Genomic DNA, 128,718 nt, shown 5'->3' on the forward strand with positions numbered 1-128,718 from the left:
ACATAATGTATTTACCTTTACATGCACTTGCTTGCAGTATGAGCTGAAGTGTAAAGGATTAAAAGCATGAAATACATGTTTCGTTAAGTGTCCTCTGCACTTTCAGGCTCTTACAATGTGCTTCCACAATATCGCAAGAAAAGTGACACCGGATGTGGCAGCATTTAGCCCACCTTTCCAAAATAAAAGTGCAAATGAATAAACATTTACGTTGGCACATTTGCCGTGGGGTTGTTTATAAGAGTTTATATAAGTTGTTTATGGCTCTGACTTCAATAAAATCTGCATAACAACTTCAGCAAATTTTCTGATTAACTAATAATATACACTCTTTTTGGTGCCTTGTCGCCTATTATTTAAAGCAGCCTTAGCACGTATGCTATGAAAATATTTGTTTTTTCTTTAACGAAATGCAAAAACAGTCGCTGGCCAAATTTTATATTCACTTATGATTTTATTTCCATTGTCAATTAAGTGTTTTATACTGAAAGGGTTGACCGGAAGGGGTTTGTTTCCTCTCGCGTGTGTCCTCTCAGCGGATCGCAGGCTCACTCGGCTATCCAGTCGCACAGTCCTGTACTGAGCAGTAGCTTCTCAGTCTACACGGACGCTCCTTGGTCTGGATATTTTAACGCGTTTCATTTGTGTTTGGATTATTCTCATCGGATGGTCTTCAACTCCAACTCGATGCATAGAAATGGGTAAACTGCACTCGAAACATGGTGAGGTTTCTCATTCCTTAGCGTAATAAAATAAATCAAAGCTGCAGTTGTTCCCTGTTGGTGCTGCGATACTTTCGAGTAACACTATTCATTGTCTTGTGTATTTCTTTTTTGTCCAAGCCGCTATTTGTAAACCGAGGGAGAGTCCAGAAGGTAAGCGCGCTTTTTCCTATTTTCTCTCATAACTCTGTGACACACAGGCACATCTATATGTTTCATGAGCGTTTCGGCTACTTCGTGAATAGCAGAGCAGTTTTCCGACTCTCGTTATCTCCTAGGAGCGGCGTAACAGCGCGCAGCCCGACTCTTTGAACAGAAAATACACTTTGGAACTGCTATTGATGCGGTTGTTTGTTTGTTTTTTTGTTTTTAGGCGACAGTTTTGTAGTCAATGCCTGTTTGGCCAGGAAGGGAATCGATGACTGGCTCGTGAAGCAGAAATACTACTGCACGAGCTCTCGCCTCGAGCAGCAGGACTGTCACCACAAGAACTGCGGTTTGACTACACGGGTGAGTACGCCGCTGCACACGAGGGTTGCCTATGGTGAAGTAGCCCGGTAGAAATGCTTGTGGAAATATTATCATAGTATTTTTTTCCCAATTTCCTGACTGCGTATCCCAACTACACATTGTTAAGACAGCGTTTGATGCGCATTTTAACAGCACGTTAACTGGCGAAATTTGGGAACGAACTTGAGTGTGCAGCTTTCTGACTCACTTCTGTCAAACTTTTCTCAAAGCTTGGTGGTGTTGGTGGACAAACTTTTAGCTGTAGTGGCAACAGAAATCTTGGTGCACAAAGTGCTGCTGACTTCAGACAGTGAAATTGTTGAACCTGTACACATGGCTGCAAAAAGACAATTTGGCACTATGACATACTGACAATGATTTAAATGAATGATTACACTTCTCTGGTCCACTGAAGAGAACAGGTGCTGGGCTCATCCTATGCACTGATCAGAGTTAACAATAGTTCTAGAAGTTAGCATTGTAGTGTGACAGTGTGGTGACAAGTGCGGATTGTAAAGGCTGGAGAAAAATGCTGGGGGTCATGCTTGTTTTGTATTTTGGCATTGCTGTAAACACTGTGCTGTTGTTGTCAAGTGTGGAAATCCTTTGGAATTGCTTCACAGAAGCTTTAAGCCTCTTTGGTTAGCAATGTCTTCCTCAAAGGCAGCATGTTTGAAGTATTGAAGCCCATCAAGAAAAAAAAAAAGGAAAATTAGTTCCTCCACCCACGATACAAACACTGAGCAGAAATGCATCTGTCTATTGAATCCAGCTCAGAATCCGCAAGCCCTTGCATTTTACTACATTAGAGTACCTATTGTAAAATTTCTCTTGCGCCCTATACTTTTCTTTTTAAAATATTTAAAAGCTCCTTTAGTTGCCGTCATGTTTGGAAAAAAATTCCTTTGAATCCTCTTATCAGGGACATGTAGTAGCATAAACACTCCATCTCATTTTCTCTTTCTCTCACGTTTGCTTTTAATGATGACAAAAGTCGGGTTCTTTTACCGAGCACCGGTTTCACGTTTTACCGTGCATTTTAAATGATTTCTGTGCAAACAAGACACAACTACATGTACTGAGTTGGATTCTTAGAAAATGAGCCAACGTATATAAATTAATCTGCATGCTCTTGAACCGATGACAACTATCCAACTTTTAAAGGTTGTATGATCCCTGCCTAACTCAGGTCTAAAGTCCACCATTGTTTTGTCTTCTGCCGTAATTTGTTTTTAATATCTTACCTAAGGTGTTCATTTTTGGAATGTCCCAGTCTGAGGTGAAGTTTTAAGGCTTGGTGCATGACTGCTGGGAGGCTTTACATGTTGCACCCACATGGTGTCAAGGTTGCTAATCCTGACTTGTGCCCAAAGCCACAATAAACACTTTCATATATTAACAGGATCACGTTTACAGCAGACTTTGTGTCTACAGGGATTTTTTTGGGGGGGAAGGATTTGAAACTATGCTTTATTTTCTATGAAGGTTTTAGATGTTTATTCGTTGAGTGGGTTTCATATGCTTTGGTCAATTTAAGCATTTAAAACCACGGTATTACTATGCAATTAGAATACATTATTGCTATGAAAACAAACATCCATTACTTTGTTCCTGGAACTATTCATGTGCTTCTTTTGCCAACAACAGTGGTGTGCAAAGTTTTGGCCCAGGAGGGAACGGGAGCCCCTGCTGAAAGGGTTTTTGAACATTTTAGAGTTCAGTTTCTATAAATAATTTGAGTGCCTAATTGCTTTTGCAGCTCAGATGGCAATTGAATAAAGGAGAAAGGTGTTCCTGCCATCAGTATTTATTTGCATGCTTTTTTCTTTTTATTTTGTGCTTATAAAAGTGTATCCAAATTTTTCTTTACTATTTTATGTTAAGATTTGAACCATTTGTTTGCTTCTTGTCATATTCAGAACAGTGTTAGGTAACAGTGTCTGTTTCTGTACAGCGCTTCTTAATTTTGACATTTAGTCAATCCCGGGATGTTCACCGCACTGGTGAGATGAGGGCTGGTTTTTAACATTACTAACAGGAGGCGTTTACATTTTCAGTTTTCATAGCCATTTTCATAGACTTTAAATAAGTGTTTCCATCCATCAGATACAACAATATGTCAGAGATATGTGCTTTAATATTGTTAGTTGTAGTTGTAGTTTTTAGTGATTTTTTTAGAATTTTTTATTTTATTACTTTCTATCCTGTGAGGTCAAGGTCACCACAGCGGGTCAAACAAACATGACCCACTGCTGGCCCTGTAGTTTTTAGTGATTAATTAATAGATAAATTAGTTAATGCTGCCATTTTTACATTTTCTATGATCTTAGCATTTATATTTATTAGACTATTGCAAACTAATGCATTATTTAAAATTTGATTTTGTTTAAGTTAAATCTGTTCAGAAAAAAATCATATGTGAAAATCATTCAAATTAAATATATTGATTAGACTCTATAAACATACAGTACTTACAAATCTTGAATTTCAAGCTGAAAAAAAATCAAGCTCTACTCTCTGGGAAAGAGCAAGCTGACCATATCACGGGTTTTAACCCTGAGGAGTTTAAAAACTTGACCTCACAGCACTTTCAGATAAAACTAACCTCTTTGACTAACCTCTTAGCTTTGAAAGTTGTCTATATTATATAGGATACCTGGTGAGACAGTTATTTATAGCCGCTCTTTTTTAGGCCCCCTCCCAGCTGAATCGGGGTCCAGGAGAATGTGAGTTGGGTGGCAACAGTAAGGCATCCACGCCTGGAATTCTTTTAATTCCATTTTTTTCAAAACCATATTCACAATTTCAGTTTTACTCAAGTCATTGTCACTGTAGAGCTGCTCACATAAGCAATTTGTCTTCATCAGTGACTGTACATTAAAATCGTGGCAGAGTACACACAGATTGAGATGTGAAGATGCGCTTGAAAGCTTAATGATGTTTCCATGCGGATCCTGTACCCACTCATGAGTTCTCTAGTCACATGCGTGACGGACAGTGAGCGAGTGGTGTGGGCAGGTGGGTTTGTGGGTCTCAACACATGAAATCCAGGCCATGTGAGTCTCAGCACATTTCCTCCCCTGTGTACAGTATGGTGTCTACACCTACCCATGAATTTGATATGTGATGTGAACTCTGTAGAATTCTGGTGCTTACGTAGACATTGATATGCCTGAGTTTTTTTTATTACAAGTTATGACTTGGTTTAAATATCTGGTGGCAAGTTTCTTAGGTTGCTTCTGTAAGCATCATATGATAAATTGTTTGTTGCATTTCAAGTATAAACTATAATCCTTTTTAATGTTTACACAAAGTTATGCCTTTCTATACTTAACAATCCCTTCCCCCTATTTTGGTTCTCCTTTCTCCCCTCCTAACCTCCATCTGTTTCTTGCATTTACCCAGTGGTCCTGTTTTGGTTGTACCTGATGAAATGAGACTACATTTGAAGTGGGCCACTCAGGGAGGTGTTTGTAGTGACACTGATGGCTCCTCCTCCACTGCTCTACCCTCTGTGTAGTAAAAGCAACCCTTCCACTCCCAGTCTTGCCAAGCTGCTGCTTTACAATTCCAAAGGTCTTAGTTTTTTATTCGACGAGCTTCTATCAACGTGAACGCAACACAAAGCGAAAAGCGAAGGTACATCTGATGACAGAATGCACCTCAGAAATGAATCACAATGGAACCTCTGCCCCCAACCCTCTTGTCTCGAAGTTGGTTGCCATCTCTTTGATATTTATTTGAAAGTAGAAAGGTTTTTTTGGAAGTAGGCCTAAAGCTTTTAAACGCATTCCCTCAGCCTCCAAGTCTGATAAAAGACGTGGCAGGTTTTGCGCCCCCTTCGTTTTTCTCTTCTGCTGCTGTGCTTTTTCTCCCCTTGTCGTTTTCACAAAGCAAGGACTCTTGTGTAGAGACTGAAAGCACCTTTCAAATGCAGTCTCCTCTTCCTCCTTCTTTCCTTCTTTCTGTCTTCTCCCTGTGCAATTACTTTTCCCACCGGCTGGCCTCTTGTGCGTGCTGTGTGACGTATGCCCCTCTCCCACCGGGCTCTACCCCCTCTGTGCTCCCAAGGGACCAAGGGCCTGTTGTTGCTCTTTGAAGAGGCTGGGAGAAAAGTTTGGAGCCACACTCTAAAGAGAAGAAAAGCCTTTGGGGAGGAGGGGTAGCACCTGGCCATAGTGAGGCTCTGTGATTTTTAATTTTTCCCATGAAAAGTTGGGATGGAAGTCATGGGCAGATGTCACTGTTGCTGGGGGAATGGTAGGGTTGAAGACATGCAGGGGGCTTTAATGTCACATATGGCATTTTGCGTGTCACATAGATTACTAAAAGCTGAAGAGGTTTATCTTGGGTGACAAAGTAAATTGCATAACATTCAGTTACTTTGAAAGGCATCTTTTCGAAAGGATTTTTCAAGAAGAACAATAGTAGTTTAGATAAAGGTAAAGCTCTAATGGCATGTAGACATTGAATAACGTTTATCCACCTGTCTACCTTTTTTTGAGCTAAAATATCTCCTGTCAGCCACTCTATGTATTTCCATCTGATCCAGGTGCATCATGTAGTATTTCCAGATTCTTCCGACAGTAAGTCTTTTTGTGAGGATGTCTTAATTCTTTACAAAATACCATAACATTTTTAAGGTTCATAAAAAGCAATGATGTCTAAGTACTTGCCACTTGTAGGTGTCATTACAAATACAACTGTGTATTTGGCTTTTGGCATTAGGGAATTGATGCTTTTGTATGTACAAATCTCTTCATGCATGTGCATGTAAGTGTGCAGTATGTCTGGAGTCAGATGTCCGGATGCACTCCAGAGATCAAAGGCTTCTGCGGGAATGTGCTCTGAATCTCAGAGGATTAGCAGCTGAGATTGTGCTTTGTTTCCCCAAATATACACTCTGCTCAGGATAGCTGTTGATCAAAGTGTCTCTCACCACCCTGATCAGTTACATTTAGGCTGCAGGGTTTTGATCCATTCTGGAGGGTGGCATTTATATGATAATTCTAAGCAATATTTAGATGTATTTGGATTTTGAATGAGAGAGTTAGTTCTCTAATTTTTCCTTCATTTAAAAACTGTTAACTGAATTTGCTTGCTAGAGGGTGCCTAGTAAATCGGATATATACTAAGCAAATAATCCATCTAAATGTAGAGTTCATTAATAGGTGTATAGAGTTCATTAATTCCTCATATATCTGAAGTCTTTTGTTGTACGCATGCCTGAGAAACACCGGAGGAAGACTGTAAACTTTAACTTTCGTCAAACTATATATAAAACAAACGTATATGTCATGTTCATATGATATTCTCCACATTTGTTTCGCCATTAGAAGTTTTACTCTCACATTTTTGGTTTAATGTCACACAGTGTAGTTGGGTTCATTGAGTGTCTTGTCAAAATGGCAAACCATGACATTAAACCAGCATCCAAAATACTAGGCCTATGTACCCAGCAACCTGGTATTAGGTATTGTTGTTCTTTAACCTTCACTCTTGTGGCTAAGTCATAACATTGAAAATGTCCATGTGAAAAGGTGGCTGGTCTATCTTTACATTAAACTACATGTCTACTTAGTCTTTTGAAAGCAGTAGGGCAATTTATTAAAACAACTCATTTTAATTAAAATATAGTTCTGAATATAATAATTTTCAATTGTAGGTTAGTTATTGTCACGGCTTTGTGTGTGTGTCTGGGAGAAACTCTAGGTGACTGGGGCTCATGTGGTGTTGCTGTGTTCCTCTGAGCTTTCTGTGGGAGCTCAGTGCCCATTTTAATCACCCACTTAAAAGGCTCTGCTGAAGTGGGTGTTTAAGTGTTTAAACCCTCAATAATTCTTGGTTGTTTGTTTATCAGCATCCCCTAAGGGTTATGCTATGGCCCATGCAGTGAGAGCTGAATAATTTGACTGAGCACTCAAATTGGCTTTCAACTAGGGCAAGATCAACATCTGCATAAAAGTGCTATCAAGCTCCTGTGCACCTTCATGCAGGCTCATTTGCTATTTGTATACCCTAAAATCAGAACCCATTTATCACTGATTTCCTTCCACTTGTTTTTCTTACAAACCGGATGTAGGGGAACTCCATTGATGGACACTACAGCTTTCATGAGCCCTGCTGTTGTATTTATCCTCCTTGTGTTTAAGAGTTTTGGTGACCATGGGTCCAAAGAAACCTGAGGTATAGGGAATGGAGGAAGTAGGTTTAGATAAACAGACTTGGGAGAGCATTGTGCCTCCCACTGTCAGAGGTTCCATGGCTCTTCAGCTCTTCCTGTGGCCCCAGGACTGGAGGAGGTCTGGATTGTCTGTTAGGGGATGTTTTTGGCTGAAGGAAAGCTAAACAGAAGAAAGGAAAGCTGTTTTCCCCTGGTGTGTTTATGCTCCACAGGTGGCACAACCTAGAGAGGACCTCACCCTGTAAAAAAAGCTGATCCTGTGCTCGCCAAAAGGCCATTTGTCCTGTCCATCACACCCACCTATTTGTTAATACAAGATTTATTTCTCAAAACCTTGTAGATGGTATATAAAATTTGGCTGAATTTAGTGATACGTGTGGGTATAAGTACAGGCATAGTACAGCATGCATTCTTTCACTTTAAATGACAAAAGAAGAGGACTAGTACTTGCTGTGTACTGTGTTGAAATATAATAAAATATAATACAATATAATATAATCAGCCACTCCACGATTTGCAGACTTTTTTTGGGATTGATGAATAAACTGCCCGATTTGAGCCCGCAATAAATTTTTTGCAATGAATTGTGAGACCATGTGAAAAAAAACTTATTGTTTTTTTGTGTAATATCTCACACACACACACACACACACACACACAAACAAATAGTGTTCTGCATATTAATAGAATTAATAAAATCTTTAATTTTTTATATAATATGATAATAATAATAATTTTTCTTTGCAGGCATTTTTATTTCATGTTTCTGTGTGCAATGTATGTTAGTATTTTTTATGAGCATCAGTAATACAATTTGACAGCAGTGTGCAACAGAGTAACAATCTTCTGCAAGTTTTTTTATGGCAAGCAGTGACACAAGCCACTAATTCCAGTCAGCTATGAATAGAAACGTGCCTCTGGCACCAGCACACTTGTATATAGTAGTTGAGGTGTCTATTTCTGCTGCTGTGTTTACTTGCTAAATTGAAACACTCTCTGTAATTATAGAAATTTTAAGTCCATAGTTAAAAGGTCAAATGTGAGGGATGTTTAGAGGTAGTGGCTTGTGGCTAGAAAGATGTCTGCTCTAAACAGGATCTTCATGCGCATGAATGTAAAGATGTGTGTACAGGCAGTAAGGAAGAATAGGCACCTTGATATTGAGGTGACGTCAGCCTGGTCAACATGCATATGTCTGGGGTCTCTGTTACTACCACCTACCACATTCAGCTCCTACTACTCATTGCTGTGACAAGGTTAAGTGTTATTTAAAAGCGTCGTAGATATTTTGATTATTGCTGATTTCAGTTTGCTTTTCTGTGTTTAATGGCCCAAATAAATCCAGACTACATTCATGCTTAAAGAAACAGTTCAGTAGATCAAATCATACTATGAAAAAAACAACATTGTCTTAGTGCATTCCAGTATTTAAACTAACATGCGCTGTCTGGTTCAGATGGTAAAAAGTGCTTTAAAAAGAATACTTTGTTACTGAACTGAGATACTCTTTAAAGTAAAACTGCTACAAACTTAAGGTCTTAGACTACTGTCTGTTCGGTTACTGACTGTGGTAACAGGTTGAAGTGCCTGCTCCTCAAGGTAGATTTCTTGACTAAAACACTGTTCCTCCCACACTTTGTAGCACTTGAGACTGGCGTCTGAAGTCACACAGATGACTGAAGGTCTGTCTCGTCTCAAAGAGAGATTTGCCTAATTGCTAAGACCCTTCAGAGAGTTTAGGATACTCACTGTTAAAACACTACTCTCAGACACTTAACTATTGAAGCAGGCATGTTGTAGTCTGAAATGTACAATCCATTCTATTTTTGCGGTAACGATTGACAGCCCATGCAGACACATTGTAAGCTTATGTCACCCAGAGACTGTTCTGCCATTTTTGCTAAGGAAGTTAAAGGTGTGAACTAACTTCACAAATTTACTTCACAAATGCTGAGGTTTTTTTTATTGCTGTAGTGACCGCATACACTTTGGAGATGAGGTGTACAATTTTTTTAGACTCCGTTTTTTTTCCTCTCCTCTCCTTTTCTCATTATTCGGAACTGAGCTTTACTGAGAGGGCTATAATGTTGTGATTTGTTAGTTTTGGTAGGCGGAGACAACCTGTAAATCAAGGCCAAGCGACAGGCTGTCTCCATTCTCTTCCAAACTATAGTTCCTCTTGGGAGTGCAAGGTCCCAAAGTGGAGTTTACTGGCTAGTGGACAATGTGTTTTAAGTATTCACCTCTAGCTCAGATTCCTTGTTAACCCTTTGACTCCTTAGGAAACTGAAATGGCTTTATACCTGCTGTCTGTGCAAGCTGTATGGGTTGGATTACATCCAATTTGGTGAATCAGAGATGTTCTTTAATTAAGGTTTAGAAAAAAAAAAAGGCCAATTTATATTTTCATGTATGCTATGGTATATGTGATGTACGTTATCCGAGGTTCTGGACAGAGTCTCTACAGATGTGCAGTTTGCATGCGTGGAATGTCATCCCCAATTGTCGTATGAATAAGAGCACGTGTGCATTCATACTGCGAATATGGATCTGTCAGAGGGCAAATACAAAATATGAATTGGCCTTAAGAAAATATTAAGTGAGACCCTGTGTTTCTCACTTTTTAAATATTGAAAGCAATTGATCTCAAAGCTTTCAGCAATTGGTTTCTTTAAATTGCTGGAGGGGTGATCATGCAGTTTGCCTCTTGATCTTGACACCTTGTATCCTCTCCCTCTCCTCCTCTCTGGTGCGATAAGACTTTGATAAATAGTGTGATAAATGTTAATTGCTGTGGTTACATATTTTTCAAAAGCTAATAAAGGTTGTTACCTTGAGTAACTGGTAGGGTTTGGTGCCTGAGGGTCTGGCTGTGTTGCTAAAGCTTATCTTTGCAGGTGTAAAAAGTTTTGTAAATGGGTCATTAAAGTGTTAGCCAACTTCACACATAAAACACAAAAAGCGAGAGGGATATGGAGATTACTTCAGATCAGCATGTTTCTGAAGCATAGAGATGAGGGCTATAAATCTCTGCTAATATTCCACTGAGCCTTTCAGGAGGCAGTCTTTGATGTGGGTGAGGTAATGTGACCAGCAGTGTTTGCAATGTTAATCTGACATGGAGAGATGACTGGCGGCTTGTGCACAATCACAGTAGAAAAAGAAGGCATCCAATCAGGGCACTCACAGGTCCTGTAAAAGATAAATTAATTCACCTTTTCGCAATTGTACACACACACGCGCTTACACACTATACAGGCAATATCTTTGCAATCTGTGGTCCTGCCATGCCACAGACATTAGTTATAGTTTGTCTTAATATATGGTAAACAGAGAAAATCACTGCTGAACCGCATCTACGTACACTCTCTTTTAGCCTCACTGAAGTGTCTGTGGTCTGTGTGGAGAATCTTTGCATGACCTGTGTCATGAACTAGAGTTAACATGGTAAGCCGTTTGGAATGCTCAGGCTTCTCACACCCCTTTACTCTTAGTGTTGCTGACCATGCACACTTTAATCATAGAACAGCTTTCTCCAATCTGCCTGGTTATGTATTCCAACTCCATGGCTATAATATCCTTCCTGGGCTACAGGAAGAGAAGAGAGTGTGCCATGAGGGGTGTTGTGCATAGAGACATGGAGTCTGCAGGGAAGATGTCAGTCTTTGTTGCAACATCGAAGCTGCCAAATTATGCATGTTGACCTTCTTTAGTCTTATAGAGTTTTATTCAGTGTGTTGTCTGAATAAGTGTTACTTAAGCCATGGCGGAGAAAGATACAGAAGAGAAAGCTTAATAGTTTGGGTCTAACCCCTTGATGATAATTTGCATAATATTCTCTGTTTAAATACTTTAACAGCAATTTTTATTTTGCTCTAATATTTAAAAAAATAAAATGTGTCAAATGCTCTGAAAGGTGCTTTGGATTAAAAGCATTTACCATATAACTTATGTTTTGTTAACACTGTATGTAAGGGGGCTAAACATTAAATGATTGAGTTTGTAACCTCTTGAAAGGTTTATTTAGTTTCTTATCAAAATCAAAAAATTGCAATGTAAAACACAGTAGATATGACTTTTTCTTGGCTCTGTGGTCTGCTCATAAGATCAGTTGTATGTATTTGTTCGGGTCGTTCTAAAGCTTTTACATTTTAGGGCCGTGACACACCAAGTCAATGGTCTGTCAATGTTGGGCAGTCTGCGGTGTCTGTTGCTTTGTTTTGGCAGTGTATTTCACACTTCTGCCACTAGCCAGACCCCAGCCTTAGCTTTTCAGATGAATCAGCTAAACGAGACTGGTTTGAAATAGGTTCATGGTGTGCGGCCGTAGGTGTTCCGTATTCCCTTATGCAGGCACAGAACGAACATGCTAAACACCTGTCATCTGTCATGCCCGAACAAAGCTTACATTAGAAAACGCAGCAGTTGGCCTTTACGTGTTGCTGCTAGTTCTCTGTTGTGGGCTTGGCGTGCCACTGCCCTTAGACGATGTAAGTGTCTGTTCCCTTTTTAAGAAACTCAGAAAACTAGCCGAGTGCATCATGTGATGATGAGATAGAAAGAACAGATTTATTTTGTTTGGCTAGATAGAAATGCACAGACATTAATTTGTCATGGCAATGTTTGTAGGCATTGTCTCAAAAATTAGCTCCATCTCCCCTCCCTCCATAAACGGGACTGCTTTGCGTGGGCGTTGCTATGCTATATGATTATCTGAGACTTTCATTTGATGTATGAAAACTGATCCCTTTGAAGCTTTGCTTAGCCAATGCAGTGCTTCACTACATCAACGCCCTCTATCTTTGCTCCATCTCTGGGCGTCAAGTTTTACTACCTTGTGGTGCTTTGAATAAGGCTGTTTTATGCTGCTGGAAGGTGAGGGGCACTCCAGTATAAAGAACCACCTAGGATTGGACCTGTCTGATGATGGCTGGTGGTCTGTTTTTCCTTGTTTGTTCTCCTTCAGCTCCCACCACCACTATACTTGATGTATTTTGCAGGATAGGCACTGCTCCAGATCCCAGGAGTTGTGCTGTTGGTCGTTTAAAATTTCTTCCAGCATATCTTAGTTTACTGTTTTTGATGATGCAGGGGGATGGGTATTTCCTCCCTTGAGGTCTTTTGCAAGTAACACTACACCAATAAGGTAATTTACAGCTAAACCTAATAAGAGTTTTTTGTTGATTTTACGTCTTGGTTTTCAACATTGGGAGGGTGTGTGCACTAGAGCTTTTGAAATCCCAGTGCTGTACAGCTGTTTTCGACATTAGTGATTCATAAACTGTAGCTAATGGCTTTTAGCCAGCTTAGACACAAGCAGCCATATTCATTTGCCAAGTGCACAAAAATTCTGGAACAAAGTACAATGATGTGACCACTTAAGCACCTAGTATAAAGAAAGCAAACACTGACTGCGTTTACATGCATTTAAGAAACCTGGTTACTGGAAATCTGTGTATACATGCAGCAGCATAATAAATCGATTACTCCTTTACCTCAGACTTATTTTGAAAGCCTGTCACTGTATAGTGACAGAAAACACAGCGTTTACTTTTCTTTTTTTGTGTGTTCGCTTTACAGCCGTGTAAAAGCGCAAGGAGAGAGAGAAAAAAAAGGGGAAACACACCTGGAACTATCTGAATTTTAAAAATCCATAGGGGAAAGTGACTTATTTAGACTTCTACAAGGAACTGTGTGTTAAATTATCTGTCAGCTTTAATATGGATTTTGTTTTAGAAATAAATATTAATAATCTGTCTTTTCACTCAACCTTTCACTCATCTGGATGTTCCTGTCGGCCTTTGTTATGCAAATGAGCAATTGAAGGAAGCTGATTAGAAACCTGGTTATGCATATACGTGGTAAAGAAATCAACAATCTCTGATAGAATTCTACTATGGAAACCAGCTTTTCCTTATCCTCTACCCTGATTTTGGAAAACAGTTTTCCCATTTGACACTTAAAAAAATCTGCTTTCCTGAAAAAGCCGACTATAACCTGGTTACTTAAGTCCATGGAAACGCAGTGACTGTATGTCCCTTTGTTTTTGATCATACTGCCTGCTGTGTAATATGACTGTATGTACAAATATTGGATATGCTGTAGCTATGGAGAATATGCCACAGGTCAGAATAATGATATTTCACTTTGTGTATACCTCTCTTTCACCCTCTTCTGTGCTGGGTGGCTTTTAGGGTAGCGTAAGTGACCTCAGCCACCTCCTGTTGGAAATGTGCTTGAGATGCACACTTGTACTAGCTTGTACCGATGCTATTTGGGCATTTTTCCTTGTATGTGTCATTCTGCCTGTCGTGACCGCTCAGTTAAATAGTCCTTCACGTGTGTTGCTCCCCACTGCATGTCGACACTTCTGCTCCGAATGTTGCAGGCCTAAAGGTGCTTTCTTGGCGCCGGTTTGGGGACCAAGCAGGAGGCACCTAACCACAGTCCTAATAAGATTTTTCCTGGGTTTTGATGGAGTGCCAGTTGTGCTGCTAAGCTGGCTTCCACTAAACCTTGGCTCGTGATCAGGGGGAACTGTCGTCAGCTGCATAAATTGTCAGCCTGTGCAGCAGGTCGTGGAGGCAGACAGCACTGAGACCAAGAGGCCTTGTGGGATTTTTCCACAATCACAAACAAGTACATATTACTTGCACTTTAATGTACCCTTTGCTTATACAGAAGAATGGCTCAGTGGGTCTGTGTGTGGAGTGACTCAGTAAGGATGACTTAAGAGGCAGTTTTCTGTCTTTAACTCGTCAAGTCATACAGTGCATTTACAGTGATGTTGACAGGTGACAGTCGGCTTTCTCAGGAATGCTAATTTCTTAAAGGTCATGTAAGTGAGAAAGCTACTTTTAAGCTTACTTACCGCGCATGTCCAGTAGGTTCCATATGCGGCAGTAAAAGGCTGAATGAAAGATCATTAATAGAGAGATGCAGGCTCATTTGTGAAACAAAGTTTGCCTAATGTCAAACAGAAAATTAAACAAACAAAGTGTTTTGTAGAAGTCTAAATATCTTATAGACAAATTAATCTATAATTAAAAAATAAAAACAGTTTTATTTTGTCATGTTTGTGTAGAGCACTTTGGCTGTGTTGTTTTTAAGGTGCTTTATAAAAAATGTTGACTTGGATTGGATAAATGAGTGGCAACCCAGCATGTGCTGATTGTCTTTTTTAATTTCTCTGTCAGTCTCAACTAAAAGATGACTTTGTTTATTTAACATGATCTGAAGGAAGTGTAATGATTTACACATAAACGTCTGAAAAGGTTGACAAGTGACGAATGTTAGTAGCAATAGGGCATTTTAATTGAATTCCTTCAAAATTTAAGCCAACTCTTTAGATGTGGGATTCAGGCTACAGCTCTGACAACTACACTGCATAATTAAGATTTAGCAGCATAATGTTTTAACACGTTTTTTACTAGGATATAATGATTTTTGTTTATTATTACAAGTTTACAGACTTTTAGAGTTTGGGTACACGTATAAAGTAAACCAACAGATGGAGAAGGTTTTGAAGTTTTCTTTACTTTGACAGCCCAATTTAAATGTAACAGCTATTCAAAAATACACTGAAGTATTATTGAATTATATTATATTATATTATATTATATTATATTATATTATATTATATTATATTTGGTCTGTCATGGTCTATCAACTGAACAATATCATGTCATAGTTTATTATAGTTAATAATTTGTGTTTGGGTTTGTGTTGAATGAACTTCCTTGGCTATGACGTTTTAAAGCTTCTGTTTACTGAGGGAGGAAGAGTGCTCACAATACCTGCAGAAATAACTACATGTAGTGTTACCTCAGTAAATATCCATTCATCCATTTATTATCTGTAACCCCTTATCCTGTTTAAGGTCGTGGGGAGCTAGAGCCTCTCCCAGCTGTCACAGGGCAAGGGGCATGGTATGGTACTCCCTCGACAGGTCGACAGTCTTTCTCAGGGCCAACACAGAAAGACAACCATTTAGACTCCCATTCACACCTCCAGGCAATTTAGAGTCACCAGTGAGAGAAGACAAGAAGAGGATGCAGAGGATAGAGTAAGGTAGAGGCATATGATTCGCTGTGGCAACCCCTGAAAGGGAACAGCTGAAAGGAAAAGAAGATGAATTAACCTAACATACATCTCTTCAGACTGTGGGAGTATCCAGGGGGAACTCACACATGGAGGGGGGAAAACATGCAAACTCCACAAAAAAAGCCACAGCCATGGGAAGGGATTCGATCTGGGGACCTTTTAGCTGTGAGACGGCAGCACTAACCACTCCACCATCATGCTGCTTTAGAATATACTAGGAATTTTAATCTGTCTATGGTATATCCAAATCACCAAACCCTGTGCCAGTGATGAGGTTTAGGCCTTCAGGCTAACAAGTAATGTAGATGGGATGGGATTTTGTAGTGGGACAGCCACCCTGCTTCTAAGTTTTAGTTCTCTAATAAATCAATTTGTCTGAAGGGGCTTCAACAACTTTAAAACACACTGGGGCCATACAATCCCTTTTCTTACAGGCCCCAAAGAAGCTGTAAAGGACCTGGCTGTTGTTGAAAGCAAAGATGTTTTATGTTCTGGTTTCCACAGCATGTCTGGAAAATTGTTTTAGCTGGTCCCAAATGCAGTAGAAAGATGCTTGTTTGTATCCTAGAGCCAGCACCTCTCACCAGATCCTGCCGAGACGTGGGGAAGTGATACCTCGCTGTAGATTTCATAGATGTGTTTAGTTCCCAAGCCAAAAAGACAGGCAAGAATAAATTGCCCAAACACAGTGAGTAACTGTGTTAATGAGCAGTGTTTTTTTATGGTACCACTGCAAATATTTATTTTATGGGAAGTTGTGGCCACATATTTTTATTATTTGCACTGTGGTTATTCCACCAGGGATGAGGAGTTGTTGGGGGTTGGGGTTTGATACTGGTGGCTGTACTGGATGGTTGCTATTCATTTGTCCTGAAATTATCTCTTCCAGCAGGTTTTCCTAAAAAGCTCATTGTGGACTCCTTCCTGGATCAAAAGAGATTTATCAGTCTTTTGTGGTTTATCGTTTTACATAGGATAAGTCATCATGGACTTTTGAATGAATACCATGTGTGCTAGAAACAAATAGGCCTAGTTTTCACATTGATTGCCATGGCCACTAAGATTTACTTACTCTTAAATAATGTTGCATCAGCTAAACCTTATCTTTACTCATTAGTTCAGAAATCACTTAAGAGAGGGGATGACCAGGAACAAAGTTTTGCGAAAAATCCACTATTAGCTCAAACTAGACTGATTTACCAGCATTACACTGTTACTACTACTGTCACTGTCACTACAGCTGCTACATCTGTAGCAGTGTAATAACAGTGGTGTAATATTGCTGTAGACAAGATATTTAATCCTTTTGTATATATTAAATATCATCATCATCATGAATGTCATCCAGTCATCCTATTAACATGAGCAAAGGTGATTGATGCAATTTTTTTCCCAATTAAAGATAAATCATTCATTATATCTAATATTAAGTTGTTTTTATTGAGGTGACAATGTTTCACATGTCATTGATGTGACAGGTGACAGGGCGAGGAAAAAGCTACTAATAAGAAATGGTGAGACGTCTGTTTCAGTTTGAATAATTTTTGTTCTTGTTCTGACTTCTTGAATCCATTTCTACTTAGTGGTCAGTGAAAAGAGGAGGGACTGTGTGTGTGAGTGTGTGTTTAAGAAAGCATGGGATATTTTTTCCTAACACTGAGCAAAGCAGACTAACCCCAGGATACTAATAATACGGGTCCCATCCATCATCACAGACAACAACCAATTAGGACATTCCTCTGCCCCCATTTTCTCATGTTCTTGGCTAACCTCTCAATAATTTTGGATTATTCATCTAATTCTAGTTTAGATACAAATAAATATGTTTAACTGCACTGTAGTCAGACTGGAGAAAATGGTACCATACCATACTTGAGTAGCCATCTTCCATTTAACATGTACGAATGAATGTGAAGTGTTGCTCTAATTGTAGTCATAATAGTCACAAGCATAAAATGACATGCATAACAGATTATTTAACTATCACATGTGCAACACTGGCTCTACTTGGGGAAATAATCATACAAGTTGAATATAAACTCTGTTCATGACTCATGTTCAGACAATTCATTCTTGGTGTAAAAAAACAACCTCTTGGGCTTTTGTTGTCAGATTAAGCATAATTTATAGTTATAGTACAACTGCGTGGTCACTAAACGCGTGTAACTAAGTCTCATTCAGTACTACAAAAATAATTTTACATTTTCTGACATTTAAAGAAACACAATATTGTACTGTGAATTGATTAAATTAGTAATAGCAATTTATCAGTAACTGTTGAATCATTTATATCGCATGAGTTAAGATGAGTACCCCTCAATGTAAACATGGTTTGTGTACAAGAAAACTCCTCCGTGTATCTTTTTAAAATCAAATTTCGGGGCATATATTTAGTTTAAGACTGAATCCAACATCCAGCAGCAAGTAATTTGCAACCAAAGCCATATATTATGTGGTATTAGATGGAAATTGACGATAATAAGCAGTGCTTGTTTATAGGCTTCTGCAAGACACAACAATAATTTTACCTTTTTAATCTGAATTTGTCAAATGATTGTGCTAGATGCTCAGTAGTAAAATCAATATACTGTATAGATAAAAGCAAAAAATCAAACCTTCATTGTATGATTGATCAGTTGGTTTACAGATTCAAAACTTTTACATGTGTAAATATACCCACTCACAGATGGTTTAAGCCCCTTTCACATATTTACTAGAATCCTGAAATTCTCCTGATTTTATCTAGAGGGGGTGGATGTAAGAATGCAGATGTCAGGGGAGATGCTCCCAACCTTCTCTGGACTTTTTTCCTGGGAGCCCCCTAGTACAGTGTCTGTATTATGTGTGTGAGCTCATGTGTGTTGCACACTGCCCTGTTCTAAATTGTAGAAAGGATTAAAAGTCAGGAAATGGTTGTTTTGAGAAAGTTTCTATCTACCAAACATTTTTTAGATGCACAGCTCCAATGTGTTGTAAACAAAACAGTTTCCCACAGCCTGTTTTCTATCAATTACCCTGCTGTGTGTTACTTATTTGATACACAACAGCTGACAATGTCCAGGGCTGATTTCTGCTGACATATATGAAACAAACTATAAATGAGTAGTAGCCTCAGCTTCTGGCCTCCAAAATGTTTTCACCAAAACATGAATGGTTTCCATTCCAGTGTTTGTTGATGTAGATTATGGTGAAGCTTTTAAGATAAAGTAACAGGAGGAGGATGACATAAAATTACAAAAATCTGGGAGAAATTCACCCAATCTGTACAAAAACAAGAAATGCTCCAATGATAAGTCTGTTAAGATTCTACGTTATGTTTAGTTATATTTTATGTTAATATGTGCAGCTCCACATTAGTTTGTGTGCAGTGGAAAACTTTGAAATGAGGCCAGGGGTGGGTCTTTGAATATGTGTATGTATGTGAGAATGTGTGCGTGTATATGAGTTTGTCAGCCACTGAGTAATGGTTTTTCTGCCAGATGACTGTAATGCCACATGGATACTTGAGCCAGAAGTTTCAGTAGTGAAACCAAGGGATCACATGTGCCCCCAGTTTCTGTGGTATCTACAGACTGAGGTTCCAGGAGAGGGGGCCTGGGTAAAATGGTCCAGCATAAAAACAAACCTCTGAATGTGTTGCCGCAATGATAACCACAAAGCAGCCCGACAACCAGCCCTGTTTCTCAGAATTTTTTGCAGGGCCAGTGGCCATGATGTAGATATTTCTTTCATAGTCTGAATTCTGACTGCCACTCTTCTGCTGAGTTGTTTTACTCCTGCAATTATTGTCCTCTTAAACTTTCCGCTTCTGTGTAAGCTCAGTGCACAGTTGTCAAACTTTGCTCATATATAGCTATATAAACATTGTAATTTTGATTTGGGCATCCCATTCTGTGTTGGAAAGCTGTGCTGTGGATTTGCTCTGTTAAACAAGTTTGTTTTTATGTGACAAAAATATGATACTTTTCCTCTATAGGAGTTGATTTATGTTTCTCCTTCTCTCTACTTTTTTCTTCAGGACTCCATGGATAAAGCGTGTGCTGAGAGGATTGGTGAAGAACACTATCGTTTAGAGGGTAGGTCCCTTGCTCTTCATAATCATCATCAAAAGCTGCACCAGCTCATTGCACAGATTCTGTTCCCCTTTCTAGTAAAATTAGTTGGTCTAGACTTTGATTTAAAAAACCCTGCAATTACACTCTTATAGTCACCCAAATTCAGTTCATTTTTGCAGTGCTTCATATTTCACCCATGCTTCACACCCATTTTCTGAGACCCCCAACATGCCGATGAGGTCCCATTTACCTGCCCTCCTGCCTCTCTACTTCCTCCATTCCTCCATGTTTTTCCCTAAAGGATGTGATCCTGGATTAAGAGCTCTAGAAGAAGAAATTCTCCCCCTTCTCTTAAATTTCAGGAATGGATATGAGGTGCAGATAATTGAATGGGACCAGCCGAGGATTTAGACGTGTGGCGTTTTACGTCTGTTCTTGCTTACTGGATATTGCAAAAGTAGAAAAACAATCAACATATTATATTACACTTGTTCACGTGTGTCCAACCCAATAGAGTTTGGTAATGTTGGTCACTGATATTTGTCTTGTTTGTACTTCAGTAGTGACTTTTGAAAAATGAGAAAAAGACAATCCTTTACCAGTTCACCCTAGTACCCAGTACGGAGCTATCCATATGTATCAAGGGGGCACCGGACCAGATATGTGTAATACAGTAGCCTAGCTAAGCTGGGTGTGATTGCTTACACTGCGTGGCAGCTTTCCCAACCTGCCAGCACTTTTCTTTGTGTGTGTCTGTGTTTGTGTGTGTTTGTGTGTGTGTGTGTGTGTTTGTGCGCGTGTGTGTGGTCGAGTTTATGTGAACACTTTTGTGTAGCTGTGCTGCTGGAACAGGCTTGGCATGAAGTGTGCCAACCTGAACTGCCCTCGTCTTGCCCCTCAAATCTGATGTGCAGCCAATCCCCTGGCGGCAGTTCTCTCATAAAGAGCTGGTTTATGTCTGTGGTGGTAGGAAGGAGGGGCTGGAGGAGTGGGGGGGGTGACAGGGGTTGGAGGGTGATAGCAGATTACTGTTACTCCTCCCGGCATTTCATTAGCTCTGAGATAAGCATCTCACCACCATATTGAGCCTGCTACGGAACAGATTTACCCCTGCACACAATGTTCCCTTTGAGCACCTCAGATGATCAAACAGCAGGACCCCAAATGCTTCTCCTCTCCAAAAAGTTAGTAAAAGCTCCCTGGGATGATGCCTTTCATTTCTGGCATTTTCCCCTACCCAGGGATGAGACAGGTCTGCTTTGATCTGCTTTGGATCAGGAGGAAAGAAATTGGGCTGTTGTGTCTGCTCCGTTGGCGAGCAAACAAACAGTGTTTCAGATTTGACTTGGCTTAATTAATTAGTGATTCTGTTTTACAGCCGGTCTGATCCTCTTCCAAAAGGTTTGAGAATGGAACTTCAAAGTGTGGTGGGAGGAGAGATGAGCATGGAGAGGGGGAGACAGAGGGGTGTGGTCTGCGCAGGTTTCTTTGGGTGTGTGCGCGGCTTTTGGGGCTGTGATTGGACGAGAGGGGAAGCTGGTGCTTAGGCAAAGCAAAATGAGCAGAGGTGAAACATACAGTGCTTGTGGCCAGGAAAGAGCAGAACTCTGTGAGAGTACCCTTAACCATTTATGCAGCAAGAAATACAGTAGCTATGAGTCTTGCAAAAGAGCCAATATCCCATATCTCAGTAACATGTCATGTGCATAAGCGGTCTTGTGTTTCATATAAATGCTCGATTTCAAAGCAGAGAGGGATATCTATTAGCATTAGATCTGGGCCAACATCCAACACTGAAACTTAAACATAGAACCAGACAGTGTAAATGTGTCCACTGTGATTACCCACCTTACATTATGGTGCAATTCGAACATGCACTACCATTACTGTGACCTTATTCATAGACAGGGCTGTCAGTTTAGTGCATGTAACAGATAAAGACTTGTCCCTTTGTACTGTGTATCTACATATTTTATGGTACAGTGAATATTGTTCCGTAAAACCATGCTCTCTGCTTCACTGAGCCAAGTCCTATAGGCATTTTGATTTTCACATGCTGTTTCAGCCCTGCCATTTATATTTGAATGCCTCCTAATATTCTATCATGTTTAGCCATGTTATATCATTCAGTTTCATGTTTGAACATCCCCACTCAGTGTGAACCTACTGGGATATACTATATACTGCAGCTAAGAGCTTAGAAACACTTATAATTTTTATCACTGATGGAAAAGTCACTGCCATTGGAGAATAAATGCCGTATCAATGTCAACATTTTTGCTTTGGATTAATTTGGATTTCAGTTACAAGTGTTTAAGTTTTCATTCTTAGATCAATTACCATAAGTGTATTTCAGTACTCCTAAAAGCACTGTAAAATGAATAGTATCACATTATTGTTTTTTTTCTGAACACTGAGCATGCTTTCTTTTGCAAAGTGCACCAATACATGCACTGCTTTATTGTTACTTTACTAATGAATATATATATAGTTTAATCCAAATATAAAATTCTGTGAGACAAAAGCTATGGATTTGGCTATTTAGATTTATTGCCAACCAGGAGCACTTGAATGTGTGACACATCTTAATTGGGACTGCCAGGCTCGGAAGCAGGAGCTTACAAGGAACACTTGAAGGCGACGACATATCCTCAGGTTATGACTGCACCCAACGTTTCCATCCTCAGGCTTTCTCTTTTATCTTTGTGTGTGTGTGTGTCGCTGCAGTGGCTTTACCTCCAGAGAAGACAGACAGCTGCTGTGTGGAGGAGAAGATGCAGGAGAGGGACAGCCAATCTCCTGCAGGGCCACAGAAACAGCTCCAGTTTGAAGTGAGTGTCAACACCAAACAGGGCATTTATCACCTACACTCTGGATGAAACTGGCAGGACATACATAAATACACACTTGCATACACATTAGATGATTTTGATGGTTCGATGCTGTGCTGTTTCAGGAGTTGGAGTGTGCTGTGTCTGTGGAGGAGGATAATAGGCAGGAGTGGACCTTCACCCTGTATGACTTCGACAACAATGGCAAAGTCACCAGAGAGGTAAAATTATGTTAAATTCATCTTTTTCAGTTTGAGGATACTGTTACTTTCCTGTACTTTTTAAATTCATTAACACAAACAAAACTGTATGAAATAAAGACTTTTTGAATGCACTATTTTTAAGCGACTTACTCAAAAAATTTCTGGTCAGTTGCTCATTTACACACCATTCTCTGTTTGTCTAGAAGTGAATCGTTAACATCACTGTTAAGTTTTTATGGTATAACCACACCCAAAAAGAAAGTGGGGCTAGAAGTTTTAAGTCTCTAACCCAATCTCCATCATAAGAGCCAAATCCAGCAGTGTCTGTGTGTTTCTGCTCCTGCAAGGTACCTTGTGGCTTGCGTCTACCTGGTACAGATCTGAGAGAACATCCAGAAAGACCCGTACTTTTTGAGAACAACTTAAAACTGTGCAAAGAGACTGCAGCTGTCCTTTGTGCGGTTTTTTTGGCGTTGCCTGTGGCCCCACGGCTCATGAGACGGCAGGCGGCAGCTTGGAGGGGGAAAGAAAAGCTTTCTTCTCCAACTTTTTTTTTATCCATCCATTCAAATAAAAAAGAAAAGCAAACCAAAAATGACACAGGAAGCTTTTATTTTATTTCATATAATTTTTTTACAGTTTGTCTGAAACCAGTATATGGAACTGCTCCCTGAAGAGTTCATAATAGTCATTTCCTTATGAGTCAGAGTGGTATTGTGAGTTAAAATCACGCTGTTGAAGTCTTTGTGTGGTACTGGCTTAAGTCTTAACAGTTTTCCTAAAGGAGCTGTTATGGTGAAGTTACCTTCTGAAATAAAATACTGATTATAGCATTCAAGATCCTGCATCAGACAATTCATTTCAAGTCCATAGCCAAGTTTTATGGTTAATTAGAATTTTGTTTTCTATAAAAAGGGAGTTATTATCTCAGTTAAGTGCACTAAAACATCAGTGCAAATTATAGCTTCTGAACAGCATTCAGAGGCAGTAGAGATATACTGTATGTGCAAATTAAGCCGTTCAAATATGGACAGTTACTTCCTTCTGCAGTAAACATGATATTACCTGTTTGTCTTTCTTTGTACATACAGTGTTCTTTATTTCGCAGTGACTTCTCCTTTTACGTATACCAACCTGAGTCTTAATAATGACCTGTCCCCTGTCATGGAAATTACATGAAATATTTGTTTGCTTACTTAAAAGTTAATACATACATTGCCAAGGGTGCTTTGCATTTGAATGTGTGCTCATATGTGTTTATCATTATGTATACATACACACCCTTGTGCATTTATTTAAAAATGTACACAGATGCTACTTCTTGTACAAAGAGACACTGAGGAATTCAATAAAGTGCAGAGATCATAGCTGTAACACAACTGACATCAGGCCTGACATCTCAGTCACCATCTTCTGCTACCAGCAAGATGTTTCTTTTTATGAATTTATAAGTTGTCTTTACACTATGCCTTTTTATTTTGCATGGAAAGCTGAACTAAAGCAACTGACATCAGTGCTTTACTGTTTGTGACTTTTTAGAATTCCAAGCTAGCATGAAATGTATGTTACATGAACAGAAGATCCTGAATTCAAAGAGATTAGGGATAAAAATAGTCTTTTTTTTTTTTCTTCCTTACCAAGAATGTGTTATATTTGTGTTATACTTGAGACACACTGACCTAATTAAAGAAATTGAACACATTGCTGTAACTTGTGCCCTTCAGGATATCACAAGCCTGCTCCACACCATCTATGAGGTCGTAGATGCCTCGGTCAACCATTCTTCCAGCAGCAGCAAGACGCTGCGGGTCAAGCTCTCTTTAGCTCCAGACTCCAGCCAGCAGTGGAGGAGTTGTATGCCTGGTGCGGCAGGTAAGGCTTGCACTAACATAGTTGTGGTGGGGGGGCGGAAAAGAGAGGGCATTTTGGGGTTCCACTTGTGTTGCCTGCTGTCAGCTCATCCAGAGATGTATTTGTTGTCATGCAGAAAGGCAGCTGCTTCAGGCCTGTCAGAGCTTTGTTTCTTGCAGTCTCAGCGTCGCTCCATCTCTCCCACTCAATGGGGTTCATTTTTAATGATGGGGGGAGTGACAGAGCCAAGAGAGGGCCTCCTCCCTCAGCGCCTTGAAATACTCTGAAAGAAACCTTAAGAGATGTGCCGAGTCCTTTTGATAACCACAGCCATTTTTCTTTTCTCCAAAGTTCTCTTTTTTTCTGCTCTTCTCCCCCTTTCTCAGAGCTGCCGGGAAAATATAGCTACGTTCAACTTAACTTTTCTTACTGATGACTTAGTAAACAAGTAGTCAGTGAAAAATATCTCAAAAAGTATATATTCCTGTGTGTTTGCGTCCTATTGTTTCAGCTATAAATATCAGTCAAAAGATTCAAACAGTGCAAGCTTTGAAAGTATCGCCGGTTGCCTTCATGCTAATTTCTAACTGCATCAGATCTTGGGTTTTTAATAAACTATTTCTGAAGTCTGCATGTTTTTTATTTCATTTCATGCCTTATAAGAGGCTGCGAGTTGAAAATAGAATAAATGAAGCATTGTTGTTTTCCCTTTCTATAGATCTTCAAAGTAAAACCCCAAAACAAAGGTTGCTTTCTTCTACGGCTTGTGTGACTGTCTTGATTGTGTGTGTGCGTGTGTGTGTGTCTGTGTGTGTGGCTGCTCTGGGTAGCTCTCTTTGATAGTGGCCTCCTGTCTTTCACATATACACAGACATGTCCCACCCCAGAGAAAAAAATGACAAGTGCATAGAAGACCCCAAGAGTGCAGACAAGAAGACAAGAGCACTTTTAAGGTAAATCTACCCCCCCCACCTTACACTTCACTTTTCATTGTTTAAACCTGTGGTGTCTGTGTGTGGTGTCTGCGAGGAGAAGAATATGAAGTTTATTATTATCCTTCTTTTATTATAGCACTGCTTTTAACATTTTTGAAACTGAACATGAGAACAAAACTTCCTCATGCAAAGTTACTACGGGCTGTTTGTGAAGGATTTCACATATTTCCAATAGTCCTCAACTTTTTAATTAGATTTTGCCCAGATTTACCTCCACTGTACTAAGGAGGATTGTAGGGGAGTGTAGGGGAGTGTCAGTCAGCTGTGATTTTCCTTTCACAATCCCACTTCTTTAACAATTACTCTGTTACTGCCTGATCATAAAAAACACTTTTTTCACTTTCCCCAAACACTACGAACTTCAGTGGTCCAAACTGCTACCTAATGAGAGGTGCCGCTTGTGTCCACAGGCGCCACCACAGTGACCACCACACCCAGCCAGGCTGCCAGCACCACTGTGTGGATGAGAACCTGGAACGCAGGAACCACTACTTGGACCTGGCAGGCATCGAAAACTACACATCTCGCTTCGGAGCCAGTGAGTGGACCAGAGCATGGATTGTAGAAGGGGAGAGGGGAGAGGGAGTAACATAGACTGTGGTCTTTTGAAGCGGCTTCCAGGGGCCTTCATTACTGCCGCACCTGCCTGGAGACATTTAAGTAGAACTACCGGCCCACTGAGATCCTCGCCAGTACAAACATTTGGGCTCAGACAAACACAATACATCAAGTGTTCAGAATAGGCTGCTGTGAAGTAAAATATTAGTACTAATAAGCAGTGGCCTTGATCAGATATTCAGTGATGACGTGAATATTTTTATGTCTGTTCTGTTAGAAAAGTGCCAACAGAACTGCTCTGTGTCACACTGCGTCAGGGTTATTGGCATGAAAAAAACACATGGAGCTGCTATAATCTTATCTCGAGCTTTTTTTGTGGATCATTTTTAGTGGGAATTCCGCACAAATATTTGTTTCTCTCTTTTTACTGGATTTTGCATGCTTATATATTTTACATTCATTCATCCTGTGATGGAATTGTTGTTTTTCTGCAAACGCTCTGCACCTTTTCAGTTAGTTTATACTGTGTCCCCTCTCCCTCACAGCTCCTGCCACAGAGCCAACAAAGACTGAGCCTCAGACCCGGTCGTCCAACCAGACTCGCTCTCGATCACATGAGCCAGAGAACGGCCACTCCCATTCCCACCACCGCCGCTTGCAGACTGTTGTGGACACTGTTGCTCCAGACAGCCTCCACCCTGCTCGGCCGCGAGGCCAAGACTCAGGGAAACATGCTCTCCGTTCTCCTAAGACCCACAGCCGTACACCTCCTGCACAGATCAGTGGCAAGGTGATGAGGAGCCGAGGTGTACCTCCTCCCCCAGCCCTTCTTAGCCAGACCCCCCCTCACCAGTCTACAGCCCCCTACCGCAAGCACAAGCAGCGGTCCAAGGAGAGCCAGGGCTACCGCGCCCTCAACTCTCTGGCAGCTACAGGACCAGTGGTGGAGAAGGAGCAGGTGAGGGACCTGCCCAGTGTGCTGCTTTATGAGGGGGGGCTGGCACAAGTGGTGCAGCGGCATGAGCATCATCACCATCATGAACACCATCACCACTACCACCACTTTTATCAGTCCTGAATTTCCACCCTGGGAGGGACAACGCAGCACTCTTACAGCCCCCCAATCCCAGCCAGGCCTGCAGACAGTGACTGCAGTGAGCTCCCTCCTCAGACACTCTGCAATTAGCCCTGCCGTGGCTTTGTGGTGGACAGAGGAGGGGAGTAAGATCAGGCAATCGAGTACTGAGACATTATTAATCAGTGTTATAAAGAGGTTGGTCAGACCTACAAGAGATTGGGTATGCAGCAGGATGGTGATTCCGGGCCCCTCTATGGCCAGAACTCAGGCTTGTGGCTTGAGCTTGAGTTGAGGCTTGGACAACCAGGAAGTTTTTGTCTCCTGGCACTGTATCCCCCTATCTTATGACTTATGGCTCCAGACCAGCACCACAACCTTTCCAGACCACTAAGCCAAATGGTTTTAAAGGAACAGGAGGGCCTAGAGGAAGGAACCTGCAATGTAAACATAAAAATATAATAAGGAATATAAATGATAGGAGAGCATACAGTAGTATAAGTGGGTGTGTGTGTGTCTGTGTGTACAAAAAGTTGAATGTGTGTGTAAGAGAGAGAGAGTGTCACGACACTGGTGTCCCATTAAAAACCACTTTAAGTGCACTCATGGGTGTGTGAGTATTTAAAGCAGGCTGTCAGGAAGATATTTCAAGATAAAAATAAAGATTCTGATCTAAGCACACAATATACCGAAAGCAAAAATGGGAAGGAAAAAATTGAAATGTTATAATGTAAAAAAGACCAGAGCTCCCAAATCCGCTGCTACCTCTAATTTTATCCTAATTGTTGTTGTAATAGTGACTTTGACTAAGCATTCAGAGGTTATTTTCAAATTACATAGAAATTTTTTTGACAAATCACATCACAACTTATTGTGCTGAAGTTTCGAAAAGCTCCTTACTTTTATTAACTAACATTTACTGTAAATAAGGTATATTGTTAGCAATTTTATAAGCTTTATTGATAATGTGATATCTTTGTATTCACTATCTTAAGCCTTTATGTTTGTTTTCCTTAACAATCACATTTTATAAAGACCACTAGGAGCCTCATTTTGACTATACTATATGTATAACTGTACTACCCTCCATCTCACGCACTCCTTTGTTCTCTATGTTACCGCTTTCACACCATGTGATTAGATGCATAACTGTGACCTAGTAATTATGGATGAATGACTAACATCCCAACTCTAAACAGTCCTCTTCAGTAGCTCGAACTCACATCACATACGATTTTAGCAAACAATAGAAAAGCTATTCTGATGTAGTAATGAGCACATGTCGAAGCATATTACTCAAGTTTAGTTTGATCACAAGTAATCGCTATGTATATAGTATGTGAGTTCTGCATAAAGACAAGTTAAATGTTTTCATCCTTTACTGATTTAAATATGTAGAAGTTTCTGGACCCTGACAATTGTCACGCTCTGTCTCTGTCTCTGTCTTGCTCTCGCTCTCTCTCTGTCTTTGTTTGAACGTCGAGAATGGAGCAAAATCATTAAATCATGTCTCACGATACACTAAAAGAAAAATCAAGACATCAAAGCAGTAGAGTTTAAATCTCTGACATTTTGGTATAAATTGAAACACCATTATATCCAACTTTGCAGTGCATTAAAGTAGATTTTGACCACTTTTCTGCTTCACATCTAGATACTTACACACATTGACGCCAAGGAGCTGTCACGATTTTCTTTCTAAACTCGGATTTTTAGGCTAGCATTTTTCCCTAGCTAGTAGCAGCTCTGTCAGCCAGCCAGTCTGCCTGGCCCACGGTCACGTGGCTGCTCCCTCTGTTTTCACGGCATCTTTCTGTCCCCCAGCTGTCAGCAGGTCTTTCACCGTGCCGCCATGTGGCCTCAGTGCTGAGCCAACAAGGCTCTGTTTGTGGTGCAGCGGGGCGAGGGCTCTTTCAGCTGTCTCATTCCTCTGGTGCTGGGTAACACTGGGCCCAGCCTGCAGTCTCCATTAGACCCATAACTCACCACTGCTGCTCTTTTACCAGCACCAGGGACTCTCTGTTTATATCCCATGATGCTCTACGGTCGCTGCCATAAGCGGGCAGATGTTGGAATCAACATGCAAAAAATTTGTTCTTAATCATTTTTACCTGCAACATCAGGTCCTACAGGGGCAGTGAAGTGAGAGCTGCACATGGTTTTGCTTCTGACTGTTAGCACATCTTTTTCCTCCCCTTTTCTCTTTAGCAGTGCCAGTCTCCTGACTTAAGGAGAGCGCTTTGCTCTAAGGCAACCTCATACATACAGATTATAGCAGATTTAATTGAACCAGGTCCCATTATCATTAGCAGGCTGCATTCTCAAACTACTCGTAATGTTAGATTTTGTTTGTCATAAGTGTCGTGTGTGTGCGCGTGTTATGTGTTTATGATGAGCAGGAATTCGGTGTATGCCAGTTTTGTTCACAGCTGCAGGCTGTCCTTTAGCAGAGGCACCATTCAGACGGGGCGTCTCACAGGACCCAGTGGCAAAAGCAGCATAATTCCCCGAGGGGGATTTCAGCTGCACTTCATACCTCAGCTTCCTCACCTCGTGTTCCTCTTTCCTGGGCACCAAGTCTTTGCTGCTGGGCCCTTTGTAACACTGTAGCTCCTTTGTCGGTGTCTTAACCTCTCTGATACCAGTGTATGACTGCAAATATAAGTAGTGTGCATGTAGTTGTGTGAACGGACAGCAAGCAGGCGACTTTCAGTCCCACAGGGTGGTCCAATTCGACACGGTGAGGGAGGGCTTCTGAAGAAATTTGTGTGAAAGGCTTGGTCAGACCCACAGCCAGGTTGAGAGTTTTACTGAACACACACATTTCCTTTTGAAAGCCCTGCTTCACCTTTATAGAATTACATGAACTCACACTAGAAATTTATTTTCATACCTTTGATAACAGAGCAGTCAAGAGTGACTTGCTTTGTTCAAGGGCACTGAAGCAGTATTCGATAAGGGTTGGGAACGTAGTTATTTTACTTTTGTCACAGAAACTTTATTACAGTTTTGTTTCCTCAGAAAACCTTGATAGTTAAAGTACCACTATCGTACTTTATACTACAGCACTATACAGTGTCTATAATACTGGCAAGTTGTCAGCTAGCCCTCTAAATCTACCAGAAGTATGTATTATTGTGTTTTCCAGGTTGTTATGTGAGAGTGTGACTTATTATTTTTTAATTTATAAACTCCTCCATTTGAAACAGCAACGAAAATCACGATGTCCTATACTAACCGCTATAGATCCACCAGCTTTCGGTCCTTTTGTATTGGACTGTCAATATTCAGAGCAACGTGTTCATATTAATGCAGTATGTATTGTACCAGTAGTATCCATGTATCAACATTAACAATCAGATTTACTATATAGTGTACTGCAGCAAGGTTAAATAAGCATCATGTAGAATAAATATAAAGCTTAATTAAATGACTGTCAAGCTATTTCACTTGCCTATTGTCAGCCAGTAATCCTAATACAATATCACCAATCTCATGTAGCAGGGAGGAACAGCTCTCTGTCTCTAACACAAGCTGTTGGTCTCACCACACACTTTTCACCTGGGGTTTTTTTGTAAAAGAAAATTGTTTAGCACTAGCCAACTTCCCTGCCCCCCCTCTCTCTCCCTTGTTTTTCATGACTTTGTTTAGTTTATATAGATTGTATTTGATTATGTTGCTTTATTTATTTGATAGCAGATCTGTGCCAAGGGAAAATACCCTTTATTAAAGTATGAACCTGTTCCTTATAAACTGACTGACCTCTGGAGTTATTTCATTTCATTTGTCACTGGTAGTGTGTATATTTGTGTGCAAATTTGCACCATGGTCGATGCAAACATATTACTACTCACCCTTAAAATACCCCAATGAAGAATATTAGGATGCCTTCTGTTTATGCCTACATAATTTGTGTTGCATTGCAATAAAAAACCCTGTCCAGTGCCATGTGGATCATTTGGTTTAGGAAATAAATATATTTGACTTCTTTGCTTTGGCTTTCTCACCATGAGGCTTCTTGGCAACCAGGCATATAAACCCCCATGTTGTTTTATGCTAACATGATAGATAAAATGTGTTATTTAGTAAAGGTTAGAGCTGGAACGTTACTATTGGATGGAGCCAATCAACACGTGTCCTCTTTATGCTACACCAAAAGAAGTCTGCTGTCACACAACCATGATGCTGTCTTGCTGTTTTTTCAGAGGGTTAATAAATAAATAAATAAATAAATAAATAAATAAATATTTCGCCACCTACTGTGAACCCCGACAGAAAAGTGTGAGGGGACAGTGCTCACTGACCCACTCAAGGTCATGTGGGATCTTCAGGATCAAAACAAGAAAATACTACATTTGGTTGAATGAGCGATCGAGGGAGAACAGGTCTAATTTTATTTTTAAAGAAGTTGGACTGATGTGCTGTGTGTGTGTGTGTGTGTGTAAAAGTAAAGCTCCTCTCCACTGTATCTTAAATGTGGTGTAACTGAAAGCTCCCAAATCCTGCTGACCACAGCTGCTTACCATGCCACATGCACACACATTTTCATCTTCAGCTTAGCCGCTTATCTCTGGTTGTCTCACGAACACAGTTATTTGTGTAAGCAAGGCAGTGTAACCTGCAGAACTTGTATCAACATTACAATTGGTTTCTATCCTAACACTGATTGCTAGATTATTATTACCACTGCTTTACTAATCTTAATTATGAAAAGCATTAATCGCGTAAACCAGATAAGTGACTCAACCTCACATAGATTTTTACTATAATTGTTTTAGATTTTTCTTATTAGATTTCTATATTTCATATTTACACTTACTGGTTTATTATGTACACCTTCCTAGTACTGGGTTGGACCCCCGTTTTGACATCACAACTGCCTTAATTCTTTATGGCTGGATGGTTGTTTCTGAAACAGTCAGATCATCCTGTCTGCCACCAACAATCTACATGCCTAAATGTACTGGGTTGCTGCCATGTGATTGGCTGATTAGATATTTGCTAAAACCAGCAGCTGAACACGTGTACCTAACAAAGTGATCGATTAGTGTAAAGTTCTTTATGCTTTAAAACAATAAAATTATAAAGTAATGTTTTTTTATGTGGCGGTTTAAATTAAGCCAGACATCTTCAGTCATAAGTGCAGTTTTTGATCTCCACATGGATCCAGACACCTTTTTAAAAATCCCTTTCTTTGATGAACCAGTCTTACTTGTGCTTATCTTGGAGAATTTAGACATATATTCATAGAGTCAGACCAATCCTGGCCTGGTATCATTCATAGGTTCATACAAATTGTAAACAGTAAAGGAAAATCTCTTCAACTTACTGTGGTCATCCTCTGAAAGTGAGACAAAGTAGCAGCTTCATAATAGTTGTTGTTTTTGGAGAAGAAAATTTATATTGTAAACTCATGTTGTCTAGTTTCCTTACTGCATGTTGACCAAAGGTCTTTGTTAGGAGTGTATCTTTAGGCAGAGACAGAAAAAGTGATATAAAGACATGTAAGCTTCACTCTGTGGGAAACAAAATCACACGGTTTCATAAGCACTTACGAAACAATAATTGAAATTAAACTATCAATGAATTATTCCTGAGTTTGCTTTGAGTTTTTTTCTCCCAATCACAGCTGACACCTTGTTTTGCTCCATGAAAAGGACGTGATGTACTCAATCCACCAGGCATCCACCATCATCTTTGTCCTTCAGATGTTTTAAAACATCGCTTGCATCTTCATTGCAAGTCTCAAATGCTGTGTATCTGAAGGGGCCGTTTTTGTACTCCATTCTTCTGCATCCTCTCTTCACTGTAGCCTGACATGAGGCGTTTTCTTGACTTTTGCTTCTTCTTCTTCTTCTTTTTTACTTTGACTTTGATCTTCACTCCTTTCAACTCTTCACATGGTATAATAGCCTTGGTGTTCATGGAGATTTTCTTCTCCAGTGCAGTGTAACATTTGGATAATGCGTTCACGCTTTTTGAAACGACAGCACTGGAGACAGCGTCCTTCGTCCAATCTATAAGACTGTCTCTGCTGCTCAAAGTCTTTGGTTTGGGACTCTTCGTGCATGTCAGGTAAAGAAGTAAGAGTTGTAGAACAAGTTCAAACTAAACTTTGCTTTGGAACAGAGATGATCTCCACTCACTGCATTAAATTACAATTCAACTGCTCAACTGGTCAGTAGCTTACATTACTGTCTGAGCCAAAAATACATGATTATTTATACATGAACTCTATACCCACAGTAATTACAGCGAGCAATTACGCTTTGTATGATACCTCCAGAGACCTGTGAGCATTACAGAAAAGAATATGAAAACAGCAATGAGTGCAGTGGGAGTAATGCTCTGTCACTACGCCACAGCACAGAGGTATTAAAGGCCCCAAACTTTAACAAAGCTGTCAGTACTCAACAGGATATTCATTTATAGTATGGTAATTATAAACTCAGTAGTATAATTATACATATTTACCAAGTTTATAAAGGTATGAGTAATTTGATTTTGCTGGACATACTTTTAGTAAAACCAAGATTTATTAATTAAACATCAATCATTTAATTTGATTTCAATTTAGATTTTCTGAGAAAAACATCCACTGTGCAGCTCAATGACTGTCATGCAAAAATCCCCATTAAGGGGAAAAGCAATGTGATAAACCTTTTCCGTGTTTGTTCTGTTTGTGTCATTTGGGAAACATACTGGGGTAGAAATAAACCCTAGGTCACAAGCCCTTTCTTTTTACTGTAACAAATGCTAGTAGTTACTGAATATTCCCTGGATAACTCTGACTTGACTCTGATATGAATACTAAATAGGACATAGTGATAGGTTGGACTGGACCTTTTTCTTGTCAGCCTAACCATAAAGAAGTCTGGCTGCAAGGACTCAGCTTCCATAAAACTTCACCTGGATGATTGACATCTGAGCCCTTTACAGACATTCATTAATGCATGATCTCCCAGTCTATTTTCAGTAACTCATTATGACCCAATATATAGTAATAAACTCAGAGGGAATTCAGAGTTATTCAGCAACTACATGACCTGTCAGCTTGCTACTTACTAATTCCCTAGTAACTACTAACATTGCTGTGTACAGTATTGCAAAGTCTTATCTCTGTGTTGCCACTGGGGAAAAAAGCAATGATACTGACTTAAATATGGGGAAATGAGAGGCTGCCATAAAATGTTCTGTGTGCTTTGTTTCCAGCAGATAGGCAGAGAGCTTTGAAGTGTGGATTGGCACAGCAGGGTGCTAGCTTCTGTAAAGGCAAGATGCTAAACGCTAAGGGATGAGAAGGACATGAGGTAGTCTATTACCAATACGAGCGCATAGAGGGAAAAAAAAGGCAAATCCAATGATAATGTACATCTGTTCCAGTGAATTTATGAGCTTTGAACATTTTTTCATGTGGGATAAGTGGATCCTTTTTCTTACTGGATCTCAGAACTTCAAAGCAGATTTACTTTGGATAATGCAAATGATCGGAATATGGTGGTTCCTGCCTACTCAACAGCATAGAAAGGCGGGGGGGGGGGGAATTAAAGCTAATTGGCATAGCAGTCTTTTATGATGGAAAGCAGGGCAAAAATAAAACACTTCAATTATTGTCAGGTTCAATTAGGAAACAAGCTGACAAAGTGCTAAAGTTCAACGTGTCCGACCTAGAATCCATTTTCATTAAATATAATTTTTACTCTTGACATTTCTCTTGTTGTATGTGATGAAATTATAATTAGCATGATTAAAATCACCAAGCTGGTTCAGGAGAGAGAAACTGCTTTGTTCATCTTGGATGCTGTGGTCTCCAGGACCTGGGGTTGGCAGTTATTCATTCATTATATGTGTAAAAATGAGTTCCCTCTGTAAACAAAGAAAAGGAGCTGAGCAATAGCAACAGCCACCTTCATGACCAAATGTCTGGAGTGTGTACTAAAATATGAAGTAAGCATAAGAACCATTATGGTTTTGCCCTGCTTTTATGATCCCCTTTAATGAGAGGCAACTAAAGCACAAATAGCCAAGTCCAGGAGTGATTTTTCATTTTGCTGTGTCTTCCCCAGGGCAACATTTACAGTTATTTGCCTTAATTTGTCACAATAGGAAAAGCAAAGCAAAAGCTCATTTTACATATTTGATAGCAGTAATTACACTTGGGACTGAAAACCACAAACCAGCTAATACTTGGATACATATTATAAAGATGCATTTGTGTTTGTTTTGTGTTAGTTGATCACCAGCAATGGATGTTGACCTTTGCCTTATCATTTAAACATGAAAGTCAGTGACAGTCCCCTTTAACTTTTTAGGATCATGTTCACCACAGGAAATATAATGATGAAAACTCAACCCCCACCTTGACAATATTAAAGGTAGAAGTCTCTTCTCACATTCATTTCATTTCAGCAAAGGGCATAGTTCAACTTTTCCAATTCCAAATCTGCTTTCTGGACATCTAGAGACTTAGTCCAGACTTCCAGAGATAGCAAATGAATAAAATAAAGCTCCAGAATGTTGCATTGGTTTTTAGCAGATCATTGGAGCTCTTTCTTTTTGCAACATCAAAGGCAGCCACGGCTCTTTGATGTGGCAGCATGCTGTTTAAGGTACAGAGTGAATGGAGAGATGTCAAGCTGCAAGGTGCCTCTGTAGTTTACGTTGAGTGCTGCAGAGAGCTGCAGATGAAAGGAGCAAACAGAGTTTGATAATGAATGTCCAACAAGTAGGACCCATCTCAGACAGTGAACACTCAGCAGGGTGCCCGTGCTAACCTTGAGCACAGCACCCTAAACCTTGGGCAGATGCTGGAGACTAGATTCCTCTGACTTGGCTGCTCCTGAAAAGAGGAGGCTCTCAGATGTGAGCTTTAATCTTCCTGTCAATTAAATCCTGATTGACACACACACCCATAAACACATGGTCACACACATGTGTGTCCTTCAGTCAGTTTAGACATTGACTTCCTCCGTTGAATGCCGCTCTCTTTGAGCTATAAATCAACTTCAGCCCTGGGTGTATCTGGTATGGCATTGCTGTATACAGCTATACATTAACGTCTCAGGCCAATACAGAAATGACACCGTTCACCTTTGTTACCAGCCCGTCTCTCTCAGAGGATGAAATTACAGATTGTTAATAGGTCTTTTAGTACATGCCTTGCTTTTTCTAATTGAGAAAAGCTTGAATGAATTGAAAGACTGGGTATTCAAATGATGGACGCACCTTTTTCAAGTCCCTTTCAAAACAAAACTTGCCCACTTAATGCTGAGAAATATGTCACAAGTTTGAGTTGTTCAAAGTGATCAAAGTCTTTTGGATAAAAATGTTTTCTCTTTATTTTTCTAGCCCTCCTCTGTCACTCATTAAACACTTTGTGGACAAACAGCACAATGGAAATTCATGCTGTTTTTCTTTTAACATTTAGCATTTAGCATGAACTAAAATTTGTTGGGTTTAGTAATATTATGAAAAATTATTAGTGGATATAATCTATACATTTACTAAATATACAAAACGAACAAAACCTATATAAATACTTAATATTTGAACATTAGTTTAACTTTTTAAATTATTTTTATTTTTCAGAACTGTCATACATGTCACCTAAAGATACAAATGTATAGCTTTTTAGTTCTGTCTATATGTTGAAATGACATTGTTAATTATCATTAACATTTCTAGCACTCAGTGCTAGTTAACAACCCTTTTCTCAGCATCTAGACGAATGGCACACTGTCTTTGGTTAAAATATGACCACACACCACAGCTATTCTGTAAAAACTAAATGCAACACAAACAAAGGAAAATATGACCAAACAAGCTCACGGGGTTAGCTAACCACAGCCGCTGCTGCTGCACAGGGTTAGATATATGACACATGACAGTTCTGAGAGAAACTTATTCTTATGAAGCCGTGTAACTTTGGGATCTTTGTGGCCCATCTCAGCCCAGTTTTAAATGTTTCTGGAACACATAAACTAGTACCTCTTTCATACAGGCAAGATTGAGCGTGGTCAAAACCAAAACGTTCTGGCTCAACTTCCACCAAGTGTGAATCAGGAAATAGTGCTCTATGAAACTAAGGAGTGTCTATTAAGTAAAATTCAGGTTTTGTGTCTTTAGTTTTCATTACTTCCTCTCTACTCAAATACTTTGCATATCCAGTTGTTATTCCTTCAAATTTGATTATTAAAACTTAATGTGATGTCAAACTACAGGTAGCAGTATTGCTCTTTTTATTGTGTAATATTTACTCTTATTTTTTCATTAAATATTACTTTACCCAATGTTCATCTTTTTAACACTGAGCTCCCCAGATTTTTTTTAATACCAGCACACAAAGAACCTACACCGATGAACTGACAGAAGCCAAAGTAAAAGAGGGAAGGAGCCAGCAGTTTAAAAAGGACATGATGGAGATGGTTATTTAGTGGCGTTTTAGTGGAGCTGACCTGATTCCATGTGGACCATGACTGTACTTTTATGCCCACAATGCTACTGAGAAGTAGATCATTAAGGTCAAGTTTAAATCAACCTATCACTGCGAAAAAATGAACAATACCTCACACCCTAATCTCTTTAGAGGAACATATCTAGGGCTACTATTTCTACTTCTATTTATCAGGTCCAAAGAATTCTTTTTTGATAACAAAAAATAATCGCAGGATACTTACTTATACTGGGGATTGAATCTGTATTTTTATTGACAATTTCTCACCTTCTTTCTTAACCATCAGAACTTGTCTGGGCACCCTGCTGCGATTCAGATAACAGAGCCCCACCTTAGAGTTTCATTTAGGATGTACTTTGCACTACACCCCCCTTGGTGGTTGCCAAACTTCTTCTTCTTTCAGACAGAAAGAGGAAGTTTTATTCAAATCTGTCTTTGGTTACTGCTGCATTTCTCTGTTTGAGGATTTCCCCCCACAGGGTGTAGTGAAGAGACACAATAACCTAATCATGGTGCCCAGGAGGGAGCTATATTAACCATAATGATAAAGCATCTGACTGTCCAAAAATTAATCCATGCACTTATTTTATTTTGAAATCAAAGTATGCAAATGGGATCACAATATGGAACTGTTTCCAGGGTTGTGTTTTATGTGGACTTTTTGAAGTGTACATCAAATACACAGCACGCTGGCTAGTCTGCACAGCAGCTACAATATCATTACTATTGTAACACAGTTGAATTATTACCATACTGACATTAGAACAATTTCTGATTATTCTCCAACAAACCCTTCAAAAAACACTCATACAAGCTTGTAATCATCAAAGTGTTTCCAGTGAAACCATTAGAGGATTCTAGGTGTGGCTAGGATGAGGAGAAGTCATAACAAGAAATGAAAAAGAGGGGAATACAGAAATGTGTCAACAGGGAAGAAGAAAAGAAAAAAATCCTAACTTCTGGATTCCAACCTCAAATCAGACTGGTTTATATATGCAATACTTCCATCAAGTGGTTGCATGACCACACTGCAACTTCTATCTACATTGTCTGGCAAGTTTCCATTTCCGATATATTTAATAAACCCAACCACTTCCATCGTTATAAACATTGCCATCCACACTTGTATGGCAAGTTTTTTTGGTGTTGATGGCTCATGTTTCATTTGCTGGCAGGTTTTGTTTTTTGTTTTACGGGAGGGACTTGGTAGCAGAGCAAGTTTTGCTTTCAACTGTGGAATGAGGAAGGGGCAGGTCTAAAATACAGCAGTGTGTCTGCCAGGATGACAGATGGAGGGAAGAAAGCTCTCTGTTGGGGAGATTAATGTGAGTGATCATTTTTACAGGGGCTTTACAGTGTTATGCCTGTCTTTCCAGTTAGATTCAGTGTTTATTCTCATTTGCTTCTATATGTTTAAATGAGGCGGTACCAACAAAAGTTGCCAGGGTGGGATGGGTCAACAATAAAAAGTGACGTTGCTATTTAAGGATATTGAGCGCTTTCACTCTGATGTGGAGTTAAGTAGCAAAACGAGAAAAAGACGTGTGGGGGCTAGAAGCAGCATGGTAACATGTGTTCTCTGTGGTAGGTTGTGATGCTGGAAGCAACAGAAGTTTATGTTGGCTGTCGCTGAATATGGATGCTGGCAATCGGAAAGCATGTTTGCCCACGAGCTTGTTCTAAAACAGCGGACAGAGATACTGCAAGCACTGTGCAGCAGTGGGTCAACAGAACACCTGGAAAGGGTTCTGGATATACTGCTGTCCCAGGGGGAGCTCATATGGGAGGACTACCAGGACATACAGGTACCAGGCAGAGCACTGTATACCAAAGCCAGGCAGCTGCTTGACCTGGTTTATACAAAGGGTGTGGATACTTGTGCCCTCTTTCTTGCTGCGCTCAAACAGGTCCTGCCTGATGCGCAGGGAAGTAGCCTGTTTTTTTCAGGATGCTGTGAAACTCTAAAAGAGAGAGAACAATCCCAAATCACATGTAGTCAGACTCTTCTGACTCAAAGGCCAAGCATTGTCAGCAAGCTACAACGCTGCATTGATGGCACTCTGGAAGCTCTGGCTGTGTCAGGACACTTCACCTCAGAAGACTGTGATGAAGTGCGGCTACCTATACACACCCCCTCTCAGCAGGTATTAGAAAGAGCCCAGTGTTTTGTACATGTTATTAAACGGTTGCCTGACAGCATCCTGTTATTGTTTTTTACCAGGAACTACAGTAATCGCTGTTTTAGTGACAACTTAGGATGTCACAAAGGAACTGGTTTTATGTTATGCTATATTGCTGACCCTTTTTACCCCTTTATGCTTATAATGGATATAATATTAGTGCATTTACATTTGCACCAGTGGTCATTAAAAATCATTTAAAACTTATTGAAATAGCCTTGGGATAGATACTATTATGACTCTAAATAGCCTGTACAACTGAGTGTGATTGGTTCTTTTTCTGTTTCTGTCTCTGTGTTTTTTATAATAAATAATGAATCTGCTGCCATGTCTCACCCAGGCGAGACGTCTGCTGGACCAGGTAAGATCTAAAGGTGAATCAGCTGCAGAGGTGGTACTGAATTACATTCAGCAAAGGCAGGAATCTGGATCTCCACTGAACCAGGAGAAACTGACTCCTCCCAAAGGTGTGTCAATAATACAATTTTGCTGAACAGTAAATTGGAGACTTTGTGTGAATTGTTCTCTGTCGAAAATATGCAAAATGTATTTATTTCCTTTAAAAGTATAAAAGTGGAGAAGATCCAAAACTAGTAATGTCTCATTTAGTAATGTGAACAGATACATTGTCAGCATACTGAATTTACAGTATATACCAACATACATTATCGTTTGCATCAATTTTCAGTGCTGCGCATTAATTGAAATTCATTTGTACGTATTCTGCTACAGAGTTCTTAAAGTATCAGAAGAAGCTGAGCAGTTCCGTGTCTGCCCAGTCCTGCTTTCTTAGCAATTATGGAGGCACCAGCCACATGTCTCTGGACGACATCTACACTGACGGCCAGCTGGAACTAGCTCACGACTGTGCTGACAATCAAGGACCTTTGAGCCTAGAGCAAATAGTTGGTATGGTGGGTACAGTGAATGAGAATGCAGACACAGTCCTAGTATCTGGAGATGCAGGCAGTGGGAAAAGCACTCTTCTCCAGCGGCTACATTTGCTTTGGGCTCGGGGGTCAGCCCTTCAGGACTTTCTCCTGCTGTTCCCCTTTAGTTGTCGCAGGTTGAACTCGGAGCAAAGGGAACTGTCAGTTCAAGATTTGCTGTTTCAGCACTGCTGTTGGCCAGACAGGGAGCAGGAAGAGATCTTTCAGTTTATCCTGGACCACCCACATCTTGTCCTCTTCACTTTTGATGGCCTGGATGAGCTCAAGCAGAGCTTTTCAGATGAGCACAGACTCTGCTGCCCCACCCAGTGTGCACCTGTTCACATACTATTGTTCAACCTAATCCAGGGTTCTCTAATGAAGGGAGTGCGGAAAGTGGTAACTAGTCGCCCGGAAGCAGTGGGACCTTTGCTGAAGAAACACCTTTGCAAAGAAGTCCTCCTGAAAGGCTTTTCACCAAGTGGGATTGACTGTTTTTTGAAGAAGCACCACACTGACCCTATGGTGGCTGCTAAAGTTTTGGAGTCCCTACACTCAAACAATGCTTTACTTGGGCTGTGTCATAGTCCAGTCCTCTGTTGGATCGTTTCACAGTGCCATAAGGAGTTGCTGTGCTCCGGAGAAGGCAGCCCACAAACCATTACAGATGTTTACTTAATGATCCTGCAACACTTTTTACAGCACCAAAGGCCCCTGCAGAGCACTGTGGCATTAGGATGGCTACAGGAGCACCTAAAAACTGTCCTGCACCTAGGAAAGCTTGCATTTGAGGGCATAGGAACCTCTTGTTACATTTTCTCAGGTACAGACCTGGAGACATGTGGTGTCACTGAAGACGACATCTGTGTGGGGTTTCTAATTCAAAGCAAAGACATGCCCTCCGCACACAGTAAACATTATGAATTCCTGCATGTCACTATGCAGTGTTTCTTTGCTGCTTTGTACATTGTCTTATCAACTAACACTGACCGTTCAACTATCCCTAAGCTCTTTGAGACACAGGACATGAGAGAGACAAGTCTGAGTGGCGCATGCTTTAGGGCCTGCTTGTCCTCCAATAGCCAACAAGAGAAGGCCCTAGAAAGAGAAGCTACAACATTTGAAACACCAAATCTACAAATCACAGCCACCTTTGTGGCCGGACTTCTGTCCGGGCGCCACCGAAGCCTGTGGCTTCATTGCTGCTCCACTGCAATGATGGAAAAAAAAGTCAGACAGGTAGTGAGATGCCTTTCTAAAGGCATGCAGAAACACTTTAAGTCCATCCCTCAACCTGTGGAGGGGGAGAAGAAGAGCATGCATGCGATGCCAGGTTTTGTCTGGCTTATCAAATGCATCTACGAGATGCAAGAAAGCAGAATTGCTAAAGATGCTATGAGTAAACTAGAGGTGGACCATCTGAAACTGACCTATTGTAACATTGGTCCTGTAGAGTGCACTGCACTAGCTTATGTGCTCCAGCACTTAAGGAACCCTGTAGGTCTCCAGCTGGACTACAACTCAGTAGGTGATGTTGGAGTGGAGCAACTTCTTCCATGCCTGCACATTTGTAATTCCCTGTAGTGAGTATGGAAATGTTTAAATCCCATTGTTTATATACCTCTGTTAATCCTTCAGTTGTTGTTTCATTATGGTAAACAAATTATACCAAATTACATTCATTATAAAAAAAATAAAAAATACACAGCATAACCAACATTACATTTTCCTTTGTCAGCCTCAGAAATAACAACATTACAGATGAAGGGATACGCAAACTGATTGCTAAGGGTATCCAGTGTGAGAACTTCCGGAAAATTGCGTATGTACCCTCAAAATGACTAAGAAGCACACACAAACTCGGCACACCACAAACTCAGAAATTATGTTTGAACAATTATTTTGCATAATTATTGTTTTTCTCTCTAGGCTCTTCAACAACAAGCTAACTGATGCTTGCACACAGCACTTTTCCAATCTTCTGAAGGCCAAGCAGGATTTCCTTTCACTAAAGTCAGCAGTGTTTTTAGCAGTCATCCTACATTACACTACAGTAATACCTTAGCATATTTTGTATGCAATGAATAAAATTACCTTCATTTAATTTTTCTCAGGCTGGGTAACAACAATATAACATCAAAAGGAGCGAAGCAGTTGGCAGAGGGACTGAAATTCCATCCTTCACTGCAGCATTTAGGGTAAAAAATGTCATGTAAACATCCAAGCATGTTATTGGTCAATTTCTATTTCCTAATCTCTCTTTGTTTTTCTAGACTCTGGGGCAATAAAATAGGAGATGAAGGAGCAGGGGCACTGGCAAGTGCCCTTGAGCACAGCAAATCTCTATTGTGGCTTAGGTAATACAAATATCTATGTATCTATCCATGAAATATATGAAACAACACTAAGCAACATGCGGTAAAATGTGTCTCATATTTTAGATTCTATTATTATCTTATTATCTTAACCAGCTTCATGAAGTAGTCACCTGGAATTCAAACAGTAACTGGAAGAATTTATTTTCCTTTTTATGTATGAATTTGAAAGCATCAATTGTGTTGTGCACACTGTTGGTATATGGCATATATACAGCTAATGTAGTCATCCATAGTATGGCAAGTACTGCTCAACTAAGTAAAAACAAAAAAAGGTATTTTACTGTAACATTTCCAGTGGCAAACACACCATCAAAAGAAGACCAGGATTGGCCTCTGCTACAGAGGACAGGTTGATAAGGGTTACCAGACTAAGAAAGTTTAGTCTTAGACTAGAACCCGTGTCAATGCATCCCAGAATTCAAGTTGTAGAAATGTCTCAACATTGCGCAGTGCGGAATCGGTTTTTGTGTAAAAGAAGAGAACAGCCGAGAAAGACGTGGAATTGACATAAGAACAGTGTAAACCAGTACTCTGGTCTTATGAATCGAAATTTGAGATTTTTCATTTCAACAGCTATGACTTTGTGGGATGCAGAGATGGGAAATGAACCAGAATGAACACAAAGTAGCCAACAAGTTCTTACCAAATATGGTAGCTTCTTCAAAATCATTAAAGCCTTCCATAATATAGTTGTTTCTTGTCTGCTTACTGTAAACACTTTTGTCCACCTATATCACATTTTTAAAACAACACACAGGCTGAAATTGAAGATGACTGGCCAAAATGACAAATCTTTTTCTTTCAGTAAGTCAGTACACAATGGACATCAGCATAAAATACACTTGTCAATATGAACCCCTTTATCCTGAATTTGTGCTGTATACCTGTGCCATTTGTGGGTACTTAGTCACATAGTCCTAAATTGATCCAAAAAAGCCAAGACAGCAAAGTTGCATCTTTTTACCCCATGAGACTTTAAATGCAATAATGTCAGCTGTTGTAATACTAGAAAAATAGATTTTTTGAGAAAGACCCATAATTGGAAACTGTATTGTAGTTCATGAGATTTTATTCGATTTCCATACTATTCAAAGTCATAAAAGCTGAGTACTAATAGTACTGTAAAACACAGACACATAAAGCAAAAAAGAAACCAAATCCAACTAATTTCTGGAATTATCCTTAAAAAACAATGAAGAGTTTAAATATTCAGAACGTCACATTTATTCCAATGGCTTCTGGTGATTAGACCATAGGTTCTCATCAAACTGAAATATGTGTTTTACTTTTGTCTGACACAGTTAACCCAATAAAGTTTTGGGCCTTTGAATGAAGTGTGTTAACTGTTTAAAAATGTGTGAAACCAACATACTTGCAATCGAGGACTGAGTGATGGTGAAGATCCGTGTTATATTCAAGGAGCCTTAGCAATTAAGAAAGACAGTAATCAACAGTGTAGAAAATAACAGAATAACAGAAATACACTTTGTGTCATTGCAGCCTGGTAGGTAATGGTGTAGGGAGCGCAGGAGCGTGTGCCCTCGCCAACATTATCAAGAACAGCACATCAGTGGAGGAGCTTTGGTAAGTGTTGGAGACATCTTGTGTATGTGTACTGACAAAGCACATGACCTTTGTAGAAACCACATGCCTGATCTGACATTTGAGCAGTCATTGTGCAGTGGTGCGTACGTTTCACCACCTTCTCATTTCTTGTAAAGGTTGACAGAGAACTGCATCACCAGAACAGGAGTAGAATGTCTGATTCAAGCCCTAAAACACAATACCCATGTGAAATCAGTGTGGTAAGTGATCTACACTGAGTCAAACACTAAGGTTGCCATGGTTTTCAATCATGTCCATGTTTTTGCTGACTGTTTGCCTTTTGCCTAAGATGGAATGTTATATGGCTTTAAACATCCTTTCCATCTCCAAGTGGCTGTGCACTGACATTGATTGATTTTTTTTTCTTCCTTTTACACTGCAGGTTGAGAAACAATGAGCTCACGTTGCAGGAGGTAGAGGAAATGACAGGGCTTGAACCAAGACTGATCTTCTGATTTAGTTTTGAGTAATGTAATAACTGTGTATAGCTTTAAGAACTGTTTCTGCTGTATTTATTGGATGAAAAGTTTAATATTTATGTGTGAAATTTCAAATGCCTTTGCTGAAGTGCATGTAATTTTTATGCTTGGAGGATCTAGATGCCACTGTAGAAGCATGTCTGTATACACCTTGGTTTCTTACCACCACACCACATACCACCATTTTAGTCAATGTTGGTTATTAATGTAAATTCATGTGTAATCTAAAATGTTACAAATAAAATGTATAGTAATATTACTATAATGTTACTCCCTCCAAACAACTTGTTATGTTACTTTTGTTATCACAGCAAAGATGGATTTCAAACCAAAGATTTGATGTTTGTAGCTGTTGTGCTTGTACATGTCATTGTTAGCAACACCATAAGCAGTAAGCTGGAGTACAAGATGGCGGTGCCTACATTCAATGACTTAAAGTATTCCCAATATTTTCATTTTGTCATTTTGTCAAGAAAAAATATGATAAAAACATGTAAGATGGAAATTGTTTGCAGGTAAGAGTGTTTCCACTGCAAAAACACACCTCAAACCTCCTGAAACACTCATTAAGACGGCACAACAATGTAAAGCTAATGGATAGACACCCCAACAAAGATGAACCTGCTGCAGGCGCAAGGATAACTTTAGTCTAATAATGGTTAAACAACTAACAGTTATAGCTTATAGCTATCTTTTCATATCCTTCTTACTTTTTCCCATGTGGATACAAAATATGTCCTAAATATTGCAAAGTATTTAAAAAACATTTTAAAAGCTCCTGCAGAAACTCTGTTAGATCCATCCCTCAATGTGATGTGATTAAACATATCCTTTAGTTACAGCTGCTAACACCTTCATTAAACTAATGAAATATAATCTCTTACACTGTCAAATAACTTTTCTCATGGCGAGTGCTTACAAGTCCGCCCTGCACAAAGGTCCATGGGTGTCCCAAACTAATGAGTGAGTTTAGAAAGTTCACTATAATATTATAGTCAATGTCAGTCTACAATTGATTTATCATTTCAAGCCATAATTGTAAAGTGGTCCTAGTTAAAGTTACTTTGTCTTATGTCACAATAAACTAAACATCTTTCAGGTTTTGAACACAAGCAGACATGTTGCTTTATTATCTGACATTGCAGATATTTAGCATTGATTTATTGAGTCAATAAATTATTAAAAGACTTGTTAACTGGAGCCCAAACTTATAAGACCAGTAAAAAACACAAAAACACAAGAGGGAGGGGACTGGGAGCTAGACTGAGGCAAGCGATAAATGTTCTGCACATTGCTCTGGTGTAGTTGAATTTTTTTCCTGATGCAGGAGGCTGTCCTGCACATCAGTGGGCTCCAGCTTTTTTATGGGATCTAATAGATATCTGAAGGAACCAAAGAAATCCAAAAGATTTGCCTTGTAAGACAATATCCCTGTGAGGAATAATACAACTCAACCACTCCAACAACTGTCAAATATTGTTTCAGGTTCCTTGTGACATATAGAACAATTCTATTAAAAAAGTAAAATGAAAATGTTTGTTCCAATAAGCTTAAAGCTGCACAAGATAATACAGTAGTTTGGAGGAATACAACATACTGTAAAATACAACCCTGACATATTATTACGTAAAACTGAATCAAACAGCATAGCTATTAGTTCCATATTTAAACTACAAGACTTCACAGTCAATTATTAACTCTAACCATGTTTACAAAAGTTAGCATCTCCTTATTTTGAAAAATATTTTATTTTTCATTACCATGCATTTAACGAACAATAAGAACATACAAATGTTCCTTCATCAGAAGTTGCCTTTATTAGATTATTGTAATGTAATGTAATGTAATCTTCATTTATATAGTGTGTGACAACAATCTATTCATTCAATTAATGTGGGATCATCTGCAATAGAATAGATTTTTGCAATGGAACAGTTTTAGACTATACTGAGGGAAAATATTATACATCAGCTTCAATATGTGTATCAGCTTACAGGTAATAAAAAGTTACAAATGTGAAATGTCTTGGTTTGTTTGTTTTACTGAACTCTGTTACTGTTTCATACATGTTTTGCAATAAGCAGAACAAATACCGCAATGATGTCTGGTGACAGCAAATCCTATCTATTATTCATGATTGATAAACTTTGTCTACTGTGGGTCCGGTTGTTGCATATGTGAAAGATGCTCATCTCAAAACAACAACGAAAAAGTCAATGGCTGGAGAAAAGTCCATAATATAAAGATTTTTATAGCACAACAGTTTCTTCATTCCCTTACTTATCTAAGACACTTTTGGTGAACCTGAAGAGTAGTCTGACCCTTAGGTTTGGAACCACTGGATTAAACAATTTAGCTGAAAATATTAGATTTACTGCCAACAAATGCTAGCAGGTACAATATGAAAATGCTTCTTTAGTTTATTATTAGTATTCATTACAAATCAGCTCCATGATTAAAAACTGTTTTCTTCGACCCTACTCTCTTGCCAAAGCCAAGCCTTTTTTTTTTGTCACACAAAGACTTAGAAATTGCTATTCATGCATTTTATTTCCTAAAGGCTTGATTACTGTAACACGCTCTATTTTGGTGTCAACCAGTCAATTCTTCAGTGGCTACAGTTGGTGCAAAATGCTGCAACATGCTTCCTTACTTATGCATCTAAGTGTGACAATATAACCCCAGTGTTGCTTTCTCTTCATTGGCTTCCTATTTGCTTCAGGATCCATTTTAAGATATTAAATTATAAGGTAATATTAAGATATTGTTACTAACTTTTAAAGCCCTTATTATTTGGCTGATTTGGTTACTATTCATGTGGTAAATCGCAATCTCAGATCAACTCATCAATACTTTCTAGCTTTGCCCCGATCTAGGTCAAAAGTGTTTGGCACAGGGTTGTGACAGGGTCTTTGCTGTTATTGCCGCTAAGCCGTGGAACTCTTTGCCTCTTGATAGTTGTGTTATATTTAAGTTCCATACTTTAAAATCCAAACTTAAGACCCACTTGTTCAGACAGACATTTGATACTAAATAAGTGATCTCAGACTGTTGTTGTTTTTATTATTTTATTGTTGTACTTTTAATCTTTTAACGTTTTATGTTTTTGTAAAATGTTTAGGTCAATCCCTGATTGTTGTCAAGCACTATATAAACGAAGATTACATTACATTACAATAATCTAATAAAGGCATACATATTGATAATATAGCACAGGCATAAGTCACACAGATGATAATTTTATACTTAAGCATATGAATGAAGCATATTAAATTATTTGCAATGGAGTATTTATAAACTGTGGGAGACCACTGGTGCAAAGGAAGTTTAACGTCTGTTTAAATTCATTCATGAACACATTGGTTAAAATATCAATACACTAAATAACACGGCACAAGTCGATATACGGACTAAATAAAGCGTTAAAGCTCCATGTTATTAGTAATGGCCATGCATGAAGAAACGTTTGAGAAAACAGTTCATATTTAACTGAGCTAACAGCATTGTACAGTAACGCTGTAATCTATCGGAAGTTAGAGTTTATAGCGCTGGATGCCAAGCGTACGGAATACGGTGACTTCTAAAAAGTGGTAAACTGACCCAAAACAACCTTGTCTCCACTCGGGTTGGAAATACAACGTTTCCTCAAGAACAGATGAAGGTATACTTTCCTTTTTTGCTCTTTTCCAAACCTCTGTTCGGCTTTTGATAGCACATGGAATGTGTGTTCCCCCTAATCACGTTATATTAATAAAACGCATTTTCCTGTTATAACGAGATACTTTTGTCTCGAGATAATTTTTCTCGTTATAAAAGTAATCGTGGTGGCAGGAATACGTTGGTCAAGAAATATTTAATGGTGATTTTACTAAATATATAAATTCATATACTTCGACCTACTTATAGTATTACGTTTTCTTAGAATACATGTTATAATTTTAGTGTTGCTTCTTCTATCTAAGTACACTAACCTATGCTACACTGAATACCTCATTTACAGTGTAGTGGAACAGACACAGCATCCCTTGCTCTAGACGCTCACTTCAATCTAACTACGTAAGCTGCCATTCATGGGAAAACCCCATGGAGTGGGACATTTGTTAGGTTTTACAGACAGAGCAATCAGCCAATCGGGGCTTGAGAACGAAGCCATAGACCAATACCTGTCACGGAGTACAATGATGTCATGCAAACATGTTTAGTGAGGTCGTCTCCTGTAAATAGTACATCTCGAAGCTGTAGTGATACGCCGTATTATTTTAATTATTTCCTATGGCTAAAATGTATTTATATAAATGCTGTTAGCATTCTGTAAAGGATGGCAGTCTTCTCCCAGCCTGTTCGCTGCTGACTAGCCCGCTAGGCTAATTTTTATCTTGAATGTTAGCTGTTTAGGGCGCTAACATTAGTTAGCTAGCCATTTAGCTAATCAGAGGTTATCACGGGAGCAATCTAACTTGTTTTCAGAGGCCTGTATCTAGCTGGGGTGGTCATTTGAAATGACAGTCATCTGAACAGACGCGCATCAGAGGTAAGTTTATCATGTCGTTAGCTCTAAACAAAAATCACTATTTCGTGCATTTTAGCTTACGTTAGCTACTTCCCTCTCTTAAAGGGCCTTTGACAGCTTTTGCCTGGTGATGACACACTGCTGCTCTGGTTGTCAGGGTAAATGATATTGGAACGAGTCATGATATTGCTGTCAGTGTCTCCGACAGTAGAACTTCAAACTGCAACCAAGTATGTGGTTGTCACCTCAAAGACCACGCTAACTAAATGTGAATACCAGTTAGCGTTAGCCCATGTGAGGCTGAAATTACTTTGATTTTCGTTTTAGCTGATTGTTTAGGTCTGTGCGGCATTAGCCTAACACCGATATCTAACGTTAGTAAGTTGTTACGCCGACAACATTATTTATTGAAACGACATCCTAATAACGGCAAATAGCTGCCGCTGTCATCTTTGAAAAAAGTGACAGATGGTGAGAACTGACTGTCGGGTGGTTGAAAACTATATCTGAAGAGTCATCAGGGGAAATCCATTCGTCTGACATTAGTCTTCAATAAGTCAACTGTCTGCGCACCATCTATTTTTAGAGTATTCAAATCATTTGAAATGAATAATGTCACATGAGGGCCTTCCCAAAACCGTCTCAGCACAGGTATGACTGGGCAGTAGCGAGCATTAGATTTTTCACAGGAAACCACAACAAGCAAACCAGATCAGATTTTTGGGTGACCTATCAGTAATCACAGGTTGCCATATTTACGTTGGTCATCATTTATCATAAATCAGAAGTTTATATTTCTTTGCCTTGATGCAAGTAAAACTTATTTCACTAAATGTTTCCTGTTAGTAATTTCTTTTCTCAGTATTGAATTATTTGGATTCAGGCTGTGCTTAGGGATGAGCGATCCAGTGATACAGATATACTGTTTGTGTACTGCATTGCATTTAGAGATATGATAATCCTTTCCCAATTCCCAATTGTTTTATTCATTTTGTCATTCTACTATACACTAATAGTGTGTCAAGCTAATAGAATCATTTCAGTATAAAGACATTTTATGTCACTGTATCTTGACATTTAAAATACTGTTCTGAGGAGTTTTATATTTTAATGGAGAAATCACCATAAGCATGCAATAATCTTGGTCATATTATTTAATTGTTTACTACAGACGACAGGTCAAGCTTGCCTTGATGTTGAACCTCCCGCCTAGCATGCAGCCATGAGCTCTGTCCTGTGGAGCCAGGAGAAGCCCAGTGGGGGCTTCAGGGAGGACTGCCGATTCTACATGGTTGTGAAGGAGTGTACGGTGGAGAAGCCTCCCCAAAAAACCCTGCGGATTCCTCGTGGCAGTCTCGGTCAGGCATGCCAGGAGCGCAACAGCCTAGGGCGCACACTGCCCACGTGCAAAGGCAAGAAAAGTCTCCGCATACTGGACCAGACAAATGTCGTGCTGAGCATGGATGAGCGGGATGTCCAGGAGCTGGACGAGAAGCTGGCTGAGCTACTGTTCCCCATTACCAACTGTGAGGAGAGATACGCCCTGCTCCGAAACAAGGGACGACTAGAGCGTGTCCGTGATATTGACTGTGGTTCCAAGGTGCGCGTCCAGTTGCGCTCAGGGGATGACCCTCTGCCTGGTGTGGTCCGTTTCAAGGGTTCATTGCTTCCTGACAGGGCCCCGTCTGGAATCTGGTTTGGAGTAGAATTGCTGGTGAGCTTGTTTTTTTATCTCTTTAGTTTTTGTAATAGTGATCTAGAATTAGATTTATTTATTTTACATTTCAGCTGTGTTCATAAGAATTCCACTCAATGGAATATGAAGTTGATGTCATGTCTTGTTGAAAATGTTTGTTTCCATATGCCATATTGCCATTGGCTTCCTCCTGTTTTTCTATATTTTGTCTTTGTGTTATGTTTCTTAAAACATTAGTGTTACTTGTATAGTAGGGCAGTAGAGGGGTGCTGCCTTACAGTACCTTTGTACTTCTCCATAAAATTTGAATAATTTAAACAACTTTCTTAGCCAAACACAGTAAAAGATATGCAGGTAATTCACTGTAACCACCATACTAGGCTAAGCACATAACTCACAAGATGCCCCCCCTCTTCCCCCAGAACAAATATCATGATGTGATGTTTATACCGAGAATATTGTCTGTGTTACGAACATCGAGTTTCACAGTACTGAACAAAAAAGACAAATCACCTCTTCACTTCAGGGCATGTCCCACTGATGTTCAAAAATGTTTAGGTTTTTCTTTGAATAACAGGATATAAAGAAATACAATTCAATTTTTATTTGAAATATAACTCGAAAACGAAGGGTACAGAGATACCAAATTTCCAACTGTGACAGTAAATACATTTTAATAGAAAACAGTTAATGCCACGTATCTTATAATTGCAAACTAGCCGTCAGAGTGAACATGTGCATTTTGTTTACCTGTAAACTGACAAATTATACAGAGACCCCATTTATGTTTGTGTGACTGTTTCCAAGATCCTTTATTTTATAAACAAATAAAAGCAGTCTGGAATTTCTTCTTGAGTTCTTTCTAAAAACCAGTTGAATTTACCTGACCCAAGAATAATTTTCTAAATTATGTGCGGATTTTAAAAACTGGATCCAACCTACACACACAGCTTGGCTTTTATTAGTGAAAGCACTGATGGTGTGTTTAGGTGAGTTTTATACTAATTTAATCTTTTGTACCTTTGGACCTATGTACCCAACAAAAGGAAATGACCACAATATGTATTCTTTCAGATTATTTCTACACACCAGTTTCCTTGTCATTGTGTACTTATGTCCTATTTGAAAGTTGTAAACACAAGTAATTGCACATTTGGAAATAACAAAGTTGACATTAAAACTGATTTTGTTGACTATTCGTAGATGCACAAAGACAAAGCCTCACTTGGCACATCTAAAGTCGTACTTCGCATGCATTAGACTGGTGGGAAGGTTATGATTAATAGAAGTACATGCTGAACTTTCAAACTTAAAGTTCTTTGTTTATATTGCATGAAGTTTATATTGAAGGCTGAAATAGTTCTGCAGTATTGTGACTGTCAGTGCAACCAGAAAAGTACATCATTTTGTGTATCTTTACTCTTTTCATTTCTCTTTGATAATTTGATTTCATTCTGCTCACTCTGCACCATATATACAGCACATGTAGTCCATGTGTTGTCACAGTGTTTTTATTCTGAGTCTGAGCTGTTGTCTTCTTGAGTGGGCTGATGAAGCTCAAGTACTTAAAATTAGCCCAAAATAAAGGCATACGATTTTAAACATGGGCTTCAGATAAAATGATGTCCTTCAGGAAAAAGAGATTACGGTGTTCTTTTGGTGGCAAAGATATACCAGTCACTGTAGCAGTTATGGATGTTTTAAGATCTGCGACCTACTTATAAGAAATAACTTATAATATGATAAAAATGACTCCACTTTATTACATAATTTTAATTGATTCACAGTAAGTCAAGTTGTATTCCTGATACAATAATAAATCATATGCCCTCACAGCTCTATGTTTAGGACTTCCCTTCTCTGAGGAGTGCTGAGCAAACAGCCTTGTTATCTGCCCTCCGTGCTACCACAAAACAAGTTTCTCATCTCTCTTGCTCATGTTGTGTCTCACACTTGACTCTTGTTTCATCTACTTCTTCTCAAAGGAGGAGGGCCGGGGCCAAGGCTTCACGGAGGGCTCCTACCAGGGCCGTCAACTATTCCGCTGCGAGGATGAGTGTGGGGTTTTTGTGGCCCTGGACAAGCTTGAACTGTGGGAGGATGATGATGACGAAGCCTTGGGAGAGCTGGAGGTTGACCATGTCAATCTGGTGGAAGAGGATCAGGACTTCCCTCCACTGGAGATTAACTCCAGGGTCCTGGTGCAGACCAGGGAGGGGCCTGAGAGAGGCACCATCATTTTTTGTGACCTGCTGCCAGGCAATGAGAGTCTGGGCTATTATGTGGGAGTTGACATGGTGAGTAAGACTCACTCTAAATGATTTGTTTTATAATTAATCAGGAAATTGACAGATCATTCATTATCTTTCATTAGGCAAAAATCCCAAATTTGCTGCTACTAGTTCCTCAAGTGGGAAGAGTTGCTCAAGGATTTGCTGCTTTTTCTGTTTCACAATCATAATGTGAATAAATTTCAGACAAAACATTCAGTATCATAGATTTTTTTAAGGGTATAAAATGTTCATATTTTTTTTAATTTATTACTACATATTCAGCCTTAATGCTGCAGTATGCAGCATGAGTTCCTTGAAAAGGTTTTGGACTTGGCAAATAAGCTTTTTAGCTAGCCAGGCTAGTTAACTTAATCTAGCACAATGATAAAAATAGCTACCCTAAGGCCACAAAAACATCTTACCAGCACATCTGCACATTATTCAGTGTTTTATGTTATTTGTTAGGATTATGAAAAAACATGAGTGTACCAACTATAAGGTTCCATTTTTACTAGGTTCATGTGCCTCCAAGAGGTCAGGTCTTTTTATCCCTAATGTTTTGGAATTTCCTCTGCTAGCTGGACATATTGTCCTGACATAAAAATAGTTTGGCCTAGTGATTTGTTGTTTTTAAATTTTGCTTTATATATGGAATAAAGAAACTTTAATAAAGCAAATATGGAATTTCCCAATATGTTGCACATCACTGAATACAGACCATAGCCTGCCTTTGATATTCACAACATTTCTTTTAACAGAACAAAGACTTACGTTTTTTGTACATTTTTATTGCTTGAGAATGATAAATGTATACCATTTTCATGGTCCACACATGCGTATTTACTGTGGTTGTTCTCTTTATGCTCGGCCATTCAGTGTCATTGTTGAGTAAAAATTTTGTTGTCCACATCATTCCTTGCATCTTTAGTCCACCGCCAATAGAAAATGTTACTTTGTCAATGTGACACTTTTATTCACCTAGATGGCACTTTTTAGACGTAGTGAGGGGACATCACAGTCACGACTCTTAAAGCTCTGCTATCGTAGTTGTAGTTTGTTGTTTTGGTCATGGGTGATTGTGTAAACAAAGTGTTAGATTGTCACTGTAATGGACACAGTGTAATTATCAGAGTTATTGTGGATCTCAAGTTTTTTGTTATGTCTGTGTTTTAGTTTTTCCTTTTTCTGACTGTTCCTCTGTGTGTGTCGGTCTTGTTGCCTGGGATCACAGCAGCTGGTATCTATGGCTACTGTTGTCAGGCGGGAATGGTACTGTAGTCATACAGAGATTGAAACGCATAACTCAGGCATTTGACTGCTGATCGTTAACAGCAGCACCAACAGCAGCAGCAGCAGCAGCCCACTCAGTGCATCTGAGCCACCCACACAAAGGCAAGGCAGTCACGCGGGGAGTGAGGTAAAGACTTAGTGCTGTATGACCCAACAGCATGGCAAAGGGCCAGCAGGCAGCTGAGGAGAGCCCACTGCTTTGCCTCACTCTGCGTCCAGCCTCGCCCTGCATTCCCTAGCAAGTGGCACTGGCTTTATGCTTAGATTATCCCGCTGGAACAGAATCCTGGATTCCAAACTAAAGAACAAGAACACTGTGGTGGTGCTTGCTGAAAAAGTAGTGCGTTTGAGTTGAAGGACTCGTGGTGATACATCTGTCGTTGAGGAGATGAGACGAGGAGTTCGATCATCACAACACAGAATATCAAGCCTAATTTTTCAGTACAGTGAAAAGACAGTAGATCTTACTAATCACCAAGAATCATCAAGAAGATTCTAGGGGAAGAAGCACATGTGATGGGTGGTTGGTTTTTCAGCAGCATAGAGTGTCAGAGAGGATTGTAAGATTCTCATGTCTCCAACTCTTTCAGGACAATCCTATTGGGGACTGGGACGGTGTGATTGACGGGAAACTGCTGTGTAATTTTGCCAGTTTGGAGCACACCCGACTCGTCCCCTTCTGTGACGTAATGCCAGGTGAGTCACGTAGTGTTTATCCCTGCTTGTACACCACGTGTATATTGTCAAACCTTATTGTTTTCTTAAAACATTCATCTGGCCCTCTCTCGCACCAGCACTGAGCTCGTTCTGCATTTTCCGCGTTTGTGTTTTTCTCGCAGCAGGAACAGAGAGCCTTTTGTGCTGATGGCTCACTTGTTTTTGAAAGTCAAGTGAGATACTCAGGCTCTTTGTTTTCCACACTGCCAATTTGAGTTGTGTATGTGTACTGCTGCTGTTCCTCTGATTAATTTAACTTAAATCAAGAAAATCTTGAAAATTTTATATTGTTAATTTAGCAGAAAGGTTGCGCAAACTATATGGTGGTACAAATTTGATCTCTGAAGTAAGTCTTTTGCAACATGAGAAGCAAGAAAACTTTGTATGTTTATTCACTGTGTGAAGTTCAATGCAAGCTTTCCTAAACACCAGTTGTTATTGGCTGAAACTTGTGTAACATGACACATCAATCCACATGAGAGATTACGATAACTATAATATCATACTAATGTATGGCTCTATGTGACCTTATCTGATGTTAAATACTTTGATATATTTAGTTTATAAATGTACAGCGTTCTGAGACTGTTGCAGTGTTAAAGTGAAACCAATAAAAGAAATATGGTAGAGGATCAGTGTAAATGTAGATGCAGTACTTTGCAAGTGCTCTGTTAAAAAAAACATTTGGTGTATGGTAGCTTAAGTTAGGCCGACACAAGTGTTGTGTCTCTAATGTGGATTTATTTCTGGATTATACAGAATATTCCATGCAGGACCAAAGGCTGCAAAAGCACAGTTTTGCCCCCAGAGGCACCAACAATGACAAGTCATCCTCTGGCCAAAGCAAACCAAAGAGCAAAGGTACTGCACTGCTGTAACGGTACAAACCTAACTGACTGTACCTTGGTGTAATCATGACTCGTAAAGGGGCATTCCATCAAATCGTCTAGTTTTGATTTTGCATATTTCAACATAGCGTGACGGAATAAGCTGAAGGAACAAAAAAAAAAAAAAGTCTTTAAAAAAAAAAAGCCTGACAGAAAATATCTTTCCTTTGTTACAAAAAAGTAGCTTGATCAAACTTAAACGATTTTAGGCCAAATGGGGAACAAACTTCTGCAGTCTTAAATATGTGTTGGAATGTCCCTTTAACAAAATAACAGAGCGCATGCCTAACTCCATTTTACACAAAAAATAAAAAAACCTTATTGCATCGTTGTTGATTTAATTTAAATTGAATGTATCAGTATCTTGATTTTTTTTCTTATCTTGTAATTCACTTATGCGGTTGACCTGTTTTTCACAGTTGAAACTTGCAAAAAACAGCTCCCAAACACACACGCATGCAAACATTTTGGATACACTTGCCTATCTGTCTGTGTTTCTTGTTTTCATGTACTTGTGTTATTCACAGGATTAGGTCATCAGTGTGGCAGTAGAAGCAAGTCTGAATTTTACTATACTTTAAATGGCAGCTCTATTGACCCCCCCATCCAGTCCAAATCCAAAAGCACATGGTACATTGATGAAGGTAAAACATGGTTACTCATGGGATGTCCATCTTTCCGGCAAGCTCCTGTTTACAACAAGCTACGTACAAATTGGTTTTGCCAAGGTACATTCTGTGCCTTGTGGTTTTTGATCATTTAATTTGGCACTGGCCAACCAACGAGTTCAGGTCCTGTGCGTTGCCCTCAATAGTAAAATAGATTTTCAAAAGTAAAAACATATTAGTATATAATGTGTTTATTTTAATGATGAATAAATTTAGTTTTTGAATGACTTTTACTGATTTAACATAACATTTCTCATAATTGTTAAATGAAAGGCACAATGTTCATGGTATATTTAAGAAGCTTTTTCTTAATAGTTTAGCATTTACTTTAGCTTTATTGTGAGAGAAATATATAATAAAGTGTAATTTTATCATCATAATTTGGGACTTGGAATGTTTTTGGAGATTTTGCCTTTTTATTTTTTGAGACTATGACTCTAACAGTTAAGCCAATCTGTCCAAACCACTCCACTGCATAATAGTTGTTCAGTAGTTGACATAGTGATTGAGCTTCCTATAATTCTTTGAGAAGCAACTAAACAGCACTGTCGTGCTCAGAAAGTTGTAGTTTGTTCTTCACCCATGTGTGTGAACAAATCTAGTTTTTCAATCGGAGGAAACAAAAAAACAAAAAAACGCACTCTTTCATATTATTCATTAAACCGAAAACAAATAAAGCAGTAGATGAGTAAATAAAAAACTTAGAGGGCTGTACATCTCTCAAGCGGAAACCGAACTGTTTTTGTTCTGTTAGATACAGTAAATGACAAAAACAATAAAATACGTAAGAAAATGTGATCGGTATTACATATACTCTAAATATTTTTACTGCATGGGTAACAGATGTAGGGTGTTTCCTTAAGACTGGTAATAGGGAAAAAAACTGGCTTGATTATTCATGAGAATGATTAGTTATCTTACGGTAATTGAATAAAAAAAACAACAATCCGTAGTTTGTTGCAGCAGCTTGCTATAAAGACTTTTCAACTAGTCTCGTCTTTCACCACCATATTATTGTTAAATCCCACCTGCATGGAGTAATTGGTGTTTCCTAAGGCTTTTAATAATGCCCAGTGCTGCAGTTGGCTCTTTAACTGACTGTTGTCTTGTTTTGTCTGCAGATGCTGCTACAAGATAAAAATGTATTCTTAATATTTGCAGACCAAATCATTAGTAAAAGCCTTAAATTCTGGTGTCAGGACAGATTAATTCAGTCAGCGTATAGTGTCATTGTTTGTGTATTTTATTTGGTGTAGGGACACATGATGGTTGTTTTTATTTTATTTTTTTCCTTTTTTCAGAAGATCCGCTATCATTACCAATACATGTCAGTTTAAAAGAATCTGATGAGCTTTTTAAACATAAATGTGTTCTCTAGATTAGACACACATTATGAGCATATACGGGTATTGGAGCTCCACAATTTGGGCTGATAATAATCAGATGTGATTGTTTAAAAATGCTATTATATTTCTATGTTAATACACATATAAGCTAAATTGCTGTTTGCATTGTAGAAATCGAGAGAGGTCAGTCATTAAAAACTGGCATGCTTCTTTCACAACTGCTCACTCATCCCGTGATTGTGTAATCATTTTCATCTTCCTCAGTGTCATGTTTTACATTTTGGGTTATTTTTCTTCATGATTATGCTGTTCTAATTTCTGTTAAGAAGTCAGTAGACAAACTACTGTGCTTCACTAGGTGTATAGATAAGAAATAGTCTGCCAATTACATTCTATTTGGATACACATGCTTAAAAGTGAGTGCCAATCATTTAAGGACTTCATGTTATTTTTCTGTCATAATATGAGAGGTCACTCATTTAATCAGTACCTGTGATCCTGCTTTACTCTTGCATAAGGGCAATTTACGAGACAACAAGGGAATTGTGATATGATGCTGTGAGCACTTTCTTGAGCCACAACCTGCCATATTGCTAATTAATCAAAATTTAAAGATATGTCTACAGTATATTGCTTGAATTAATATATAACGTCAGTGTGAGCTTTAAAATCATCCACCACATCTGATATTTCTGTCTCGTGATAACGATAAAGTCTGTAGGCAATAGTCGCTTAACTGTCCCTGTAGGTTTTAATCAGCACTCAAGACACCAAAGCACACTTTTCTATACTAAGTCTGCAAAGATTGTGAAGGCTAATGGGAGTAAATTTCAATAAGTTCATACATCTGCTGATGGTGGTATTTGAAAAACAAAGTTGTCTTTAAAGGAGTAGCAGATATTCGGTCTCAGTAATATCACATATCCCTCGAGTTTTTAGCTGTAGGACATGGTTTTTGACTTAGCTGTCTTGGAAAAACAAACATGACTTCTTAAAAAGTGGCACTCTTCTTCTGTAAACACATGGTTATAGTTTAAATGGAATGTGCAATGTTTTGAGCTTTAATAAATGTATATTCCACAAAGCACGCTGCTTTGTGGAATATGTGCACAATGAAGTACAGTTTTTTACAGTCTTGTGTCAGCTTAAAGGCATATGAACAGCATCAGATTTGAAAAGGAGTCTGCACACAACATACCCTCAACAAAATTTTCAGGTTTGTTTTTACACAGAAACTCTACAATTAGTCCAATCTGTTAATTAGCACTCGAGTATACTTTGCCAAAGATATTTTCGTATTATGAACTGTGGTTTAGGATTACCATTCTTTGACAGTTCATTCAACCCCTTACCATTCATTGACAAGGGGAAAATGCTTTAGATAAACAAAACATATCTAGTTAGAGCAAGTGCGAAACAGTAAAAGGTTTTGATTAGGTGGAAATACCAAAAGATTGTCGGACTTTGCAATATGAGAATTATGGTCCCTCTCTTTTTAATTGTAGCTCCTTTTTAAATTCAAATGCCCACGGCTGCCAGCATACAGGTTCCTTTCTTCTTGCAGATGGTGGCATTAACACCATCTGAAAATCTTGTTTTTGCAGACCTCCAGTGGTTGAAGTGCAACACACTTTCAACCAGAAGAGGTCAGTTTAACGGGAGTTTTGGTCTTAAAACAGACATCTCCACATTGCTAAACACAGCCTGCTGTACATTATATGATCTGTTTTTAGTGTAAGAAGCACATTAAGTTTTGATTTCTGGTTTTTCTCCTGCAGTTGGGGAGGACCCTGCCAAGTCACTAACTGACACGCCCCCTGACTTCAACCAGTCCTCCCCACCCACCAGAGCCCCACCCCCTTCCTCATTGTCTAGTGACAACAAGTTCCACTCCCTGCCCTTCAGCCTGAACCGGAAGACTGGACCCATTGATAGCATGAGTCATGGGCCTCTCTCCCTCTCCGTCCAGTCGGTGATGGGAGAGCAGCGTGAGCCCCCATCTCCGGCCGCCCCTCCCTCACCACGGCCTCCCACGCCTCCCAGAGGACAGCCAGGCCTGGAGGTGGGCTCTCTGGTGGAGGTGAAGGAGAATCCTCCACTGTGTGGTGTTATTCGCTGGGTGGGTCTGCCTCCTGGCCTACTGGAGCCTCTGGCTGGGCTGGAGCTGGTGAGACAACACAGCAGTATAAACTTGGAAGTTTACATTTATTAGATTTCAGTATAAGTGAGTAGAAAAAAAATCACACATACTGTATAATATTGGTGAGATAGAGTATGTATTCACACAGGAAAAAAATTAAAAAAAACATCATTAGTAGACTGATATCTAATGTAATACATTCTCTTGTTATACTGAGGCCCTGGAGGGGCTCTGCTTTAATCGAGACTCCTCTGTATCTCTTCTGCTTCGCTGTACTGCTGGAACAGTTACAAAAAAAAACACTAAATCAAATACAAAGTACAATCTGTGGCAGAATAAATACCTCACTGATAGGAAGTGGACAGTTTCATGTTGACCTTCTCTTCCAGGAAGAAGAGTGTCCTGGTTGCACAGATGGCACCTTTAAAGGCACCCGGTACTTCACCTGCCCACCCAAAAAAGCCCTGTTTGTGAAGCTCAAGTGCTGTCGACCTGACTCGCGCTTCCCATCCCTACATCACTCCTCCAATCCCATAGAGAGGTGCAACTCAATTGGTGAGTAGTAGAATATGTTTTGTTAATAGCTCCAAATTAACTGTTAGCAAAAGCTTTATGTTTACATCGAGGTTTCCTGTGTGTTTATGCAGCATTTGGTGGCTACTTAAGTGAGGTGGTACATGAAAATACACCTCCCCGCACAGAGAATGATGGTTTAGATGTCATGGTGGGTAAAAAGAAAGGCATCCAAGGCCACTACAACTCCTGTTACCTGGATTCAACCCTCTTCTGGTCAGTGATCTCGTATTCTAACAGTAAATACTTTATCAGTTCCAGTCTATCCCACTTTATATTAACATCTTTGGACTTCAGTCATATTGATCTATACAGTGCTTCCTGAGGAAGGAGTGATATGTTTGCCCAGAGGCAAAAACATATTAGTAAAATGTTTTGACTTTACCCACTGGCTCTGGATGCAGGTTCTATTCCTGCTGTGAGCTGGCAGGTGAAAAGTTGCACAGCTATTGTTTCTTACAATATTAGCCAGTGGAATGCCCTTTAAATATACTTTGACAAGTTGGGAGTTTTTAATTTAAAATGGTCACATTTAAATGTGACTATTCTAGTAATAATAAAAACTTAAAAGAAAATTTTGATTTAATTGCTAGTAAGGTCTTTTTAAACTAATTGCAAAACTAATAGAAATATAATCTACATTACAGCCACCATATAAAAGTTTACATTGCCAAATTAATATTTTGACAATTTATAAATAATGTGGGTATCAATCACATTAAAATTAATGTGAGTATCAATCAAAAATACAGTTTATTTGTCATTTACCTGAGAGGGAAAAAAATTGTATTTTGATTTTAAGCCCACAGTTGTATATTCTGTTCTGCAGTCTTTTCTCCTTCAGTTCTGTACTGGACACAGTTCTGCTGAGACCACAATCAAAGACTGACGTAGAGTATTACAGAGAGACTCAAGAGCTGTTACGCACAGAGATAGTGAACCCATTACGCATGTAAGTTGGAATGCTTGATTAAAGATTTTTCACATTGCCACATGTAGATATACACTAATCAGCCACATCATTACTACCTGGTGGTTTTAGCCACCTGTTAGCACAAAGTGGTTATTTATGATTTGTTGTTGCTGAATAACAAAACAATGTGTTTGCTGTATATGGGGCTGTGTAGCCAGACTGCAAAGAGCAGCCATGCAAACTCTTGTCCTCTCTGACATGATTAAAACCATCAGTGTTAATTTTATGGCTGATCAGTGTATGTGTCTTAAATGTGTTGTACAAAATTTGAATCAGTGTTGACATAACCTGTTTTTAGCTATGAGTTTTTTTAACAGACATCTTCAAGCTTTTAAATAATTTCCAGGACTTTTAAATAAGAATTTACTCATAATTTAAACAAGAAACGGACCCTAGTGGTTTTGATTCTGGGCTTTTATTTGCATTATTGACCTAATCAAATCCTGATAGTAACATCTGATGCAAATTGCACTGTCAAAGCTAATGTTGCTATACTATATGTGGCTAATTAACTAGCATGTACTTTCCTTGCTCTTTGTCCTCTAGACATGGGTATGTTTGTGCCACTAAAGTAATGAAGCTCAGGAGGATCCTAGAGAAAGTAGAAGCAGCATCTGGGTTTACATCTGAAGAGAAAGGTGGGAAATGAGTCATTTCTTTAAAGGACATTTAGAGTTTTTTCAGAATTTTTCCTCTGTGTCTCATTTTGTTTTTATCAGTTTTTGGTCATGTTGTTTCTAATAAACTGCTCCAATGCATAATAAAAAGAATGAAAAATAAATACATTTAATATATTCTTTACTTTACAGTACAGTGTTTGTACAAGAATGCTACATCTAATCCTCCTAAATCTCATTTTATACCCTTTTGTACTGCAGATCCTGAGGAATTCCTAAACATCCTTTTTCATCACATACTAAGAGTGGATCCATTGCTTAGGTTAAGGTAATAGCCAGTCATCTTTTATTAAAAAATCCTAAACCTCTTTGAGCTCATCTAAACACAGTCTTGAAATGATGTGTTTTTGGTTATATGTTAATTCATGTTGCTGTTTTTACAAAAAAGGTAATGATAATTTAATGATTTTTGTTAATTTACACACATTTCATACAGTATAGCTGTTTTCACATATAAACTCCAGTTAATGTCTGGAAAGTCAGGTCCTGGGCGATGTCTATCTGACTCTGGCATTGAGATTCTCACATGCAGCTCTTCTGGGTAATGTCTAAAGAGCTTCAGGATTGCAGTGCAGTCTGAAATAGTTTGTGTGTTACATGGCTTGATGAACACGTCCTGGATTGTCACTGCTTACCAGACTTTGTCATTATAGTTCCAAATGCATCACTGCATAACCGCAAAATCTGCAATATGTAGATTTTCTATTGCATAAAATTTTACTTCTGTTGCAGTGAAACTACACAGGAAATTGAACAACGGACAGTGTGGGCAAAGGGGTTAACTGTAACATTAACTTCTGGTCATGTTATGACAATGCCCTCTGCAGTCATGTTTAAGATTCTCGGCAGATGAACAGAAATAAAAACTTAAAGAACTAGACAATATCATAATAATCATCCTCAATTATATCTAATGTACTATAGGATTATCTATGGTGAGCTTAAACGTAATATAATTTTCTTGTTCAACCTTTTATACTAATGTCAATTGTCAGAAAATAAAGATTCATGTTTCTGACAAAATATAGGTAACATTTCTGAGTCTTTATATCTGCTACAGAAAGTCCATATATTTATTTTTGGTCATGTTTGTCCTGCAAGAATTGAAGTTGTATGTAATACTAGAAAAGACCAAATAATAGATATTGATCTACAGGTCAGCAGGACAGAAGGTCCAGGACTGTTACTTTTACCAGATATTCATGGACAAGAAGGACAAGGTTGGAGTTCCCACCATTCAGCAACTCCTAGAGTGGTCCTTCATCAACAGTGACCTGAAGTTTGCAGAGGTGAAATTCACAGTGTTTTATTTACTAGGTTTGCATGAGGAAAGTGGAAGGTTTGGTAATATGTGGCATACCAGTGGAGTAATATGTACTAATTTTGCCCCTTTATTCTATAAAGGCAGAGAACAGACCCTACGGTCTGAGGTACCCTATTGTTCAAATTTGAAAAACAGGCTTCTTTAAAGGTTTTTTTAAGGTTTCTTATGCAGCTCATTTTTTAACATTACATCAGTTGTGAGTTAGCATTTAGATTGAGGTTATTTGTCTGTATCAGAAACTTGAGACGTGAATAAAAAAGTGCTGAGTAGACCAAGCGTTGTAGATGACTTCATTTAGAGAAAAAACCCTTATGACTACACAGCAAGTTACTTTCCAGCATGCAGGCGTACATGTTACCTTGTCAGTGATCAAGAGAAGAATTTATGACTATAACTTAAGATAATTCCCTGCAAGAAGCAAATCCTTGGTAAAGGAGAAAGGCCAGGTTGCAGTTTGCAAAAACATGCATAACCAAAGTCATAAAGCTGTGGTGCAAGATTGTATGGACTGATAAAACAATAGGCCTTGTCGAAATGTTGCAAAGTGTGAAGAGTAAAAAATATATATGTATATTGACCTGAAACATACCACCTCCTCACTCAAATATGGTAGTGATTCTGTTATGGTTCAGACTTGCACATTGGCATTCTTACTGATTTGTTTGCTGTTTTCAGAAGCAACAAGGTGAATGCAGACATGAACAGGAGCATTTTAATTGCTCGGAATCAGTCAAATGCACCAACAGTCACTGGATGACATTTCATTTGCAGGAAAAAGATACTTCCAGTGCAATGAAAGAGCTTTTCCTACTGAAGAGGTGGAATATCCTCGACTGGTCAAGTCAGTCCTGTGTCTCTAATCCATTGGACAAGCAAAGGGATTATTAATATAACAGCAGTAATACCTGGCATTACATTTGTGGTTTCTATTTTGGTACAATATATACTGTGGCTTTATTATTATTCCTTTTTACTGTCAAAGATAAAGAAATAATAAGCAATGTGTTGGATGTTTTGACACAGAGTGTAATGCTTGCTGTTTTATTTAACCGACTTAGTTAAGATAGTTATTTCGCGTCACGCCCATGCAGCGATGTAAGAGCTGTGATTCAGAGGGAGGAGTAGTGACAATCAGGACAGTGGAACTTGTTTCACACAGATAAGCTTGTCTTTGTTTATGTCTGGTCTTACAGGATTACAGGACTGTGTGAGCTAAGCCAACAACAATCCAAAATATGACATTTCCCAAATCAAAAGAAGCTTCCGTTGTTCACCCGATATTAAAACAAGAAATGTAGAATGTAAATTACTGACTAGCTTCATGTCCTAAGGTTGAAACAACTTTTACTTTCATATTCTGAATTATATATCCTCACTTCTGTTTACCTTTGATAAAATGCTAAAAGAATTAACATTCTCTTTTGTCTCTTCTCCCTCCCAGGCTCCCTCTTGCCTTATCATTCAGATGCCCCGCTTTGGCAAAGACTTCAAAATGTTCAACAAGATTTTCCCCTCACTAGAGTTAGACATCACAGACCTTCTTGAAGACAGTAAGTTTCAGCTCATATTTTTTCCAGTGTAAAGTGTGTTCTTGGCGATCGATGGTTGTGTGGCATTTGGTAATATAATTTCACTGAGTTATCACTGCAACTCAGCGAAGATGAAGGTACCTCTTTTTTTCTTTATTTCAAATCCATTCTCAACTTCTTAAAAGACCTCGACTTGCAGAGTGTCAGCTGTAATAAAGTAATGTGTTTCTTATCTAGCACCAAGGGAGTGTAGAATCTGTGGCGGCCTGGCTCTCTACGAGTGTCGAGACTGTTACGAGGATGGGGATATCACCGCTGGCAAGATTAAACAGTTCTGTGAAAAGTGCAATACACAGGTAAACAACAGAGGACAGTATTCCAAGTTCAGCTTATCAAAAACCAAGTTGTAAAAGGTGTGTCAGGATGTGCCATTTGGTGGCGCCAAATACAAAGGAATCATACTCTCTGATTGCAGACATGTTTCAGAACAGTGGCTACTACAGTAGATTGTAACACTCCGTCTGTTCATTTCCTTACTTGCCAATAGTCAGTGCTTTTACTGAAATAATACATTTATTTCTGCTTTGCCCATCTGGGAGTATGAATCATCAAGTGTACTTCACAGGTTTTATTTTCAGTGATCTGTGTCTGTGTTTTACATGAAACATATTGTTTAACATTAAGGGCCACACTACCAAACAGTGAATGCAGTGATGTGTATCTCTCTGTAATTATTTAGGTTCACCTCCACCCAAGGAGGAAAGCCCACCGGCACGGCAAACTGTCTGTCCCCAAGGAGCTACAAGAAGGTACGGGGCGGCAGGGCAGTTTTCCCCGCCAGAAGATGGAGCTATTCGCTGTGCTGTGCATTGAAACAAGTCACTACGTGGCCTTCGTCAAGTACGGCAGCGCAGATTCTGCCTGGCTCTTCTTCGACAGCATGGCTGACCGTGACGGTGGGTGTCATGGCCTTTTGATGCTGCGATTGCTAGTGATCCTTGAATGGTCAAGTTATCCAAGATATATGTGGTTAAACTGTTTTTACAACACTGGTAAATTCATTTCTTAGTGACAGAGAAGGGTTTGTAGGATGGACTAGACTAGAATAGACTCGACTTGTTCATCAAAAAAAAACCGAAATAATCTGTGCACTCTTCAATTATTATTTAATAGTATTACTGTTTGAATTTTAAACCAAAGTTCAGGACATAGGGTAGGATTTATTGTCACATGCAATCAAGTTGATGATAACTAATAGTGCTTTATTAATGTGTTATAAATACAGTATTTATCTAAATTGAACGTGGCTATTGCTGTTACTATTACAATTACAGCTTTGTAATTATTATAAATAGATCTATTAATTGTTCTGAATCTCTGATTATTCATTCATACAGTATTTGATCAATGAAACACAAAAATAAAAAAAAATACATCTCATAATGCAATGAAAAATTCAAGGAAACTGAAATTTTGTTTGTGTGAGAGAGACATTTTTGTATATATGGAAATATTTTTGAAAATGGTCTGTGTTGACTGTTGTTTCAGTCAATGAATTTATAATTAATAAGCTTATATTTGATATTTGACTGGATTATAGTCAGACATTAGAATGAACAATTATATTAATCATAGAAAACGACATAGTGCAGTAAGCTTTAAAGTTTAACTTAAGTTATTTGAAAGTCATGTTGATATACTTTAATTATTTGGCAATGGCATTTTCTACGACACTGCTTTGACTTGATGTGTTAAATGGTCCCAAGCAAGAATTCGTTTTGAATGTTATCTGCCCGAGGATTTGTGCTGCTCTTGTTTAATGACGTGCATGTGGCTCTGCAGGTGGGCAGAATGGTTTCAACATCCCCCAGGTGTCCCCCTGTCCAGAGGTTGAGGCCTATCTAAAAATGACCCCAGAGGAGCTGCATGCCCTGGATCCCAAGAGCATCCAGGGCCAGGCAAGACGCCTGCTGTGCGATGCCTACATGTGCATGTACCAGAGCCCAACTATGAGCCTGTACAAGTAGAATCCTCTCTCCAAACCCCTACACCTCCATTCCAGTCCTTCAGCCACACCACCTCACCCTCTCCCAGAGGGCAGGAGATTCCCAGAAAGACCAAAAATTACAAACTAAACTGAAGAAAAGCTGCCTGCCAGCAGGGGTGTGGTCCAGAGTTAACCCTCTCCACCCCACCTCTCCTTAATGCCTGCTCATCTCTGGAGGCTGCAGAGATGGAGAAGAGGGGGAGAAGCCTATTTGCACTGTGCATTAGTTGAAGTGTTGTGTTTTTCATGTAGTCCTATGTAGCTTCCCTGTGTCTCAACTGGGTTGGTGGTGGATAATGAATTGAAGGTAAGCCTTATGAAGATCCACTCCCTGTTTAGGGAGGACAGAGGAGAAAATGGGCGGCAGGGCATGTTTGCGACATTGCAGATGACAAAACATGCAACAAAAACAAAATGAGCTAGTGGGAGAACCTTGACCACCTCATTTACTTTAAGAAAAGAGGAGTCCTGCTTTTCTTAATTACTGTAAAAGATAGGAGCTTTCCATAACGCCACATTAAGGAAGCAATGCAGTGTGCAAATCCTTATACAACATGTGTGTACTGGTCTAAAAACTTGTGTAAAATCTTAGTAGCATAGATTTCTCCAGGTAGTAACATCAAGAGAATAGACGTTAACCTACTGTGCAGTTGCATTAAGACAAGAGTATTTTGCTCTTTGTGAACCGGTTTGCATATTTCCCCATCACACTGTGTAAATGTCTACAGTACAGGTATATGTTTTGCAGAAAGAGATGTAGCCATTGTAAAAGTCTCACATTTTACTGCATACTTGCTCCACCATTGCTGCACTTTTGTTCTATCCCCAAGTGGACCTATCAGGAAACATTTAGGTTTTGTTTTCTTTTTTTTCCTCTCTTCCATTGAAAGACACAGTGAGTGCTAATTTGTTGCTTGGTAGACATCAGTGTTTTGTGTTACAGAATACAAATTTGCCTCTCCTCTGTAGCTTTAAAGAATGGTCTGCATTGCTAATGCAGTGTAGATGCCAGATAAATGCATGAAGGGGAGACTTGTACAATTGCTCTTGTTGTAAAGCTGGTTGGTGGAGCACTCCATGCATTCATAGGGGCAGTAAGGTAAAGTACTGGAAGAATCTGGCTGTTTTCCTTAAAGTTGAAGTGTGCAATGTGAGGAAGTTCACAGGCAGTGTTTTTAAGTGTCTGACTCATTGTCGTAATGACTAAATGTAAATTATATTTTATGTTTACAAAACCTTTTCTCTGCCTGTCATGGCAGGTCTGATGTCCTTTGGGTAAAGAATGGCAATTATTGACTGTTGCTGCTTTTCTTTAAGACATGACCTGCAATGTTTCCAGCCATGCACCACATTACAAAAAAAAGATCAATTATTATTTTTATTTTATTTATTATATTCTATTCATATTACAGACTCATGTCATACATTTTTAAGAAAATGAAACAGGGTTGATAATACTGTAAAGTTTGGGTACTCCTTGTCCTATTTCACTGTATTTTCAAGGGAGTTTTGCAGTTTACGCTGTGTCAAAGCAACTACTGAATGTTAATAGTGACATGCTGAGCAATGTACAGTTAACAAAGGATGGGGAATAAATGGGCACAACCTTGACTCTTCTATTTCAGTTTTACAGAGTACTAAAAGTACCCCAATCATACTGTGGATCAAGATAGAAAGTAGCTTTTAAACATCCTAACAAAAAATGTTATCAGTGAACTTAGTGAACTGACATCATTGAACTGCAGAAGTTGGTATCAGCATAATCTACATTTTACCTCAATCAAATTTAAAATAATGACAAATTCAGTTGTGTGCACAAAACAAGGGTGTTTTATATATTGGATTCCAGATGACAACTCTGGATTTTGCTCTGCAGTTGTTTCAACTATCCCAGGGATTCTGACAGAGGGACTGTTCTGTGAGAACTTTACTGTACTGCTGAAGCTCGTCACTGACCCAAGCCTTGATCTCTGTGTAAGAAATCTCAGAGCATAGGATGGCATTTTGATTTCATTTTCTGTTGCGTCTGTACAGAATAAACATATGTGACAGGTGGAAAATTAATGTCAGTGGTGTTCCTGTAAATGTTAACAAAATAAAGCCCATTTTGAAGGCTACATACATGTTGTGAGTACATTTCAGAATCATAACAGATATAGTGTGTTTTCAGCATTTATTTAATCAGATATAAAATATTCACGGTACAGCAACACCAATGATGATAGAAAGCCATTATGGAGAGTTAGTTGTAAATATTAAAAAACTTGAATTTTCTGTCTTAAAACGTTGTACACAATGTGTTTACGTACCAATATTATGGAGTGAGACAATAAAAAATAATTTTTTATAAAAATTAGAAATTGGCTACTTCTATGTAACTACAGTGCTCAATTCCTATATGCAATATGTTGCATTAACGCTAACATCGTGTATCGTTTCAGCAAACAACGCAGAAATACAGTCAACAGGACATATAAGTAAAAATCCATGAAAAATGAATTCACCAAAATGCCTATTTAAAGTGCAAGGTAACAATGGCTACAATTGATGTAGTAGTTTACAACAGGATGTGTCAGTACTGGGACAGAGAACAGACTTGAAACATTTATTCTTAAACTTGAAACACTGCTTTGACATCCTTTTTAAAGTTTATCTGTAAAGGATGGATGTTCATCCATGTGTGTCATCTAGCTACCTTGATGAAAAACAAACAGTAACCTGCTTAAGCTTATACAAAAATATATTTAGCAACTTTTCAGCTTTATTTTCACGTGCAGTACTTTGTCATGTGTGTTTCAGGTGGAGTATAAACTTGCATAAAAAGCTGTAAGAAACGAGCTTACATGCCTATAGCAACAAGTGGACTACTACTGAGTGCTGTATGACACTTTCTAAATATGGTCAGAAATACACTGATTTTACAGGTTTAATGTTACGTGCATAGCACAAACCTGTCATGTCTCACATTTAGTGCCTTTGGCAGGAGGTGGCATTTTGTATTCTTCAACTGAAAATTTCTATTGTTATAGAATATAGCAAAGTATTGAAGGCTAAAAATCCTCATTAAACGGGGCTTTCTGGTGTGGGTTCCAGTGTGGATATTATTAATTCCCAGAAAGAACTGGTGCACTTCTGATAGGATTAATATTATCAAGCCCACTTTATACAGTAGCTCTGAAACAGTAATCATACAGTGGCTTGTAAACATCTGACAACAGCATGATCGCAGGCTGTTATGCCACAAGGATGAGAAAGATTAGGTACAGTCTGCTCTGACCACTTGGCTGGTTTTAGTCTTATACCGTATCTGCCCTATATGTTCAAATTAAGTCTACATCCAGTGACCCAATTCCCCAGGCAGCTTCTGACAAACCGATACCCCAGGACAAATCAGCATGTATTATACAGGCCCTCACCCCCCACAGGAACCGTATTCCACACCTTACCCCGTTTAGTTTTTAGTCAAACTTGAAACCAGCTTAGCAAGCTGACTTCAGAAGTGCCAGATAAGTATTTGTCAACAGAACAGCTGGCACACAATGCCCTCTTGTAGCTTTATGCCACAGCATATGCCAGCCGCTCGTAGCGTGTGGTAATTTAGCCGGGGCTGGTTCTACAGGAACAGATGGGCTCAAGTATTGTTATTCTCACTACAGCACAGGGCCCCTGGGGGGAATCACTAAATAAAATCAAAGCAGATGGACCTCTCTGGGCTAGACTGTGTTTATGATAAACAGCCGAAACAACCAGTGTCCAGCTAACACCTTAACCCCACCATCCACCCAAACTATCAGCAGACATGACTACAGTAGCTGAACGTCACCTGCTCTGTGCTCTGTTCACCAAAACAGCGGCTAAACCCAAACAGGAAGTACATTATGAATGAACCTGTGCTGCGAAAAGTTTCAATAATAATTTTATTCACAACAAGAAGCCCCCCTTTTTACCCAGTTGACCTTAAACTGTAAAATTCTCCCAAAACAGAAACTCTTATTTTGCCCCTCATTTACAAACATCTGACTTCCCTGTTCTTTCTCACTGACAGAGGGCTGTTTTGTTCTTTTATAACCTTGCCAAGATCTTATTACAGCTGTTCTCACATCCATGCCGTGGACACAAGGCCTTGGTGGCAGTGTGGGCATAGTAAACATGTCACATAGGCTAATGTGGTCCTCTTGTTGTTACACAGTGCATGGGAATCCAGGTCAGTTCACACTTGGCGATGAACTCCAAATCTACTTTCACAACCATGGGAAAAAAACGCTATAAACAAAGGAATCATATCAGTGCAGAAGGAAGGTAAATGTTTAAGGTCATTTCAGACAACAGGAAAGCAGTGATTTCCAGCACTAAGGATGAAAAAGTCACGGTTTAATGGTTTTAAGCCCATCAGTCCTAACTCAATATACCACTTAGGTGTTGTTTTAACTCCATCATGATAACCTGTTTTATTTACTGTCGTCAAAGGTCAGTTGCTGATGAAGTCAAAGTAGTGTAATCAACCTAAATGTTTAGGACCAAAAGTATTAACTCAGAAGTTACTCAGTCACTTTAAGCTAAATTTAAGCTTTGCTTTGCTTTTAGCCTCCAAATTTTACTCATTTAAACAATTTATTAAGTTTCATCCTGGCATTATGATATGTCACAAGCCAAAAAGAACATGTTTATCTCTTGTTGTTGCCTCTTGCTAGTAGAGAAATAGCTAAAATACAGTTTTTAAACTACGTATTTAAATACGTTTTGGTGTCCTTGGATGCTGTAAGATTAATATTAATGCCACAAATTGTAACTGTAACCAACTTTCCATTCTGTGCTGTTTAGACAGCACTGAAGAGTAATCTGAACATTTATACTCTTCTAAGTAACACCTAAGTCCTTCTACCACATTTTCAGAAAGGACCCTGGTCGCTTGGATGAAGAATTAATTGCCTCTAAAGCAACAGCTACCAGATGTTGTTGCTCCTATGAGCCAGGTGTGGATAAATTGCATATGCAGAATGTGTGTAAAATATTTAAAGTCGTATCTTTCACTTAAGGTGTGAAGTGTTTTTATTGCCCATCACTGCTTTGAGTATGGTGAGAGGAAAGGCCGGTGGCCCCCCTGGGCTTGCCATGCTGGAGCTCAGCACCTGGGGTGTTAAGACTGCGGATGGTAAGGCAGAGAGTGAGACTTGGCATGACAGTGTGTTGTGGTGGGGGTGATGCATGGGCGAGTGTATGGGTGGAGGATGGGGGGTGAGGGGGGGGTTCATCCACCTGTTCACCCTCTAATTTCCTCCTGACTGCCACCTTTAACACTGCATTATTTACAGGTGCTCTCTGGATGGAGACACAAGCTGCTGTCTACTTTAAATATGGATGGTGTTGTGCACTGTGTGTGTGCGCGCACGTGTGTGTGCACTGTATGTGTGACAGTAGAGTCATACCATGTTCAAACATAGATTGCCTAGCATCCACACAGACATTTTCCACTATGGAAAAAAATAGGGCGTTCAAAGACTCACTCCAAAGTGGACAAATCACAGGCCTTGTACTTTTTTGGACATAAAAAATACGAGTTAACTGCCCTCAGGTTGAATTCATCAATGCAGATTGTTTTTTACTTAGTTAATTGTCATTTTATGAGTTTTAAAATATAGTCACTGAATTTAAGAAAACAAGTTCAACAAAAACGTGCTATTTTAAGACAATGTGAAAACAATGTGAAGGGCTTCACAATCCAGACATTTCCATAATTCAAATGATTAGAATTATGTTTTAACTCATTTAGTATGTCCGACCCACAACTTTGCCCACTATATTCCATCTTTCCAATGAAAACACAAAGTATGTTTCATTTGAGACTCGCCGGCTCCTTTATGGACGGTAAAGTTGAAGGACTTGTTGATGTAAAGTGTCCTTGAAAGTTCTCATATTTCTTCTTAAGCTGAATAAACTGTGATAAAGGGCAAAGGATTATCCTAAAGTACAAAATCACAGAGTTGCGAACAGACCTGTGTTTGCTAACTCACTAAGTCCACAGGATAGCGGTTTATACATGATGCTGTTTCCTCTGCTGGCTGTACATAGTCATTTCACCCTTCTGACATTCTGAGTGCCATTAGCTCCAACAACCATGAAGTAACATCTACTACTGACTGTACATAATTTCCATGATAGCGAAATCGAAATGATGCACAGAAATTTCAAAACTAGATAAAATCATCACAAGATCACAGTATACACAATTACGAGGACAACATTTTTGAGGTTTGCCTTAGACACTAATATTATTCTCTTTCATGAACTGCAAATTATCATCCACTTTAATGGGTCCAAAATGACTGTGAGGTCAGAGTCCTGCTTCCCTCATCAATGACCTTTTATAATCCCCCTCACAATTTCCTCTTGTAAGCAACAGAACTCAGATTGGACTGATATGTTCAAAGGGACTTGAAGTTATCTCAAGTAAATAATCATGGATCAAAGGACAATTAAATAATCAGTTATAAGGGTACTTATTATTATTCTCAGAATAGGGGACTTTTATATTTTAGGGAGTATCCTTGAACAGGAAACAGACTAAACTAAACTATCAGCCTTTGGGCATATTGTATTATAATGGATGCAAGATTAATGGTTAAACATGCACACTTAAATAAAACAAAACCAATCTTTATAAATATGTTGTATAAAAACAAATGAAAGCGAACGCCTTATCTTTTTCCAAGTGACCATGTTATTACTTGATGATTGTTATCATTTTTACCAGAAGTATTACGTTAACCTCTCTCGTTCTGAGAAATGAGTCTCGGCTGCATGCTGGCTGGACGAGGTGCTCCCTGTACAGATAAATGTATAAATGCTCCTTGTACCCAAACAAAAGTATCAAGCAGGCATTTCATTAGACCATTGTGTGATATGGCAGGCCGCTGCTGTGAATGTATTTATTAGTTTGCGATACATGCCTTTTCCTGTTGTTCCCGGGGCAGTGGATAATGCTGGTTTTGTTCACAGCCCAGTGTGAACGGCGCCTCGGCTGCCAGCTGTCAGGGCTGATACCGTCTCATTTGGATTCCCAGCCTGCTTGCTGAATAGCTAATTAGATTTGCCATTTTCAATCCACTGATTGCTATACATAGTAGGACAAAGGGGCTGACAGCATGTAGCATTCAAATCCAACTGTAACAATTAATAACTGCAGTAATTAACATGTGTGTTGGGCACCATTGATTATGACATTACCTGCAGAACGGATGGCCTGGCCCCTGCCATTTCATTAAGGAGCAAAGATATAGATTGTTATTAATAAAGTGCTCTCTGCAGCTGAGGGGGTTATTAATTACACAAATTAGCAGGTGCAAGGGTAACCAAGTTAAAGCAGTTTCGTTCACAATAATTGATTTAATTTTTACTGACCAGTCCTGTTGGGTGGTGTCACATGCCCGGGCATGAAGAGAAATCACCTCATTAACAAAAGTTTAATCCTAATCATAGTTCTTGGTGTGCCTGGCTTTAAGGTCATATCTGAATGTCAGAACCATTTGAAATTGATTGGTGGTAAATCGAATCAATGTCATGTTTAGAAAAAAACAATAACAACTAATGGATGGGGCAAGCTGGGCCAAAACAACAGGTTTATTGGGAGATGTGGGAGGGTGGTGCACGTGTACATGTGCAGGAAGGCTGAGCGTGGGCCACCACTTTCATAATTCATTATGTCCATAGTAAGAGAAATGTCATGATTGGGGCAATTAGCAGAAGATGTAGGGACCTGTTAATTGGTGGCGGCAGAGGAGTGGAGATATTTACTGAAGAAGTGAGACACAGATGGAGCAGAAACAACTACTGTAAGAGGGATTTACATCTGAAAGTAAACTGAGAACTTAAAATATTTTTTTATAATAATTTAGTTAAACCACTATTTTACTTACAATCCAAAAATGTTTGACCCCGACGTATTATTTAACAGAGATTTTTGTGTTATACTCTCTGTGTATCATAATGCAGATTTTGACTGAATGATGTACGTACGAATTCTATTAAATGAATCACACACTTATAACACTCAAAAGTCTATGAAACATCCATCAGAGCCATGCATGTGACAATTTTCTAATTGATTTGGACCCAACTCAAGTAGCACACTTTTGACATTTGGCACGAGGTGTAGTCGACTACAGTAGGTCTCAACACGACCCACAAGTCCCCTTCCTTTAATTGGCTTTTCTGTTTCAGGTGATGGGCGAGCTGCCAGCAGAAACAAATCCTCTTGATCCTTACAAAGCTGCAAAACATGAAGGCAAATGGCCAGTCTGAAGGGCCCACACTGGGGTTTATAATAAAAAACTACATCTCCCAAACCCTACAACATATTGCTTCTACTTCTTTGCATGTCAACAAACACAAACAGATTTCTATTTTCCCTCCACCTGGCAAAACAGCAGCCATTTTCATCATCCGGAGCGTGTGAAATTTCACACCCATTTTTCACAACACATCTTTTAATATGCACTGCTCCTTTCTTTCTCTTTCTCCCCCCTCCTGCATATGAAATCTTTCCATTCTTGGCTGCCAGCACCAAAAGATGCAGCCAATCATCTCCAAGCGATGGCAGTCACAATTTTCTGTGAACAATTTGCCCCCTTAAGAGGAAAATTGCTTTCAATATAAGCTCCCTTTGAAAGACAACAACAATAAAGAGATACAACTGTAATACCATTGCCTCTGTCAGCACTTGGCCAGGACAGCTTCAGCGGGAACGTATGACTGGGGGGTTGAGGTGCTTACAAGTCAGCCTTGTAATATCAGCATCTGTGGGAGACAGTCCCAGCAAATGAATCCCACTTTGAACATAACAGCTTGGCATCACATGAAAATGACTGCCATGAGCAGTAGTTGTCAGATATGCTCTTGCCATTGTGTTGGGGAATTGTCATTTATTATATGGTGTGCCTGCCTCTGTCAGCTCCTGTTGACTGTGCGTATTGATTTGCAAGAGCAGAGGGGTGCAGAGGTCACTTTGATCAACACTCTGCAGCACACAGGAATCACACGAAGCTGACATTCCATTACCTGAGACAAAAAAGACTCAAAACAGAGAATATGTTAAGGAACGCTGGACTTCAGTACTGCAATATGACTATAATTAACGGTGAGGGGGATGGCTCATGTTGAAATGGCTAAAGGCTGTGCTCTCTGTGCACTGAATAGTTAGTATTACGTATTTGGCCTTTCTGGATTTCGCACTCTCCTAGTGGCCTTGTTGGATTTCCTAAACATCTTTAAGTCAAATATTCTCCTTTCAGGTGCTATAAAATTGCCAGGCATTCCAAGTTGGGTGGTGACAGGACCCCAAACTACGTAAAAGTTCATCAGGTGGAAGAGGAACTGTGTAAAAAAAAGACTTGAATCAGTAATTACTAATAATGTTGAAAATGTGCCCACAGTAAAGGGAATAAAACTCCCACACTGCAGATGCTGTTCCTGAGTCCAAAGTTTACCAAAGTATATGTTACATTACATTTTAAACATTAAGGTTCAGGTGCTTTTTCTTACACAATACAATAACAGTGGAAAATGCGTGTTCAAGTTGTGAAATCGTTGCTCATTTTAAAACTGTTCCTCGCAGAAAAACATTACAGTTTTTGTCTTTTTATGGGCTTATCGCTTATCGTTTTTTTACGCCAGATGCCCTTCTTGACGAAACACTCGACAATTTCTACCAGGCTTGGGACCGGCACTGCATGGCTGGGGATGGGGTTGGGCTGTTGGGAGTTCAGAGTCTTGCCCAGAGACACTTTGACATGTAGTCGGGAAGCACAGGTTGTGAACCTCCGACTCTATCATCAGTAGGCGGCCACTCTACCAACTACAGTGCCATTATCAGTACTGTGATGTGATTTGTGGGACCCCCAAGAATAATTGAGATTTTACTGGATTGTATGTCTCTCTGTATATACTGTTGGCTCCAGTCCCCCCCAGTGACCCTAAAACAGGATAAGCTGTTACAGATAATGGATGGATGAAAGTTTTTGATAAATTCAGTATTGAGCAATTCCACAGTTTTCATCTTAATCTTTCACAATATTTATACGTCCAAGGAAAAACAAGTGTAATAATAGCTATTAATAATGGAACCTACCTTAAATAGAATTAACGTATATGCTACCTGGTGATTAAAGGAAATGTGTGAATGATCACTAATGCAGGCATACTATCATACCCACGTTCTTCTCCTCTGTGGCAATGGAATCATTCCAAACCATTTCTTGATTTACGTAAAATTTCCAGATTTGTACAGTGTAAAAAAAAAGTATGTCCTTGGTGCAGTTTGTTCATTTGAACACTAAAGCACAATTAAGGATCTGTACTACTGATCTGACAGCAGCAATATGCTGTTTTTATTAACAAGCTGTTGGCAATAATTAGGAGCATGACTGTGAGCGTAGGTGTTTAGTTTGACTGCATTGTTGCAGATGAAACGCACATCTCAGTGCTGTGCTTTGAGTGAGAGCCTGGTTTACTGGTTATTGCGTGGGCCAGCCCTGCTGCTGTCTGTCCTGCCTGTCAAAGTCATGAGAGGATCACTTTATCATCGTTTGTCTGCCGTGTCTGACGTTATTGAGTAGGAGGGAGCCCTTAGGGAAATGGAGGCAGGCTGCTGTATTTGCTGTATGCTCCTTTTTTTACTTAGTTGCTAGCTTGGCTTTATCAGAATTGTTGTTCCAGCCTGTCACATTATTTGGAAAGGTTTGTGACATTGCTTGCAAAAATCCACAGGCCGGCCTCATGTGGTATTGCTCAGTATGACAGCTTATCAAGGGTTGCTTGGCCTATATCTACACACAATAGGAGTGCATGAAAATAAAGCATTGTTGCAAATATTGTAAAATGTAATATATGAAATATTATTAATTTCAACTGCAGTTCCTGTACATTCTGAAATACTGATGTCTTCAGATTATTTCACTTATTTTACTGCTTTGTCAGTAGGCATTTATTCTGGGAATGGGATATGGTAAAACAACAAATTTAACAAAATTTATTCTTTCCATCTAGATTATATTCTCACTTTGTTAGCAAAAAAGGTTAGAAAAGGAGAAAAAAGTTATCAAGGAGATGTGTTTACAGGTGCACAAGTTAAAGCAAGTTAAACCCCCACAGTGGGTCTTCATCTTAGATTTACATTTTTGCATGCTACAATTAGGTAATTAGCATAAAAATAATACAAAACCCAGTATCCACCTGGATCCCTATACATTAGCTACGTGTAAAATTTGTGTTGAAATTGGTATTTTTTAAAAATCTCAAGAGGAAGTTCTGATTTCCTACTTAGGCAGACAAGAAGAGACAGGCTGAGCTTTTAACACTCTCTAACAAGGCCAAGTGTCTGTGCATCATTACCAGATGATATTAACAGTGCCCACCACATGAAAACATGACACAACACCGGGAGCTCATTAGTGCAACATTTTGATGCTTAAGAGCAAATTACTTGGGCTATGAGCCTGAGCACAGTATATCACCATATTATTTCAATGCATTACACTCAAGTCAAACTGATGTAGCTCCCTGCAAAACTGAATAGTCATGCTGAGGTCCAGTGGAATAAGGTTAATTAGTTAGTTCTGACTGGTATTAACATTAATGGTCCATGGCGACTGAAACACACCACTTTGCATGACTCGGGCAAACTTTAGCCTGTTTTGAAAGATTATCTGGGATGGCTCAGTAGGCAGTTTCAATGTAAGATGGATGATTAATGTCACTTAGCCCATGTCCTACTGGCAGTAAACCAGCATGCAAGCTGGCTCTGCAGATGCCTAGTAGGCATCCATTAGAAAGGTTCCAATGTACAACTTCAAATCATTGGAAAACTTCCTATTGATGATTCAAACAAATATGAAACACGTATTCTTGTGTAATGTTGGCTTGCAGAGGGGAGAGTGACACCAAAATCATGCTACCAGGCTGAATCCTGGGACATTAACACATGTTTTTTAAAATGAATTGGAACTGAAAAGCTTCATAAGAAGGATATAAAATAAGGCCGAAGTTGGGTCTCTGCAGGGCAGGCGAGTACCTAATATGATAAAGCCCAGGGATACAGAATCCTCCTATCTTCACCGTTATTATCAGAAGTTTGAGCGGAGAAGCACCTCCGTACATCCATCCCTCTGCATGTATTACACGCCGCTCCAGGGCAATCCACAAGGCAAAATTGATTAATATTTGCTTTCAAAATGACATGACTTGATGCATGAGAGCTCTCCACGTGTAAATTAACACTTTAAAAGAGATGAATAGCCTCAGTGGAGGATTGTAAAGTTCAAGCAGGAGATTTGCATATTTATATTACAACTTACTGATAATAAGCGGGGCAGGAAGAAGTAAATGCAATCCGTTTGTCAATGTACAATTCCTACATTACAAAGCTAGGTCTTATTAGCTTCTGGGAACTGATATGGTCAATTACTTGCCACAATAGCTGTGCTGAAGATGTATTGTACTGTGTTTTGACTTTATAATACAATTTAGATGAAAACAGAGACAATTGATGATTCATTTAGGATGGCACACTGAAAATGGTGAAGAAAAATAAATCTCATCTTAGGAACATGGTAATTTCTCACCAAATACTTCTAATAAAACAAGTGAGGCTGGGTTTTCACAAACTGTCAATATTAAAACAGGAAAGTGCTTTAACTTCCTTCTGTGCTGTTTGCTGGATGGTTGACATTTTACATTTGACATTTATGCCCAGTCACAATGGCAAAGTGACCAGCTATGACAGGTTTTATGTTAAAAGGATTTTCTCTGTAGTCATCACTTTCTGTCAGAGCGCCACACAGCTTGTCTTCATATGGATGTCCTGTTCCTGAGGAGATACACAAAGACTGAACATCACTAGAAAAAAGAAAACTGTTATGTTTTCAGAAAGGAGAAAAACAGGAAGCCTACAGTGTCCTTTAGTGTCCAGGATGATGTCACTTTTCTACCCTGTACAAAACATTAACTTGTGTTTCCGGTAGTCTGACACAGAGTTGCAGGCAGCAGCCAAGAACATCACTGGGTTTTAAATGAAAGTAGCATTGCCTCAAAGAGATAATAGTTAATAAAAAAATATTTAAGTTTAAAGTCTGTTTTAGGTATAAAACTAACAATGAGGTCTGATACAACAACCATACTAAAAGTAATATTCTTGTCCTATTAGTTAGTGTTTGTTAGTGACTGTTTATTATGTATTTTATTATTACAATAGTTATATAATTAATCAATTACAACTTCCCAGTCTGAATTTATATTATGTTTATGTTTTGTGTTGTTCGGAACTTAGCTTAGCTTAGTGGTATCTTATGCAGATATAAAGCATTATAATCACGGATATCAGAAACCAGATATACTTCAATAGCTTGTGCGATATGGGGAATGGAAGAGAACATATGTTGTATGAAGCCATTGGATGAGAAAGATGATATCGGCAGAACAAAACACAATATATAAGTAATCTAATATGCACCATATGTTGACTATACATACAGGACCTCCCTTCTTTGCTGAGGTGAAAAATGAAATCAAATATCACAAATGAGCAGAGGCCATTTAATTAAGATGGTAGAGGCAAACTAGGATGTAACACACACCATCCTTTGAATGGGACATTTTTTGTGTTTGGCTGACACTCAATATCTCAACTTAGTTTTTTATCCCCTCTCTTTTTCATCAGGTGAATTGCTGCTATTGAGCTACATATTATAACCAAGCCAATACACTTGCAAAGGGTCTAGCCAGGACGGCAGGTGTTAAAACATACTGGACCAGGCCAGACCAGCAGGAGAGTCATCCAGCCAGACTGCTCCTCCTCACCTTCTCCGCTCCATCATGCTGTTATTGTTCGCTAACTCATTCACACTTATTACACCGCAAATGCTACACACAGACAGGCTGTTAGGTGCAAACAATCATTTAGCACATTAAGTCGCCAAACCCCAACCATGTACCCAGCTCTGCTACATGCAAAATCTGAAACTATACCCTCATGTAAATGTAGCCATAACCCTAATTCACCCAACTAGCACCAGGAAGTGTTGTATGACCCAGCAAAATGTACTATAGCTACTATTACTTTAGTTTATGATATTCTTTTACGTTTTGCGAGGTCCTTGTTAGGATAAAAACCCACAAAGCCCATGACTGGGAAGCCAAGACCTATTCAAAGTGCTTGTTGCAGTATAAACAGCACCCAGCAGACAGTCAGTCAGCACACCACTGTGCAAATCGTTCTGTCTCCGTATCTAATAAGAGAGTTAGTTTTGCTAATGAATTGGACATAAAAATACTAACAGGAGACACATGCAGATTTAATTCAGTTCAGTACAACTGCTGTGACTACTGGACAATTCAATATTTTTGTTGGTGTATTTATGAAGCTGATCTTGGCAAGGACAGAAAAGTGGCTGTGACTTTGCACCACAGCCGGGCAATAAATCACCATCATTTTAACAAGGAAAGACATGAACCAATTTGTGAAATTTATGTTTTTTTCACTCAAATATGAACCAAGAACAGACATATCTTTGAAGCGATGATGATAACTCTAAATCTAATCAGAGTGGAAAATTAATTCTTAAGGGCTTGTCGTTACAATTTAAGTATCATAAGAAGCTACTACTTCTGTCACATAATTCAATTTGTGATCATAATGATCTCCATAGGACACAGGAACTTCTTAACCTTAAAAAGGGGCTTTAATGGCAAGAATTGCATATGTTAGAGGGAGATGAGAGAGAGGAATAAACAATGTCTAAATTGTATTATATTTATCAGGAGTAATTGGATTAGAGGGAAAAATGCTAGTAAGCCCCATAATCATATCATATAAAGAAAAGGATTGAGGACAGTATGCTGGTCATTTATGGGACAGGAAGAGGCTGCGTTACATGCTGCATCTACTCTGCGTCTGAATGTACCACTTTCAGCCTGTCTAGTCTAAATTTAGAGTTTTCATGGTTACGTTCATCCACACATGCAGACAAACAGAAGTCATACTCAACTGGAAATGAAAACATAGAAAATAAAGTGTCGGGTTTGTGTTTTGCATGACCCAAGTTTAAGTTAATATTGTTCGTATGCTACTGTAATATTATCATAGCAGAATCCTGTGAGAGATTCTGTGAAATGGAGATATGGAGAAAATCATATTACAGATGAAGAGTCTGACCTCATTATTCAAACCCATTTCTCATGACAGAGGAGGTGCCTTTATTTTCAAAATAAATACATTAAAAGGAAGTACAAACATCCATAAAACAATCTTAAAAAGTGCTCAATCCAATTGTCACACTTAGGAAGTCATATAAATCTAGTAGCTATAAATCACTGAGGCAATGCATAGATTTAGATCTTCAGCAAACTTATTAAATCACTGGGGTCTACCAAGAGCTTTTCCCACCTTCTGCAGGTGAGTCAGAATAGTCACCATGCATCTTCACACCAGGTGCCTACTCTAACATAAACCAGTCAGCCACAACTTAAAATCTACTGGTGGTTTTGATGTAGCGTGAGAAAAATGGAGGGCTGGCCATGATTGACAGGTTTCAGAACAAGGCTTTGCAACTTACCATCCATCCCGAACCCCTATCTATTGTCGCGTTCAAAACACAATGCTTCTGTTTTTTTTTTTTATGTTGTGGCTGATCGGGGAAAATGGGTAAACAGCGGTGGTAAAATGGAACTGGTGAATTAACCTTAGATAAGAGGATATTGAATATTCCCAGGATCACCATCGTTCAGTTTAAGAGCTGATGAATGTATGTGTCTGAGCTTGATCTTGCTCTTCTACATGCATCCACTCGCTAATTAACTGTGCACACATTCATGACACACAACTGCATGCACCTTTACCCCTTGACCACAGACCCACCATTTTTCCCTCTGGACAAATTGAGTGAGACATCCTGCTAGAGTGAATACCTCAGCTCGGCTCTCCCGGCATGCCTTGTCGTGCATGGTGTAATCTGATAATATCAATCATAATTGTGTTAGATGCAATCCATCTGACTTTCAGTTTGTCGGGGTCAGGGTAGGCAGCAAGGCCCCACTTGCCATCAATTATCAGACATAAGAGAGTAGTGGATGGAGCTCTCCTCTATAAATAATATGGTGTGGCCCCGACACTGCCGATCGATGTTGTACAGTTCCACTGTCATGGCTTTAATGGCAGCTGGCTTTCTTGGCAGTGTGGATCAATAGCGTGTCTCCTCTGGGCTCAGTCTGGGTCCAGGTCACGCCTGGTGACGGGGACGTAAATGACACCTCTGTTGTGATTAGAAAAATGCAAGCCTTTTGGGTTATTCAGTCTCATTACTGGGCGTTTGGCCTTTTTCCCATGCAGGAAAAGGGGGGAACCTGTTGAGATGGGTTGGACCCTCCTCTGATCATCTGCTGATAAGCCAAAATATTCAACACTTATTTCCTTTCAAAGTAAAAGTCCACCAGTCACTAATTTATTCATGTATATTCATGATTTACTAATCTCTTTCATTTTCAGTGTTTGCTGGAACACTCTGAGTAAGTAAGTGACAATGAACCCCTAACAGCTAGTTCCCCTCCCCAGCGATGCAGTGCCGGTCCAAGCCTGGTAGAAATTGGGGAGGGTTGCGTCAGGAAGGGCATCCGGCGTAAAAACTGTGCCAAATCAACATGCGGACAATGATCCGCTGTGGCGACCCTGAACTCACGGGATAAGCCGAAAGGAGAGTAGTAGGGGTACGATGGCCTGTGACTGGGGGTGTCCTCAGTCACAGGCCACATTTGTACACTTCACACTGGGTTTTTATTTGTACCCTAGTGATAATAGCTGCACTAAGTTTGTAACTTCTTGCCACTCGAGTGCATTTATGTCATTGCCTTTCATTTAACTTAGTCAATGGTAGTTGCATTATTGACTTGATAATTGTAATAGCAAGTATTCATATCCACAAATCTACTTAAAAAACTAACAGTGTCCAAAATTGTACCTAAATGGTACATTTGTGTACCTTTTGGTAACATACCTTTTTGGCCCTCAAAGGTACACATAGTTACTTTTAGGTCCAATAACTGGCCTTGGGTGGACAGTTATGGACTTCTACTGTACCCCTATTTCTGGTAGTGAACAGTAGAAAACTTTCCTTCCTTTCGAGCAAAAATCACAGTTCCTGAGTTAATTTCAGAAAAGACATGCATATATTGTATACCAATATTTTTTCCAGAGAAAAACAATTCCTCATATTACAGATTTTTGTTTTCTGTCTTCCCAGGGTGTATAAACAAGGAAAGTGAGCCCTTTAAATTCCAAACAGGGTGGTTTTGAAGCGATGTCTAATTGACAAACATGAAGAGGCACAGCTGCTCAGTCTGAATGTCAATGGAAGCAAGAATGACAGGCAGCACAGCAGGCAACCAGGCCAAGACTGCTTGGCCAAGACTTACGAGACACATAAACAAACACACGCAAACCAAGTTAACATGGAGACGCAGACACAAAGCCAAACTAGGTGGTAGCAACAACAAGAAAAAAAAAAAAATAACGGAGCAACAGAGCAGACAAATAAAAGCAAGACGAGGAAGACGGCTGAAGTGTTCTGCCTTCAAAGGAACAGAGGAATAGATGTTAAAAACCATCTAACACACAAGATGTTTGTTATGAGGTCATAATCTTAATTGCATGAAAAGTAATGAATTAATTTCCACTGCACATACACACATGCTCTCACTCACTCGAAGCGAAACAGAAATAAACCATTAACAACAGGCTAAAAGTTAAAATATAACACATGAACAAAAACACATTCTCACATGTCAGTGTCACATGTAAAATTACTGAAACATCATCTCTGGGATGAACAGATAGATGTGAGATAACTGTTGCCCGTGTCACAGAGAGGCCACACAGCTGACACAAATCTGTGAGCTTGTCCATTTTTATGGGGGAAGTAGTCTGAGTGTAAAGGCCGGGGGTGTGAGAGATAAACTGCATCTGTAATTAACAGCGATATGGGTCATTGAGCAACTGAGGTGTTGTTTGCCAACTGGTCTTTTCTGTTGTTCTTTTTACTCCCATACTCCAATAATTGTTCTAAAGAGGGATAAAATGAGGAGAGAGAGTCTCATCTTTCAGAATGCAGACATCGGTGTTTCATAAAGTAAAACACCCTGATGCGAATGAATCAACCTCTGGTGGAGCACTCAGGGTGGGGAGGAGCTCCTGAGAGCATGTCAGACTTTGATGTTAACACAATCCTTCTCTGTAAAAAGTGTGCTGGACAACTTTTGTTCTCCACGAGTTCAAATGCTTTGACAAAAGAGTATTATAGTATTAAGTATTATGCCTCTCACTTCATACATTTGTACAGATATTAGGCTTTATAATTCAGGTGTTACACTGTAAAAGACAGGGCAGAAACTCATCAGATACTTTGAGTTCAGCTTTCATTCTGGGACTTGTCCATGTTGTGTAGACATGACTTGTGGCAAGACTTTCCGAACCGAATGCTTTTTCAGTTACACAATACTTTGAACAAAGTACAAGCTTGACACTTTTCACATCAGTGGTCTACATCAAAGGGGAACGCACAGTAATGGCTCTGAGGGCCTTGACCACATTAGAAACAAGTCTCAGGTACAATTCCCATGTACCTTTTCCAAAAGCTGATTTCACTGAGAACAAGAAGAAACTTGTGTAAATAAAGTATAAATCTGTGCTTCAGAGGCTGCTTTCATTGTCCACAGACCTCTTTCCCACACAGAAGTAATTGTGTGTGGAAGTTTGCTGATGCTGGAGGAGAAGGAAGAGTGTGTTTATGCTCTGCTGCTGCCATCAGCCACTCATGGCGTGGGCCACCCCTGGAACTAATGGAGCCTCCTCTGGGCTGCTTTTCCCCTCAGATGGGCACAGCTGGGGGAGAGCTCCCACCCAGAGCTAGGGTTACATCCCTCTCTACACCCAGCTGCCACCTCCTCCCCACTGCTCTTGCAGCCTGGTGCTGCTACACCACTGTTGGGCTCGCTCCTTCAGTTGGTCGCACAGCGTCACTGCTAACAGAAGGGGAGGTGAGAGAGGGAGTTCCAGACGTAAGTACCGTCAGGCTCATATCTGCTCCCAGAAAAAAAGAGAATGAAGGGCGTTTGCATTTCCTTGCCAATTTCTCCAAAGCAGGTCCCCCACACAGAGGCCATGAGGACATGCATGCTTGAAAAACCTGGCCTTCTAATGAGGGCAATGAAGCTGGCTGTGTGTGTGCTCGACCAGAGGGTGGTCTGCCTTTTGATATGCCTTTGTGGAGCCGCCCTGTGGGCGTGCTTAGCCCTCCACCTCTCTGCCATTTTAAGACGGCCTGGGACACAAGGTCGGGAAAATGAACCTGTGTCATAAAAACATTAACAACAGTGCTGCGTAGCAGGCGAACAACTCTGTTTGATGTTTCTGTGTAAACCAAAAGCGTGTTCACTTCAGTCTGTACTCCCTTGTCTGTTCCTTTGCTCATCTAACTCTACATAACATGAAATGGTAGAGCCTTAAGCAAGTTAAGCCATCAATAAATTGAAATTATAATCATATACACTACATGCTTCACCCTATTATAAACCATCATGCAACTAAAGACAGCTCTTTCTCGAGCATCACACATTTGCAGAAACAGTCGTTTGCTAACAAAATCCGGACGCGAGGACTCCCCTCCCACTGTGTGTGTGACGGATGCTGCGTGTGTGAGCAGGTTATAAAAAAGTGTACTTCCACACCGTGGAACTTGTAAAACATAGCGAGGGCTACACCCTCTGCAGCCACACAGCAGGATCCAATTAGGACTCTTATCTACTAATTATGTCCCTTACACATCTGCATTCCAGAATTTAAAAAAAGAGCCTGCTGTCCTCTCTTCGTAACAAGCTCTCGAATTAATGAGATTGCTCTGTAATTGAACCTCTTCATGGGTCTCTTGGCAGGGAAAATACGCTAAGTTAAATTTGTATTAACAGAGCATTAATCATAGCTGATCAAAAGATAAACAGTGTTGATGATCACAGGCGCAAAGTGGTTACACCTTTATGCAAATACAGTGTCCACCTTGAAGCTGAGCCACACTCAGTCAGGAGGACAGAGGTGGTGCTTGGGGAGCTGGGAGAGAGGAAACATGTACCGTGCTGTGCCACTGTGGGGCGCCGTGCTCCAGATCAGAACCTGTAATCAAACAGAGCTGACATGAATACACAAACACCTCCAATGTTTGTATGTTGTAATGTACTTGTTTGTGTACAAAAACACACATGTTTATACACAGAGACACAGCTATGAAGAAAAGTTATAACAGTTTTTTCTAGTGAACCCGTTTCTTTTTTTTCTTCCTTTTTTCAAACCAGACCACATGTCAAACGTAAACATAAAATAAAAAACTAAACGATTCATATAAATGAATGCATGATGAAACTGAACTTATAACAAAGACTGAGGTCCATATGCCAAATTTGCATTTGTGTGACTGATAAAATACATTAAACAGTCTCAGAGTGGTGAAAAAAGAGAGTAGAGTTCATTTAGTTTCCATGAACATTAATTCCATGAATGTAGATTTAATCAAACAGCCCTTGTGTAACTCGACCCCAACTGTATGTCCAAATACTGCTTAGGTCTGTACTGTGTGCACATACACTAGATACAGAAGGCAGATTTCTAAAATTACAAATTACAAATCTGGCCATATAACATGTAACAGAATGGCTTCTCGAACAATAAAATTACCAATGTTTCACATTTTATGTGGGAGAAGCCAGAGCAGACCTTGTTTTCATTTCAAGTATCCAAAACTTTGGTTATATTTAAACTTTAAAATTATTTCTCTACATACAAAGACATTCTGCTTTCCCAGGCAAACTGGCTGCTTCAAGACTTTTTAGTGAACACAGTCATGCAGTCAAGTGTTCTCAGAGTTTAACAGGTGCTTGAGACTTAAGAGAGGGAGACATGGGTATAGTGCGGAGGTTTACACAGGTATGTGGAGTGGCGTCCTGGTGGTTAGCACTGGCTAACAAGATAGGAAGTAATACATTCATCTCCTGTACTGCAATGTGAGTATGCAGTCGTCCAAAGACTTGTGCTATAATGTTATTTCCTTCGTAGTTTTTATAAAAGTATTCTAAAATGTCAGATGTGTGTTCAGTGTTAATTGTACAATACAGTTGTTAAGTAAACGCATTGCAACGCTTTTTATCATTGTCTTTCATGGAGCCACTTTTTACATTTATAGTAAAAAAAAAAAGATTTTTCTCAAATCCTCATATGGTTTCTGACATCTTTACCTTTTTCATTACTACAAATAATAATTCTTCATAGGTGTGATCCCTGACCTGGACCTTGTGTCAATGATAGTTGGCCATGTATTGCATATGACTGGGCAAGCAAGACAACAGACCTGGAGGTGAAATAAGGAGGCAGATGCTTTCTTGGGAGGCTGGGCTCACTTTATTAGCATTGATTCCTTTTTTATGTATTTTGTCACAGCTAATGCTATCGATCAGAGCTGCCACTTGCCATGTTCCCTTTAAAACTTGAACAAATTCTTTGTTGTGGGTGCATCAAAAGTGTCTGATGTCCTTTTATAAGCATCAGTTATCCTCAGAGAAAGATGCTCCTGTTACAGTTAGACCTTGGTGAAAGTTTAAACCATGTTTTGCTGGGCTACATCTGCTTTGTGTGTTTAGAGTTATAATTTAAATCATGCAATATTTTATAACATAAGATCTCTTATTTGTTTCAGATTGGACTGAAATCTATATGACTTTGAGTTTGTCATGTTTCCATTTAACCTTCATTAAATTTGAACTTACCATTAAGGAAAAAATAGCATGTTTTAAATATTATCTTCATTTGCATGGGTTTTGTTAGCCCACAGTGCTCCAATGAAGGTTTTAAGATAACGTGCACTTTCTTAGAAATAGGGAGAAATGAAAGGAAAGCAGCTGGGTATGAAGAGTCATGACTAGTGTTGACATCAGCTCTCCTCTCCTCCCTGTGGCCCAGCATGTTGACAGTACAGCCAGGAATGGCAGCTAGGGATCAAGCGGAGTTCACATGTCCCTTCCATCTCAAACAGGATCCCCACTGAGGAGTAGAATAGCAATTAGCATGCTAAAGGTAGCACTAATGTGAGACTATCTTTGAAACCCTCTGAACCAATCGGCCCAATACTAAGGCTAATAATGGGCAGAGTGCTTCAGTGTTTACACAGGATAATCAAGCAAGTGGAGTTTAGTGAGCAGATTTTGGGGCCTAACTTGTGTTTAACTAGGTCAGAGAATCAGTCAGGGGGAATGTGCAATATCACAGGTAGTCACATGAAGGCAAAAAAGCAAAATACAAAAAATAATCTACATTGTTTTATATTGTTACTTCTTCTTTTACATGTACTTATTTAATCTAATTGCTGTAGACAAATAAAAGCACGAGGAGCTGTACAGAAATGACAGACACTTTTTTTTTTTAAATGACTTGACACTCAGCTACAGCCACATCAAATTGTTCATTTTTAAAACTTGTTTTGTTTCTTGTAGTCAGACATACATTACTTATAGGAAAGCTTTCCCTTCCTGTTGTTCGTCAGCCCGAGGTATACAACAGGTTTTTTTTACCAAAAGTAAAAACCAGCCAAATTAATAATTTATATGTTGCTGTTTAGTATTTTGTAGTTGTGTAGCTGTCAACTGCATTAGCACACACTGTAAAAAGTGTTTACAGGACATAGGAGACAATGGGAAGTTCAAAGTGAATCCACTCTGGACAAATTCTACTTCCTGTGGTGTAAAATCCTGGGTGAGTGAACAGATCTCTATAAAAGAGTAAAAACAGATGGGTTTTCAGATTTAGTTGCTTTTGGAGTTGACACAGTCTGAGTCTCCAGTGTGACATCAGAGCTGCGGATCAGAGTGTGTGTGCTGAGACGGGCTTGAGCGCTCCTCATCAGCTTATGGTAATGTTGTGAACAGTGTGACTGCTCCAATAGAAAGCCAGCTGACAGCCAGTGACATGGCCTGCCCGTCACCTGACACCTGCCAATAGAGGGGGAGGGCTACACACACACACGCATAGATAAACGTGCACACATACACACACCTGATAATCATTGAATTATACACAGCGCGCCTCTTTCACTAACCTCTCCTCTCCCGGGACCCAGCTGTTCATGAAATACCTCCCAGTAAGACAGTGGGGATGGAGGAGAGGGGCAGCTGGGGGAGGCTGGAGGGAGGAGCGAAGGGGAGGAGGTAGAGAAAAGGCATTAAAAAAAAAAAAACATCACGCCTCACTGGCTCCCAATACCATGCACATTTTTAAGACAGCCAAAGTGAAAAGATACAATTTCACTCAATGAGGCGGGCTGCAAAGGCAGGCACAAAGGAGACAAGATAGTGCAATCTAGAGGTCACTGACACTGACTCTGCTGTAATTACTACACTTCCTTTAATACTTCTGCAATGCAACCACTCTACCATCCCCAGAACCCTCCCAACCACCCCAGCACACACCTACACACACACCGACACACACTCGCTTCATCCAGATAAACATGAACATATCAGCGAGAGAACAAATGCTCACTTTAGTGTGGGAGCTCAGTGTTGTCTTCATTTTCTCTGAATTGAGCTTTTTAATGTGCTTATCTTGTTGATATTAGATGACAAAGAGCAGGATTGTGACCCTTTAACCCAACCTCTGAATCCTGCTAGAAAACATTTTCCCTATCCTGACTTCTCACTCTGCTGACTGTCAATAGGTGAGTAAGATGCAGAATAATAGCAGCTCCTTGGTTTCTGGTAACACGTGGTATTAAACTGCAGGTCACAGTGTTGATCAAGAGTATCACAGCTGCAATACGTAAATGAAACCTGAACACATACTATCAAATTGACATAAAAGCTGCTGCAGACCTATAGGTTTGATCTGGTCTCCCCAGAAACTTTAAAGCATATTATTTAGCTTTAGACTGTTTGGTCAAAGTATAGGTCTACTGCAACTCTCCCTTAAAGTACAGGGTTACAGCGAGATTAACCTGCAACAGTTTCCAATTGTGATTCAGGTTGTAATTTGCAACTTTCAAAAAGGAAAGTAATGGTAAAATCCAAAGGCATTCAAAGTGCATTTTCTGTCCGTACACCACTCAACGCTTTATCATTTTTCAAATCAAAGTTGTGTCCCACAAGAGAAATTCAAGGGGTGAGAGGGAATGAATCACATCAAAATGCTGTGTATTTGTCTTGGGCTAAGTTTTGATGTGTGTGCTTGTGTTGCTGTTTTAAAGGATTGCAAGCCGAGTAAAAGGAAAGGGCTGCAGTCAACAAAAGGCATTATATACCATGCCCAGCCAACCACTTAAGATATCTTTGAAGATGAATCAATCACTATATTATAGTGAAAGTCCACAAGGTGCCTGGCTCATGATCGAACACTGCGTCTGCACTTCATAGAAGTCTACAGGGCATTGATGCTCTGATTGATCGCAGAATGGAAGTGACTGGAAAGAAGAAAAGGATTACGCTTGTCAAATGCAGTCAATACACCAGGCCGGTGGTCAAATGTTTGCAGTAAATCTCAAATAGTGTCTGCAAAGCTAAAAAGGAAAAACAGCCCCCCCCCCCAAAAAAAAAAAAAAATTCATTTGCTCAGAGGAGCATCTTTCTGCATCCCCACTCAAACTGACAGGCCTGCAAATATGCAGTGGGATGGGTTGCCTAAAGCTTTAGGAGATTAGTAATGCTTTAAACATCAAAACACCTCTTTCTATTATCTCAAGAGGGACCTGCCGTCTAAAACTGATCCAATTCAGCTCAGACCAAAGTATATAAAGTTTCATACACAATCAATGTGCATTATTGTTCCACTTGTGCTAGATTGTAATTTCAAACTTTTTTTCATGACTCTCGGCCTTACATCATAGGTTCAGTGTGTGTGTGTCTCTTGACAGTACTGGTATTAAGTGTTGGCCCATTTAAAGAAATTATATACAAAAGCCAAAGCATCAAATCCCTGGGTTGGCATGAGGATATTGAAAACAGGTAACGATGATATCTGTGCATCAACAGAGCTCAGCAGGGCTGCTATTGGGCTTAGTGTATTCAATGCACCAATAGCGAAAATGTTATTTACAGAGGGTTTTTCTTTTATGGAAAAATCAAGACATGATTGATTCAGGTTAATGTGACTGCAAGCCAGCACCAAGCAGCATTTCAGTGCTCAGGTTAACAGAAAACACTAACTTCCATAAAGTGCTATGGAGATAAATCACTGTTATCCTGACAGCGCTGACAGCAGTTTAAGCAGCGGCAATCATCGGAAGCACCTCGGGAGCCCCTGCGCTGCATTTTGCAAAATGTCATGGGGGGTTGATGGAAGGGGAGGAGACGGGTGGGCTGGCAGAGAGATTTGGGGGGGGGAGACAAGAGGAGGTGGTGGTAGGGGTTCACCGGGAGAGATGGTCATATCAACCACCCATCAGTTTGCAGGTGCTTTACATAAACATCCCAGAGCAGTAAGCAAATTCTGTGGACGAATAAAGGTAATAAAAACGGAGAGGGGTTGGAGGGACGACCGGTCCCCGGTGTATTCCCTTCGTACTGCACGCTCACTCACTCACCAACTCACCCGAGTGAGATTATGGTGTTTGCTTTTATCTGTCAGAGATCAATATTTCAAACGTCCGATAAAAGAGGAAATTGAACTGGGAATAGACTGAAGTGCTGTAAAAGTACAAAGCACAATTATCAAAAAGCACTTAAACTGCCTAATAGGATACACATATTAAAAATGCTCAAATGGATGTCTCACAGCTATAATGAGAACTGGTTCTGGTCTCTCATTCCCACTAGTCTCACTGCTGTCTTTTGATCACAACACTGTGCCCTTCTGGATGCAGTCACAGTGGTCAATGCACTCTGAATAGTATATGGACCCCTGGAGGCTTTGCTTGCTGTGTTTTAACACACCGCCATTAGGTGTGATTGGGCACTTTCGGCCTTTATGGGAAGTGCATTACAGATTTAAACTTTGCGTGAGATCGCTAACTGTGGGGTTACAATGACATGTGAGAGGCTCTTGGAAACAAACAGAAAAGGAAGTGAGTCCATAACCCTCTTTCTTTAGAGAAACATCACTCAGTTTGCTCTGTGTAATGGTCACTCTGCTGCCAAGAACTCCACTTTCAGTCACAATCACAGCACAGTGTTGGGCTGATACAGTTCTGAATGGATAAAGTTGTTATGTTGCAAGGCTAGGACGGCGATGGCACGTAGCCCTGAGTTAGGTTCAGTACCTCTGGTAATGACTCTGGTCGCTTGTCTCCTGGGTGATGAGCTGGACTTAAAACAGCAGACCTGCACTTCCAGCATTGTGTCCTGAAAAAGGCAGTTTTTGTGAAACTTAAATGCAAACGTAATTACATCTTTGAGAAGAATCTGATCAGTGGATGATACATGCAACTTAATGCTGCAGAGCCCATGTATCATGTGTGTGGTTGGGTTTAGGCAACAAAAGCACTTTGGGTAAAGTTATAGAAATAATGTGGTGTTTCTGTTGTTTACCATTAGAATATGAATAAAACCAGAGGTATTTTGTTATTATTTAGCACTATGTTGGGGACATTTTGGAAAATAGCATTCTCTAGTGTAGTATATTTGGAATAATCCTTTAGGCAGATAACATTCGATAAGACAGCAATGCAGGTTTCCATTATAAAGATGTAGAAGATTTGCATTTACTGATATCCAGGAATCTTCAGATAAAAACATCCAATTCCTTCTGACACGATATGATACGCTGCCCTATTCCCCCACCCTTTCTAAATGATCCTTCATTAGAAACCTAATCAATATGCTGCTCTTGATTAAGTGCCATGAGAGACGTTTCAGACTCATTTCATTTTCAAGCATTTTTACGAATCGATGGCAAGATTATCTTCCAACAAATGACAGAGATGCAGGGAAGCTTTTCAGAATATGGGCTAATACACACACTCTCTCAAACACACGCAGACACACGCGCACACACACACACACACACACACACAGATTCCCAAATAAATTCTCGCCGAATAATTCACAATTTTCACACGACTTGCATAAATTTAGGTACATGCAGTATGAAAAACACATAAACACACAAACAAACACACTGACTACACATTTGCAGAGTAAATTATGGAACTTCGTAATCACTGGCCTAATATAATTGCAGACAGAGCTTTTAATCGAGAATGGTAAGACATTAGGTAAATTAGTTTTTAAAGATTTAAGATGCTTAAAGATTTCATTGCAGATACCTCTGATTCAATGTAGCCTGGGGAATCACTGTTGATTAAAAGTGATTGATGTTGAAGCTCTGTAAAATGTGTCGACACTGCAAACACAGACTTTGTTACCTTGCATTTTGTCCGTGTATGTTTTTTAACTTTTATTTATTCAGTGAAGTGATTTAGAGAACATACATTCAGTTATCACTTTCATAGTATTAATGCTGCATATTCTTTATGTTTCTGATTTCCTAACTTGCACCTGCAGAGACATTTGATCTTCCAGTTTTCCATTCAAAGAGCACAAGACAGTCCCTCCAAAAAATTCCCATGATGAAATAGCAACAATAATTCAACCCAGTCTCTGTGAATTCTGCGTGACCTTGGACGTGTGACTGTTTCTTACAGGTTCCTTGAAGTGTGCTGTCTTCAAACAGTTGAACATATTGGTGATGTCAGAGATTAAAAAATACCAGATAGTTGTGGCATTCACATTAAACTTGGATAATCACATTCTGACAGTAGGTCTATACTGTACAATATGCACAGGCATAAAAGAAGAAGAGCTGCATGATTTTACACTGAAATAGCAGCAACCAATGATATACATGAATGCTTAAGCTATTCCTTTGGGAAAAAAAGGAGTTAGGTTTCACCGTGATTTTCCCAGACTGCCCTGCTATTATGCTTTTCATAGCGCTACTGCTTTAACTTTTAAGTGAGCACCATCCACTTCGCCTTATTACACGGAAAAGAAAACAAGAGGCAGCCAAATTATTATCAGCCTAAACTTGTCCAAGGTTTCTTTTGTTATTCCAGGTCAGGAAGTGTTTTCCAAGTCCAGCCACATCCGAGTCCCCCTCTCAAGGACAGGAACGATGAGAAAAAAGGCCTTTAAGAGGATAAATTTTTTCCCATTGCCGTTTGGAAATACAGCATTTTATAGGTCGACCCATTAAAGAGAGGGCACTTGAGTCTCTCAAGGGACCTCAATTAACTCGTAGAGCAGTTTGGTCTACCGCTCAGTGACTTTGGGCACAGGCTCTCCAGGGTTTGCCTTAGACTCTCACCAGCTGTTATTGAGCTAAAATTACACAATTAATTTTGAGTTTATCAATCAGTTGTGAACTTAAAACACTTTAAGTTACTAAAAAACACAAACAGGCACTTTGGTTCTGTTTTTCCTCTTTTTTCTGGCTTTTATAAACATTTGTTGTCTATTTGCCCGGCTATTTCTGTTATATAACAAAGCATTTTTGTAAATTAATTTGAATTGAAATACTGTGTTGTGAGGTGTTGTGAGGATCCACAATATGTAAAGTGATTTTCTTTAAAATGTGCTTCTGCTGTCCACATTCACATACAATGAATGAACCCCTGATAGGGTGCAAATGATTGGTCATATAAAAAAAAGACACTCAATGAAAATTCCATTCTAGAGATAAAATGACACAATTGGTTAGACACATAACAACATGTAATCATCTGTAATCTATTGGGAGCTACACTGGGTATAGGACAGCTACCAAGCCATGCTGAGATCAGCGTAGCATTACACAGAACCTGATACTTACTGATCTATGATCAGTCAGCCTGACACTTTCACCAACTAACAAGATCGTACAGTCGGACCAAGCCTGTCTTAAATCCATGGCATATAATTTTCCATATTATGATGAGTTTCAAAGTTCCCAGTAGTGTAAATCATGCTGGAATTTTAAAAAGTTGTTGTGCCTTGAGCTCAAAATCATATGGATCAGATAGTTCATACCCTCAACAATGTGCTTATTCTGTTTCTCCTGGAGGCTGTTGGCTAGTGGCCTGGTCCGGTTTACCATCTGTAGGTCAAAATGTGCTGCCAGTAATGTGTTTTCCAGTTACAGTAATGTTAATCACAGTTTGCCTAAATGTACATCATTAACCTAAATGTACATCAAAGCTTTGAGGCAGTACTAAATACACCTGTCACCTGTCATTTTTCTTTATGGTTGCCCATCTGCTAATGAAGTTGCAATGATAACATTTTCTGTTGCTGCTCCTTTTGATTAAAATCATTCTGTTCCCAGATCACAGAGGCAAAAACAGGAAATGTTATCTATTTGTCGTTGAAATTTATGATGCAATCATTTAGGGAAAATCCCATTTGGGCCACTTTGGCCCATGTTAGAACAGACACTGAAAAGATTATAGTTTATGAAAAAACTACTTGTGCTGTTTGTGCAGCCGGTGGTCAGAGCAAGATCAGGTCAGGCGTAACAAAAAGCTGGTTGTGGCAGGTGTGAGGCATAGTCCATTTTCCTGTAATGTGTGGGGGTGGCGTGTAGGGGTAGGTGTTAAATGAGGTACATACTGTCATTTATTCCTGAATAGTCTATAAATGTCTGTCAGTGAGAAAGCATTTTGGTATGTACTGTAACAAAACATCATCGCACAGTCTAGAGAGGCACCAGGCATCTGGCTTTTTTGCCTATTGGTAAAGTCCACCTCTGCAAGTGAGGTGGTTTAGTGTCACCCACCACACTACACTGTTCCTCCTTCTGACGCCCTTCAGATTAAATTTTTTCCAGAATTCAAATCACATTTTTGATATTTGCTTTATATGATAGAAAACTGAAGAGAAAAATCTTCAGGGAAGAATTAGAGTCTTTGTGCTGGCCTCAAGGGCACCGATCTCAGCCTCAACCTAATTTGGGAAAATAGAAAGGTCTTGATGTATTATTATCATTTGTGCTGGTGCATTTGATACTGGGTTGCCTCTGGGTGTTAAGCAAACAGACACCAGCAGCGTAAGGAAACATCTTAAATGGATATTTTCCTTTTGTGGGCTGTTTTCGCCTAACAGATACTCAGGAGCACACAGTCACAGATTCATGGACTGCAGCACCAACACGCACCCAGACACACCCTAAGGCCTGAAACTGAAAAGTAGTGAGGCCACTGTTAACATTACACTACATACAGAACTTTCATTTTAGGTTACGTTCAATGATATTTCTGACTTACGAAGATTAAGAAGACTTTTCACATTGTCATCTTGATTGCAGCGAAAGGGGACTGCGTATAATGTTGAACTGGGTCAGATCAGTGTGGGAAAATTCAGCCCTCAGTTCAATAAATTTAAACAGCTCCATGTTATGAGATGTGGGATGGTGCAGCTTGCACACACTGTCTTGGCCCCTGTGAGGATAATTCATTAACTTCCCTAATCCTCTCATGTGGTGTTGCAGCAGAAAAAAAGATGAAAAGCTCGCTGAATATCAAAACGACTTGAGCTCCACACTATGGCCCTAGCACTTCACAAGTGTCTGTGAAAATGGATGCTACATGCTCCAAGCATGCATGTCCCGTGTTAATGAGGTTCAAAATACATTTTCGGCACCTTATGGCTGCCACGCACCGCTGTGGGATGAGAACAGTTCAATAAAATATACACAGGAGGTCGAAACGGTAGGGAAATAAAAACCCCTTTTTGACAATGTTAAGCCTCGCAGCTGCTTAGGAGCAACTGAAGGGTTTTTATCAGCTCTTCAGATGTTGGATCATAGGGTGCAGAAAGCTTTCCAAGGGTAAGCAAAGTCAGAGGAGTCAGTACTGTACCAATACATGCCTCTATCCACATGATTACCACATGTATGTCACTGTGCTTTCTTAAACTATCCATTCACCGTGTATGTGTATATATGAACAATTCTTATCTGTGCAGATTTTACAGTATATCTGTAACCTGTATTCGGTGAAAATAACTGTCAACATGCACTTTTAAGCCCTTTTAAGCCCATAATGTGATGTATGATGCAGTGTTGGTTTTGAGGTGTGTATAAATTAAATGAATGCCATCTCCTTGACATTTTGGATGATGAAATAAGAGGCACTTTAAGTAAATCCTCTGATAAAGCAGCCTGACCCTTTGCTAGATGATAGAATCAAAAGCACTCGCAAGAGTCGCTGTCAGAATCATCTGTCTAGTCAGTCCATTAAGGCTGAGCATCGGTGCTTCCACTCCCTGCCAAGATGATATGAGCTCCATCGTGCAAAATGGCAACATCTCCATGAAACAAGAGAGAATGAAAGGGAGGATTTGCTGTGTATAGCTCATACAGATAGTCTTAACCACCTTACAATGAGCCAGCAGGTTGGGTCATGTTAATGTGCCTTTTTGCAGCTGATAGACACGTATTATGACCTGTTGGTTACATATTAACCCCTCAAACCACAAGGCTGCCCTGCCCAGAGTTTGGATGTCTCCATGCCATTTAAAATTCTTATGAATAAAGTCTCACTTTGCTGGAAATAAGAATAGATGTCAAGCAGTTTAATACAGTATCACCTTTATTCACAGTTACTGGTGCAAACATAAATTAATGCTGACTTACCAAGGGTAATATCCGGTCCTGTGGAGGAGGAAGCTGTGTTTGTTGGGAGTGGAGGGTGTTTAACATTAAAAATGATGATGTTGCATCAAGGCAATGAATAAAGGAGTAAATATGTGGACAGGAAGAAGGATGACAGATAGTAGCAGTTGCTGCAGCCCATCAGTTGTTGACAGCTTCTGCAAGGGAAGCAGGCCGGAATCTGTGGCCTGTAATTCTGTCTCATTACCACGGTGGTAGGCACTTCCTCCCCCGGACCTTTAATTAATCTCTTATAGTTTGCCTGTCACTGGTCTGACTTGTGTGTGCTATGATGTCTGATTTATGGCAGTCATTGAGTGCCTACAAATCAGTGAATATTTTCATTGATTACCTCAAATTGTCCAATCTTTTCTATGTTCTTGGCCCCTGATGGGGTGGCATTTACTGATTGCCTCACCCTAACTTAAAAATCAATCAGTGGTTACAATCAGAGTGGCTGGATGAATCTAGGCCAAGGCAGCTGCTTCTCCTCCATCTAAAAATCTCTGAGGCTTCAAATTAATTCTAATTATTGATAAACGTTACGTATGCAGCATTTATCTTCCATACAAGGACTAGAACTTATCGAATGCATTGGGTCTTTATTTTGAAATTAACTGTATTCTAATCGATTCAATCCATACCATGCAGTAAAAGTCATAATGCACGCTGCCCATTGGAGAGCACTGGTTTTTAACAGACCTGGGACATCTGGCTAAGCAAATGTGCTTTTCTGGAAAAAAATGTCATTCACTGCACCTGCTTCCAAACACCACCACATTTTTTCCATGATGTAATTGAACTCAGTCATTATGTAACAGTACCTAGACTACATAATATTGCCATGGTAAAACAAGTGCTAAGGCTCCAAAGCCTCGACATTCGTGTGCTATAGAGAGTGAATTCAACTGACTTTGTTCAGCCCCTGAATGCCTCTATATCACACATTTTCCTGACAATGACATTCACTTCCACTTGCACTTTTGACATGAGCTGACTTCCTGACAAGGAGTGGCTGATAATTATAGAATGCATTCAGGCCAGCAGAGGTGTGCTGCTGTCCAGGTTAAATCCAATGCAGTCACATCTGTTTAACTTCACCATGTGGGAGCACCTACAGGTCCAGGAGGGAGAAAACAATGCGATACTGAGAGGGAGACACCGCCGGTGAGACTCGACAAGTTTAATACTCTGGCCACTGGTGTCTTACACTGAAAAACAAAGAGGAATCTGCACGTTTGGGATCAGTGTGTGTGATATGAGTCTGTGATGACAAGTGCTGATTTATATTGAGGCAGACATGGATTTACAGGGCCCTGAGGGTGGCTCACCTACTCACACATTACCATCACTGTCAGGAAGGAACAATGAGAAAGAGAGTTTTCTTCATCCCAGCTAACCACGAGAAGTAAGACTCTCAGCACCTGGACAATGAATGTCCCAAATAAATGTGATAATAATAATATTTTTATCTCAGTTGAAAAAAATATCTCCATCATTTTCATTCTTTTATTTTTCTGCCCTCTGTCACCAATTTAAGCTATAGCAATGAAAGGTCTTGTGTGGTTCAAGCACTGTGACTGTCCTCCCAAGGCAAATGACAGAATTAATCGTTTAACTATTGCTCAACAAGACTAGAGGCTCAATAATACTTTATATGTTCGCATGTTTGTATTCATGACTTAAATTTTATCATCTCCCCATTCCACACTCTCTACCATGACCATGTGTACTCCAGACAGTCTGCCTGCAATTGTCATGAAGGACTGCAGATGAGCCAGAAAAGGAAACTGGAGAAAGCTTCTGTATGCAACGTTTCCCTCTGTATCCTTGATGAGGTTCAGCAATTAAACCTGATGTTTTAATTATTTCACTTTTTTAGGTAATTTGGTCAAATACAAGAAACTAATGAGTCTTTCTTCTCACTGTTGCAACTGCTATCACCCCATCACAAAGAAAAGCACGTCCATATTCTGGTCCTGGATCTATCACAGTGCAAGTACTTACTGTGAACCCTGCCTTAAGAGTCACGTGCCTAGCAGTTAGTTATATGAGGCAGCACTTTTTGTAGACTTTCAGACCTGTTGTTGGTTCGATCCCCGGCTCCTCCGGTCACATGTGGAAGTGTCCTTGAGCAAGGCACTAAGCCCCAACTGCATAGCAGCTCCCCCATCTGTGTGAGTGTGTGTGATTGTGAGTGCAAATGGGTGAATGAGAAACAGTGTAAAGTGGTTTGAGTGCCAATAGGTAGAAAAGAGCTATAGTGCAGATCATTTACCATTTACAATTAAGGCTAAAGGGATCGAAGGGAATACTCACTTGGCTTCATTGTTTTGTTTTAGGTCTCCCAAGAGTTGTTGAGGTATTGGTCTAGACCTAAGTGTTGGACTAGTTTGACCAACACTGCCATCCCTAAATTGGCATCGCATGAAAGATGTCTCACTGTCTGTGAGTAATGTTTTGCATGTTACCTCTGGCAGTCATATGAATGTCAAATAAAATTTGATATACCTATATGGTAAAAATATGAAGAAAATATAAAGCAGAAATGCCGTGTGTGAGAAGAAAAGAGAGACATGCATGACGTGAGAACACTTCCCCCCAGTAATTTCATCTGCTGACATACACATTGTAGGATCATTTTAAAACTGCAGGTTTGAAATGGAGTTTTTTAAGCTCAGCCTTTAAAATCTAAGAATTCAAATAACTTTCTTCATTGAGAATTTTATAGTTTCTATATTACAAATGACCTTGAAAGGAGGAAGAAAGAAATGCTAATAAAAAAGTGCTTGCTGAGATAGAGTTTCAGACGAGGTTGAAATGGTTTAAAACAGCGGATAAAGGTACAAAGTAAAATGGTTCAGTGTGTGGAGGGCAGAGCTTTGTGGTGTGTTTTAGTAAAAGAATCAGACTCATCACATGGCAGGGACAATGCTGTTGTTATGTACGCCTGCAATTACAACAATCAAAAGATATGTTTTTGCTATCACGTTACATATCAGATCAATTACATTATTATAATTTTTCTTTGACGATATCACGGCCTGTGATCTTAAAAAGGAAAAAAACATGCAAACCAAAACGGTTCCATTGCAATCAACCCATGATGAGTAAGCCATCTTTGACTGATTAAAAACTTCATCATACATTTTTGAGGGACTTCCTGTTTGGTCTGGCTCACATCCCTCCCTAAGTACAGCACCCTGTCTGCTGAATATTTTGGTGCACGCTACATTAAAGACCTCTCCAACATTTACAGAGCTCCTTTTAATAACTGCATCTCCCTCACAGTTTTTTTTTCTCTCTTAGCGTCTAAGCATCTCTGCCACTACAGTCTGATTTTGCTCCATGAGAGATTATAGTGATAAGAAAATCTAAACATCCGCCAGGTTTATCCTTCATAGGCTGTGTTTTCAGTGGCATGCATTGTCACTGACAATTAGCCCTGAGAAATTCAGCCCTTGGTCCCAAGCCTTCCCTTTATTGTATGTTGACAGACAATTCCCTCTAGGGTAACAACTCTGCAACCACACAGAGACAAAAGAAAGACAATAGAAAAGACAAACCACAGAAATGAGCTATGAGGAACAGCACGACTTTTAACTCCTTTGGGGGAACAACTCTGCCAGCAACTAAAGGTAGGTACCATCAAGCTCATCCACTGTCCAACTCGCTTGAGTGGCTATCTACAGTGTTTTCCTCATATCACCTCACCAGCACCCCCTCGCCTCCTCTCCCACAGACTCAACCCCCACCATCAGCCGTCCTCCCTGTCAATAAATCCATCTGGCAGATCAATGCTGCAGCGAATCACTAAAAGTTATCAGCTGAAGCCCTGCCAAATCAGCAAACACAATCGCTATGTAAATCCATCTTTACTTCTCCTCTGCAAAGACAGGCTTGCTTTGAGAGTACGACAGCTCTGAAGCTGCATTGTCAGAAAGCTAAATGTGTGATAGAAATGGACAATATTGACAGCCCTGGCTGGTTGCTGAACCTCAGCACATTAAAGTATATGGATCAGAACAGAGTTCTCAGCTCAGGGAGGGAGTGCAGGGAGTTTTCTCAGAGGATCCGCTGGTAGTGAGTGAGGATTCTCACTACCAGCAAGAAACTCCCACACAAAACAGGTCAATAAAACAGACAAATAGACAGGAAATGTTGTTGATTTATATAGTACAGTGTCACATATTAAATAAATGAGGTGCTTTTGAAGTTATTCTCTCTGTATCATAACAACTATAACAACAGATACTTTCATGTTTACTAGAAAGTTGCCATAGTCCGGTCATTTATATGCTTAGATTGAGCCCTGATGGTAACATCTGTGCTTCTGTCAGCCGCGATGCTGCTGTGGCCACCACCTTCCCCATCGCCGCGGGCAACCCCTCAACCCCTGTACTACTCCTCTCTCTCTCTCTCTCTCTCTTTCTGTGTCTCCGTCTCTCTCCCCTGCTCTCTCTCCTCTAGACAGCTTGGTCACCCAGGCCTGCAGGAAAGGGACTCACTGTGATGAAATAGAGGTAGGCAGTTGTTCCTTCAGCCCTAGGGTCATTATTTAAAAAGTGACAGAGACTCCAGTGAGTGAATGTGAGAGGTGAGGAACGAGGGAGGGAGAAGAAGAAGGAGGGAGAGGAGAGAGAGTGAGAATGGCACTCGGGAAAGAAGGGAGGAGGAGAGGAACGTGCGGGGAGGGGGGGGATGGTTGTGCAGGTGTATTGTCCAGCGGAGGGAGAGGGTGCTGGGAGACAAATGAATCCAGCAGGCATTTGGTACACACCGGAGATTGCTTATCGATCCAGATCGCAGTATTCAGGCTGGCCTGAGAGAGGGCTGAGAATTTTCTGAGGGAGTTAATAACCTGGCAGCTCAGCTGTCTTGTCCAATTCACCAAAGGCAGAGGCCTAATCAGGGCTGGATTCCTTTTTCTGTCTGAGGAGGGGGCTCTAGCCCTCCACCCTCTCTTTCAGCTTTTGCCTCCCTCTCTGTCTTTACATCTATGCTGCCCTCCCCCATTCCTCCCTCCCTCCTTCCACAGCTCCTCACTTCCACTCCATCGGAGCTCTGAAAGTGATTGAAATGACAGCCTATAGAAAGAGGCTAATCAAATTGTTTATTATCAGTCTGAATCAATATGTATGGATTGTTAAAACATCAAAGTCAGCCCCTGGAAAAGTAATAGTCGCGGGCCGGCAGCAGCTGCTCAGCCAAAGCTGGGTCTCTGGGAGCCTCGCTCCATTTAAAGCGACTTTCACTCTTACTTAAGTCCTGATGACCCAACGAGGTCAGTTGGCTGAAAGGGAGGTACATGATTGTGCTGCAGTGCTGCTGCATAAAACTTCCTTCTAGCTATACACGTCTGTTTGGGCTGACTGATAAACAATCCATCAACCGAATAAATGAGGCACCGTGGTACTGAGATAAAGAGTATTACTCACCTACTGTGCTCCAAGCAATATTTTGCACTATTGGTCATTGGTTGCCTCAACTTCAATATTTTGCACCCATCCTCTCCTTTGAATCGCTCTTCTCTCTTCAGGAAGCCAGTCTGGATTGCAAATGAGGTCAGGCTGATGAATGAGTCAGCTGAAGGGATCAAATTGCTTTGAGATGGACATTGTAGTTGGTTTCAGGCCGTGAGACAAGCTGGCATGGAAGATTGATGGATAGCCATTGTCCATTCATTGGTGCTGAGTGTGACACCTGATGTTTGGCTGGGGTCTCCCTCCACTTCCAACACCCAACAAAACAAGGCATGTCGTGGGTTGATAAAATGATTAGACATTGAATAATATCATCCTCCGCAGCTCTCCATCTTTATCCCTCGTGGAAAACATTAAGATGGATCAAAGTCGCAAGATCAAACGTGAGAGGATTGGATCACTTTCATAACACCCAAAAAATGTATGTCACATTTCTTAATGACAAATATACACATCTCTGTATTTCAGTAGAATGAGAGTCAACTACGATCATGTCAAGGTGCAGTATAGGATATTAAAAGGGATGCACAGGCTTGAAGGTCAGTCTTGGTAACCACCGTGTCATCCCGCTGACCTCATGTTGCTCGCAGTTTTTCCGTCACTTATTTGAGCAGTCATATTGCTAGTTCATTGAAGCCTGGTCACCATATCAAACAATTCACTAATCCACATCACTCTAGGACAGGCTTCCTAATTGGAAGTCCACTCAACTACTTATCATCAGCTCCATTACATGAGCCACTAAAGGCACCATCATTCATCATACTCCAAATTTGTTCTGTCATTTTTCTTTTGGATGGAAGATGAGGGCCAGGGGGCCATATTGATTTTTGAAAAACATGAAGCTGAGACTCCAGAAGTGGAATGTTTGCCTGTTATGGATAATTGCTTTAATGACCATGACAAATGGTGGAAAAGGGAAACATACGTCTGGGCCTGACACACAGAGATATCTGAACGTTTTAATTTTAATATTTTCATCTTCACCCCATTTTGTTTTTTCCCAGTCTCCACTTTTATCATCTAACGTTCTCAGTTTGTTGCTGTTTAGTTTAATACTGTTCAAAAAAGAAAGAAGTTATGCCAGTAAAGAGAAGACTAGAAGTCCTTGTTTGCAGGTTGGTCCTACAGTATTTAGCAGTCCTAAAAGAGAACTGATTTTAACGTTTAAAAATGATTGCACTTGTTGTTATGCAGTACTTTGGATCATCAAAGGTAGCTTTCACATGACACACATAAGTCTTCCTTATATTTTCCAAGGATTTTCCAGGGTCAAGTGCTGCCAGTGTAGAATACTTTAACGGCAGAAAAAGAAATGTTACATAAAGTTGCAAGAGCCAAAATGTTGTATTCATCCTTGCAGAAAAAAAAATCTGTGAATAAAAACATTGCAGACATTTAAAAAAAAATACCTTTAGCAAATACTTCCTTTCCTCTAGACCTTGTATGTCATCTCTCTCTCTCCCACCCTCCTCCTTCTTTCTTCCAGCCAGAGCCAGCTACAAGCAGTAGCTGATGGCAGGGTTAAAGTAGGGCTCTTGCCAAAGTATTGCTGGGCACGTTGCTGCATAGTAAACACCCAGGGCTTCTTCTCTTGACATGACGGGGGTCTCTAATTAAAGAGTGCAACAAGACACCCCTAGCCAAGGCTCTCCCTATCAGCCCTACACCCACAATTAAGTCCTCCATGGGATCCGAGGCGCTGCATTATTGATGGAGCAGAACGTTTGATTAGAAACTCTTAACACAGCTCCGGAACAGAACAGCCAGTCCATTGTCATTAAACACCACTTAAACCAAGTCAAAACATACCAGTTGGACATGCTTCTTAAACATCCGGGTTATGATGGCGCTGTGTGTGTGTGAGTGTGTGTGTGTGTGTTTGTGAAGGGGCACTGGACTTCCGCTAGGATATGCTGAAGGGTTTTAGCCACACAGAATTAAAAAGGTAAACAATATACCTGCGGGCCAGTTAACAGAGGTTTTCTTGATGACTTGCAGGAAAGAGGAAAATAGTGGATTTTATGTCCAGGAAACATATGTAAAAGATAAAAAAAAAAGTTAGTGAACCGCAACAATGTCAGCGCTCCGTATGATGAGTCAGTGAATGTTTGAAATTATAACAAGCCCTTCACCAGGAAATATGTACTTACATCAAAGCCAGGCAGCTCTAAGTGGGGCTAAACAGTATTACCGGCCCAGAGTCAATCAACTGTTGCCTAGTGCGTAGATAATGTATCACATTATATCAAAAGCCCCGATAATGAGAACAGGATGATGTATACAATGCCTACACATGCATACAGATGTGTGGATGTAACTTGTAGATGGGGATATAATGGGATGACAAATTAAAGCATGCAACAACATGCTGGAAAATGTAGGCCGAGGTGTAGCCTTCACTTTAAACATGTATGACTGGATATAAACTGCACCATACACGGAACGGGAGGCTTGTGTTTGTGTGGGACTGATTTTCTACATTAGGCTAATAGTTTTTGCTCTATATGTGCACTTTTATGGGCATGTGTGTCTGCAGCAGTGTAGAGGGAATACTGCAAATGTGTGCACTTCAGCCCTGCAAAAGTCCTAATTAATACACACTCAAGGGTTGATAACATTGTGGCTGAAAGTAGATCTCCTTAAGAGATACTTAATCCATCTAAAGATTGCATTGCTCCCCTCTCTTCCATGGCATCACAATCAAAGGTATTGGGTGGGTCTCTAGTGGACTCATTAGCAGACTGCTCAGCAGTAGGGGTCTGAGCTAAGGCGTAACCCCCCCCACCCCCCCGACCCCACACCCCACCCCTGTCCTCCACCCACACACACAAACCTCACCTTCTCTGCATACAATCTCAACACACACACACCAGTCACTGACCAGAGAAATCAGATGTGCACAATATTATTATTAAGACATTCATTGGGTATCACTGGTAGAAATCCAACACACTCTCATCAGCACTGTGATTAATGACCTTTATCAGCAGGCCACAAACATGTGTGTGTTTAAGTGTGTGTGTGTGTGTGTGTGTGTGTGTGTGTGTGTGTGTGTGTGTGTGTGTGTGTGTGTGTGTGTGTGATAGTCTGAGGTCTCTTCTTACTAGGTCAGGGGTCAGATATCAGGGACAGGAGCAGTCAGCAGCTACTCAGTGAACATCATTCATCTAATGAACATTGTGGCATCACCTTTACACAAGCATTACCACCTAAATGTGTCTCAGAGGAATAAATAAAACATGTGACCAATACGTATTTTCATCTAGTCTTTTTGGGGGTAAGAAAAAAAGGTTGAAAAATAAACTTTGTATAGAAAAACATGGAGGTTATTTATCAATGCTGTCACTATGAATGCAATATGGTAAAATTTAACCAAATATTAAAATACAATAAAACAAATCTAGCACAAGCTATGAAACTTCCAAACAAAAAGCAGTCAAAATGAAGCCAGAGCACAGGTTACAACAGGATGATTTTACCTAAATGAATGAAAATTGATTCACCAAAGGATTGCCACCCGTAGCACATAAATGAATACTACCTCTGCGTAATAACTGTGGCCTCTGTATGGAAATCCACTGTGATCTTTTTTATCAGGAGTGATCAGTATATCCATCCTTGTACCTGATCTGAATTCATAATACACCAAGTTAGTAAGTGCGATCCGGTTAAAGAGTACCGAGCCATGTTAAACCACTGCAACACTGGAGCATGCATCATGTCCACGCATTAATAAAAGGCAACTATGCTATCATTATAAGGGCCATACGTGCCTGGGCTCCACTTCCTGGCTGCTCTAATAGCTAACTGGTCAAGGGTGATTTATCTGATAAACTGCTTTTGTGTTCCACAAGCCTGAAAAATGGTTTAGTTTAGCCTAGTCTGCCATAATGTGCTTTATAAATATAAAAACAAATGGTTGTCTAGGGAGGAAGAAAGATGTACTTTGTATATTTGTGTAGGGTGGGGTGGGTGTAGGTCAAATTGTATCCTCTTGTGCTTGGGGGGGAGCAGGAAAAGCCTGAGTTATAACTCTTCCATCACCTGGCTTATGCCTCCCATGCATTACTCAGGATATAGCGCAAATTGCAGCCGGCATCCATTAGTTCTTTTCAGGGTTAATATTGATGTAGATATCATGCCTATCTGCTGTGTCATTTATTTGAAATACTATGTGCGAGGAGTAGCTCAGGCAGTGAATCAAATCAATTGATAGAGCAGTTAGCCTTGCAGCCTGGGCTGCCTGGGAGCTGCCGAGCGAGCATGAAATATTATGGAGATTGTTCTTTAAAGTGATCTCTTCATCATCATTTGTCTGCAGCCTGGGCGATCCTATCCCCCACTGCTGCCTTCCTCTTGGGCACCAGCTGTCATAACTAAATCAGCCGGATAATGCAGTCGTGTGCACAGTTCTACCGCATGCCCCCGCAACACCCGCCCTCACCACCCCGCCACCTCCCTCCCCTGCTCCCTTCACCCCTTCACTGCTGCAGCCACACATGTCACGGAAGATTCAGAGAGTCGCTCATCATCACCACTGATGGCCCTCCTCTCTGGGGCCTGCTTGTTTATGTCACTTCCTATGTGCAGGACTGCTAGTTCATGTCACCCTGTATAGCAGGGGAGGGCACGCCTGCTGTTTTACTTCTTGTTTGGCTGCTCGTGACGGGCAGAGAGGTACACCGCGGAGCTCAGCGACAGTTGTCCTGGATGTTATGACAGCCAGTTGAGCTGCCAGTCTGCACTATGCTGTAAGTGAATATGACGGAGACAGTTTTTATGGCGCTCTTCACAGTCTGTTAGCATGTGGCTGGATGTCTGTTTTTATTGCCCATAAATGGAGCTGCATGCATATTTTCTGAGTCATTAGGAGGACAGTCAGGAGACATACTCAGAGGGAGACGCACGCCACTTAGGCCAGACAATTTACCATTGTAAAAACCTCATCACTGAGCCTCTCAGGGTGATGTAAACTCTTACTTGGAGAACATTTCCATGTGTCAGTGAGAGATGAGATGAAAGGGCATCTTCAGTGTCAAGGCCCAAAGGAATCAGGGCCTCAGAGGAAAAAGCTACATTATTCAGTGGCAAGGCACCCAGATCTGGCAGCCAGTCATGTCACCCCGATCAGTGGTTTATAGCCTACTGATATTACAGTCAACAGGCTCTGGGTATGGTAACAGTAAAGTCAGCATCATGCTTAACCTTTTAGTTTTCAAAATGTGAGGACGCCAATTAAATGCACACATGCATGAATCTGCATGTGAAATGAATCAAGCGAAGAAATATTCTTGATATCTTCCTTTAATTAAACAAGATGCTTTTTTTAGTTCATAACATGGCATTTCATCTCAAAACAAACATATTCACAATTACACAATCATTCCCAAAATGAAACAAAGCCTGGATATAATTCTCGGCAAAATAGTATCAAGTCATACATTTATACCAATTATCTGCTGACAAAATAGGCGTCTATAATGTTAGGACAATGATGTCAGACTACAACCAGTTACATTTATATTTTCTGAACAAGTCATTCTGGGCAGCCTGGTCGAGGCGGTGACATCTGCATGACTGTTAGTCAGAGAAACAATGAGGGCTCTTAGCAGAGAACAGAACCCCTATTTGTCACTGTACGCTGATAAAATTCATACAGGGGCATTGTATGGGTCTGAAAATGGATGTTAAATTCATTAATCAAAGACAGATGGATTGTGTGCTCTGTGGGTTATGTCCTATTGCTTACTCTAGGAGATACAGAGTCTAAAGACCACGGTGTGTGTATGTATGTGTACAAACACATTCACTGGTGTGTGTCAGTTGCCAATGAGTGATGATGACCACTGGCTCACCATATTGATCAGGAGAGCTCGAGAAGGGGTGTGAGATAAATAGCCACACAGCAACAAGAACAGCATCTCTGCACAGAGTGAAACACTGCTGTGCTGGAGTTTGCAGTAAATGGAGCTTAGTGCATGTGAAGGGTATCATTTAAGCTGTGTTAGCATTGTTTACATATTAAAATAATTAAAATCAGCAAGAAAAACAGATGCATGCAAGTGAGAGCAAAAAAAACAAAAACCCAAGATGCTTTAAAAACAAATGTTAAGGAGAAAATGGGATCAAGCAGGGGGCAAAGAATGCCAGGGTTAATAAAAATAATAGCCTAAAACACCACTGAGACCACCCATTCTAAAAATGTAAGCTATGCATTCACACCACTGTGAGATACTGTTGGCATATGCTATGCAGATGTAACCATCACCAAAGAGCTGCGTTATTAAGCTGAAGCACAATTTCTTTATACTAAAGAAAAGCAGCATGTTTAGAGAAATGTAGGGTGCAAATACAGCTTGTAAGCTTCTTGATTAATGTAAAAACAATTTGGTTTAATGCTGGATGAAAAATTTACCATTCGTTGTAATATTAGTTTTTTGTCAGCAATGACAAGTTCAGGATGTATGTTGCGACACTGACCAAGTAGACCAGGCAACTATAAGGCTGATGTACCAAGTTGGGTTAGCTGGATGCCATATCCACCCAGCTTTCTGCCGCTGACTGGACAGGTAAACGCAAAGAGCGTGTTGCTTCTCACCACAGTTTTCCACAGATTCAGCAGAAAGGGTTTTATAGTGCAATTTTTTTATTTTGTCTCACCAATCCAAACAATGTGTGTGCGTTCCATATCGTCATACACATGGCTCTGGTTTGGCTTGGCAAAGAGGATTTTCTCTCTTTCTTCCTGTGGCTATTAATTATACAGATATTGTTCTGGCGCGTAGAGAAAGACTGCTGCTAGATAGCTTTGGAGGTTCATCTAAAGTAAGACTCTAAAGTTTAATTTAAGCATTGGACTTTAATATCCCTTTGCATGGTCCAAGTGGTGTTCTGTTCTCTGTCGACTGTGCAGGGCTGGGACAGGCATGGCGCTGGCAGAGGGGGAACAGCCGATATAGGGCAGCCTCTCACGGCTCCCTGGGGGAAGATATGTGCAAACTACACTACAAATTACACAGTGGGTTGCTGTGCACCCTGAGCCAGTGTAAACAACAACACTGTTTCCCCTTTTATACTATGAATCAAACTGAACTTATATGACCCATGTCCAAGTCCACACCCACACTTTGTACGCTCCCCCAAACCTTTTTAATGGCACACCTACGTAGTAGTGTTCTGCTCCCAGCTAGCTTCCTTTCTCCTCCCCCTTCCACGGACTTCATTCATGAAAACTCCTCCCTTCGTCCCAGCTCTTTCAGAGTGTCACACTCTGCAGCTGTTTCATTTTAGGAACCGGGGACTCCAGAAGTTTGCCTCGCAGCCACCAGACTGCTCTCAGAGCCAATTGGAAACCACAGCCAATACTTGTCAGAGGTGCTCTGGCAAAGTTAAATATAGAGCTCCTCAGTTGTAGTAAGAGATTTAATAAATTCCTTCTTCAAAGTTTGCATAATGCTCTCTGGTTTAAAAGACCAAAGTCCCCTTGCTTGTTATTTCCCAGACCTATTTGTTGATCTCTCATTGGTGGAATATAGCATTTCAGTAATGGTCTGCTGCAAACCAGCTGATGTGTTTAATAAACTTTACTGTGGCTCAGTCTGGGCGCTACCTCCCACTTAGTTACAGACACAGAGGAAAGCAGTGGGCCTTAGCAGTACAGAATGATTCATTAAAACATTTATTTCAGCAATGAAATAGTCATGATATATAATTCATAACATAAGATCAATAACCTATTAGTGGCTTTGCATGTTAATTCTTTTTAAAGAAAACCTGCAAATAAATCTGCTCCTAAAATGGTGCATTTTATGACTTAGTTTAATTTTGAATTGAAGTTGAAATTAATAATAAATACTATTTAATTATTATTTGCAAGAAAAGTGAGCGCATCAACATATTATATGGACTATGTTACTAAATTTGCCGTTTGAAAATCTGCTGTTCATCTTAGTCATTATTTTCCTTTTGCCTATATAAATCTGCAAACTACTGTGAAATGACCAAGAAGTATTATTAGTCCAAGATGTGTTGTGCAGTTATGTGTCAGTTGCCATGGCAACCCATGGTAAACAGGAAAATGTAGCAATCACCCTTGTTTTTACCAACAAAGCAAAACATTGGTGAAAACAATTGTGATTGCTACATTTGAATAAATACAGAAAGAATTTTCTTAGAGACAGTCAAAATGTGTTTGCAGCATGATTATATTTTTTGTTATTTTATTATAATCTAATTAAACTTAAAAAAAACCCTCAAACTTTAAAATATAAATGAAAGCTATTCAAATGAAAATGTATCTGCCTTTTTTCCTAGCATACAGTCCCCATTAGTAATTATCAGAATATAATTACCACTGGGAAACTTATTGCGAGGAGAATAAATACGCATTTAAGTCCTTATTTTAAAACATTATGGTTTATTGTTTGTTGTGGCCACTGCTCATTTAACCTTTAGTCCCTCCTGCTTACACATTTTCTAGATCTGCATAATTACACTATTCTCTTTACCTCAGCAGAAACTCTTGAAACTTGAAAAAGGGTTGGCACACATGCACACATCTTCAGATATCAGTAGTAGCAGACGCACTGAAAGAGCTCTTCACCAAAATGTGTACCAGCTATGGGCCCCAGCTAAGCAGTATGCTCTGAGGAGGTCTGTGTCACGCCACCAGAATGAGTGCAGGCAGTGTGCTGTGGGTCCTGAGAAAAAGAGCCCGGAGCTTCACATTATCAGCTGTGTTGATAACAGCATGGAAACACTGAGGCCAACAGGAAAGACATACAGGGATCCTTCCCAGATCTGGCCACTGTTCTTTTTCACTGCCAATAACCCTAAAAAGAATCTCGCCGGTGAATGCAGGTTAAGGAGTCATGCAAATGTGTAAGTACAAAATGAAAGGATGATGTCACAAAGACACGTTTAGTCCCTTGTGAGTGTTTCATTTTCTAAAAAAAATGCAATGTGAAAAGTCACTGAATCAGCTATTTAAAATGGAATTCCTCTGAAAATGAACAATGTTAATATAAATTTACAGTTACAACATTTGTTTTTCAAACTTTTTAATTATTTTGCATTATAGATTTGAATAGATGAAGTACTGTTTGCTAGTTGTGTTCAAGCAGCTCAACGTGAATTAATGAATTAACAGGACATGTTCACTCGCCACATGGAAAAACACCTCCATCCCTTGTGTGTATGTGATGTTACCTCCATACATAAACACTTAGCAGGAGCGGCCATGTGACCACAGGACTGTAATTAATACCACATTCAATTTCCCCTACCCCCAAGTACCCTTACACATCCCCCAGCCCCACATTTAGTTGTGGAGAGGAGTTGAACAAAACACCCCTTTGCGCATCTCCCCTCCCATCACTTCCTTCTCAGAGGGGAAGAGTGCAGATGTGAGGAGGGTCAAACAAATAGTCGTGATTCAGCCACAGTTCCACTCTGACATCCACATAGCCTCAGGTTCCCTTTGCCAGCAGCCACCTGTTGCTCTTCTATAAACAGTGCCGGGTGAGGAGGAAGTCCTCTCATGTGGAACTGAGCCTCTGCCAATATGCTCCCTGGAACTGTAATGGCCTAAGTAAAATTGTACAGGGCCTCAGCAACGTCATTCAGGGCTTTTACATGCGTCAGGATTATGCCGACAGAAAAGAGGAGGAGAGGGCGGAATCAAAGACTGGCCTGAGAGAGATATAGAGAGATTCAGCCATGTAGACAGATGCTAAGTTCATCAGATCTATGTGTGAACACTAAGACAAGAGGGATGTACTGTACATCTGGTGGGATTTCACACTGGGAGGAAAATTGAACAAAACCTTTAATTAGTTAAAGATCCTAACCACACTACCTATTTTAATGAATTTAGGAGTTGTCATTGTGTTCTGGCACGAGCAGCTTGGTTTTTATTTGTTGGCATATAGATGAATTGAGAAAATATTATTATTTCTATAATTAAACACTGGCCAGCCAACTCAGTATGACAATGACTTCTGAGACCACTTTAGATCCCTGCAGCAAAATGAAAAAAATAAATGAAGGTGTATTTTTCGTGTCAGGGTTTTTATGGTAGTGAACTGACTTTGGAAAAGTTTGCACCGGTAACTTCAAATTACTTAAAATGCTGTTTTGATCAAACCTAATTAAACACAGGCAATTACCAAAGTGAAATTAGCAACATTTAAATGCATCCATTTACTTGATTAAAGTTAGATGATGAGAGTGAGATAAGTGAAGACCAATACTTGAGCAGATGAAAGCAATAGGTCTAGGTATTGGGTGTCAGGTGAAGCGCACAGAGACTGAGAATGGGACTTTGACGAAAAGAGGAAAAAAAAAAAATAGCCCCACAGGTAAATAAATGAAGAACGATGACCGTGTCACATCCTCCTGGTCGAGCTCGAGTGGGTATCGTGTAAAGCTCAAAGCTTCGTCCTAGAGTGTCGTATGTTTCCACCCGGGCCCCGCCACAGATGCGCAGGGCCTCTGGTTACAATGCAGAGAAATCCTGCCTGCTCAGACCCAGCTCTATTACTGAGGCCGGAACAAAGATTGAAGGGTAACTGCCTACCTGAAGTAAATGTAGAAGCCATCAGATTTATGGAGCTCAAATGTGTCAGAGAAGGCCTGTCTTATGTATGATGCAGGGCAGACAGGGCTAATTATGATCCCATTAGCAGCGCTGTTGTCGCTGCTACCTTGTGAACCTGGTGAACCAGGTACTTTAGCAAGTGTCCTCATGTTAACCAATAGCAGGACAGAACGAGAAAGCAGGCAGAGGGAGCCTATTGTGTTACTCTGCAGAGCCTGGCCTGGCCGAGCTGCTGAGCCTCTATCTGTAGGCTACTGCTACTACTGGCTGGGGAGCAGTGAAGCATCTGTCACCCCTATTTAAATCCCCAAAAGGAAAGAAAGGAAGGTCCAGAGTTTCACGGGTCTTACTCGTGGCAGATGTCATAAAAAAAGCCCCAAGACGTTCATCCAATCAGTAGCATTTAGCAGACCAACTCAGTCTAACCAATAATGAGCTCAAATTGACCTGTTTCTTCCTTTCTCTCTTTGCCTCCTTCCCTTTTCAGGCAGTGATATGAATAATGAGGCAAAGGGTTAACGGCAGGTCACTCAGAGCTCCCTATCTGCCATGTTATTTATTCAGTGGAATGAGAAATTGATCATATTATTGTGTTAAGAGGGACCTGATTCGTTATAATCAGCCTGGTATTGGCAGGCCAGGCCCTCAGGCCTCACTATTGCATTAGGAATGCTCAGGCAGCCATAGGTCAGCCCTGCTCTCGCCATTTTACAACTTCACATCACCTCCCTGACCTTTTGATGACCACTTACAAAGACAAAAGAAAAGCAATATAAGATATTAGCTGCTGGTTGAACACCATGCATCTTTACTGCAGGAGGCAGCATGTCAATGGAGGCAGGGACGACCATGTGCCCCACAAATATTCAGGTGTATTTGTATTCACCCGAAAACAGTGTATGTGTGTTTGCCTGTGATACACATAGCACCAATAGGCCATGACCCATGGGCTATATATCTGTCAAAAAGAATGACATTTATTGCCAACATTAGCAGAAACTCAATCATCCAGCTATTTGAAAAGATGTATAATTCCAAGTAGTGGTTGGTTTGAAACTGATTCTTTGACCATTTGCTCCCTCAACGCAGCATTTTTCCAAATGAATGAAAAACTGTGTAAACGACCAGGTGCACTAACCTATTCCCCCCGTGGTTACATCATGCCAGCTCATTAATCAAATGAGTCTGCAGCTCTGTTTGCACTGGGCCAGGGCGCATTGGTTAGTGCTTGTTGATTTAACCATAACACCTCAGCACATAAAAATGGCCTTGGATCTGAGTTTAATCTTCAACAAGACTCTGCATAATATTTCACTTCATTAGCAGCCACCAACCCATTTATCAGCTACCGTCCTTCACCTAATCTATGAATTGTTTATTTGGTAAATACAGGGTGTTTCTGAGGGGCAGAAACACAAGCTTTTGTTTTTTGGTATTTTTCTTTATGCTCATCAGCTTGCCGAGGTGCAACTGTCCTGGACGACTCCACTTTACAAGCTGCCATGTTTTTCAAGCTGTGCCTGATTTGCACAATTGATGAGTTATGTAAAACAGAAATTCTAAACTTAGATTGATATTGTAATATCTGAGACCATTAGAGTGTAAGCCAAAATAGACTGATAATTGATGCTTAACATCGTTGGTCTTGGCTGGTAGTAGACTAATGAATTCCATGGATGAAGATATTGCCTTGTTAGCGAGTCGCCATATTGTTTCCACAGACCACACCTCAATGCAGCATTTGAAGTTTTTGGTTTGATTTTAATTTAACCTTAAGTGTTCTTCTTGACTTCTCGTCAAAGCACTTCAGATAATTGTCATTTACTCGAGCCATTCTCCGGACAGACGTACTTTGTTTTAATTAGAATTTAAATGAAGCACCTACACCACCACTTGAGCAAAATATTTCAGTATGCTTTCCATCCCTGGAAAACAGTCCTCACTCTCAGTGACGCCCGCTTTCATCTTCCAACTCCCCCCAGATTGCGACGCCTGTTTACAGTGAAAAACATCTGCATTGAAATTATTCTACTTCCTGAGGCTTGAATAAAATCAAGTCTGCACAAAACAACAACAGGAAGAGGGCCATTTTTGCAATAGCTGTGTTTAAATATGTGCAAGAATTCGGTGACGCCTGTGAGCAGATACTGTGTCAGCAGGGACTGGTGCAAAATAGCACCCTATTCACACATTAGCAGACACCAGGAGACATAGCAATCCTAAAACAATGTCTGCGCTTTTTGCTTTTTATCTTGACACAAGCCAGTAAGTATGCTTACTTTCAATCTCAGACGATACAGATCAGAAAAAACTATTTGTCTAATACATGAATAATAATTCTGCATATTCATATTTCACGTGGTGACACCAATGCTTTCTGATGTGTAATTTATTTGTGCATTTCATTAAAATTAATCATAATTACTATAGCTCCAATTGTCTTTAAGCACTACATTTTAACCATTATTTTTTTCTGCTTTGTCTCCAGCGCCTGTCTTTGTGTCTAGTCTAGTTCCAATGTGGACATGGAAAGAGCACTAACTGGTCAATCATTAGCCAATAGCAGCCTCTGCCTTACCTCAGGCACTGAAATACACACAAGTTATTTCTCATACTTGTTTGTTTTTGTTGTTTTTGTACACAGCAACAGACTGAAAAGAAAAGACCTGTGAAAGTGAAATACTGTATGAAATATTGTAAAATTCTTTTTGCAAAAAGGTGTTTCCCTCACACACATGACACTTCAAATGTGGGTAGTTGAGAAATTAAAAAAATAAATTTTAAATTTTGATAATAATTTCTTTTGAAAGTGATGGATGTCGAGGTGAAAAAGAATTTGTTGGCGGTGGGATGACATCATGTGCACTTGAAAGCATGTCTAAAAAAAACTTTGAATCACCCACTAAGCAGTTCATAACAGGAAATGTATCTGTTATATTTTCCTTGTGTACTTTAGTTTGTCCTTCCTCCAATTTCCTTTTTTTTCTCTCAAATGACCCAAGCTAGCCTCAGGACGTTCAGTTTCAAGACCTCGACGCCGAAAAGCTGCAGGTACTGATGTAAACAATCCCCATCACTCTTCACGCCGTTTGAAACTTGTTTAAAAATGTCTCAGCGTCACCCCGAAACGTTTACACAAGCAATTGTGCACGCAGAATTAATCTTACGGGCTTACAATTAAGACATTGAGGAATTTCCCTCGACATGAGATGAGGCTGGCAACCTCATTCTCTCCCCTAACAGTAGCCTTGAGAAAGTGTGTGTACATAAACCTCCTGTGGTTACTCAAATGTTGTAAACTGTATAACTAAAGCTTAGGCTTCATTCATAAGCTGTTTACCTTGTCGATAAATCACGGTGTCCCTCAAGCGATAAGTGGTGACAGGGGGCTAAGGGGAACAGGGGTGGATTTGAATTTTAAAACATGGGCCAGAGTAAACCTGAATGGATACAAGCCAGTTACCTCTGAAAGTTTTTTGTTTGGATTGTATTAGCTGTAACCAGAGACCTGAATACTTTAAGTCCAGGACAAATGTGGTTTATCTGTTCAAATAATTACGTTAAAAGTCAGGTTTGTGCTTGGACACAGATGAAAAGAACGTGGACTATGGGGCATTTAAATACAGGTGTTGCCAGTGCTGGCGCAGATCATGTCAACCTTATAGTATGTAGAAAAAATTTAAACACGTAAAGGATTGTAGACGAACATTTTTGAAGAACACTGAAGTTGTGTAAAGATTGAAATATCTGAAGTTTGCAATTTATCCTTCAAAACACGTTGTTCCTAAAATAAAACAACAGGAAAATATAGACATTTAAAATTTTTTTTTTTTATTTAATTTATTTAAATCAAGGATAACAAGTAATAACACTTATTTCCAACATGATTCCAAGGTGTTCAAAGACCAACAGAAAATATGTAGCACAAAATCCAACTACAGAATGTGTGTAAGATGTCCTCAGATCTTTTATTAAAGTGAAGTAGCAACACAGTGCAGAAACAATCTATGGCAACTAAAAGTCCTGAATACAAAATTTACTTAAAAAATATAGTAGTATTTTTAAAAATAAACTCAAAGTAATAAAATACAAGTATTTATTATTGTGCAGAATGGGCCATTTTTATAATCATATTTATTTTGTATCAGCTTAATGTGAGCACTATTTTAATTCTGCAAATGGTAGAAATTGATCTACAGTGTAGCTAGTGAATACATTGATTGATTATATGTCATGTTTATTATTTTATTTTTATTAATAATGTGAATAATTAAAGAAAGTTGTACAGTATAGTACAGTATTTCAGTACACACAAAAAACTACATATTAAATGGTAAAACTATATCTCAAGCTATTTTATGAATAACCAAAACACCAACCTTATTTCTAAATTATGTCAACCTCATATTAAACGAATGAGTTTTATAAAAGTTTATAAAGGCTTTGCCATTAATGATATCGTGCATATGATGCCATTTCTGTTGGGTTTGCCACAATTGCGCAGAGAAATTGTGATTTAACTACAGCATTTGTTTCAGTGCAAAACACTTGTTTTCTCCCTGTAATCAGAAAGCACCGTCTCTATTGAAGCCTTTACCAGAGCAGCATCATACACTAATGGATATGTTGTTGCTCATCAACAACACAAAAGTGTTTTTCTCCCTTTTAATCTTTATTTCAACTTACAAACTCCAAGGGCAAAGAGAGGTTTGTTTCCAGACAGACCTTCTGAGGTGTGTTTACAGGTGGGCGTAAAGACCAAACAGTTTCTTCAGAGGGAGAACTTTTTCTGCAGAGGGAGAGAGCAAGTTATACTCAGACACATTCCTCGAGATGCTGCAGTCTGCTGGACACCACAGCGCTACATTTCTCATAGCTGCAAGTAAGTGCTCACTTGATACCCTCTTCAAAAGGATAGCATGGCAGACCTGCGCCACACGTCATGCATGAAGGTGATGGATGACCTCAAACATTTCAGCTGGATTTCACTCCCTGTACAGAAAGCTATTTAATCTGATCCACTGTATATCTTCTGCCAGGAGAGTCAAGTGACAATGTGCATTATGCAGTGCTGAAATAAGTGCATATGAAACTGTCAGTAACAAAAATACACCCATGTCCAAATATTGATGAACAACAGTATCACATCGCTTTGTATCCTTACACTGACGCTCAGTGACAGTTGTGAAGAGAAGCACCTGCTGTGACGGAAGCGACCGGGGTTGTGACACCAAATTGCTTAGCTACAGGGGGTGTTGAGGGTCAATTTGTTTCTCTGAGCATTTCCTCAATCACCTTCTCTAAGATCAATGATGTTTGTCCCAACTTCACTGAAAGTCAGTCAAGTATGCAGTATAACAAGCAGGAAGCAAAAATCACAAGGAGCGAGGACGGATTTATTCATTTTTTCTTGCAAATGGTTCTAAATTTGTTGACTACTTTTAAATACTTTGCACCAAATAAATAAAACTAATTATAAAAAACCTAAAAGGATAATCAAGGGTTACTCACACAAACTTCAACACTGATGAGGATGATGATGTCATGGCTTATTGCCACAAGCATACAGGTATGTTTAATACTCTATTTAAAGACATAGATCGTAATGAGCTGTCGGTCCAACAGTTATAGAAATAATATAGTAGAATTGGCAACAGTAAGAAAAATGTGTTTATTTACGTAATGCAGGATATTATTTCAGGTAAACAAGGGACTTCGAACTGACTGCTTGATATTTTCAATTCAATATATGCTTTAAGAAGAGCTTACTCTTAATATAAATGTATAGTTATGTCTTGCAGTGTGTATCTCTTTTTTGGAATCCTGCCCGCCAGACATTAGCAATTAAGAACAGAAGCCACAGTGCAGCAGGCCAGTCGTGTGTATTTTACATGCACAGTAAGACTGTTTTCACCCGGTCAGGTCACACTATAGCTCACATGGAGTCTGGCAGGGCAGAGGCAGAAGCTTAAAAAAACTGATACCCAGTTCCATTTACAATGGAGCAGCCCAGTAAAGCTGGAGTCAGTCTGCAAGTGAAGGGTGGAATAGAGGAGTTTCTCAGGTTCAGAAGGCCTGACTGAGGGCACAGAGGCCCCATCCAACTGAAAGCTGTGCCTCCATAAAACACACACACTACTCAATTAATCCATAAACCATGTGATAACTATAGAACATACCACTTGAGAATGTGATGTGTTGAAAGTGGATTGAAAGTTGTTAAAGCATATTTCAGGAGAAATTAAATATTTCATACTCAAAGCATGTGCATAAACAAGTTGAATTCCACATGTTTACCTCTAAATACCTGCTATTGCAACATATGGGATTACAGGAATTACCAAACAAACAAAAGTGCTTACAGACACTCTTTCATTATGTATGATATCACTGAGAAAGTATGTAAGTGGAAATGACTAGTTTTACATTTTTGGTCATGGAACTCTGCAGCGGCACATGGCCCCTTTGTCAGAGTGGGATTATCAGGAGTGAGCGCTAACAAAAGGAAATGCTTGTGGAGCTACAGTAACAGAAGGATAAAATCAGCCGTGTGATGATTGGAGTGACACATTTGTTGGGCTGTAATGAAAATACGCCCATTGATGGTGCATTCAGTCATAGGCCCGAGCCTCCCCACTCCACATCCTGTCTCTTTATCCTTCATACAAGTGGCAGACAGATAGCAGCTCAGGGGATATTGCAGCAGCCAGTGGGTGAGAGAGGCTCAGCATGTGTGTGTGCGTGTGTGTGCGTGTGTGTGTGTGTGTGTGTGTGCAGACCTGTCATTCTGTCACTTTGTATATACTGCTGATGTGTACAGTATGACCGAGCTGCCTCTGCTGTCCACAAAGACTTAATGTTAATCTATAGACCTTTACTACTCTAAAACAGCACACTCACTGACATAAATGGTATAAAAACAACTAATACAGTTGTTTATAGTTGTTATTTAAATTACATTATTTCTTTCGAAATGCATTAAAGTAAAATAGAAGAAAATTTTGAAAAATGGTCTAAGTTGTGAATTAATAAGAATCACAGTTTGACATTCTGGTTACATTTTTGTAATTTCCCACTGTCATCTTTTGCTAATAACACACTATTTTTTTATTAATAATTGTCAATAATTGCAGCATTCTTTTGTAAATATTTAAGCTTAGACGCTTCTTTAAATACTAGAATTAAAAAAAACAGAATTACAAAAAACCAACACACCCATTTAAAATGCTACAGGCCACTATCTGGCGCAGTTTTAACTTTAATAACGCAGTAATAAAGCAAACATCAAATGACTCCATGATGTCGATATTTCAGACCTTCTCACCATCTCTATCACTGTTTTTCTCTTGGAGCCATTGCAGAGAACCACAGTGCTGATAAAACATCAGGCCCCATAGTAAAACCAGAGCCCACTTGAAGTGTTTGATCCTGGGATAGCGGCTGTGACTCACCCCTCTGTGTGAGTTTCAGCCACTGGGCGTATGAACACACACACATGGTGAGAACATCTCTACCGGAAACCTGTCTTCAGTGCACCACAGGACGACTGTATGACTTCAGACTCACTGTATCCATCAGAAATCTGCTCTGCTCCCCACCCGTCTGCTTTAACAAATCCCTGGGCTCAGACGCACCACACACAGAATTTGGATCAGTGCTCAACATGCACATGTTCACACTGGCAAACGTCTCTGTGGCTGTGTGCAGCTGTTGTGCGAGGACTACTGAAGGATAGATGATAAAGACAGCAGAAAGCTTTCAGCCACAGATTCAGCTGTCCTACAGTAGGCGTGCAGTTAGTATTCAGTATTTGTGTATTAATTTGCAAGGTCACGCAAAACTTACAGGGATCGGTTGAATTAATTGTTGTGATCATGTCTATTTTTTTTGTGCCTACTTTGAACATCTACTCTAAATATTATGAATATTTGCAATATTAGGGATAGTCTCTGCAAACTGTGTGTTCAAGCAGAGGCGTTCAGTACCTGTAGTTTTATTTACATTTATGTGTTGTCTCTTGGAGACAAGCTGAGTGTATACGCTTTGCAGTCTTCTATCTCCCACCAACAATCAACATGGTTTCTGTTAGCTATATAGGTAGGCTTTGCAAAACATTAACCCAATAGTTTGGTGATCTAATCGCAACTAAAACCCTAATGAATCCTTAACCGGAGAGGTGACAAATCAGCATATGAGTCATTTTTTGAAACAATCATATGGTAGGTTTGAAAGGTGCTAAGGAACAGGAGCTATGTTATTGTTTGGATAATTGTATTGGTAAAATAAAGAGGAAATAAATGATATTCATTATAAGAAAATAATCATCATTCCATGTGTTTTTCTAAAGAGCAGAGTACCCAGTTTCTGAAAATATCTATTTATTAGTTTAAAAGCTTCAAATGGAAAAATGTGAAATAATTTGCTCCGTTTTTGTATCAGTTGCAGCAATGGCTTTTAATACACAAATAGAGGAAGATGGATGAAAACTTGAGCCACTATCACCCCACATAGATACTCAGTCATCAAATAAGAGTTAGCAGCACAGAGATCAAATAAAATATTTTTAAACACCATCTCTCAGATATTTTCAAATGGCTTTTCTTTGCTTGAATATTTCCTAACCAGCAGCCCCCACCTCTCCACCCTGAGAGTGTTTCTGTGAGCACTCTGACATCGTGTTGGTGGTATTAGGTGTTACACAGGGGTCCATTTCCCTCTCAGTTGTCTGAGTGGAACACACCCGCTGCGGCGGGGCTCCCCCTCGGCTCCATGTGTGACAGTAATTTTACAGCCGGGGCCCTTGGTCCCGGAGGTGGGCCATTAAAGTTCAGGTGAGGTTAATTACAGAGAATTGTTAAGCTTGCTGCTGTGCGCTGGACGGGTGGGAGGGATTTGACGCCTCCAATGCTGATTTCTGTGTGACAAGGCTCCGCCGGCTCCGCGGGTGTTCAGCAGCAGATTTACACACAACACCTACAAGCGCCAATCATTCACTGAAACAGCACGAAATTAAACCCCACAACACGGCCACATGAATATACTACAGCTTGTTATTACACTCGACGTATAAATTACCACACACAACATACAATTCTCCACAAGAAATACACTTAAATTGAGTCTAACTACCTTTAAATAAATAGCCAAAATTACCAAAATGATTTTGCATAAAGATAAGTAATCTCTAATTTTTACCAGGAGGTTATATTAACCCAGAGTCAAGCCAAAAGCAGGAGCTGCAAAACAAATAGAAAAAGAGCGACTCAAAGATGCAGTCTGGTGTGTTTGAGTAAGGATGAGATTATATTGGATTAAAGGGGATTTTTGCAATGCAAATGCATGCACCTCAAATCAATAAGGCCTGTTCTACTCAATATACAAACTAATTAAGAGGTAATACAATCAAACCAGAATAAAATAGATTGTGCAGCTTCCTCAGAAAGAAATCCAATCAAACCTTTTTATGTGAAAAGATAAAATCTAAAGCGATCTTTCTTTGTACGAATAATGACCTAGGCTTTGTGTCCATTTAATAAGGAAAACTTGTCTTAAGAGGTTACGCTCAATGTGCATATTCTAATCAATATGAATTACATAGGGTTTTATCTATGTTATCTGCTCCAGACTGCTAAGCTAATTAATGTTTTATCGAGTGTTTTAACTCAATTATTTCGCAAAGTCAAAGAGGTTCAGCACAATTTTGTATGAGCAGCTGGAACATTTTCAGTGGAGAGGAAGTAGTTGAGTTCTTCTGCCTTTAAAGGAGACACATGCAACACCAAGACATGTCTTAAACTTACCAAAACACATGGTTCAATACGGAATTTTAAAGAGTAGTGAATGGTAGTGAAAGGATCCGTGTAGTTGGGTATTCAGGTTTGGTTGTAGAGCAGTGTCATTTTGTGTTGTATCTGCCGGGTATCATTACTAAAGTTTGGACGAGTCCCCCCTCCTCTTGCACTTCATTCCAGCTGATTGCTCATTTTCTAATGCTAATGGTGCTAGGCCGGGGCTAGGGTTTCTCCCCTGTCAGCTGGCCACTGGGTCTGTGGGATGGATCTAATGGGCTCTGACAGGAGGGAACTGATCTCATTCAAAGGGGATTTGATATGTGGCATGAATGTGGTGACCCTCAATGGACATATTAATGACCGTTATCATTCACAGACTTTGCGCCATTCATAAAGCCCCTTTCTGCTGGATGCACCCTTGCTGCGCCAAATGCCATGACTTATGGATGAGCTGCCCATATATTGTTTTCACTGCCTTTTAGGTAACACATCAAAGTGACTCAGAGTTCTGCTCCTGTGGCAGAGGCCGTGGCTGGTCGAACAGTATGAGCAGTATAGTGCAGTAAATAATACCATGGTGGGTGTTGTTTACAATTCAATTACGACATGCTGGTAGAGAAGAAAGACCAGGGCCTACAGTCACAGGAGTCACACAGTCAATGTTACGTTCACCTCCAAAGCTATTTATGACTGATGGGGCTCTTTATGCAGCAAAGTGTTGTTTGTACTCATTTATCATTTTTACTGCTTCTTTGCCATTGTACCCAAAGGTAAGAGAAAATTGTGAGAAGCTCAAGGAGAGTTTGTTCCATTTATTACAAATATAGCAGTAATATATATATATATATATATATATATATATATATATATATATATATAGAGAGAGAGAGAGAGAGAGAGAGAGAGAGAGAGAGAGAGAGAGAGAGAGAGAGAGAGAGAGAGAGAGAGAGAGAGAGAGAGAGCTATAAATAGGGAGAAAATGCCACAAAAAATAATGTTGCTGACCCACAAAAAAGAATTTCATCCACCAGAATACTTGCCCATCATCCAGCTAGGTTCATAACTTCATGATAAACATGACTGGGCCAAAGGAAAGAAGAAAATAGGGTTACAATCAACATGTGGATGCTTTTGAATAAACAAGTCTTAAAAAAGCAGAGTACTGCTTGTGCACAAAATGGAGCAGCCACAATTAAATATCTCGGGCAGGATGTTCATCAGAGTGTGGTTTTCCAAAAAATCCCAAACAAATCTGGCTTGTCTATAAATGGGAGAAGCAGCCGGAGAAAGTCACTTTCAGCCATACATGCATCGGTGAGAAGTGAAGAGGACCGATGCTTTGTTACACAAGGGCAACTGGTGCAAACACATGTGGCCCAGTGGCTGCAACTTGAGCTATTCTTCCTGGTACCTGGCTAAGATATCTGTCGAAAAAACCAAGCACCCGTCAAAAGAGCAACAAACACCGGGCATCGGGCATGCTGTATTAATCAACAAGCAGAGAAAATATATTCATCATCTGTCAAAGGAACACTTCCTAATGTCTGTCCATTTTTTTTAAAGAGGAAACAATCAAACCTAAAGTCTGCCCTGAAATCAAACAGATGTGTTCTGAAAAAAATGAATCATGCCAAAGGTTACTATCAAAATTCATCACATCAAATTAACCTCTGATTTTAGGTAACTATGATTAATTATGAGCAAATTCCAAGTGTTTGCCATTTGCTCATTTTCCCTGCATGCTCTATTAGCAGAGATGAGGTGCAGATATGAACACAGCAGCAGCCGCAGCAGCCGCAGCAGCAGCTTGGGAGGTGCTGGGAAGTGTTTCTTGACAGCTGCACAGGAAGTTACATCCCTCCACACGTCGAGGTGTCACCAGCAGTATTTTAACATTTCCAATTTTAATCTCAGATTCCTGCCATGTGTCAACTTCAAAATAAAGTTCCGCTCCTGCATCCTTGCTGCCTCCTAATAACAATCTGTTTACTGCCACAAGATGCCACAAAGACACCTGGCCCCACTCCGTTTCTTTGTTCTGCTCATTTTTAAAATGTGCTAAAAATTTGCTGACAAAGGAATGTTTGAAGCATTTCTCCAAGGGAAATACATGATTTAACTCTTTCTCAAAATCACACACGATTTAAAACACATGGCTTAGTAAATGTGCCATTTGATCACATGTTTACTTTTAGAAATGGCTGAAATCTGCTTGACATAATAATAACAGTAATAAACATTTGGCAGTTTGTTTAGTTTTAAAGGACAATTTTGAAGTACTTGCACTTTATTTTTGTATTTTCATTGTACAAAGCACAAAAAAATCAAATGTTGCTTGCACATTAATGCATGAGTAAGAATCTGATAATATACTGTATGTCCCCAAAGGGACTGTTGTTAAGAATGTGTAGTCTTTTGACACTTCTTATATCTCAGTACTTAGCTGTCAAGACTTTTTATTCACAGTAAAGAGGCAATATCTCAGTAAAGTTTTATCCCTTTAAGTAAAGGATAATACTTCTTTTAGTGCATACATATTTCTGAGAATGGAAAGAATGTTTTAGACAACATATGGAAAAATCAATCAACCAAAGCATCTCTAATGTACACGTTTCAAACTGAGCCTTTGACAACAAAACAACACTGATTAAACCCCCTAAAACAGATGTGCCAAAAGAGCAAAGACAGCACCAACAACACTGCCAAACTACCGTTCGTCACTGCGTGGCCGAGGCAGCGGGACATTTTTGCCTGGATTCCTCCATAGCCTGGAAAATCCTCCCAGCATTACTACCATTGTGAAAGCTACTTTGCTTTCACAGTCCAAAGATCAAAACAGCAGCCATGTTTCCAAGGAACAAATGTCCTACCAGCTGGGTCGGTGTGAACACAGATATAATGCTGACAGGAAGCTGAGGCAGTCACTTGTAGAGCCAATTATGGGCAGAGCCGTGGGGGCAGGTTTACAAACACTGCTTTTCTTGTGTTGTGCTACTCTGAGGTATATGATTAACTTCCTCGCCAAAAGTACCCAAGCAGCCCAGAGTCTGCCCTCTTTGTAGGTGGCAAAGCTGGTGAGTCGTGGCACAGCCCAGTCAATGCCAGACTACCCAGAAAAACAGAAAGTAGGCCGTGACCAAAAGGGTTCATTGTGTTGTTTGACTGTACTTTTTAGGGTTCTTCTTTGGGACATATTTAACCATTTACTCAAGTTTTACAGTGTTGCTATTGCTTGGAGAATGCAGGTTACAGGCTTCTCCTGAAGCCACAGACATCAGTTGGGAGGAATTCAAATGGACCCATCTGTAGAAAATACCTTAGCTTTCGGAGGACTAATTACAGGCCTATCCCATGAATGGAGGTTGAAGGAGCAACTTAATTAACCAGTCACTAGAT

The 128,718-nt window shown here is 39.8% G+C and overlaps 3 protein-coding genes across 13 annotated transcripts; all 3 read left to right on the forward strand.

Annotated features, from left to right (window-relative positions):
* Positions 1-550: 550 nt before the first annotated feature.
* On the forward strand, positions 551-30,921 carry nkd1 (NKD inhibitor of WNT signaling pathway 1). 3 transcript variants are annotated; one of them, XM_067495169.1, is made up of 10 exons: positions 551-722; positions 843-875; positions 1,096-1,232; positions 19,538-19,595; positions 22,302-22,405; positions 22,531-22,626; positions 24,333-24,480; positions 25,331-25,412; positions 25,820-25,992; positions 26,558-30,921. In XM_067495169.1, the coding sequence occupies exons 1-10, from the start codon at positions 698-700 to the stop codon at positions 27,088-27,090; spliced, it is 1,389 nt and encodes a 462-aa protein (XP_067351270.1). In that variant the 5' UTR covers positions 551-697; the 3' UTR covers positions 27,091-30,921. The 3 variants fall into 3 exon arrangements, with proteins under 3 accessions (XP_067351270.1, XP_067351271.1, XP_067351272.1); XM_067495171.1 differs by having other exon boundaries at positions 552-722; positions 25,865-25,992; XM_067495170.1 differs by lacking the exon at positions 843-875.
* A 7,744-nt stretch (positions 30,922-38,665) lies between these two features.
* On the forward strand, positions 38,666-45,726 carry nod2 (nucleotide-binding oligomerization domain containing 2). The gene is made up of 11 exons (XM_067495184.1): positions 38,666-38,865; positions 39,129-39,684; positions 40,061-40,187; positions 40,453-42,232; positions 42,388-42,471; positions 42,579-42,662; positions 42,764-42,847; positions 42,923-43,006; positions 44,528-44,611; positions 44,749-44,832; positions 45,015-45,726. The coding sequence occupies exons 2-11, from the start codon at positions 39,157-39,159 to the stop codon at positions 45,085-45,087; spliced, it is 3,012 nt and encodes a 1,003-aa protein (XP_067351285.1). The 5' UTR covers positions 38,666-38,865; positions 39,129-39,156; the 3' UTR covers positions 45,088-45,726.
* Positions 45,727-49,295: 3,569 nt separating this feature from the next.
* cyld (cylindromatosis (turban tumor syndrome)) lies at positions 49,296-69,878 on the forward strand. Of its 9 annotated transcripts, XM_067495173.1 has the most exons (19): positions 49,296-49,642; positions 49,727-49,851; positions 50,793-51,335; positions 53,303-53,614; positions 55,471-55,576; positions 56,357-56,458; positions 57,012-57,128; positions 60,103-60,144; positions 60,277-60,665; positions 61,028-61,193; positions 61,286-61,427; positions 62,041-62,163; positions 62,731-62,822; positions 63,063-63,129; positions 64,018-64,150; positions 65,627-65,735; positions 65,952-66,070; positions 66,454-66,670; positions 67,557-69,878. In XM_067495173.1, the coding sequence occupies exons 3-19, from the start codon at positions 50,844-50,846 to the stop codon at positions 67,739-67,741; spliced, it is 2,913 nt and encodes a 970-aa protein (XP_067351274.1). In that variant the 5' UTR covers positions 49,296-49,642; positions 49,727-49,851; positions 50,793-50,843; the 3' UTR covers positions 67,742-69,878. The 9 variants fall into 9 exon arrangements, with proteins under 9 accessions (XP_067351274.1, XP_067351273.1, XP_067351275.1 ...); XM_067495172.1 differs by lacking the exon at positions 49,727-49,851; XM_067495174.1 differs by lacking the exons at positions 49,727-49,851; positions 60,103-60,144.
* Positions 69,879-128,718: the final 58,840 nt, after the last annotated feature.

Source organism: Channa argus, chromosome 2 (genome assembly GCF_033026475.1).
Source record: "Channa argus isolate prfri chromosome 2, Channa argus male v1.0, whole genome shotgun sequence".
Classification (NCBI taxonomy): domain Eukaryota; kingdom Metazoa; phylum Chordata; class Actinopteri; order Anabantiformes; family Channidae; genus Channa; species Channa argus.

Bases quoted from the DNA above. Each gene is read 5' to 3' on its own strand.
- nkd1 (XM_067495169.1), top strand. From the start codon at position 698: ATGGGTAAACTGCACTCGAAACATG. The intron at 24,481-25,330 runs GTAAGGCTTGCA...ACATATACACAG, and splicing joins TTGTATGCCTGGTGCGGCAG to ACATGTCCCACCCCAGAGAA. The intron at 25,413-25,819 runs GTAAATCTACCC...TACGAACTTCAG, and splicing joins AAGACAAGAGCACTTTTAAG to TGGTCCAAACTGCTACCTAA.
- nod2 (XM_067495184.1), top strand. From the start codon at position 39,157: ATGTTGGCTGTCGCTGAATATGGATGCTGGCAATCGGAAAGCATGTTT. The intron at 42,233-42,387 runs GTGAGTATGGAA...TTCCTTTGTCAG, and splicing joins CACATTTGTAATTCCCTGTA to CCTCAGAAATAACAACATTA. The intron at 44,612-44,748 runs GTAAGTGTTGGA...TTTCTTGTAAAG, and splicing joins ACATCAGTGGAGGAGCTTTG to GTTGACAGAGAACTGCATCA.
- cyld (XM_067495173.1), top strand. From the start codon at position 50,844: ATGAGCTCTGTCCTGTGGAGCCAGGAGAAGCCCAGTGGGGGCTTCAGG. The intron at 51,336-53,302 runs GTGAGCTTGTTT...TTCTTCTCAAAG, and splicing joins GGTTTGGAGTAGAATTGCTG to GAGGAGGGCCGGGGCCAAGG. The intron at 60,666-61,027 runs GTGAGACAACAC...CTTCTCTTCCAG, and splicing joins CTCTGGCTGGGCTGGAGCTG to GAAGAAGAGTGTCCTGGTTG.